General features: G+C 39.5%; 1 long non-coding RNA gene across 1 annotated transcript; it reads left to right on the forward strand.

Moving 5' to 3' along the window:
- Nucleotides 1–27761: 27761 nt before the first annotated feature.
- LOC140598445 (uncharacterized) lies at nucleotides 27762–92152 on the forward strand. Its single transcript, XR_012000876.1, has 4 exons — nucleotides 27762–27848; nucleotides 73168–73271; nucleotides 85119–85335; nucleotides 92018–92152. It is a non-coding gene; the product is annotated as an uncharacterized lncRNA (long non-coding RNA).
- The last annotated feature ends 52027 nt before the right edge of the window (nucleotides 92153–144179 follow it).

The following is a 144179-nucleotide window of genomic DNA, read 5'->3' on the forward strand; positions in this document are numbered from 1 at the left end:
GATAATTCAATGTATAGAGCATCGAGTTAAAAGAACAAAGAAGGTAGAGTAAGGAGTCATGTAACTTTTTTTTTAACTTAAGCTCAAAACAGGTAGAGGACAGATGCATTTGTTGGAGAGTTTGTGAAAAGTAGAAAGTAGAGGACTCCATGCCCTGAGTTGATGATGCAGCGGGTAGGGTACGGGGCTATGCATACAAACACTGCCCACGTGAATTTGATGAGACCTTTGAAGCATATTTAATCAACTTCTTGCTCTATAAATTTGATTCACAATTTAGTAACACACAAGGTCATTGAAAGGAAATAAATATAATTTGCCTTCCTACACATGTATGTAGGCTACCGTGATACGCACCAAATGAAGCATTGTTAATCTTTTTTTTTTTTAAAAGATTTATTTATTTATTCATGAGAGACACTCAGAGAGAGAGGCAGAGACACAGGCAGAGGGAGAAGCAGGCTCCACACCGGGAGCCTGACGTGGGACTCGATCCCGGGACTCCAGGATCACGCCCTGAGATGAAGGCAGATACTGAACTGCTGAGCCACCCAGGCGTCCCAAGCATTGTTAATCTTGATTTTATCTTTTACATTGAAAATGCAAACCTTTATACAATATTTATTACTCAACGGAAGAAATAGCACTGACATAAAAGAGAACAATGTAAGATTTCTGATTCCTACATTTTATGGAATATTCCTATATTTATTTTCCTAGATTGTGGGATAAAACAAATTAAATATCATTCTTGTATAAGAAATCAGAATTGGATAGGAAGGAAAAATACATTTCTCATGTATAAACCCTAGATAGTTCTGGTGTACTAAGCTTGACGTGGACTAAATTAACATGCGCCGTTCAATTCTAAGCTGAATGCTATTTTTTTTGTTTTTTGTAGGTTTTCTAGTGCCGAGGTTGCTACCCTGGATGGTCTAACTAATATACGGTGCAAACTGACATGGCTGGTTTCATCTGAATACCTCATAAGTAATTCATTCAAAATGATACAAAAATACGAAATCCTTTCTTGTGAGTTGATCAGATGATCGTTGAAATCACATAAGGGGTCAGAATTTACATTTTGAATGGTTGAAAGGGTTTTTAGAAGATATTGCAATCATCTCCTTATCTTTGCACATGTCCTCACTGAGCTTCAGTTGGGAGAACCCCGGTTTCCCACTGCAGAGGCGCCTGGAGGCCCAGCACTGGCCCAGGGCAGTGCTGTGGGAGCCCGTGCCTCTGCTGTGAAGCAGGCAGAGCCCCGACCACTGTCCCTGCCACTACCATGGCCACCTTTTAAAGACAGGAAAAAATTAATAAGCCCCCCCCCCAGCAAGCCGGGATCCAAGTCATCCATGGGAAGTTACAGCCGCGTGTTGCTTGAAGGGAAAGAGAAGTTAGGGCTGTGTGTGCTCAAACCCTGGTCCTTTTCAGTTTGGAGAATGAGCAGAGGCAGGGAGCACTGAGAAGCTCTGCTCACTGGGGAGCTCAGGCTTCAGAGGGGCCTGCTCAGCTCCTCCCCTGTGGCCAGAGGTCACGGCCAGGGGTCATGGCCATGGCCCACAGGCTGGGCCTGCTGGTAGGAAGGCCTGTGCCACAGAGGGGGGCTGGCGGGGTCAGCCGGGGCCCCACAGAGGCGAGGGGCGGCTCAGCCCGGCCCGGGACCCCACCATCGTTGCAGGTGCAGCCCCCGCCTCAGAACCAGTGCGCACCTGCCTCCGGTGGAGCGGCCAGCCCAGCCCTGCGGTGTCCCCAGCACACCCACCAGGACACACCAGCGCTGCCAGCAGACCTGCCGTGACCTCTCTGCATCCATTTAGCTGCAGCTTTGTTATCACTAGGCCGCTGACTGACCCACTGCCACGGGAGGCCCCGGGGCACAGCACGTTCAGGGAGAGGCAGGCAGAGCCCTGGCTGCCCCCAACCACGTCGCCTGGGGGCCTGCATATCACACCCTGTGGAGGAGAACTTTTCAATAGGAGATATTCCTTGTACATATAGCACTTCAGCACCTGCAGATTATCTAAACAGCTGATAGGAATTCCTACTAGAAATGTCAATACTTACCCATTATAAACCCAAATTAATCCATGGCCAGGGCCCCTGGTTGGCTCAGCGGTTGACTGTCTGCCTTAGGCCCAGGTCATGACCCCAGGCGTCCCGGGATTGAGTTCTGTGTCAGGCTTCCTGCAGGGAGCCTGCTTCTCCCTCTGCCTGTGTCTCTGCCTCTCTCTCTCTCTGTGTGTCTCATGAATAAATAAAATCTTTTTTAAAAAGTCCATGACTTAAAACAAGGCAGGGTTAATGAAATGAAAAGGAAAACAGTGATTTTTTCGAATTTCTTTTTTATTTTTTTACAAAGATACTCATTTATTTGAGAGAGAGAGTATAATAAGCAGGGGGGTGGCAGGCAGAGGGAGACAGCGGCTCCCAGCTGAGTGGGGAGTCTGACCTAAGGCTCCATCCCAGGACCTGGGATCATGATCTGAGCCTAGGTCAGACCCTAATGCACTGAGCCACCCAGGTGCCCAAAAAGTGATTTTTTTCAAAGTTACAGCCTATCTAAAGCTTATTAAATTGTTTAAAATCTTGATCATGCCACCACTGTATAGTTTCATCCATGCAGTTACCCTCTAAATTTGTCATAGTAAACATTAAATTTTCATGTCATATTCAAGAAGATGCATGTCCTCATTAAAACTCTCTTTCAGTCAATTTCTGTTGTGTCAACTCATGATTAGCCACACTAATGAACAGAAGCAATGGCACAGAAGATCCTACGTGGGGAAATACAAAGAAGTCTATTTTTGGCTTCAGTATGCTTTCCTTTATTATAAAGCAGATTTTGTCACACCGAAACAGTTGTACTTGAATTTATTTGAAACTATTATATTTTCCTAAAACTCTTACCATTTTACTGGAAAAACAAAAAAACCAAAACAATGCTGATATATTGTGATTTATGAAAAGTAACTCAGAAGAGGAAAAACTCTTCACAGGTAAACCACACGGTAGATAAGCTATATATGAACAATCAGTTGGGTCCTAGTCAGATAGAAGAAAGTTTATAGAGGCAAAGACGTGTGTGTCTACACATGTGTAAATGATGTATATGCTTACGTATGTACACTTGTCCATATTTTTTTTTTCACTTGTCCATATTTATGCATATATGCAGAAATGGTTTGGTGATGAGAAATTGCACCATTTGTCATGAAACATTATTTTTTCCATTAGTAATATTTTAATTTCTGCATATTTCGTGGGCCATTCTGTAGAAAAGGAAGATATAATTCACATTGTGGATGGTTAAAATGGTGTAAATATCGGCATTAAAAAAATGTTATGCTAAAAAAACGTTATGCTAAGGCAATATTTTTTTCATTTCTTTCAAAAATATGCAAATAGTCCCCAAGAGACTGGAGAAAATCAACTGATATTGATATGAGATATGGATGTCCACATACCATGAGAGTATATTAAAAATTATAAATACTTCTAAAAAGTCATAAATTATTTTATGTCCAAAAGTTCAGATTTTGAAAATGGAACTTAGCAAGATTCTTTCATCATAAAAACACAAGAAACATTACAAATCAGCAAATCTCAAGCCTCTTCTATCCAAATGATGCCCACCATCTATCTTAGTCAGAGACAGATGAGAAGAGGACAATTTGTCTCACCCCTCAGGGAGTAACCCAGGGTCCACCAGTGGGTTAATATGACTCAAAACCAAAACAAATATATGTATATCAATCAATCTAGTTTTTTGCATTTTTCTTTTTCTTTTTTTTTTCTTTTGATACAAAAAAAATAAACCCACTTCCCCATATATGTTTATCAACTATGCATGTTCAATCAATCAGAACCCTGGGCCTGAAAATCCAAAAAATATTCTTTTAAAATATAGAAACACAGCTACTAGATCTATTTCTAATGTTCACTCAAGCAAATACTCATTTTCAAAGCATAAACGTCAAAGTACCAGCAGGATGTCATTATTTCATTTTAATGCTATCGTGGGAGTGGCAGTGACACACAGGAAGTAGGGCTATTTCCTAGTTAGGAAATTGGGTTCAGGGGTCAGGTTGCCTGGACCCAAATCCTGACTCTGCCACTTTGTGGGACTATGAACTTGAGCAGGAGCTTAAGCCTCTTAAGTGCCTCACTTTCCTCCTCTACTTGACAGGGTTACTGCAGAGATTCAATGGACTCATATACTGAGTACTCAGAATAACGCCTGTAACCATTAGCTATTATTATGTTGGGAGCTTTTCTCTGCCCAATAAATAGGATATTTTTGACGACTTAGTAGATTAAAATCATCTTTGAAAAATTAAAGTAGGGATCCCTGGGTGGCGCAGCAGTTTGGCGCCTGCCTTTGGCCCAGGGCGCGATCCTGGAGACCCGGGATCGAATCCCACGTCAGGCTCCCGGTGCATGGAGCCTGCTTCTCCCTCTGCCTATGTCTCTGCCTCTCTCTCTCTGTGTGACTATCATAAATAAATAAAAAAAATTAAAAAAAAAATTAAAGTAAATCAATCTCACCAGGGTTTGGAAGCCTCCTTATAACAATCTTTTCTTTCCTCTTTTTTTTTTTTCTTTTTTAAACAGGAGATAAAGAGTAATTCAACAAATTATCACACATACACGCACGCACACACACACACCACAAACAATCTTTATTGTAATTGGATGCATCCAGTATGCCAATTTAAGTGTTAAGATCCATTTCATAGATAATTCTGGTTTTTCCAAGGTTTATGATTCTATTTTTAATTGGTCCCACTTCAGGAAGTCCTATCTTCTGTAAGGTTTACCATAGTTAACGTAAAGTAGAAAATTCTTTTGTACTAGACTCTAGAAGGAGTCCCTGGTCCTAATGCTGCAGAATTTCACAAACAAGTGTGCTTAATTGTCCTTATCATTATGATTGCATTGTGCTGGATATTTCTATTCTCATGTGCATCTTCCTTTCCCAAGCATCTTTTCTGCTTTCCCTTCTCAAGGGCAAACCATGTGTGGAGGTGAGAGAACTTCAGTTTCATCCACGACTTCTTCTTTGGGGTCTTACTAAGACCCCGACTGAGTCTAATTACCAGTCTGCGCTGTTTTAAATGAAAGCTTTGATTAACTGAAACACAGACTGCAAAGGCATTTGTTTTGAAATTTTGCACAAATAAGTCTATTTCTTAGTGAATGCGCTTGAGTGTATTTGAGAACTGGATGAAGTGATTCGTATCAGCTAATAAAAATGGGCAGGATGAAGCTCAGAAGCCCGGATCAGGCAACATAAGATATGTATCTAAATATGAAAGACGTCCTAACATAATCAAGGCATCTAATTCGTTTATTCCTGACTACATATTCTAGTAATGAAATAATTGTTGTATGAACCTTTCCATGATCTAAGCTCTCCTATTTAGTATCGGAAGAATCTAACAAACAATAAATATCAACTTAAAGTATGGTGATTATAAACATGTAAGGATTTTTATTTAAAATAGATTCTTACCCTGATCGAAGGCCTTTCCTGGACTCCAAGTGTGGAAATAATCATCCTAAGGAGGAAAATAATGTGAATTGAGTGGATGTGAGTAATTCAATTCTAAAGATTCATATAGGGATCCCTGGGTGGCGCAGCGGTTTGGCGCCTGCCTTTGGCCCAGGGCGCGATCCTGGAGACCCGGGATCGAATCCCACGTCGGGCTCCTTGTGCATGGAGCCTGCTTTTCCCTCTGCCTACGTCTCTGCCTCTCTCTCTCTCTCTCTCTCTCTCTGTGACTATCATAAATAAATAAAAAGATAAAATAAGAAAATAAAGATTCATATAAAATCTAGAATGAAATATGAAATACAGAAGCCAAATACAAACTTCTACTTCCTTCGATGGCAAGCAGCAAATAAATAAATAAATAAATAAATAAATAATAAAAAAGGAACAAGAGAAAAACAGTAGTTATCAAAAGGGAACACGTTGTTTACATGTCATAGAAATGTTTTTCAAAAATGTGTTCATTTTCATTGCAAGTCAAAGTTTACTATGATAATTCAATTATATTTGGTTGCCACGTCACATAAATATCATAATGCAACACCTTCAACTGCAAATCAATGTGCAATAGAATATGCAGATAATTACCCTAAGCTAATAAGCTACGAAAGTATGTCACCAGTGTCTAGTTACACAACTTCATTTTCCACTAGTATGACACAGCAGCGAAATACCAAGGGGTCTGCACTAGCTGGTACAGAATATATAGACTTTGCAAATCAGTTACATGATAATTGAATATGTAAGTTCATCAAAATGCAATTGGAAGCTTGAAAAGAAAATACACACCTAATTAAATCTTGCCTGAAGCTTAACTCCTTAATATGGAAAAAATCATTACAATATACTTACTATGTATACACTTAATAAATATGAGTATAGGACACTACGGAGGGGCCATGTAAACTGAAAAGATTTTTTAGAAAGCAAAAAAAGAAAAAAAAAGTTTACTGACTATTGTATTTGCTATTTTACCTGCCAGGCTCCACAGGGAGGCTGCTCTGTTTCCCCCTTTCCCTCTCCCCCCTCCCCACTCCCAGGCTCCAGCCCTCTCCCCTCTGTCTCTCTCAGTCCCACCTCTCTCAAATAAATAAGTAGAGTCTTAAAGAAAAATACAATTATGTAGGCCTCAGATCCTGGACTGAAGTTGGGAAAAGAATACCTGTGCCTGTGAGCAAGGTGCCTGCGGTTAGTTGCAGAGTGTAGATGTGGTCTGGCCCACGTGTGCACGAAGGGGCGGCCAAGGCCTCCCTGCTCCACAGAGGCACTGGCCAGGGAACCGCCGGTCAGCAAGTGCCCCCCAAAATACCCAACAGCAGGCACGTGAGCTCCCCGAAAGCTGACCACTCATCACTGGGGTCACTGTGAGGAGGCCAGGCCTCCGCTTCCAGCCGAGCCTCTCATGCAGCACGGCCGCACCGTTGCCCCGGCATCGGGCTCCCCGCACTCAGGTGTCAGCGGGAGGACAAGGAGCAGCGCTGAGCTCCTGGCACCTTCAGCACTTACGCTCAGCCATGGCGAAGCAACATGCTTGGGGGTTGTTTAGGATTTTATTATTCACTCAGGGGAGACCCAGAGAGAGAGGCAGAGACCCAGGCAGAAGGAGAAGCAGGCTCCCTGTGGAGAGCCAGATGCAGGACTCGATCCAGGACCTGGGGGCATGCCCTGGGCCCAAGGCAGGTGCTCAACTGAGCCCCCTGGGCGCCCCTGAAAGCAACATGTCTCATGCAACACACAGTGGTTGAAACACCAGCCTCCCACGTGGAGGGGGCTATGCGTCCCGGGAGCTGCTCGGAGGGGCTCGGACAGAGGCTCCACGGAGGGGGCTGGGCCGCCAGGAGCACGACTCCAACAGCGCAGGCCCGGGAGCACAGGGCGCCGGGACAGAGCCCAGGATCCGACCTCCCCCGGGACAGGCAGAGGCCGGGAGGCCCCAGGACAGCGAGGAGGCTCCTGCCCCGAGCTGAGCAGATCAGCGGCCCTGCCCCGGAGCCTCCAGGCCCTGCAGACGGAGAGCCCCGGAGTTACTGCGGGAGCTGACTCCAGGGCTCCAGAGCTGGCCTGCGCCACTGGGGTTGTTCCTCCTGGGGCTTCACAGGGTAAAGAACCCCCACTGAGCCTCACAGTGGCCTCACAGGGTAAACAGCTTAAACATCTTTCAGTGAGCCCTGCACCAGGCAGGAGGCTGAGCGGCTCCCCCAAGTGCTAACACCTGAGAACCAGCACAGCAGGCCCCTCCCCCAGAAGACCAGCTACATGGACAGGGGAGAAACAAATTATTGACCAAGCAGCACTGGAAAGTTCCAGGGGAAGTGGAGGGATTTACAGTATACAGAATCAGATGATAGTCCCCCTTGTTTTTTGTTTTTTGTTTTCTGTTTGCTTCCCCCCTTTTTCTTCCCCTTTTTTTCCCTTTTTATTTCTTTTTCTTTTCTTCTTTTTATTTTCACTTTTTCTCCTTTTCCCAATACAACTTGTTTTTGGCCACTCTGCACTGAGTGGAGAAGGAGAACCCCACCTCAAAAGAAAGAATCAGTCCTCTCTGCCACAGAGTTACAAAATTTGGATTACAATTCAATGTCAGAAAGCCAATTCAGAAGCACTATTATAAAGCTACTGGCTGCTCTAGGAAAAGGCATAAAGGACTCAAGAGACTTCATGACTGCAGAATTTAGATCTAATCAGGCAGAAATTAAAAATCAATATATGTTATCCAAATACCCATATATTTGGGATCCCTGGGTGGCACAGCGGTTTGGCGCCTGCCTTCAGCCCAGGGCGGGATCCTGGAGACCCCGGATCGAATCCCACGTCGGGCTCCCTGGATGGAGTCTGCTTCTCCTTCTGCCTGTGTTTCTGCCTCTCTCTTTCTCTCTCATGAATAAATAAATAAAATATTTTAAAAAAAAACAAATACCCATATATTTTCCCATAGAGTTAAGAAAAAATTCCACATAAGACATTTTGAACATAGTGGTTTCTAAGTTTCACACTGATGCAGATAAGGTACCTCTATAAGATCTGATACTAGCCATGTGTTTAGGATGGATGCATCTGGAGCTTGACTCTCCATTGCCAGGGATACCTAAAACTACTTTGAAATGTAAAGTGCATGATGCTAAGAAATTGGAAGAACCTCTAAGCTCTCTTTCTCTCCACTTTGGTAAATTATCCAAAGGAACGTTTTTCAGCATGTGTTACTTAAAATGTTAGGGTCATTGGGTGTTTGTAAAACAACTGGTTAATTTTAACAGGTTTCTTTATTGCAAGCTTTCCTAGAACATTTGCTAAACTAATGTGCAGGCTCCCTGCGGGAGATATATGAAATATGTCAGCTCTCTAGGCTTATTTTCCCATAGAAGAAAGGTATTGTTCTTTTTCCTGAGCCCATTGTCCCTCAGAACACTGACTTCAACCTACTGCCACCCCTCATTTAGGGCAAGAAAGGGTCAATATGTGCGCAGCATAAAAAAGAGGATGGGGGTGGGGAAATTAGTGAAGGTAATAAAGGCAGGAAGAGGAAAAAGAAAATTTCCACAGGGCTAAAATTAAAGCCCCAGAAAATCAGGGCCATGTCTTTATTCAAATTGTTCAATTTACAGTGTGAGATAAATAACTTTTCTGAGCTGAGACCAGACTTGTTACTATTAGCTAGACTCATTCTGTTATAGTGTATAGCAGTATTTTTTTTTAGCAGTATGGTTTTTTGATGCACTAACTGATCAGGCTGTCCTGCCTGCCACAGCCCTCCTCAGTCTATGTGGGCCTCCCCCACGCTGACCCACCTGGAGGATCCCCACAAATCCCCACCGTCTCAGCAGATGGTCTTTACATAGGAAGTGGGAAAGGTGCCAGTGATTCAAAGACTTGATTTTCCAATTTCAGAAAAAAAAATTCCAGTTTCAAAAAACTATTCTGACCTAAGATAGTATCCCTTCTCAGGGACTAGACAGTTGGAGAGGGAGGGGTGAATCAGAATGGACATAAGAGATTTAAATTCTGTTGAGTCCTTTAAGAGGGCCTGGTGCTCTACTCCCCTCTAGTTTCCAAGGTCACAAAAACATTTTATAGGTTTGGCATACAAAAGTAGGAAGGTTCTAGGTGGCTTCTCTCTCCTGAAAGGGACATAGGAAACATTTCCAGTGTTTTCAGCATGGAAGGATGTGAGGCAGTGGTGTGAAGGGGCCACAGGTGTTTGTGGGATGGAGCCTTGAGGTGGTCTTGCCCAGCTTCCTGGAACCCAGAGGCAAGAGGCTGCAGTTCACTGAGTCAGAAAAACCCCAAAGGGAGGCTGAGAAGGAAGCAACTGCTTGCACCAGAGCTGAAGCAGGGGGATGAAAACAGCTGTGGCAAGGGGCTGGATGACCACCCTGAGTCTTTTCCCTTTCTTCATCCTTGTCGTTCAGGATTATTTCATCTACTTGCAGAAGAGAGAATCAAGGAATACAGAGAGTAGGTGTCCTAGGAAGGTTCACATAGGTTAATAAATGGCCCAACTGGAGCTCTATGAATCCAGATTTGATGCTCCTTGAACTACTTCATGGCAAATGGAAACACAGTTGGCTTAGGGAGAAAACAATGAATTGCATTTTTAAAAATTGTTTTTGTTTGAAATCCCAGTTAGAAATTTATTAGTTGGAAATTAAAGGCTCAATATCAGAAAGGAAGGCTTAGGGAAAGAAGCCAAGGTCTTGGTCATGGAGTAAGAGAATATGGTGAAGGGGAATGTTAGTGGTGGAGATGAAATGGAGGGCAGGCCTGGGGGGGAGGCCTGCAGGTTGGCAGCCAAGGAGGGGAAGAGCCCAGTTAGAAATAGAGGGTGAGAATGTGAAGATGATCCCACAGTCAAAGAATGTGTTTCCTACTCTCAGTTAAAAAGTTAATGGAGAGCCAATCACAACTGTTCTGGAGGCCTCCTATCAGAAGGACAATAATTAAATTTTGAGCAATGAATCCACAGGAAAACAAGTCATTTTCTCAGTCACTTACTATACACCCAATTCCTATAAATGTAGTTATAGAATTTCCTAATACTACACAGACAATTTGGAGGAGTAAATCAGGAGGAGTCGGAAACATTCTAGAATGAAAAGAAAGCATAGAATAGAATACGCAACATATAAAATCACGTCTATGCTAAAGAATGCAGAAAATTATTCAAAGAAGATCTAATACCCCCTAAAAAACAGCAATGGCAATAAGGGTATGGTAAGCAGCTTTACAGACTTCCATACTTCTGAATCCATTACCTAGAACACAAAGTTAAAAAAAATCAAAGATATTTTGATTGATGTTCCGGAATCTGCATAAAAAATTTGCAATTAATGAGCTCTGGCAAAGAAATCACAAACGTACACAGTTTCTTTTAGAATAAATACTCCTCAGAGGTATCAGCTAAAGGAACATGTTAAATTAAAAGGAAGATTTATTTATGTGGAACAGTTTAATCCTAAGGTAATTCTTCATTTCCCCAGGGCTTTGGTCAGTCAGGATTCTTCTTTAGGCGATAGCAACATGACATAAATGTGTTTGACAAAGTATCCATGCACTTTAGTGTCTCCAGAGCTTGCCCTCTGGAGTTAGGCAGTTGGAGTTAGAACCCTGGATCTGATGTTCAAACTGTATGACTTTGTGCAGGGTTTCTGTGTCTCTCTGCCTCGGTTTCTTCATCACAAAATGGGAATAATAAATACATTATTTTGTGGGAATTCATATAAAATAGTGCCTGGGACACTGCAAGTTAACATACTCTATAACTTTGCCATTATTGTTTCATGCCGTGTGATTTCATTAATTACAGCTTTTGCGAGGTTTTTGGAAAATGCAGAGAGCAGAATAACCTTGGATAAATTTGATGAAACTATCCAGTAATAATTTCCCTTTACTGTGACTTATTCTGTAGAATATCTTCTCATATGTTTCAGTGTAACTACTTTTACTTGGCCTTAAGAAAAATAATCCAGAATATTATCATGATTGAAGAAAAAGAAAAGACCGCAGTATTCTAAATACCATATATGATGATCTTAGAGAAATGTCTCTTAAACTCCCCTGTCAAATCTGGATGTCTGCCCTAGGGAAACCAAATGAATATTAGACTTTTCCGGTTTTTTGTAGATTTACCAAGTTACTGTGTGAATGTCTGGACACAGGTATACAAAGGCTTATAAATTTGAGCTGTCCTGTACATAGATCAAATAATCCTATTGTGGATGGAGGTGGAGACAGATGGAGAGCACAGCTACTGCCCATAGGTATTAGTGATTACCTTCCCTTTTTTTTTTTTTAGATTTTATTTACCTATTCATGGGAGACACAGAGAGAGAGAGACAGAGAGAGAGAGAGAGAGAGAGAGGGGCAGAGACACAGGCAGAGAAAGAAGTAGGCTCCATGCAGGGAGCCTGACATGGGACTCGATCCCAGGTCTCCAGAATCACGCCCTGGGCCAAAGGCAGGTGCTAAACCACTGGGCCACCGGGGCTGCCCAGTGACTACACTCCTATCGGGGTAGGGGGACTGCCAAGCTTTCAGAAAATAGACCCAATAGGAATTTTTTAACAATGTACATCTTTCCTTCTGGAAATAATACACCAGTCTGCAAATAATCTTGTTTGTCTTTCAGTTGTTGGAATTTAGACTACTTTGAGTTTTTGTCTCTGACAAGGATTACTTCCCAATGGACATGCTTATTGGGAGTTTATTCCTTTCTTTCTTGATGGCTCTTCTTCTTGGAAATTCACACCTGCTTTATATATAGACAGACATAGTTATGGACATAAAAATAGATATAGATTAACAAATCATTTCTTTTTGATTTTTGCTAACATTCTTTCAATTTTATTCTCACTCAAATAAAATTCTTGAAAAGACTCTTTTCATCATTTCAAGATGAAAACGGGGCTGCAAATAACCAGGTGAAAAAGTACCAATTGGAAGGAGGGGCAAGATGGCGGGAGAGTAGGGTCTCCAAGTCACCTGTCCCCTCAAATTACCTAGATAACCTGCAAATCATCCTGAAAATCTACGAATTCGGCCTGAGATTTAAAGAGAGAACAGCTGAAACGCTACAGTGAGAAGAGTTCGCGCTTCTATCAAGGTAGGAAGACGGGGAAAAAGAAATAAAGAAACAAAAGGCCTCCAAGGGGGAGGGGCCCCGCGAGGACCTGGGCTGAGGCCGGGGCGAGTGTCCCCAGGACAGGAGAGCCCCGGCCCGGAGAAGCAGGAGCTGCACCAACCTTCCCGGGCGGAAAGGGGCCCGCAGGGAGTTAGAGCAGGACCCAGGAGGGCGGGGATGCCCTCGGGCTCCCCAGGACACTAACAGGCACCTGCGGCGAGCAGTGCGCCGAGCTCCCTAAGGGCTGCAGCGCGCACGGCGGGACCCGGAGCAGCTCGGAGGGGCTCGGGCGGCGGCTCCGCTGAGGGGGCTGCGGGGGCGGGAGCACGAATCCAACAGCGAAGACCCGGAGCACAGGGCGCCGGGACACATCCCAAGATCCGGCCTCCACAGGGGACAGGCAGAGGCCGGGAGGGCACAGGACAGCAAGGACGCTCCTGCCCCGAGCTGAGCAGATCAGAGCCCCCGCCCCAGAGCCTCCAGACCCTGCAGACAGAGAGCCCCGGAGTTACTGCGGAGGCTGACTCCAGGGCTCCAGAGCTGCCGCAGCCACTATACTTGTTCCTCCAGGGGCCTCACGGGGTAGACAACCCCCACTGAGCCCTGCACCAGGCAGGGGGCTGAGCAGCTCCCCCACGTGCTAACACCTGAAAAGCAGCACAACAGGCCCCTCCCCACATAGACTAGCTAGACAGACAAGTTCCAGGGGAAGTCAAGGGAAGTAAAGTATACAGAATCAGAGAATACTCTCCTGTGTTTTTGTTTTTGTTTTGTCGTGTTTTGTTTTGCTTTTTGATTTCTGTTTGCTTCCCCCATCCTTTTTTTCTTTCTCTTTTTCTTCTTCCTTTCTTCTTTTTCTCTTTTCTTTCCTTCTTTCTCTCCTCTCTTTTCCTCCTTTTCCCAATACAACTTGTTTTTGGCCACTCTGCACTGAGCAAAATGACAAGAAGGAACACCTCACCTCAAAAGAAAGAATCAGAAACAGTCCTCTCTCCCACAGAGTAACAAAATCTGGATTACAATTCAATGTCAGAAAGCTAACTCAGAAGCACTATTATACAGTTACTGGTGGCTCTAGAAAAAAGCATAAAGGACTCAAGAGACTTCATGACTGCAGGATTTAGATCCAATCAGGCAGAAATTAAAAATCAATCGAATGAGATGCAAACCAAACTAGAAGTCCTAACAATGAGGGTTAACGAGGTGGAAGAACGAGTGAGTGACATAGAAGACAAGTTGATGGCAAAGAGGGAACCTGAGGAAAAAAGAGACAAATAATTAAAAGACCATGAGGATAGATTAAGGAAAATAAATAACAGCCGGAGGAAGAAAAACCTACGTTTAATTTGGGTTCCCCAGGGTGCCAAAAGGGACAGAGGTCCAGAATATGTATTTGAACAAATCCTAGCTGAAAACTTTCCGAATCTGGGAAGGGAAACAGGCATTCAGATCCAGGAAAGAGAGAGCTCTCCCACTCAAAATCAATAAAAAGCCCTCCACACCACGACATTTAATAGTGAAGCTTGCAAATTCCAAAGATAAAGAGAAGATCCTTAAAGCAGCAAAAGACAAGAGATACCTAACTTATATGGGGAGAAATTTCAGATTAACAGCAGATCTCTCCACAGAGACTGGCAGGCCAGAAAGAGCTGGCAGGATATATTTAGGGTCCTAAATGAGAAAAACATGCAGCCAAGAATACTTTATCCAGGAAAGCTCTCATTCAGAATGGAAGGAGAGATAAAGATCTTCCAAGACAGGCAGGAACTGAAAGAATATGTGACCTCCAAACCAGCTCTGCAAGAAATTTTAAGGGGCACTCTCAAAATTCCCTTTAAGAAGAAGTCCAGTGGAACAATCCACAAAAACAAGCACTGAATAAATATCGTGATGACACTAAACTCATATCTGTCAATAGTAACTCTGAACGTGAAGGGCTTAATGACCCCATCAAAAGATGCAGGGTGTCAGACTGGATAAAAAACCAGGACCCATCTATTTGCTGTCTACAAGAGACTCATTTTAGACAGAAGGACACCTACAGCATGAAAATGAAAGGTTGGAGAACCATTTACCATTCAAATGCTCCTCAAAAGAAAGCAGGGGTAGCCATCCTTATATCAGATAAACTAAAATCTACTCCGAAGACTGTAGTGAGAGATGAAGAGGGACACTATATCATACTTAAAGGATCTATCCAACAAGAGGACTTAACAATCCTCAATATATATGCCCTGAATGTGGGAGCTGCCAAATATATCAATCAATTAATAACCAAAGTTAAGACATACTAAGATAATTATACACTTATACTTCAATCTAGCGCTTTCTACACTCGATAGGTCTTCTAAACACAACATCTCCAAAGAAATGAGAGCTTTAAATGATACAGTGGACCAGATGGATTTCACAGATATCTACAGAACTTTACATCCAAACTCAACTGAATACACATTCTTCTCAAGTTCACGTGGAACTTTCTCCAGAAGAGACCACATACTGGATCAGAAATCGGGTCAGAACCGATACCAAAAGATTGGGATGGTCCCCTGTGTATTCTCAGACCATAGTGCCTTGAAATTAGAACTAAATCACAACAAGAAGTTTGGAAGGACTTCAAACACGTGGAGTTAAAGGACCATCCTGCTAAAAGATGAAAGGGTCAACCAGTAAATTAAGGAAAATTAAAAAGATTCATGGAAACTAATGAGAATGAAGATACAACCATTCAAAATCTTCGTGATGCAGCAAAAGCATTCCTGAGGGGGAAATACATTGCAATACAAGAATCCATTCAAAAACTGGAAAGGACTCAAATACAAAAGCTAACCTTACACATAAAGGAGCTAGAGAAAAAAACAGCAAATAGATCCTACACCCAGCAGAAGAAGAGAGTTAATAAGGATTCGAGCAGAACTCAACGAATTTGAGATAAGAAGAACTGTGGAACAGATCAACAAAACCAGGAGTTGGTTCTTTGAAAGAATTAATAATACAGATAAACCATTAGCCAGCCTTTTTAAAAAGAAGAGAGAGAAGACTCAAATTAATAAAATCATGAATGAGAAAGGAGAGGTAGATCACTACCAACACCAAGGAAATGCCAACGATTTTAAAAACATATTATGAACAGCTATATGCCAATAAATTAGGTAATCTAGAGAACTGGACATATTTCTGGAAAGCCACAAACTACCAAAACTGGAACAGGAAGAAATAGCAAACCTGAACAGGCCAATAACCAGGGAGGAAATTGAAGCGTCATCAAAAACCTCCCAAGACACAAAAGTCCAGGGCCAGATGGCTTCCCAGGGGGATTCTATCAAACGTTTAAAGAAGAAACCATACATATTATACTAAAGCTGTTTGGAAAGATAGAAAGAGATGGAGTACTTCCAAATTCGTTCTATGAGGCCAGCATCACCTTAATACCAAAGCCAGACAAAGACCCCACGAAAAAGGAGAATTGCAGACCAATATCCCTGATGAACATGGATGCAAAAATTCTCAACAAGATAGTAGCCAATAGGATCCAAGAGTATATTAAGAAGATTATTCACCATGACCATGTAGGATTTATTCCTAGGACACAAGGCTGGTTCAACACTCATAAAACAATCAATGTGACTCATCATATCAGCAAGAGAAAACCATGAACCATATGATCCTCTCAATAGATGCAGAGAAAGCATTTGACAAAATACAGCATCCATTCCTGATCAAAACTCTTCAGAGTGTAGGGATAGAGGGAACATTCCTCAGCATCTTAAAAGCCATCTATGAAAAGCCCACGGCAAATATCATTCTCAATGGGGAAGCACTGGGAGCCTTTCCCCTAAGATCAGGAACAAGACAGGGATGTCCACTCTCACCACTGCTACTCAACATAGTACTAGAAGTTCTAGCCTCAGCAATCAGACAACAAAAATACATAAAAGGCATTCAAATTGGCAAAAAAGTAGTGAAACTCTCCCTCTTCACCGATGACATGATACTCTACATAGAAAACCCAAAAGACACCACCCCAAGATTGCTAGAAATCATACAGCAATTTGGCAGTGTGGCAGGATACAAAATCAATGCCCAGAAGTTAGTGGCATTTCTATCCACCAACAATGAGACTGAAGAAAGAGAAATTAAGTTGTCAATCCCATTTACAATTGCACCCAAAAGCATAAGATACCTAGGAATTAACCTAACTAAAGAGGTAAAGGATCTATACCCTAAAAACTATAGAACACTTCTGAAAGACGTTGAGGAAGACACAAAGAGATAGAAAAATATTCCATGCTCATGGATTGGCAGAATTAATATTGTGAAAATGTCAATGTTACCCAGGGCAATTTACACGTTTAAAGCTATCCCTATCAAAATACCATGGACTTTCTTCAGAGAGTTAGAACAAATAATTTAAAATTTGTGTGGAATCAGAAAAGACCCCGAATAGCCCGGGGGAATATATTAAAAGAAAACCATAGCTGGGGGCAGCACAATGCCAGATTTCAGGTTGGACTACAAAGCTGTGGTCATCAAGACAGTGTGGGACTGGCACAAAAACAGACACATAGAACAATGGACCAGAATAGAGAACCCAGAAGGGGACCCTGAACTTTATGGTCAACTAATATTCGATAAGGAGGAAAGACTATCCACTGGAAGAAAGCCAGTCTCTTCAATAAATGGTGCTGGGAAAATTGGACATCCACATGCAGAAGAATGAAACTAGACCACTCTTTTTCACCACACACAAAGATAAACTCAAAATGGATGAAAGATCTAATTGTGAGACAAGATTCCATCAAAATCCTAGAGGAGAACACAGGCAACACCCTTTTTGAACTCGGCCACAGAAATTTTTTGCAAGATACATCCACGAAGGTAAAAGAAACAAAAGCAAAAATTAACTATTGGGACTTCATCAAGATAAGAAGCTTTTGTACAGCAAAGGATACAGTCAACAAAACAAAAGACAACCTAGAGAATGGAAGAAGATATTTGCAAATGACATTATCAGACAAAGGGCTAGTTTCCTAGATCTATAAAGAACTTATTACACTCAACACCAAAGAAACAAACAATCCAATCATGAAATGGGCAAAAGACATGAAGAGAAATCTCACAGAGGAAGACATAGACATGGCCAACATGCACATGAGAAAATGCTCTGCATCACTGGTAATCAGGGAAATACAAATCAAAACCACAATGAGATCCCACCTCACACCAGTGAGAATGGGGAAAATTAACAAGGCAGGATACAATGAATGTTGGAGAGGATGTGGAGAAATAGGAACCCTCTTGCCCTGTTGGTGGGAATGTGAACTGGTGAAGCCACTCTGGAAAACTGTGTGGAGGTTCCTCAAGGAGTTTTAAAAATGGACCTGCCCTATGACCCAGCAATTGCACTGCTGGGGATTTTTCCCAAAGATACAGATGCAATGAAACACCGGGACACCTGCACCCCGATGTTTCTAGCAGCAATGTCCACAATAGCCAAACAGTGGAAGGAGCCTCGTGTCCATCGAAAGATGAATGGATAAAGAAGATGTGGTCTATGTATACAATGAAATATTACTCAGCCATTAGAAATGACAAATACCCACCATTTGCTTCGACGTGAATGGAACTGGAGGGTATTATGCTGAGTGCAGTAAGTCAATCCGAGAAGGACAAACATTATATGGTCTCATTCATTTGGGGAATATAAATTATAGCGAAAGGGAATAGATGGGAAGGGAGAAGAAATGGGTGGGAAATATCAGAAAGGGAGACAGAACATGGAAGACTGCTAACTCTGGGAAATAAACTAAGGGTTGTGGAAGGGGAGGAGAGCGGGGGTGGGGGTGAATGGGTGACGTGCACTGAGGGGTGCACTTGACGGGATGAGCACTGGGTGTTATTCTGTATGTTGTCAAATTGAACACCAATTAAAAATAAATTTATTATTAAAAAGTAGAAGATGTGGTTTATGTATACAATGGAATATTACTCAGCCATTAGAAATGACAAATACCCACCATTTGCTTCGACGTGGATTGAACTGGAGGGTATTATGCTGAATGAAATAAGTCAATCGGAGAAGGACAAACATTTTATGATCTCATTCATTTGGGGAATATAAATTATAGTGAAAGGGAATAGAGGGGAAGGGAGAAGAAATGGGTGGGAAATATCAGAAAGCGAGACAGAACATGGAAGACTCCTAACTCTGGGAAATGAACTAGGGGTGGTGGAAGGGGAGGAGGGCGGGGGGTGGGGGTAACTTGGTGGCGGGCACTAGAGGGGGGCACTTGACAGGATGAGCACTGGGTGTTATTCTGTATATTGTCAAATTGGACACCAATTAAAAATAAATTTATTATTAATAAAATAAAAATAAACAAAACAAAACAAAACAAACTTTAAAATTGAAAAAAGAAAAAAAGAGTTAGCTGTGAAGGGTGACCTAATGTGCATTTATATGATTCAAGTGCAAAGGAAATGGATGTTGCACGCATACATAGAAATGTGTGAGTTTTACAGGCTCTCTCCTTTTACCCACGATTTTTTAATTGAGCCACTTTTCATTCTGATCCCTTTGGTTAAAAAAAAAGCCTCCTGGGCACATCAAATTACCAGCTCAGTAGAACATCAGAATTAATCACTGAAGATGGAGGACACTGCATATCATTATTGCAAAGGACAAAAGCGAGGAGTGGGAGTGACTGGGAAATGGGAGACTCCTCTCTCACACAAACTGGCAACCCTGAACTCTCTAACCTATCAAAAATAATTAAAAGTGCCATCTTCTTAGTAATTTTAACCTTACTAACAGGTGACCTGCACAGAGAAGTTGCATGTGTCAGCTCGCATCTTGGTTTAGGAAGCATTTTCCCCCCAAGGATATAGAACTAGCAAATTACATGCTCAAAACAAAAGAAAGAAGCAACCTTACTATTTATAAATCTAGGCAGAGTAAAAATACATAAAATAAGTAGCTGGAAAAGTTTTATTTATTTTTTTATTTTTTATTTTTTTTTGGAAAAGTTTTAAATAACAGCTCATTCTTCTTTTCTTGTATCTCTCACTAAAGAAGTTCCAAGGAGCTAGGTCAATTATTTGGGGAAAAAAGAACAACTTTATGTTAATGAATCTACTAAAATCACATTTATAGTGCTATGAGCAATGATTTGCATAAAAATACTGAAGTGGCATTTTGGGGTCTTTTGATGTTTGTAAGTCCCATAGATGTATTTGTTTGTTTATTTCTGGCCATGAGTAGAATTGCAGTGTTGCGATAAAACATTTCAGGATTTCAGGATAAAGAGACACATCTTAAATCTGTTCTTAAATTATCAAGCAATCCTTCCTTACCAAATGGAAATTACTAAAGTTGTTTTCCACCTCATATTTTAGGGGAAAAAATGATGTGATATCTGTCTTCATGGAAACTACAGTATCTGCAACACATGATAAATGAGGTCATATATTTGATTACAGTGGCCCTAGTCGAGACCCTGGTTATTGACACTAGCAGCATTTTCTGCTCTTTCCACCACCTTTCCCCACAAAGTGATGTAAGTTAGATCTCAATAAAACTGTTCAATCTATGTGGCTAGAAGTTTTACATCTATGAACGTTTGTCAGTGTCTGTGTGCATGCGTACTTGTGTGTCAATGAGGACTAGTAAAGCATGATATTGGATATTGAGCCCTTGTTTTTGAAATGATTACCGATTCTCAAAATGGTCTGTGCGTTTAACACATGGGAATGTTAACATTTAGTGTAAAATTGATTGTTCCTAGATGGTTTTGTGCTGTGAATTCTTTTTGTGCTACATTCTCGATCATATGTCATTAGAGGAATGTGATTTTGGCAGTTCTCATGTCAGCGACTGTTATTTGGTGCAAGTGTTTAAATGTTTAATGGACGGGGACCTCCTCCGAAGTCTCTTAATAATTTCTTAGATTAGCAGATCATGTGAAGTTCTTTTAAATGAGCTCATAAAAATGATCTCCCAGTATTCTTGTAAAGAGATTTTCCTGCCATCTTCTGATATAGAAGTATAAATACAAGACCAACATATAAAGACTAAATGTGATTATACAAGTTATGTCAGTAAATTCTGACAGTATGGTCCTTCAGGTAAAAGAGGGTTATTATGGGTGACAATGCATGATTCATAATAATCACATTTTCTTTCCCTTGACTTTGTCAAAGAACTAAAGAACAGTTTGGTGCATATAATGTTTCAAAGAAGTTTCCTGGAGTGTTGGGATTGATCTTCATGCCTCCAGATCTTGGTCCTTGCAAGTTTGTCCCAAGCCTGAGACACACATCTACTCATTAGGTGCAGCAAAAGCTGATTTCTGAACTCTCAAGAATGTAGGACGTAACCTGGGCTGCAGAGAATCCAATACCGTGATCCTGTTAAATCAATGATACTGCTTCAGAATGAGAGAGTAGGTACAGAACAAAGAGTGTTTTTATTCCTTTTCGAGTCTTCTTTTAGTCCACTGCAAACATTTAGTCAGGAAGCCATGCTTTGTTAAAGAACAAATGTTTTTCAATTTCAAAAGCTTCTCTTTACAATTGAAGGTGGTGGCCTTGATTCATTTAATTTCTATAGTATTGCATTTATAAGAAAACATAGTATAAAGAACAGAGACCATATTGCAAACAAAGTTTCCTTACAACAGGAAGGAAAGTTTCCTTTACTAAGAAGCATAGGATTTGGAAAGGAGAGAAAGAGGAGAAGAGTATAGGTATTAGTGACCTACCCACCTACTTGGGAACTAATGCTCCAGGGAGAGGGAAGAGGGAATGCTGTACACTCCTTTGCAAAGCCTTATATTATGCCTTTTGTTGGTGTTATATAATCCCTGGGCAGAGAAGCAATGTCTGAGGAAGTATCTGAAGCCTGCCTCTTTCAAAGAATTCTGCATACTGTGGCATGATGAGGAAAATCAGTGATAGCTTTTGGGTCTCCAGCAAGAATCACAGATTTGAGACAATCAGAAAAATGTGAAAGAGCCACTGTGGGGTCATGACAAGATCCAGAGGCATTAACACACATGACACCACAGAATAAGCCAGACCAGTCATACCTCAGTAGGCACTCCAGTGGGCCATCCAGTGATGAGAGAAGGAAAGGAAAATTCCAGAAGACAGAATGTGGACCTCTTTATACCCACCATGCTGGCATGCACCCAGAAGCCAGTTGTACAGGAAAGAAAGTTAGAGAAGACTCTGTAGAGGGGAGAAACAGTTGTGACTAGCGTTTAATAGATTTTTTCCCCCATAGTATTTTGTTGTTTTTTTTTTTAATTTTTATTTACTTATGATAGTCACAGAGAGAGAGAGAGAGGCAGAGACACAGGCAGAGGGAGAAGCAGGCTCCATGCACCGGGAGCCCGATGTGGGATTCGATCCCGGGTCTCCAGGATCGCGCCCTGGGCCAAAGGCAGGCGCCAAACCGTTGCGCCACCCAGGGATCCCTCCCCAAAGTATTTTGAATTCAAGTTGAATTAATCTTATTTGGCCAGTGTTACTGTATTTTTTCCTGCTAGTAAAAGGACTCAGATTCTGGAAGACTTGTGAGATTAAATAACAAAGGCAGCTAACTTTTCTTTTAACAGCTGAATTTACATTTAGTTCTATTATGTTCATGTCCGAGACAGGAAATTTCAGGATTTTCTAAAACCAACCTTCCTGCTAAATGTTGTGAGAATTTGGCCACACACAAGAGACAACAAGGATTTCAATTACCCTCCATCCATAAACAACTAGAAAACTGGACATAGTTTAGGAAGTAACTACTTTAAGAAACTTGATGGTAGGCAGTATAGGAGAATAATCTTGGAGGAAAGAGAAAGGAATGAGGTGAACTCTACCTTTGTCTAGACCTTCTGCCTAGAAGAATTTCTACTGAAGTTCAGGAAGGGGAATTCTAACAAAACTTGTGTATATGAATGAATTGAGGAGATAGAAATCATCATTTGGGGAAGCCAAGGCAATTAGAATTTGTGAGGCAGACTACCTAAGAGGAGGGAGCTATGCAGAAGTGCTCAGGATATTTTCATGGAAGTTGCATCAAGTCTTTGGCTGAAAATGAATTTGCAAACCCATCACTGGATATGAATAATTTCAGAGAACAGAACAGTTACCAGTGAGCTGAACAATTAATTCCTGGAGATTGTAAAGGTCTGAGAATCATTCAAGTTCCCATAAACCCAAGCAAAGAGACCTTCATGAATACATGGTACATTTAGTGGAGAGCCCAGAGAAGCCTCATCTTAAAAGTGGGGCTAAATGAGCATTAAAGGTATTCTAAATTCACCCAAAAAGATGTAACAAATGCAGTACTCAAGAACATAAAACCATGATGTCCCACATCACTAAAATCACTGCATATATGAAGAAGCAGAAAAATGTGACCCATAACTTGGAGAAAAGTCAATCAATGAAACAGACCCAAAATTAAACATATAATATATAAAAATATATAAAAATATAATCTTGATTAACAGACAAGAACTTTAAAACAGCACAAATCCAATATGTATATTGGATAGTGATAGAAATGCGAGAACGAAGCCCAGAAAACTAACAAAGGCTGAAGAAAAATTAGTCTTTAGTGACCTTCTGAGACAATAACAAATGATTTGACACTTGTGCAACTGGAATTTCAGTAGGTAAGGAAAGGAAGAGAAAAAAATACTTGATGACATAATAGTACAACTTTTTTTTCAAATTTAATAAGTTATAAACTTTCAGAACCAAAAGACAAAATGAAGCCTAAGTAAAATAAACATAAATCAAATCTCTCCAAGTTTTATTGTAATCAAACTGCCAAAAAAGTGTTAAAGAGGGAATCCTAAAAGCATCAAGAAAACAGACACATTGCACGCAGAGACACAAAGTTAAACAAAACAGCAGACTTTTTGTCAGAAATCATTCAAACCACAGAAAAGAGGCTTATCTCTCTAAAATGCTGACAGAAAAAAATAAAAAATAAAAATAAAATGTTGACAGAAAAAAATTCTAAATTCTATATTCAGCAAAATATCTTTCATAAATGAGAGTAAAGAGAAATTGACAAACTTAATATATAACTGATAGGGAAATTCAAGTGATCTAGAATTTGCAAATGATTTTTAAAACTAATAAAGTTGGAGGATTTATACCATTTGATTTCAAGATTACAAAGTTAAAGTACCAAGGCACTATAGTAATGGCAGAGAATAGACAGATAAATGGAACAGAAATGACAATGCAGAAATACATCAATTATATAACCAATTGATTTTTCAACAAAGATGTCAAAAATTTACGGCTGGGGGAAAGATTGTCTTTTTAGTAAACTATGCTAGAATAATGGATATATATATATGTATGTATATATATATATATATGTATGTATATATGTACGTATACACACACACACACACACACACACAAATGGATCTCAGCCTTCTCATTACACCATACCTGAAAAATAATTCAAAATAAACATAGGAGCTAAATCTTTTAAAAGAAAATATAAAGGAAGATCTTTATAACCTTGATTTAGGCAGAGATTTCTTAGGCAAGACATAATCATAAGCCCATAAATGAAGATTTTGTTAATTGGACTCCACCAAAACCAAAAATTTTACTTGTCAAAGGACACTATTGAAAATGAAAAGGCAGCCACAAAATGAGAGAAAATATTTGCAAAACATACATCTGTCTAAGGTAGATCCAGACACATAGCACAAAATATACAAAGAACTTGTATAACACAATAACAAGAGAAACTTTTCAATTAAGAAATGAGCAAAAGAAAGACACTTCATAAAAGAAGACACTCTGGCTAACAAGCTCCTGGAAAGATACTCAACATCATCAAGCATTAAGAAAATGCAAACCAAAATTATAAAATACCAGTATAGAACCATTAAAAAGCTTGAAATAAAAAGGCTGACAAATGCAATTATCGACAAGGACATAGAGAACACTGGAAGTCTCCTATATCTCTGGTAGGAATGCAAAACACTGCAATCACTTTGTATAATAGTCTGGCAATTTCTTTCTTTTTTTTAAATTTATGATAGTCACACAGAGAGAGAGAGAGAGAGAGGCAGAGACAGAAGCAGGCTCCATGCACTGGGAGCCCGATGTGGGATTCGACCCCGAGTCTCCAGGATCACGCCCTGGGCCAAAGGCAGGCGCCAAACCGCTGGGCCACCCAGGGATCCCTAGTCTGGCGATTTCTTTAAAAGTTAAACATAGGGCACCCCGGGCGGCTCAGTCCTTTAAACATCTGCCTTCCACTCAGGTCATGATACAGGGGCCCTGGGATTCAGCCCGCATCTGACTTGTGGGCAGGTGCTCTCGCTCCCTCCCTCTCAAATAAATAAATAAACTCTTAAAGGAAAAAAAAAAAACCATACAGTTAACCATGTGTCTACAAAAACAATAGTAAAAAATCTTTAAAAATAAATAATAGTAATGTTTGCCAGTGTTTTTTTAAACATATGTAGAAGTAAACCGTATGCAAATTTTGGCACAAAGAATGAGACAGGGAAATGGAAAATCCACCTATGTGGATTAGCATAATACTGTTTGAAGAGGATGATAATTTATTTTATTTTTTGAAGATTTTATTTATTCATTCAGGAGAGGCAAGAGAGAGAGAGAGAGAGAGAGAGAGAGAGAGAGAGAGAGGCAGAGGCACAGGCAGAGGGAGAAGCCGGCTCCAGGCAGGGAGCCCGTGCCGGGCTCGATCCCGGGTCTCCAGGGTCACACCCCGGGCTGCAGGCGGCGCTAAACCGCTGGGCCCCCGGGCTGCCCTGAAGGAGATGAGCATCTAAAACCACAGCCCCTATGGACCCGTCGTGTTTCCTTTCTGGCTCCAAGAATCGTTTCATTTGTCAGCTGAGAAAGCTTTTCCTAGGCTGCTGCTGCAGGCTCCTCCGGGCCTTGGGGCGCCTGCACAGCCGCCCCGCGCGCTGGGGTGACCACCGGCTTCCGCCCCCCGCCCGCCAGGCTGGACGGCGCCTTCTGGGGCAGGGCAGGTGGGGCAGCAAGTTCTCCTCCTTTCCTCCTGCTCTCCTGGGCCTCTGTCCGAGCTGCCTTCGAGGGTCCCGGGGAGCCGGACGGCCAGTTAAGGGGGTCCTGGCAGGGAGACCCCCGGACGGCGAGCTCTTCCCCGCGCGGCCGCCCCCGCGAGAGCGGCTGGGCTGTGGAACAGCACGTGAACCCCACGTCTAGGCCTCGGCCGCACCGACCCAGATCTGTGTACAGGCAGAGGCTTCTGGCCGCAGGCAGGAAAGCGCCGGCTTCGAGCTTGCTTTCTACCGCACGTCAACGGCGAGCGCGGCTGCAGGCTTCGCGGGACCAGCTCCAGGCCCGGGGACGCCCGCCTGAGCGGAAGCAGCTCCGCTCCCACAGTCTTCGGGTGCTCCGGCGCCCGCTGGCTCTGAGGAGCGACTGCGCACGCGCAGGTGAGAGGCGGGCGGGAGGCCGTTGGGCGCCTGCAGTTGCCAGCACATGCGCGGTGCGGCGGCAGGGACTCCCCGAGGGAGACCAGGGTTTCGGGGCGCATCCGAGAGTCCGGGCCGCCGAGCTGGAAGCCTGCCTGAAAACACCCCGCAAGGTGCGCTCTCCCGCCGCGGCCCTGCCCGGCCACTGTCCGGGCGCCCTTGGCCGCACCGCGGAGGACGGCTCTCTGTGGAGGGCACGCGGGCTCCCGGGCCGCCGCCCCCCTCACCGGCGGGGCCTCCGCGAGGTACGTGCGCCCCCCGGGCCTGCCTTTCTGAGGGCGGGACGGGGGAAAGGAATCGGATGCGTCTTTGCAACCCGGGGAGGAGAGGATTTTCATGCAATTTGATGACCGGATGTTCTGCGGGAGGTGGCGGAGGGTACAGCGATGGCGGTTTGTTTGTGGCGGAAGACTTTTTAAAAGTTCAGGCTATAAGAATGAATCGAGACAGGGCATTCGTATTTAGATGGAATAAATTCACCTGCCAAATCCATCACATTAAAGAAAAAATGTGGGCAGCCCGGGTGGCTCACGGTTTAGCGGGCCTGCAGCCCAGGGCCTGATCCTAGAGACTCGGGATCGAGTCCCGCTTCGGGCCCCCTGCCTGGAGCCTGCTTCTGCCCCTGCCCCTGTCTCTGCTTCTGTCTCTGTGTGTCTCATGAATAACTAAATAAAATCCTTAAAAGAAAAAACGTTAATGGTCTTTAGGGGAAGAGGAGGGAAAACTGAATTTCTGGCCAAACACCAGTTGGTCATTACTGCTGAGCTTTACCAGACAACTGTGTGTTCTGCTCTACCCTTGGTTTCAGTGCCCTCAAATACCATCACAAGTCAGGGGGTGGGCTGCAGCTCTGGGAGTGTCCCTAACAATTCCCCTTTCTTTTAGGAGTTTGATGTCTTTCAGGATTTTCCTTTTTGTCGTTTAAAGCCGCTCATGAGATGCAATGGGTGGTGGGTTAAGTGGGGAAGTCAGATTAGTGTGTCCAAATGTGGAGAAAATTCCTAAAGACAGGATGATCAACAACAAGAGAAGACACCTGGGTGACCAGTTGGTTAAGCGTTTGCCTTTGGCTCAGGTCATGATCCCAGGGTCCTGAAATGGAGCCCCGCGTCAGGCTCCTTGCTCAGTGGGGAGTCTGCTTCTCCCTCTCCTCCTGAGCTTGTGCTCTCTGTCACTGTCTCTGCGTCTCTCTCAAATAAATAAAAACCCTAAATAAAAACAGACAACAAACCACAATAGCAAGACCGGGTCCCAGAGATTATTCGAAAGAGCAGCACAAAAGTCCCATTTATCTGAAGGGTGTCTTCTTATCAAATAATTTGAATTTGCTGTGGTCAGGGTCTGTGGAAGTCTTCATGGGATTATGGATTACACAGAACTGGAAGGGCCTTTAAGAAATAAAGTTGGTATTGTACTGGAATTAAAAGAAAGGAGTTAAGAGTTAACAGGGTATGATAAGGGTCTGATTTTCATCTAGATTTCACCTTCCACTCCAAAAAGTCCAAAGCCAAAGTGGCAAAAGTAACTGAGTAAAGCACACATATGAGGAATGCCTTTGCTCAATTTTTCCCTTGTTTTTAGGAAGACCAAAAGGATCCTTTGTACTCCAAGGTACTAACACTTGATATAGATGAAAATCTACATAAACCAACATGATATCTGTCTGCAACCGGTAGGTACTATTTAAATGTCTTTTAGGGGGATCCCTGGGTGGCGCAGCGGTTTGGCGCCTGCCTTTGGCCCAGGGCGCGATCCTGGAGACCCGGGATCGGGTCCCACGTCGGGCTCCCGGTGCATGGAGCCTGCTTCTCCCTCTGCCTGTGTCTCTGCCTCTCTCTCTCTCTGTGACTATCAAAAATAAATAAAAATTTAAAAAAAAATAAATGTCTTTTAGGGAGAAAGGATAAGGTCTGAAGCTTGGCCGTGTCTTTAGCGTCTTTCCCAATATCTAGGCTTTGCCATCCAGGAAAAATCCAGAGCAGTGTACTAAATCAAAGTAATTGATTGCTTTACCGAGTGGTATCTTGAAAGTTTAGAGAGTTGGACTTCTATGGTTATTGTTTGTATAAATAATGCTTTATGAACCATAGTGATATGTGATAAAATCTCATAAACACCTATAGATGTACTCAAATCACCTTAGATTAGGTAGTGGACTTTTAATAAATGTTCTGCAGTTTGCTTGTACATATCCTGGTTGATTTCTTAGAGTCCTGGCAGCTTCTGAGCTAGTGTTTTTCTAAGACTCTGAGGCAGTAGTTATATTGTTTAAGAATCCAATCAGTAGTTTTATCCTTATTCTGGATACACTTCCATTATAAACAGTTGATGGAAATACACACACACATGCGTGTGTGTGTGTGTGTGTGTGTGTGTGTGCATCTGCACACCCAGGTCCATACATAAAAGCCATTATCCCTCAAACGTTTTTCATCTTATTCATAAGCCAAAACTAAGTACTATTGAGGAGCATATGGTTCTTTAAAAATCTATTAAGGAAAAATTTGGATTTAAGGGAAATAATTATCCATTAAATTCTCAAAACATTCTCGAAGCACCTGCGTGGCTCAGTTGATCAAGTGTCTGACTCTTGGTATCAGCTCAAATCATGAGTTCAGGTTCTGCATTGGGCTCCATATAAATAATAATAAGTAATATTAAAATAATAATAATAATAAAATAAAAGGAAATTCTTAGAACATTTTCGATCTAGACTTTACCCTTAAGTGGAAAGAATGGAGAAATTTAATATGTCCAATTTTTTATCATTTTCCCTCTGTTCTGTGCAAGAAAAACCAATAGAATTAATGTGGTTTTGGTGTTATTTTCTTATTCTAGTTAGCTTACTTTAATAATATCACTTAATATTTTCTTTGCTTTTATACTAAGTTTCTGAGTTTTTCATGTACAATGAATGTATCTGTGTTGTGATTTCCTAGTTTCTTCATGGAATGTACTATTTTATTTCTGGATATCTGATCATATTTAAATGCCTTAAACTTTCCTGGTCAAAGAGTAACTTCTTTTCCCTTTAATATTCTGCAGAGGGATTAAGCAGATTCTTACAGGTTGAAATGTTTAAATACGTCTTCAGAACACTCATGGAAGAAAGAGTAGCTCTGTCACATTTTTAGCAACAACACACTTAAAAGAATAGCTGTCCAACTAAACTAAACCTGCTTGTGAAGTCCACTAGAGTTGATCCCATCCTAAATTACTTGGCTACATTAGTACATTCGTATAATAAAGAGCGAAACATAACAGGAAGGTAAGATAGCTGTGTCTGAAACACATGAGGTACTGATATATATTAACAGACATCAGTTTCTTTTCTTTTTTTTATAATAAATTTATTTTTTATTGGTGCTCAATTTCTAACTTGTGCTTTCAAATTATGAAGGGGAATTTGAGATGCTTTCTATCTCGTTTTTGGAAAATTTAAGATAATTTTAGAATAGGTTAGATTTAGAATAGGGTTTTTTTCTTAGTTTGAAGAAATAGTTGAAAAAGTAAATAGGAATTGTGTGCCATGGCCCCTCCTCCATCAACTGGGTCTCAGAAACAGTGTTCTCTTCCTCTTGGCTTACAGAAACCAAGTTTCTGTACTTGTGCTGCTAGGTGGACAGTGTGGGTGAACAGGGAGGGACAGAAGGACCAGAATGCACAGACTTCTCTTTCCATTTCAGTTTTCTATCATCTATCGGCTATGAATGACCAAGCCTTGTTTCTGTCCACTTGCAGCCCCCTTAAATGAGGCTGTAAGAGAAGACCCCCCGCCCCGGCAGCATTCACAAATTGATAGCTTCTGGGTCACATTAGAATGTTTTAATTTTTTTAAATTCAACTTTGCTTTTTTTCTTTGCTTAAGGTACTTGTCATACTTGAATACAGAATGATACACAAATTAAAGTGTATTATATTAATTGGAACTGATCACATCATGGGGAAAGTTGGCTGGGGCCTGAGTGGCAGTTATAAATCCCAACTGCTTGAGTCCTTGATGAACATTGGTTTACTGAAAGGTGTTAGGACCAGGTTTTGCCAAATTCTAGAACTATTCTCAGATTGTGGTATGTGCCTTTATTCTGTAATTACATTGAGGCTGCTTCAGGTCTTTATTACTCCAGTAATATAAAATTGTGTAGTCACAGAATCTCCCAGTTACTATTTCCTGCAAATTAATTGGCTACCTTCAAAGGCTGATGAACAGGATACCTCTTATTGATTGTAGTATTGAGTATTGTGTGACTACTGAGTAATAGCTCCTGCATCCCTCCCCACTTCTTTCTAATGCTGATTTTCATTCAGGTAATATAATCTTTCACATGACCATATGCTTTCCTAATCCAATTACGGTAATTTTTTTTTAAATTGTATTTAAGTTCTACTTAACATAGATTTGCAATATTGGTTTCAGGAGTAGAATTCAGTAATTCATCACTTACATACAACACCCAGTGCTCATCCTGACAAGTGTCCTCACCACCCATCTAGCCCATCCCTGCTCATCTCCCTCCAGCAGCCCTCAGTTTGTTCTCTGTCCTTAAGTCTCTTATGGTTTTTTCCTTCTCTCTTTTTTCCCCCTTTTCCCATATGTTCATCTGTTTTGTTTCTTAAATTCCACATATGAATGTGAAATCATATAGTATTTGTCTTTTTCTTACTGACTTATTTCTCTTAGTGTAATGTGCTCTAGCTCCATCCACATTGTTGCAAATGGCAAGATTTCATTCTGAGTAATACTCCATTGTATATAAAAGAATGCATATTCTACTTTGGGATGAAATGTCCTGAATATACCTGTTAAGGCCATCTGGTCGAGTGTATCATTCAAACACTTGTTACTGTCTTTGTTTTAAAATCTAGTTTGATATAAGTTTGGCAACCCTGGCTTTGTTTTGCCATCCATTAGCATGATAAGTGGTGCTCCATCTCCTTAGTTTCAATATGGGGGTGTCTTTAGGTCTAAAATGAGTCTCTTGTAGGTAGCATATAGATGTGCCTTTTTAAAAAAATCTATTCTGATACCCAATGTATTTTGATTGGAAATTTAGTTCATATACATTCAGATTGCTTATTGAAAGATATGAATTTCATGGCACTGTGTTACCTATAAACTTGGTGTTTCTGGTGATGTTCCTTTCTAGTCTTTGTTGCTTTTTTTAGAAAAGATTTTTTATTTATTAATTCAGAGAGAGAGAGAGAGAGAGAGAGAAGGCAGGCAGAGAGGCAGAGACACAGGCAGAGGGAGAAGCAGACTCCATGCAGGGAGCCTGACATGGGACTTGATCCTGGATCTCCAGGATCACACCTTGGGCTGCAAGCAGTGCTAAACCACTGGGCCACCGGGGATGCCCGTCTTTGTTGCTTTTGATCTTTTTTCTCCCACTCAGTTCCTCTTAATATTTCTTGCAGGGCTGGCTTAGTGGTCTATGAACTCCTTTAGTTTTTGTTTGTGTGGGACACTCTTTATCTCTCTTCCTATTCTGAATGACAGGCTTGCCAGATAAAATATTCTTGGCTGCATATTTTCCCCATTCAGCACAATTATGGTAATCTCATTCTTCTTGGCTGCTCATATTTTAGAAACAGGTATGATGCATTTCTGGTCAATGAGCTATGAAGTGGAATATTGTGGGAGCTCAGGGAAAAACTTTGTCATAATTAAAGAGACACAAAAACAGCATTTTTACTGGATATCATTTTGTCACATATGGTGTAAGGTAGTTAACATAAGGATAAGCCTATATCCTGAATAATGCAATATTGAAAATTGGAAAGATCCTTGATGATGTTGTCGAGGCACTGAATTAAGCAACCGTGTAGCTGCCTAACTGCAGAATTTCTCTTATGAAATGATCAATTTCTTAAGACGTCAGCTAGTGAGGCCAGGATTTTCTGTTTCTTGTAGCTGAAATCTTCCTCATTAATACACTATGGGAACCATTTCATTATTGAATAATTTATAATTATAAGATTTATCAGGCTATGTAGAAAGGTTTTTATCTCAGCCTGTTTCGCAGAATAAATTATCCTTGAAAGGAGAGGGAAAATTGGATGATGGTAGAAAGATAAAACAGAGTAAGGTTAAACGACAAAAAAGATGTGATGGTAGCCGAGACCAGGGGTCAGAATGTATTCTAACACATTCATTTAGATTAAAATGTTATATATATATATATCATAAGTCTATAGGTATATGTAAATCTTTCTTCTAAGATTGTGCAGATAGTTCATATAGTTTGTGCTTCTGATGAATCTTGAGTACTTTCATGTTTCTTAAATTGCTAAACCTAAATTATGAATGTTGTGTTTACTCAACAAAGTCCTCTTATCTACCATTTATTGAGCTTAGCTTCAATAAACTTTGAACATAAATTAAAGGTTTCTATGAACTAAGCTTCTCTTCTGAAACTGATTTATGATCTCAGTATAAGCAGGAACAAAGAATACTGGCTTAAGTAAAAGGCAGGTAGGGATCCCCTCCTCTAGCCATCTCTCACCAATGTGTCCCAGAGCCCTGAGAGTGGGGCAAAGCTCTTTTTTTTTCTGGATGGAGAACCCTCTCTGGCAGTTCCTTCTCAGTTGCTTGTGATCTACTAGCCTCTGGAAGGGGAAGGGCAAGGGCAAGATGTGCAGACTTCCTATGTTACTTTCCAATAGCTTCAGACTACTTGAAGAGTCAAGGAGAAGGATATTGTGGATCAAATAGACACAAATCCTGAGTATATATTTAGAAATGCTCAGCATACTTGGTTTGAATTTAGAGACAAAGAGTTTTTCATTGTGATCAGGTTCCTATTCCTTTGGAGGCAGGTATCTTATCTGTCCACCTGTCTGTCTATTCACCTATAGCTTCCTAGTTCAGCCTCTCTGGTATGTTCTATTTAATCTGCCAAAGAAAAGGAAACAGTTACACCATCACATCATTTGATAGGAACTTTATATTACAAGTTAGAAGTCATAAAGGAGGAACAGAAATATTTTTTGGGATAAGTTAGATGAGTAGAAGATAACTTCTCTAAAGTCACATGTGCCAGAAAATACACATAGGTTTTTAGAGTCCTGGGGAGAGTATGGGAGGAGGGGTAACCTGCTGGCTAAACAGTGATGTGGCATTAGCCTAGATTAAGACTACTGACTCTGATCTACAGGCCAGATCCTACCTGCTGCCTGTTTTTTTTTTTTTTAATGATTTTATTTATTTATTTATTTATTTATTTATTTATTTATTTATTTATTTATTCTTGAGACACATAGAGAGGCAGAGACACAGGCAGAGAGAGAAGCAGGCCCCATGCAGGGAGCCTGATGTGGGACTCGATCCCGGGTCTCCAGGACCATGCCCCGGGCTGAAGGTGGCACTAAACCGCTGAGCCATCCGGGCTGCCCTGCTGCCTGTTTTTGTATGGTACACAAGCTAAGGGAAGGTTTCAACATTTTTAAATGGTTGAAAAAAATTAAAAGAATATTTTGTGATACATGAAAATTGTATAAAATTGAAACTTCAGGTTCCATACTTGGTTTTATTGGCATGGAACCGTGCCCATTTATTTACATATTTTTTTCTGGCTGCTTTTGAGATAGGAAGGCAGATTTGAACAGATATTATAGTCCTGCAACAAAGGCTTAAATATTTACTCTCTATCCCTTTACAGAAATTTTGTTAACCTCTGACCTAGACCATTGTTTCTCAACCCTTAATGTTTGTATATCATTTGAAGATTTTGTGAAAATATATAGTTTCTGATTCAGTAGGTCAAGGGAGCCTACGTGTCTGTATTTCTTTTTTTTAAAGATTTTGTTTATTTCTACATGAGAGACACACAGAGAGAGGCAGAGACACAGGCAGCGGGAGAAGCAGGCTCCATGCAGGGAGCCTGATGCAGGAATTGATCCCCGGCCTCCAGGATCACGCTCTAGGCGGAAGGCAGGTGCTAAACCACTGAGCCACCCAGGGATCCCAGTGTCTGTATTTCTAATGAGCTGAGGACCACATAGTAAGTGGCGATGGTCTAGTGCAGGATTAACACACTTATTGTTTAAAGAGCCAAGTAATAAATGGTTCACAGTCTGCAGCCTATTCAGTCCTTTTGTTACAACTATGTACATCTGCTGGGTAACGTAGACATAGACAACATATAAAAGATCAGGAGTGGCTGTGTTCCAATAAACATTTACAGAAGTAGGCTTTGGGCTGGAATTGGCACGAAGATTTACTTTAGCATTCACTGGTCTCAGCTGTTCAGTGTGGGTGTCCATTAAGTAATAGGCACAGTCCTACCCTCAACTTGCTTACTAGTTTTATAACATATTCCAGTAATGATGATAAAGAGAGCAGTTAACTTGTATTGGGTAATTATCATATGCCAGGCTCTATGTGAAGTCCTATGAGCCATCTCTTATTTAATTACCACAACAAATCCTAGGAAGCAGATACCATCATTATCCTTGCTTACAGATGAGAATACTGAGCTTCAGAAAAAAAAAATTAATCAAAGCTGCCAACAGCAAATCAGTGGTGAGCCTAGGGTAAGGCATAACTCATGATTATTGAATGACTGTTGGATTATAGATGACTGGATCAAATCTGTGCATTCTTGGGAGTTCCAGAAGCTGGAGAACCAGACTGTGACTATACTGACTTCCTTCATTGTGAGGCCTGGTTCTCAAGGACCTGAGCAGTGAAAGACAAGACATCTCTTTAGAGGCAACATTGAATGTAGGTGTCAGAAACTGGATGTTTGACTCATGCCAGAGCATTCTTTTTCTTGAAAGATTTATTTAGTACCTTCACTGCATGTTTTTGAAGTTAAGGCTCTTAGAGATCTCAGAAAGCACATTTTTCATAGTTTTGGGATTTTCCATGCTCCAAAAATGAAATTGCTTTACTTTATAATAACATGTTATTTTAGGCACCAAATAAGTATGGCATTTTGCCTTCCTTGTGTACTTTGGATTTTTTAATATAAATTTATTTTTTATTGGTGTTCAATTTGCAAACATATAGAATAAACCCAGTGCTCATCCCATCAAGTGCCCCCCTCAGTGCCTATCACCGAGTCACCCCCCCCCCGCCCACCTCACCTTCCACCCCCCGCCCAGTTTGTTCCCAGAGTTAGGAGTCTCTCATGTTCTGTCTCCCTTTCTGATGTTTCCCACTCATTTTTTCTCCTTTCCCCTTTATTCCCTTTCACTATTTTTTATATTCCCCAAATGAATGAGACCATTTAATGTTTGTCATTCTCCTATTGACTTATTTCAATCATACAATAAATGTCCCTTCTAACCACAGTGACTGAAATTACATTTCTCCTTCCAAATTCTATATTTTTTCCTTCCTTCTTAGCTGCAATTACTAACGTAAAGAGTAGATAGACCTTGATTCTGGCCTAAATATAAGACTACTTTTATCTGTCTTTACACTGTTATTTCCATGTAAATGAATGTTTTTAGGTAAGATGCCTATCAGTATAACTACATTATAATAAATTAATAGGTCCCTGAGAGCAAACATGTTGTTAATAAAAATGCTTTGGAAAAAACTTTCTGGAGTCTCAGACACAATCTCCTTGGACTATAGATACCATATAAAGATGAATAAGTATGCCATTTTTTATGAATCACCTGTTGAAAAACTTTTATGTCATTGCTCTGATGAATAAGACTAGGTTTCATTTTATAAGCAGTCAGTGTAGGTACAGGGCAAGGAGGAATATGTCAACATTTTCTAAGTCTTAAGTATCAATCTTGATATGCCTAGGTGGATCAGTGATTTGGCACCTGCCTTTGGCCCAGGGCAAGATCCTGGAGACCCAGGATTGAGTCCCGCATCGGGCTCCCTGCATGGAGCCTTCTTCTCCCTCTGACTGTGTCTCTGCCTCTTTCTCTCTCTTTCAGTGTCTCTCTGAGGCAGAGACACAGGCAGAGGGAGAAGCAGGGTCCATGCAGGGAGCCCGATGCGGGACTCGATCCTGGGTCTCCAGGATCATGTCTTGGGCCAAAGGCAGATACTCAACCACTGAGTCACCCGGGGATCCCATGAATAAAAAAATCTTAAAAGAAAAAGCATCAATAACCTTAATTTTTTAGGTGGGCAAGGAAGTTAAATATGATACTTAAATAGGAAATCAGGTACTTACAGATTCTTAAAGCCAGAATTTAGGATGGTCTAATCTAGCCATCTCTGTACACTCCTATTTTTCTATGTAAGTCCCAATTGATTAAGTAAAATTCTTAAAGTCATTTGCTTCTTTAACACAAATATGTTAGTTTTTCCCCCTGAATCTGGGAACATGTATTGGTTTCCTCGGGCTGTTATAATGAAGTACCATAAGTTGCTGGCTTAAAACAACGGAAATTTATTATCTCGCAATTCTGTAGTTTAGAAGTCTGAAATCAATGTTTTGGTCGGGCCACAGTCCTTCTGAAGGATCTGGGGCAGAATTCTTTGCCTCTTCATAGGTTCTGATGAAGGCCAGCAATTCTTAGCACTCTTTGGCTTGAGATATATATCACTCCAATCTCTGCCTCTGGCTTCATATGGTGCTTGTGACTCTGTGTCTTCACATTGCTGTCTTCTTAAAAGTATATCATTTGTTTTGGATTAGGACTCCACTCTACTCCAGTATGATCTTAACTAATGATATCTGCAACAACTCTGTTTTCAAATAGGTCACATTTTGAGGTACTGGGTATTAGGACTTTATTATATCTTTCTTGGGTGAGGGATGGTACAGTGTACCCATAACCGAGTATGGGGATGTCAAGATATTATTGTTTTCCATGCAGATCTTACACTATAGGAAGAACACATATATAGAGATTTATGAAGATGCAGGTTGTAATATACAATATTCACAAAATGCTGTAAGCGTATTGCAGTGGGGAAAGCTACCTTTTCCCAAGTGAAATGGTAAAGGAAGGCTTTCAAAGGCAGGTGCCATTTGAACTAATCTTTGAGGGACATATAGGAGTTCATTGAGAAAAGGATGCCAGATGGGAGGACACATCAGCCAGAAAGTTTGGGGTAAAGGCATGGATTAAGTGTTTGTTTGCTGTGATTATTACTAGCTACTCTTTCTTTCTTTCATTCTTTCTTTCTTTCTTTCCTTTTCTTTTCTTTTCTTTTTGTTCTTTTCTTTCATAATAAATTTATTTTTTATTGGTATTCAATTTGCCAACATACAGAGTAACACCCAGTGCTCATCCCGTCAAGTGCCCCCCTCAGTGCCCGTCACCCACTAACCACCCCCCCTCCTCCTCCCCCTCCACATCCCCTAGTTCATTTCCCCGAGTTAGGAGTCTTCATGTTCTGTGCTACTCTTTATTTAATATTAGTGTGTGTCATTTAATTAACAACAACCTTTTGATCCCAATTGTACAGATGGGAAAACTGAAATTTCAAAAAATAAAGTATTTGGTCTCCCGCTAACACATTTTGAAGGTGATACTATTGAGATTAGAACCCAGGGAGCCTGATTATATAGTCTATAATTTGCCATTGTGATGAAAACTACAGTTTAGGATATTTGGGAGCGCATATGGATAGTTAGACATAAGGCCAAAGAGATAGGTTAGAGACAAATTGTGAAGAGGTTGGTTTATCAATTGATTTGCTTAACAGAAAATTGTTGACTTACTAGAGTTTGAACTTTAAGGGCTATTGACATTTGAACAATTTCCAAAGCTCTGTTAGGACAGGTGTCAAATGGCCACATTCCTATGGAGTGTAGGGTAGTTTGGAGGCCCAGATGCTAGAGAGGAGGTTACTGTCATGGACCATTTTAGAATTAATGAAGGTTGGAACTAAACAAGACAATGGAACCGGAGGGGTGATAAAGTCAGAGATACTTGTGAGTCAAGGTCAGTGAGGTGTTGAAGTCATTGCCTCTGTTGTGTGGCCATTCCTGATCCTTTGGCTCAAGTGCTGAAAGTAGAGCTGTCTCCACTAATGTGGTTAAAAACAATAATTTAATTCATACCCCTAACTTAGGAAGAGTCTAGTATGTGGAAGTGTGATGGTTGTATTAGTACACATATAAATGATTATATTAGAGAAGATATAAAAATGTCTTTAAAATTCCAAAGACTGAGTTGACATATTTTAAAACAAACTACATAAAAGTGGTAAAAAATATTTTGCCATGTGCTCTGATGAAATCTCATCTATCTGTATTTTTTTTAAAGATTTTATCTATTTATTCATGAGAGATTAATAGAAAGAGGCAGAGACATAGGCAGAGGGAGAAACAGGCTCCCTAAGGGGAACCTGATGCAGAACTCCATCCTAGGACCCCAGGATCATTACCTGATCCAAAGTCAGACACTCAACTACTGAGCCACCCAGATATCCCTCATCTATTTGTATTAAGTTGTAATTCCTTTAGGTTAAATTCATCCAAGTGTTATTGGAGTTATAGCCACACTTCAGCTCAGCTTATTCAACTAAAGCCTGGTTATTGTAAAAAATATATTATTTCTTTAAAATAGCTTAATTGATTCCTGGGTTAATGTAATAACATTTTGCATTAATTTGAAAGCAAGGCATTATTTAAGAGTCCCAAGTTGTCTTTGTGTGGGACAGAGGGAACCAAAACTGTGTCTCCCTGTTAATTATGGCCCTCGTGAGAAAAGCTGCCCAAACAATCATAAATATCCAGCAGGATATTTATGGTATTTCCTAAAAAGATAACAATTACTGGAGGAAAGTTAATTAAAAGAAGCTGCATTTCTCTTAAGTGAATTTTCTCTTATTTTGAGAATTTATTTTATGCAGGTATCTGGTGCCACCACAGATGGTGCATTGTGACTTGCTCATCTTTAGTGACTTTTGGCTTGTCTCTGTGTACTTGGCTGCTTTCCCCAAGTGTTGGCCAAGGCCTTCTGATATAACTGCCATTAATCAGGCAAAAGCAAATATAAGCAATGTGAATCTTTTTCCATTTTTAGCCCATAAGTTAAAAGTGTGGAAATGTTATGTCTTCTTGTGGTTGATTTTCAACTTGATACTTTGCATCATTGCAAGATTTAAAAAATTCCTGGAATGTTGATTTAGAATGTTGAGGCACTAAATTAGAATTCAGTTTTAAGATTTGAAACACACAGTGCAATTAAGGGGTTTAAAATTCTTGTACTTCATCTCTTGTAAGAGACCATTCTTTTATAAATTAGGATGTTTTGTAAAATAGCAGCCAAAGGACAGGGAGGTGGAAAAGGAAAATAGAAAAACAGGAAGAATTATCCTTCTTTGTTCCATTCAAAAACACACCCAAGAGAAATATTAAGTATAGATAGTGAGGGAAAAGGCTGACAGTGCCAACTTACTAGCATTGATTAAGCAGTTCAAATGTGTTAATATAGTGATTTTCAGATTACTGATAAAATATGTAACACAACAGGAGGAAAAAACCCACAACCGTATTCTCAGTATCCAAACTATTGCTGCCAACGTGAAGAAAGACTGTGCGTCATATAATGTTCTGCTGGACTTAACTGTTGTTTAGGTCTGTGGGGATATATCAATACCTAGAACTATATGCCAGCATGTGAAGTGAGATCAACTGTGAAGGGCTTCTTCCTTTGCTTAATAAAACTCCTGGAATCTAACAGGGAACCAACCTGGATTCAGATGCCTATGTGAGATTTGCAATGCCTTTTTCATAGTAAAGAATCTAAACATATCCAGAGAGTGATTATATAAATATGCAGTTCATATAGGTATATGGTCTACCCAGAGTTTCCTAGCAGTTTAAAAATGGTTCCGTAGATAAGAGGGATAGACCTAGAGTCTAGAACTAGAGCTGAAGCTGGAGCTGGAGTGCTTTCCAAGACCACCACCAGTTCTTCCATCCCTGGGAAAAAGGACAGAAAGGGGTGGTTCTGCTTGGCCCATTCAGAGATTTACTTGATTAGGATTCAGTCTGGACTAGACCACCTCATACTTTGACACTCTTAAGTTCTAGTGTTATAATACATGGCCTCAAATTATTCAGAATCAGTGGGACATGGTCAGGGAACCCTTGCATTTCTGTCCCTCCTGTAGAGAGAATTCAGCATTTTCCCAGTGCCCTCCAAGACAATAAAAAGTAGTGGACACAGCCAGATCCACACCAACCAGCTTATATCCTATTCTTATGGATTCTTAAGTGATGACACATTGATCAAGTTCATGAATATCACTGTTGCATGGAAACAGCAATATCTCTGATACCTGGTATGTTCTAAGAAAAAACATTGTCATTTTACTTTTCAGAGTTAAAGTCACTGAAGTAGGATTTTAATAAAGAAAATTAATACTGATATAATGTCTACATTATACAGTTTTACAAAGATACTTGATTTCTTTAATACAAATTTAGAGAAAAACTATAAGTAATGGTGATGATGTGAATAAAAGAGATAAGAGTAACCGATCTGGAGGGCTTGCCCTGCCTGAACTAGAAGACTTTGTTCTTTTTCTTTTTTAAGATTCTATTTATTTATTCATGAGAGATAGAGAGGCAGAGACATAGGCAGAGGGAGAAGCAGGCTCCCTATGGGGAACCCAATGTGGGACTCAATCCCCGGACCCTGGATCATGACCTGAGCCATTGAGCCACCAAGGTGCCCCTGGAAGACTTTGTTCTTATGTGTTGTATGGATTGTAGACAAGTGATCTGGAGGGCTCGAGTCTGAATCTGCTGCCCTAAATTTGGTAGTGAGTTTAGAATATTTGTTTAAAGCAGTTATTTAAAATGAGACAACATTTACAATGAGATATTAGAACTGTGGCTAAAGTTTCTGGAAAAACCATGGAATAAGACAATTTAATGAACAGAATAAGTAGTGGGGATTTGGAATGATCTTTACGAATCGATAACAAGTGGCAGAGAAAAATGAGTTACCAATTTTCCAGCTATGTGGAATGAAACTGCACTTTCTGGGATTCACATTTCATATCAGAATTGTTTAACTAGCAAAATGCTGAAATGATTAAATATAAAACCATGAAGTTAAAGCTCGAGAAAACTTTGGTCAGAGATGTTTCTGGAATGAGCCTTCAGCTTTCGTAGTTGTTTCTGTTCTGTTGGTCAGTGATGAAATGTGCTCTAATCAACCTACTAAATTATCCACAATGGAAGGTTTACTTTGGTGTATATTTGTATACAGATACAGCCATCTGTATCTCCTTTCAGAGCTGTGATTCACAGAGCAGCGCATCCCTTAACAGCTCATTTCCTCAGGGATACTAAGCAAGATCCACACCCAGGAAAAGAGAAAAGTTTAAGATCTCTTCCCTTACTGTGAACCCTTTCCATGTTTAAACACAGATGGCTCTCTTATTTGCAGTCTGGCTTAAACTGAATACTGCCACAAAGGCGCTAAATACTTCCTATGCAGAGACCCAGGGTCCATTTTTCACCAGGAAAATAAGAGCTGTCTTTACCAGCAGTGTGCTTTGCCCAGATGTGAAACTGAAGCCGAAATGAATGAAACAACTTTATTTTTCCTATGACAATTTAGATGGAGAACACTGTAATAAGTTGATACACAGTTTATTTTTTTTATTTTTTATTTTTTAAATTTTATTTATGATAGTCCCAGAGAGATAGAGAGAGAGGCAGAGGAAGAAGCAAGCTCCATGCACCAGGAGCCCGACGTGGGATTCGATCCCGGGTCTCCAGGATCGCGCCCTGGGCCAAAGGCAGGCGCCAAACCACTGCGCCACCCAGGGATCCCTACAAACAGTTTAATATGTGTTGGTTGCCTGTTAGAAACTGCCAAGAGTTCAGGTCTTATTTAGTAAAGCATGGTGCTGATTTAGGTCTCAATCTGGTCCTTCCTCTGTCTTGGAAGTCCTCCCTGGCCATCACAGTAAACCAATAATGTTGGGCCTGGGAAGCTGTCTCCTCCTAAGGTTTTTTTACATTTTAATTGGTGTTTATTCTAATTTCTATTGATTTGACCATTGCCTTCTGACTTTTTTGTCTTACTTCAGCAGAGTAATGTCAAATGACTATGTAAACATACATATTTCATTTATATAGTTACTTATAAAATAATGTGTTCTTTGGATGTCCAATTGCTGTATCAGCAGAGTTAACTCCTCAAAACAGGTGGGACAGCAGGAAGAGACTACAGTGAATGGAGAAATTCACTAACTTACTGTGTCTGAGTAAAATGAATATATATCTTTGAAGGACATCATTTCCAACTTTAAAATCAAAACAGAGAAGCCTAATCTAATGTGATTTGACTGGCCCATATTTTTTAAGCTTAGTAGTACCAATTCTTGAAATTTTGAAATTATTAATACAAAAAATAAACATAAAATATTTTAGAAGGCATTTTGGTCAAAGTTGTATTATATAGTAGGCTTTATTTTCCTTGGCATATTATGAAAAAGTCAAAGAATAGCTCTGACCAACGGTGTACTTATACTTACTGGTAAATATTTATTAACTAGCTCTGGATATGGGGTTAGAGAAGTCCTGATTCGTAGCATTTGACAATTAACATGATGTAAATACTCCTACATGGGGCCAGTTTCAGACTACCCCTGGGATGTCAATTGGCTTGAAAACCTCTTGAAAGTTTAATAATTAATTCTTACAATGCATAATAAGTCCACTCCAGCATATTGGCCAAGGATGAATTTATACAAACCTTAAAATGATCTTCACAAGTTAAGAGTTTGTCAAATCAGTTATCTAATGGGGACATGGAACCTCAAATATCTGTCTTATGATCCTCCAAATAAAAACATAATAGGGATAAGAATGGGAAAATTCTACTATATTTGCTATATTTAGAATCTTACATCAAATATATTGGAAAAGTGTATTAAATGGAATGAATAGTTCCTTAAGCCTTTGAGATAAATAAATGTTTCTCTAAAAATAAAGATTTTAGTATTACTTTAGCATGCTGTTGGAAGTATAGTATCAATAAATGGCCATGAATAAATGATTTACTGTCAGTCATGAAACCTTTTCCTCATATTACTTTTTAATTTATTTTCTTGCATTGTGTCTTCTTTGGTATCCCTTTTCCCTCAAATCAGTTTCTATGCATCAGTGCCGATTTATTTCACCAAAAAAAATATCCCTACAAAAGCTCTTTATTGTTTTTTTTATAATTTATTTTTTTTTTTGGTGTTCAATTTGCTAACATATAGCATACCACCCAGTGCTCATCCCATCAAGTGCGCCCCTTAGTGCCCATCACCCAGTCACCCCTACCCTCTGCCCACCTCACCTTCCACCACCCCTAGTTGGTTTCCCAGAAAAAAAAAAACCTTTATTGAATTCTGTCTTTATTTTACATGATACTGGAAGCAATTTTGGGGTAGTTTTAAATTGTGAGGACAAAAAAATTGTACTTAAAATAATTATTTATTTTTCCTTAAAGTTCGAATGAATTTTTCAAACATATATTTCTGTATAGAGTCTCAGTTATGAAAATTTGTTCCAGGTCTTAGATAATATTATACATTTGTATGTAATTTTGCTATATAAACATTTTATGTTAATTATACATAATTAAATAATAAGACAAACTAAAAAAAACAAAAGCTCTTTATCAGCTAGACTGTTTACAATGCTTAATGATTTTATTCCCCCCTCCTTCCCACCATTATTTAAATTAAAAGAATTAGAAGGATGTTGCTAATCCTGTGCTAGAGTATGGGAATTATATGAAAAATAACCTCTGAATAATCCCACCTTACCTGGAAATATTAATAATTTAGGAAAAAGAGACTTAGTTGTTTAATCTGCCAGAATGAAAAATTACAAGTAAAAGCTTCTTAACTTTATTCATTCCTTTCAGCATCTCAGGCCTGGGACTCAGAAGGTCTATGTTGATTAAATTCATTGCTGCTTGAGAATTTTTTTAATTGGCAGCTGATAAGGAGTGTTTTCAAATAAATGTATTCTAATGTGGTCCTTGGGTGTGATCTTTTCTTTTTAGGAATAGCCAAGAAATAGATTTACCAAAGAACATAATCCAATAATCTTTACTGAGTTGTCATCTTTTTTTTAAAGGGCTTATATCAGCACTGGGGGTTATATGCAACTGTGAATTATTAAAAACGACATCTGAAACTAATGTTGTACTATATGTTGGCAAATTGAAGTTAAGTAAAAATACATAGATAGATAGACAGACAGACAGACAGACTGATATTTTTAACTTGCCTAGTCCTCTCTCATCTGTTCTTGTTTGCTCAAATACAGGAGAAGCATAATGGCAATGCTCTAGAACAATGAAGAAGAAATTGTTCCAAAGTGTTTGATTTCATCAGGACCAGAATAAGATTAGGTGTTTGTAATACAGTTTGACTCACAGATTAGATCATCTTCTGACAGAAAGTGGTAAGAAAGTCATAGCTTTGAGATATGCCTGCAAACTAACACATCTGCTCATAAATAATAGTTTCTGGGAGAAGGAAGACCAAAACAAATGTAAAACAAAAGACATAACAATGTCAACAGCAACAGAAAATAAAAATTTGATATAAACCAGGAGTCAGATTTTGTAGCATACCAGTAAAATTCCCCTGAGTTACCAAGGGAAATGCTATTTCATCAGTTTTGAAATGACTTTCCACTAGACCATTGACAAGTACTTCCAATGCCGGCTTCCAGTCTAGCTTAGTGGAACATATTACTCTTCTGTGAAGGTTTGAGGGACTGTGTACAGCATTGCTGTTAATATTCCCATTTCATGTGTGAAACTGGGGTATGAAGGGTTAGTCTGTTTCTCTGGGCTTGCACAGCTCTCTGAAGCAAGAATATCCAGAGGAATTATAGAAGTATGATTATATTGAAGCTTATTTTAAAATTGTATACTATTTTGAAACATAAGTTAATTGGAAAATTGGGCTGTTATCAATTATAATTTAACTTGAATGTCTGAAAATAGTTCATAAGTAGGCTTTACTTTCTATAATTGAGGTTTCCATGTAAAACATGTTTTATTTATAACATGCTGTACCTTATTTTTTTACATGGTTACTAACCATGTACCTTTTGAAATAGTTATGATTTTAAAAATGATAATTCTGAAAGGTCTATTTCTATGCCTAAGAAAATATTTGAATACTCTTGCTGTGTCATTTAATTTTGTATTGACTCCAGCTGCTGGTTGCAATCTATTTTCTTCCAGCCAGTGGCCATGAAGATGACTTTCTAAGGTGCCTCAAATCCATATTTTATTTAAGATGTATGCTTTCAAAGGTGATCATCCACTTTAAAAGTAAGAAACACCAAAAATAAATAAAGATACTAAGTCCTTTATTCCATTGAATATTCAAGCTAGAGGGAGTGTGTGAGGTCCTGCAGTCAGGGCTCCTCATCTTCTCTTTTTTAAAGATAAGGATACTAAGCCTAGTGAGATGGTGCAGCTTGCCAAGGCCACGCAGCTAGTTAAGGAGGAGCCAGCACTGGAGCCCACATCTCTTGGCTTGCAGTTGAGACCTATTTCAAGGAGACCATATTTAGCAAAGATTAAAATGCTGAAATTTTGTCTCCACATCTGTATTTTTCAGTAAATCAATCTTGGACATGAATCATACTCACCATTTCCAGTATTTATCTGAAAAGTCCTAGAGCTCTGAACATTTTGGGGTTTGCCTTTCATTAGCTACAGTGAAAATAGTGAAAGAGCCAGTCCCACCTCCTGTCCTGAATATACTGTTCCTCTCTGATATATTGGGTTTGCAGCTACTTTTTGAGCCTCTCTCTTGAACACCATCCTCTTTACCTTATTGAAAAGTTATTGGGAATTTGGGAATCAAGTGAAATATTTCATAGTTTACAACAATGTAATTTAATGTTCACCATTAAAAATCACAAACATAATGATACTCATTTATAGTCTGCCTTCCCTCTGGCTATTATTAATAATTTAAATAATGTTAAGATATTGTTTCAAAGGAATATTTCCATTTTCACCATATGTGACATTTAACATCTTAATGCATAGAAATAAATGCTTAGGGGTATCCCTGGGTGGCTCAGCGGTTGAGCGTCTGCCTTCAGCCCAGGATGTGATCCTGGAGACCTGGGATCGAGTCCTGCGTCGGGCTTCCTGCGTGGAGTCTGCTTCTGCATCTGCCTGTGTCTCTGCCTCTGTCTTCCTTTCTGTCTCTCATGAATACATAAATAGAAAGAGAGAAAGAAAGAAAGAAAGAAAGAAAGAAAGAAAGAAAGAAAGAAAGAAAGAAAGAGAAAGAAAGAGAAAGAAAAAGAAAGCTCGATTTGAGGAATTTTTTTTTTAACTATAGGAAGTGCATTAACTGAAGTATTTGTATCTGCTTTACTTCCCTTGAGGACCAGAATAATAGTAATCACATTTTTCCTGAGTGCTTACAAGCTGCCAGTTCTGGGAATAAACACTTTATTTGCATCATCTTATTGAATTCTTATGGCTACCCTGTGAGATGGTTATTATGGACCCCATTTTAGAGATGAAGTAACTGAGGCTAAGGGATTAAGATCACAAAGTTGATAAATGGCAGAACTGTGGAAAAAATCCAAGCAGTCTCAATTCAGTTCCCAGCTCTGTGCTAGAATATAAAACCCTCTGGAGAGGGGACAGCTTCCTAGGCCCAGCATTGTTTGGTTGCTTCTGTGAGCATGGAGGGCCTCTGGGAGTGGGAAATGATTGGGTTCAGACTGAAGAAACATCATGGAATAGTGGTTGAAAACCTGGGCTCTAGACAAACAGTGTGCTGAGGGTGGCATCCCTGCTTTGCTACCTACCAGGCTTTAATTACCCTGTCTGTATAATGAGGAAAATATTACTACACATGTCTGTAGGTCTGCTGTGAGCACGGGACAAGATAATCCATGGAAAATACTTTACACAATGCTGGGCATGTAATATACACTCAGAAAAGTTTAGCTATACTTACACTTGACTGATAACAAAAAAAAAAAAAGAATTCCTAGACCATTGTCCATATCTCCAAACCATAAAAATACCCCATGAAAAAGGAAGATCTGAAGAGTGGTCTGGGGGCTCTGGGTGAGAACTTTCATTCTCCTTTGAATAGCTCAGATGTCATTAAGCCTTGCTCACAAGAAAGTAAAGCAGCCAGGCAGCAGTTATGATATGATAACAAGTGAAAACAAGACAAAACATCAACCAGACATGGCCCTAACCTTGGAAAAGTTGAAGAAGAGACTACGTAGCCAGGGATACTGTGAACAGAGGTGCACACGGGTATTACAAAGTGCACTGCTGTTGGGAGTGAGGCATGGGGTCTTTGTAGCGACTAAGGAAGTACTATATGATAGCATCCTAGAGATGATAAAGCCCTTGTTATGTGAAACACATGAGGCAGACCTGTTGTTGAGTCAAAGAGTTGTTCTCTGCACCTAGGATATTTAATTTGGCAAAATTTCTGGGATAGGAGTTGCAAAATAAACGCACAGATCTTTCCTAGCACCAATGAAGGTTTTTGGCTAAAGCATAGAATGGGATGGGAGTGGTTGGGCAGGGTAAAAACCTAGTGTGAAGAGTCCTAAAGAATGTGGTTTGAGTATGGTTTAGAGTCAAGGTAATTTGCAAACTACTAGAGGTTTAAAGAAGAAGAGTTTATGGACTGTGTTCCTCTTTCTCCCTCTTTCCCTCTGTCTCCCCCTCTACTCCACCACACTTCCTGGATTATGTATCTGGAATACCTCTCTATCCTTCCTCTCCCCATTCCCCTCCTGTTTGCTTAAACTAACTCCTGCAGTCTTCATGTCTCAGTTTAGGACTTTCTTAAAAAGCCATCCCTGACCATAGAGTGGTTAGGTCTATTCCTGCGTGTACTACTAATATCCTCCTCTTACCCGTCAAGTTTGTTTTCTTTATGTATTGCTTTGTAACATATCACCACAAATGTAGCAGCTTGAAACAAAATTTATTTTCTCACAGTTTTTGTGCCTTAGGTATCCTGGACACTCTGCTCAGGAACTAAGGCTAAGATCAGGATGTTGGCCAGCTGTGTCTTCATCTGGAGACTTGACCAGGGAAAATTAAGCTTCCAGGCTTCTGTAGCTTGTTGGAGGAATTTGTTTCCTTGCAGCTGTAGAACTGAGGTTCCTATTTCTTTAATAGCTGTAGGCGGGGACCTACTCTCAACTCAGGTCCTTACCATGTGACCCTCTCTACAACATGGTAGTCTGGCACTTCAGGGCCAGCAGGGAATCTGCTAAAATAGGAGCTTATGTAACATACATAATCATGGGAGTAACTTTCCCATCATATTCACAAATTCTGCCCATACTTAAGCGGGAGGGGATCATCCTGTTTGTGTATACCAAGGGTAGGAGATCTAGGGAGTCATCTCAACATTCTGCCATTTTTGCTTTATGACTGAGACATCAGTCATCTCAAAATATCCTTTATCACATTGCATTATAATTGCCAAATTGCTGAGATCCTAGAAGGATTATCTCTTGGTGGACCTGGCTTGTGCTTTGCATAGTGCTTGGCAGATATTGGACTCTCAATAAATACTTGCTCAGTCACTTAATAAATGTTGACAGTTGTGTTTGGGTGGTAGAAAGCATGGAGGCCAAAAGAGAAAAAAATCTTAATAATCAATACATTCAGTAGAGTCCTAGGTGAAAAAATGTTTCTGAATTGAATTGTTTCTGAATTGAATGAAGGACAGAGAAATTTTGAACTAAATCTGGAAACTACAGAATCTATTAATGAGGTGTTAGGGAGCAAGAATTTTCTGTTCCCTAGTAGGTCATTCTAGGTGGGCTAAAATCAAATTGACGTGAGACAGATTAATAGAAGAAAACAAAATTTAATTTCCTACATATGGAGAATCCACACACTCAGAAATACACCAAAGATAGTCAAACCAAGGGAGGTATATATATGTCATTCTGAACTAATAAAAAAGAGATAGGGATCTGGTACTTCAAAGGTAAGGAATGCAATTGTCAGGAAGACATAAAAGAATTAATGTTTGGTAAAATGTTGTTTACCACTCAGAAACAATGGGAGAGAAAGGACTTTGATCAAACAGGCCCTGCTATGTTCTTTCCTCTCTACCGTATCTAGTTTGTAGTGTACTATAGTTAGCTCTGATGATAGCTCTCTTCCTGGAGCAGGGTGTCTATCTAAACTATTTTTAGTCAGTTGTGGGGGAGATGAACTTTTCCTGAATCTTCTAGGTTTTGATTACTTTTTAACTCAAAGTAGCTATCCATCCTGGGGTGGTCTGCCTTTTGTCCCCTGAGAGGATGGTACCAGCATTGTGGTGATGGGGAAACTTGACACTGTATTTTTGGAGGTGGTGATTAAGTGATACTCAGTCAACACTGTTTGGTTGATTATGTTGCATGGGGTGTTGAATAAGTAAGAATGAACAGTTCCCACTAATTTGCTGACGTGTGGGAGGCTGTCCATGATAATCATTGCTTAAAAAAATATTTTAGCTTTTCCTCTGATTGAGGCACAAGGATAAATACTATAGGAGAGTTATCAGGGCTGAACCAAGAAAATATAGGAAATTTAAAGCAGGGAATTCGTTTACTCAGTGATGGGAATGCTGAGAAGACAAAGGAGGGACCGTGAGACTAACCAGAGATCAGTAGACCCAGGAAGCCTCTACCATCTAGGGTTCTAGGTCATTCTAGGGAGGAGGTGATCACATAGGAGCTTGGAGGTCAGGGTTAGGGAATTCATATGATAAAAGAAAACAAAACACAAAAAAGAGTCAATACTTATAATGTGCCTACCAAATAAGAAAAAGACAACTAACCAAATAGAAAAGTATGCAAATGTATTAGCAATTCATGCAGCAAAGTAAGATAATATAGTTCAGTTTTTATAAAGCAAGACATTAAACAACAGTCCTCCATGGATGATTTCTGAAATGGAGAGAAATGTGAAAGGTTGCATAAATGGCTGGCTTCTTACATTGGTTACTGGAAAGGAGGAGTGTGGAGTGTGGGATGGAGGACTAGGGAATGGGAAAATAAAAGAAAAAATGAGTACACAAGAAAAGTTTAAAGAACACATTCAGCATATACCTAGTCCCATTCATGTAAAATTATTGAAGTATATGTCTATGTATAGGTCTGTGTATATACTACTTCCACTCTTCCCACCCAAGTCCAAACATCAGCTCTTCACCCGGATTCCCTTTAGAATCTTCTTTCTCATTTCCCTCTTCCATGCTTGCCTTCTTGCAGCACTCTGCACACAGCCAGAGTGATTATTTGAAAAGCTAAATCAGATCCTTCTCTGATGAGTACTGTCATGATAGTACTCTCTGAGTACATGATAGTCCATGGTAGTACATGATAGTACTTTCCATCTCACTCAGAGTAGAATGTGGCCCCTGTAGCTTCTCTAACCTCAGGTCATTCTCTCCCTTCCCTCAGGACACTCCAGCTACACTTGTCTTCACTATTCCTCGGATGTGCTGAATGCCATGTCACCTTACAAATTTAGTACTTTTGCAATCCCCTTTGCCATCTCCATCTTCCTGCCCTCTCCTCCATACTTCTGCTTAAATGTCACTTCTTTAAAAAGGATTTTCCTGACAACCCTACCCAAAATAACATCTCTGGCACTAATACCCTTCTTTACTTTTCTTTAGAGCATATTACCACCTGACATATGACTAGAATATAAACATCTTGAGGACATAAGCTTTGTGTCCCATGGCACACAGTAGGCACTCAAAAATTATTTGCTGAATGAATGAATAAATGGAGATATTTGGACAAGGATAGTCACCAAAATATTAACACTTATAGGTTTCATGTGCTTTTTGTTTCTTCTTTATAATCTTCTCTATTGCTTGAGTAACAAAATTCTTTTTTTTATTTTTATTTATTTATGAGAGAGAGAGAGAGAGAGAGAGAGAGAGAGAGAGAGAGCAGAGACATAGGCAGAGGGAGAAGCAGGCTCCATGCACCGGGAGCCTGACATGGGATTCGATCCCGGTTCTCCAGGATCGCGCCCTGGGCCAAAGGCAGGCGCTAAACTGCTGCGCCACCCAGGGATCCCGAGTAGCAAAATTCTTAAACATTATTTTTCCTCAGTGACAAATCAGAGGTTTGGCTTGTTTATAGGAGTCTCTGATAGTTTTAGATGAAGAAATCTTAAGGAAAAATGAACTTATTACTTATTATTATCAATAATAATCTCTGTAGCTTTCATTTTCCCACAGAACCTCAAGATGTTACTTAGCTATTGCCTTATTTTCTAGACATGAGTAGGAAGTCATATATTCAGGGTCCTAGTTCCTATACTAGTATATGTGCCTTGCATCTTCCTGCTTATTGTAGTGGAGATAAATGTATCTTGTCTGTGTCAAAAGCTACATCACTAGTGTTTGCTGTAGTACTTAAGAAAAAGGAGATTGGTGTTTCCATTTACTTTGAAGTTCATAAAGAAAGACCAAGATAGGGGATCCCTGGGTGGCTCAGTGGTTTAGCGCCTGCCTTCAGCCCAGGGTGTGATCCTGGAGTCCCAGGATCGAGTCCCACATCAAGCTCCCTGCATGGGGCCTGCTTCTCCCTCTGCCTGTGTCTCTGCCTCTCTCTCTCTCTCTCTCTCTCTCTCTCTCTCTCTGTGCGTCTGTCATGACTAAATAAATAAAATCTTAAAAAAAAAGAAAGACCAAGATGTATTAATGGATGGAGAGTTGGATAGATATAGAATGAAACAAGATAGTGAGATATTAATGTTAGAATCTAAGGGGTGAGGGATGCCTGGGTGGCTCAGTGGTTTGGTGCCTTCCTTCCGGCCAGGGCATGATCCTCGAGTGCCAGGATCGAGTCCCACATTGGGCTCTCTGCCTGGAGCCTTCTTTTCCCTCTGCCTATGTCCCTGCCTCTGTCTCTCTGTGTCTCTCATGAATAAATAAATAAAATCTAAAAAAAAAAGATTCTAAAGGGTGAGTATGTAGGTCTTCACAGTTTCACTGTGAAATTCTTTCAACTTATAAATATTTGAAAAATTTTATAATAGAATTTCTTTTTTCAATAATAAATTCATTTTTTATTGGTGTTCAATTTGCCAACATACAGAATAACACCCTGTGCTCATCCCGTCAAGTGCCCCCCTCAGTCCCCGTCACCCATTCACCCCCACCCCCCGCCCTTCTCCCCTTCCACCACCCGTAGTTTGTTTCCCAGCGTTAGGAGTCTTTATGTTCTGTCTCCCTTTCTGATAATAGAATTTCTGAAAAGTTAAATGACTAGATATAATGGAATGTAGTATAATATTATTTATTTCTTTTTGATGAGAGAACAAAATGAAATTTAGATACTCTGATGAAAGCATTTAACAATATTCTTAGAAATAATAAATATTATAGTCCATGTATTGTGTTACTGAGATTTATGGTCGTGTTAACTACATTTATTTCATTGGGAAAAGTCCATTTTGATCATTTGGTAATGTAGTTTCATCAAGCATCTTTGGTACTTTAAGCATGTATAGAAGAAGCAGTGAGAGTCTGGTCTTTTCCATTAATTAGGGCTTTCAGAAGCTTACTGAAAAACACCCTCTAAACATGACAAGCATTGAGAGCTGTTGCACTGAACTACAATTAGCACAGTTAATAATAGCTTTTCCAGGAAAAGAATTTAAGGACTGTGCAGAACCAAAAAATCTAAATTAAGCATCATTATGTATATCACTTCAGGGTGTTCTTTGCTTTTCATGTGATAAATAGGCAGAAAAGTTTGTCTCGATGCTAAATACTATTACCTTCTAAACCTCTAAAAACACATTCATTCATTTCAATGTGTCACGCTGTTCATTACACAGAAGCCATAGAGAGGCAGGGACAGAATTTCAACTCATGGTCTCCCCCTCCCTTTCCCCTGATCCTCTCTCTCTGTCTCCTTCTTGTTCTTTACCCTCTTCTCTCTTTTTTTTCCTCCCTCCCTCTTCCTTATCTCCTAGTCCTTCTTTTCCCCCTCCTGTCTCTTTCTTTTTCTGTTCCCTTTCTCCTTCTCCCTTAGGCTGCCAGAGAGAGGCAGTAGGCCATTTCTGCACACTCATTTCTCCTCTAATAAGACTATGCTGAGTTAGAGTGTGGAGAGATACTAGATTCTCTATTTAAGATATATAAGCTATGTATTTATAATTGTGGGTTATACTTTTCAAATTCTCTGTTTTTTTTTTCTGACTAGGGCTCTGATTTGAAAAGAGATGTATTTCAATTTCAAGCTGTAAATACATTTTTAGTCAGATTCCCCTTCTATTATAATAGTTTTTGCTTTATATGGTTAGCACCTGTGTTGACTGGTACATTCATACAGTGCATTCTTTTGTGCCTTTTATGAGGATATGACTTCCCTTTTTATCTAGTTTAGTGCTTTTCCCTGTCTATTGAATTTAATATAATACTTAAGTTATATATTGTCTGCTATTAACCTTGCTATTTGTCTTTTTTACTTTGCTTGGATTTACCTGGTATTTTTTTCCTATTTCTTTATTTTCAGTTTTCAAATTACTTTATATTTAATAATATTCTCTAATTTCTTCTTTTATTAATCCAACATGACTGACTTAATGGAAGCATATAGTCCATTAACACTGAGCATATTGACTGATCTGCTTTCCTTAATTTTTTTCTTATTTTACATTATTGTTTGCAATTTATTCTTATTTCTCTGGTTTATTCAAGTTACTATTCATTCTATTCCCCTTTACCTTTATGTACCCCTCTTCTGCTCTAAGTCAGACACACATTTCTCTCCTACTGTTTAAAAGCAAGATATATATATTTTTAAACCCATACTTAAAGGAACTATACTGATTCACAGAAGATGAAGTCCAAGAGGTATAGCAGGATGAAGAAATTCAAAACTTCACTAGACTTATTTTCTCTATCTTGTTCCTGCTCTCTTCCATTTTTTCAGTTTTATTGAGGTATAACTGACAATAAAATTGTGATATATTTAAAATGCACAATGTGATGATTTGATGTACATACTCATTGTGAAAAGAGAGAACAGTTGCCTCCCCACCACCCCCCCAACACCCTGGAGGCTTCCCTCCTAATTATCATAACACTCAAACCAATAAGATGAGTCCTTTAGCAAACTTTCACTTGCTGCTTTTCTGTGTTTCATCCCATCAGATGAGAGGTTTGGAATGTGGGGTTTTAAAAATCATTTTTTTATATATTCATTCATTCATTCATTCATTCATTCATTCATTCATGAGAGACACAGAGAGAGAGGCAGAGACTCAGGCGGGGGAGAAGCGAGAAGTAGGTTACCTGTGGGGAGCCCCATATGGGACTAAATCCCAGAACTCTAGGATCATGTCCTGAGCCAAAGGCAGATCCTCAACCACTGAGCCACCCAGGTGCCCCAAGGAATGTTTTTATCACCTAATCACTCCACTCTAATCCAACCCTGCCACCATCTTCAACTTCTGGGTTTTGCTGAGATAATTAAATACTTTTATTCTAAACCAATTCCACTTTCATTTCAAGAATTCTTATTTAGTACTTTTAAAAACACATTCCCAGACAGTCTACCAATATCTACTTAGACTTAAATATATATTTAGATTGTGTGTGTGTGTACTCTACTAAAATGCTCTTCAAGTTTTTTGTACAACTTGTCATAAATCTGTCCAGCAGCACTATTTCACTGGATACCTATATCCTTTGATCTTGCTCTTTCTCTTTCAGATTCTTATTCTAAAAGGTTGTTATTTTTTTGATGTAGACCTGGGTACAAATATTGAAGGTTCCCTAAGTGATGGGAAGCAAAGCATCACCTGCCTAACTCCCTGGGGAATTGCATAGAAGGTAGACAGTTAGACTATCTAGACAGCAGAGAGTCTTCCTGTCCCTTTTCCTACTCATACCTTCCTGCCCTCAGAAAAAGGGATGTTTAGCCTTCTAGATATGCTTTTTCAGCTTTGTAGGGGTCAGACTAAGAGCCCTTCACAAGAGACCAAGTCATCCTTAGATGCTTGGAGTATACAGAACTTTGAAGCTATCCCTAGTATTCATCAAATGCAAACTTAATCTTGAGTCTCTGAATTTGGCTTTCAAACTCATGCCTCACCCATGTTGGAAAAGGCCCCACATTTTCTCCTCTGCCAAGATCTTTTCATAACTCAACATCTTACTTATACTCAGTGGCTCACCACCACCAACTGCTGCTTGGCTCAAGGTAGACAAATATATTTAAGCCAGAAATGGATAGGAAATAAGACATTCAAATTTGATCACTGTTGTCCCAGAATTCTCTTAAAACAGATTCTAGCTTTTAACAATTAATTATTTTATACATCATTAGAATGCCTTCAGAATGGGGACGTAGAAATGAAAATGATCAGGATTTGGTCATGTATAGATTGTGATAGGAGTTTTTATTGACTGTGCAAAATTCCTCCAGGAACCACTACCCTTTCCCTCAGCCAGTTCATGCAGTTTCAGCCTTGGTAAATTGAACTATTAGTTAAGGATATTTGTTTTGCAAATAACAGAAAAATATAATAAGGCTTATGTAAAAATGGTATTTTTTTGCTAGTATAACTATCTTGAGATAAACAGACTTTGAGGAAATTAAATAGAGATATATTGAACTTTGGGTAGCTGGATAATTACTTCTGTCATCATCAACTGGTTTCTGCTTAGCTTCTATTCCTTCTGTGCCAAAACTGTTCTTTTTCAAGACTGAAGATGTCTGCTAACAATTCCCAGGGATAGCGATCTTGGTCACATCCAGTGGCAGAACGTATGTCTTTCCATTAGCTATCTGAGAAGCCCCCAGAAAATATCACGTTCCTTATTTGGATCATATGCAGTAATGGACAAAAATCTGCCTCAGTGGCTTGGACATAAATCATCAAAGTTACATACATGTGCTAACATAGAGACACAAACAGTGTCCACCAGCCTTCTCCTGTCAAGGTCACCAAAGATTTCTGTTTTTTTTTTTCCTGCTAAATCCAGTGATCAATACTCAGTCTTCATTTTACTTGACTTATTAGTATCATTTGACTCAATCGATCATTCCTGAAACACTTTCCATTGCTCCCATGACTTTGTTCTCCTACTTTTGCTCCTACCTCACTGCTCCAATTTAGTCTCCTCTGTTGGTTCTTTCTCAAAATCCTAATATCTTATATGCCAGAAGACTCTTTAGACCTCTTCTCTTTTCTGTCTCTACTCCCTGCTTTCATGGTCTCATCCAGTTCCATAGTTCTTCATATGAGCTATACAACTGTGTATAATCAATATCCTCATCTTCATTAGCAAAATATACCAAATTAGCATTATCATTCTTATCACTAAGTGTCAGAGAAATGTTATCTCATTTACTCCTGACAGAACTTCATGATGTAGATGAGTTATTATCTCCATTTCACAGGTGAGAAAACCGAGACTGAAGACCACCTCACTCTGGCACAGTCACAAAGTGGTATAGAGCCAGGCCTTGAATATGGATAGGTGATTCCAGAACTTTTTTTAAAGATTTATTTCTTTATTTTAGAGAGAGAGGAACAGAGGGCAAGAGGATGTGATTGGGGGCAGGGAGAGAGAGAGAGAGAGAAAGAGAAAGAGAATCTTAAGCAGACTTCCTGCTAAACACAGAGCCCAGCTTGGGGCTACATCTCACGATCCATGAGATCATGACTTGAACTGAAACCATGAGCTGGATGTTTAACTGACTGAGCCACCAAGGCACCCGCAGAACCATTCTTCCAAGATCAGACGAGATCGGGCGTGTTCAGGGTGGTATGGCCGTAGACCGCAGAACCATTCTTAACCACCATGCATTACCGCCTCTACAGTGCCAATAGCTTTTTGATGTGTAGGATCTCTGAAAGACATTCCTTTGCTCTTTATGCCAGTATCTGACATTATGGTGCCCTGCTTTTAGAAGGTTGTTTCTCTGTTGCCAAGGATTTCCAAAATGTTAAAATTTCTGTTGTTTCAAATGACTTCAAAATTTTTAGTAGTGAATTTTCTGGCTACCAGGAAAATTTTAGAGGCCAAACTGCTAGTGATCCTATTTTCTTAAAAGGAAGACAATGAACTGACATTAAAAAGAAGTCTAACAGGGACGCCTGGGTGGCTCAGAGGCTGAGCATTTGCCTTTGGCTCAGGGTGTGATCCTGGGAGTCCAGGATTGAGTCCCACATTGGGCTTCCTGCATGGAGCCTGTTTATCCCGCTGCCTATGTCTCTGACCCCCGCCCACGGTGTCTCTCATGAATAAATAAATAAATCTTAAAAAAAAAAAGAAGTCTAACATACTCTTTGAAACTTTTTTTCCCCTGGCTAATGCCTTTTTTTATGTTTGTCTTCTCCACCATCTTTCTGGAATAATAGCTTTATAAAATAAAACATAAAAAATTGAATAAAATAAATAAAATAATAAATACATCACAAAATAAAAGAAAATACCTTTGTTTTATTGCCCTCCATTTGAAATCTGAATTCTAACTTCCCAATTCCACTGAAATTACCACTGTGTTATTTTTACCTCAATTGCCAAATCCAATGAACATTTTTCAGTCACTATTTCACTTGGGTTTTCTGTGGTACTTAACAGTGTTGATTATTTCTTTCAACTATTTTCTCACTTGAGTTCCATGACAACATAGTCTGGATTTCTTTGTATTTCTGTGACCTCTTCTTTAGAGCACCCCTTACTTGAATGTATGATTAACTTTGTTTTTCTCCAGGGTTATTATTCCTCTTCTCATTATATTCTCTCCCTGGATAACATCATTTGTCTCTGGGTATAATTTAAAAACGGATAACCCTAAATATGTACCTTCAGCTGGAGGTCTTATAAGTCCCTTAGTCAACATCCCCAGAGTTTAGTAATGTGGTTCCTCTTTCTTTACTCTGAAACGATTCCACTTTTCTTGTCACTGTCTGCATTAGTGATATGGCACCACTGCTATCTGAAGTCCATAACATTCTAAGCTATCCAGTGCTTCCTTTCTTCTCTCACCTTCAATACCCATGTGCTCACTCAAGTGATCTGTCAGGCCTGTCTTCTCTGCAGCATCACCAGTAGCCTTGTGTTAGTTCAAGCACGTCACCTCCAGCCTGAATTATAATAATAGGCTGCTTTTTGGTCTTCCTGGTTTCCTTCTTGCCCATGCAGTTTTTTCTTTTTGTATGTTGTTACTGGAGTGACCTTTCCAAATTTCAAATCTGACTATATTGTTCTCCAGATGAATTCCTTCAGTGACTTCCTGATGCCTAAAAGAGGAGGTTCCAGCTCAACAAAATCCTTTCTAATCTGTTCCCAGCCTACTTCTCCAGCCTCCTTTCCTTCTACTTCTTTTTTTATTTTTTTAAAGATTTTATTTATTTATTCATGAGAGACACAGAGAGAGAGGCAGAGACACAGGCAGAGGGAGAAGCAGGCTCCGTGCAGGGAGCCTTATGTGGGACTCAATCCCAGGACTCCAGGATCAAGCCCTGGGCTGAAGGCGGGCGCTAAACCGCTGAGCCACCCAGGGATCCCCTACTTTTTACTTCTTGCCTTCTTCCTTCTCTTTCTCTTTTTCCTTTTTTGATCATCTTCCCCTCCCCTTCTTTTTCTTCTTTTTCTCTCCATACCCTCCTTTTCTTCCTTTTAGCATTAAATTGTTTGTAGTTCTCTGAAGATGACAAGGTTGTTTTATAGGTCTGGGCCATTTGAAACACTTTCACCACCCATTGAACTGCTACTTATCCTACGAAGGCCAGTTTCCATATTATTCCTTCTAGTTTCTCCAAACTGAATTCATTATTGCCTTCTTTGTACTACTTTTGTAATTTGCCTTTACTTCAGTATACATAAAGCTCCCTAGTTATATCTGTTTAAATTCTGTGGCTCTGTCAGATTGAAAGTTTCTTAAAGGTAGTAATTCTGCTTTTATTATCTTTTTATCTCCTGTTAGAATGTTCAGCATATAACAGAGTGGCAGCATTTGTTGAGCTGGCTTAACTGAAACCATAGCTAGACAATTTCTCTTGGGATATTAATAATTCTATTAGAAATGATATTATATATTTTATTTTATTTTATTTTATTTTTTTTTTTTAAATTTATGATAGTCACAGAGAGAGAGAGGCAGAGACACAGGCAGAGGAGGAAGCAGGCTCCATGCACCGGGAGCCCGATGTGGGATTCGATCCCGGGTCTCCAGGATCGCGCCCTGGGCCAAAGACAGGCGCTAAACCGCTGCGCCACCCAGGGATCCCGATATTATATATTTTAATAACACCTTACTGTGTACTATGAATTTCTGTGCAACCTTCTATTAAGCCTAAGCAATTTTCACCATAAATTAAGCATATAAGGAATCACATCTGTTATTCCATGTCAGTAAGATAACCATTTATTATTTTTAACAAAATACATATGTTATTTTATGCTAAAAATCTGTAAAATTTTCCAAATGGAAAAATCATTTCTGTTTTCTCATAGAAATGACAGCAAAGGCAGTACCATCTGGGATAACATTAATAGCTGAATCCAAATTGATTACATCATTCTCAAAGAGTTTAAGTCTCATATTCTTAAGTCACTATTTTTGCAGTTTCAAATTTATGACACATATTGAGATAGATTATTTATTTTATTAAATTTATTTTTTATTTGTGTTCAATTTGCCAACATACAGAATAACACCCAGTGCTCATCCCTTCAAGTGCCCCCCTCAGTGCCCGTCAAACATTCACCCCCACCCCCCGCCCTCCTCCCTTTCCACTATCCCTAGTTCATTTCGCACAGTTAGGAGTCTTTATGTTCTGTCTCCCTTTCTGATATTTCCCACACATTTCTTCTCCCTTGCCTTATATTCCCTTTCACTATTATTTATATTCCCCAAATGAAAGAGAAGATATAATGTTTGTCTTTCTCCGATTGACTTACTTCACTCAGCATAATACCCTCGAGTTCCATCCACGTCAAAGCATATGGTGGGTATTTGTCATTTCTAATGGCTGAGTAAATTCCATTGTATAAATAAACCATATCTTCTGTATCCATTCATCTTTTGATGGACACCGAGGCTCCTTTCCAGATTGGCTATTGTGGACATTGCTGCTAGAAACATCGGGGTGCCAGGGTCCTGGCGTTTCAATGCATCTGCATATTTGGGGTAAATCCCCAGCAGTGCAATTGCGGGGTCGTAGGGCAGGTCTATTTTTAACTCTTTCAGGAACCTCCACAGAGTTTTCCAGAGTGGCTGCACCAGTTCACGTTGCCACCAGCAGTGTAAGAGGGTTCCCTTTTCTCCTCATCCTCTCCAACATTTGTGGTTTCCTGCCTTGTTAATTTTCCCCATTCTCACTGGTGTGAGGTGGGATCTCATTGTGGTTTTGATTTGTATTTCCCTGATGGCAAGTGATGCAGAGCATTTTCTCATGTGCGTGTTGGCCATGTCCATATCTTCCTCTGTGAGATGTCTGTTCATGTCTTTTGCCCATTTCATGATTGGATTGTTTCTTTGGTGTTGAGTTTAATAAATTCTTTATAGATTTTGGAAACTAGCCCTTTATCTGATATGTCATTTGCAAATATTTTCTCCCATTCTGTAGGTTGTCTTTGAGTTTTGTTGACTGTATCCTTTGCTGTGCTAAAGCTTCTTATCTTGATGAAGTCCCAATAGTTCATTTATGCTTTTGTTTCTTTTGCCTTCATGGATGTATCTTGCAAGAAGTTACTGTGGTCAAGTTCAAAAAGGGTGTTACCTGTGTTCCCCTCTAGGATTTTGATGGAATCTTGTCTCACATTTAGATCTCTCATCCATTTTTAGTTAACCTTTGTGTATGGTGAAAGAGAGTGGTCTATTTTCATTCTTCTGCATGTGGATGTCCAATTTTCCCAACACCATTCATTGAAGAGACTGTCTTTCTTCCAATGGATAGTCTTTCCTCCTTTATCGAATATTAGATGACCATAAAGTTCAGGGTCTACTTCTGGATTGTCTATTCTGTTCCATTGATCTATGTGTCTGTTTTTGTGCCAGTACCACACTGTCTTGATGACCACAGCTTTAGAGTACACCTGAAATCTGGCATTGTGCTGCCCCCAGCTATGGTTTTCTTTTTTAAAATTCCCCTGGCTATTCGGGGTCTTTTCTGATTCCACACAAATCTTAAAATAATTTGTTCTAACTCTGAAGAAAGTCCATGGTATTTTGATAGGGATTGCATTAAACGTGTACATTGCCCTGGGTAACATTGACATTTTCACAATATTAATTCTGCCAATCCATGAGCATGGAATATTTTTCCATCTCTTTGTGTCTTCCTCAATTGCTTTCAGAAATGTTCTATACTTTTTAGGGTATAGATTCTTTACCTCTTTGGTTAGGTTTATTCCTAGGTATCTTATGCTTTGGGGTGCAAATTGTAAATGGGATGGACTCCTTAAATTCTCTTTCTTCAGTCTCATTGTTAGTGTATAGAAATGCCACTGACTTCTGGGCATTGATTTTGTCTCCTGTCACACTGCTGAATTTCTGTATGAGTTCTAGCAATCTTGGGGTGGAGGCTTTTGGGTTTTCTATGTAGAGTATCATGTCATCGGCGAAGAGGGAGAGTTTGACTTCTTCTTTGACAATTTGAATGCCTTTAATGTCTTTTTGTTGTCTGATTGCTGAGGCGAGGACTTCCAGTACTATGTTGAATAGCAGTGGTGAGAGTGGACATCCCTGTCTTGTTCCTGATCTTAGGGGAAAGGCTCCCAGTGCTTCCCCATGGAGAATGGTATCATGGTATCTGCTGTGGGCTTTTCGTAGATTGCTTTTAAGATGTTGAGGAATGTTCCCTCTATCTCTACACTCTGAAGAGTTTTGATCAGGAATGGATGCTGTATTTTGTCAAATCCTTTCTCTGCATCTAATGAGAGGATCATATGGTTCTTGGTTTTTCTCTTGCTGATATGATGAATCACATTAATTGTTTTACGAGTGTTGAACCACCCTTGTGTCCCAGGGATAAATCCTACTTGGTCATGGTGAAAAATTTTCTTAATGTCCTGTTGGATCCTATTGCCTAGTATCTTGTTGAGAACTTTTGCATCCATGTTCATCAGGGATATTGGTCTGTAATTCTCCTTTTTGGTGGGGTCTTTGTTTGGTTTCGGAATTAAGGTGATGCTGGCCTCATAGAACGAATTTGGAAGTACTCCATCTCTTTCTATCTTTCCAAACAGCTTTAGTGGAATAGGTATGGTTTCTTCTTTAATCATTTGATAGAATTCCCCTGGGAAGCCATCTGTCACTGAACTTTTGTGTCTTGGGAGGTTTTTGATGACTCCTTCAATTTCCTCCCTGGTTATTGGCTGTTCAGATTTTCAATTTCTTCCTGTTCCAGTTTTGGTAGTTCGTGGCTTTCGAGGAATGCGTCCATTTCTCCCAGATTGCCTAATTTATTGGTGTATAGCTGTTCATAATATGTTTTTAAAATCGTTTGTATTTCCTTGGTGTTGGTAGTGATCTCTCCTTTCTCATTCATGATTTTATTAATTTGAGTCTTCTCTCTCTTCTTTTTAATAAGGCTGGCTAATGGTTTATCTGTATTACTAATTCTTTCAAAGAACCAACTCCTGGTTTTGTTGATCTATTCCACAGTTCTTCTGGTCTCGATTTCATTGAGTTCTGCTCGAATCTTTATTAACTCTCTTCCTCTGCTGGGTGTAGGATCTATTTGCTGTTTTTTCTCTAGCTCCTTTATGTGTAAGGTTAGCCTTTGTATTTGAGTTCTTTCCAGTTTTTGAGTGGATGCTTGTATTGCGATGTATTTCCCCCTTAGAACTGTGTTTGTTGTATCCCAAAGATTTTGAACGGTTGTATCTTCATTCTCATTAGTTTCCATGAATCTTTTTAACTCTTCCTTAATTTCCTGGTTGACCCTTTCATCTTTTAGCAAGATGGTCCTTAACCTCCACGTGTTTGAGGACCTTCCAAACTTCTTGTTGTGATTTAGTTCTAATTTCTAGGCATTAGGGTCTGAGAATACAGGGGACGATCCCTTTCTTTTCGTATCGGTTCAGACCCGATTTGTGTCCCAGTATGTGGTCTATTCTGGAGAAAGTTCCATGTGCACTTGAGAAGAATGTGTACTCAGTTGAGTTTGGATGTAAAGTTTTATAGATATCTGTGAAATCCATCTGGTCCAGTGTATCATTTAAAGCTCTCATTTATTTGGAGATGTTGTGTTTAGAGGACCTATCGAGGGTAGAAAGAGCTAGATTGAAGTCACCAATGTAAGTGTATTATTATCTAAGTATGTCTTATCTTTGGTTATTAATTGATTTAAATATTTGGCAGCTCCCACATTGGGGGCATATATATTGAGGATTGTTTAGTCCTCTTGTTGGATAGATCCTTTAAGTATGATATAGTGTCCCTCTTCATCTCTCAGTACAGTCAACGGGGTAAATTTTAGTTTATATGATATAAGGATGGTACCCCTGCTTTCTTTTGAGGACCATTTGAATGGTAAATTGTTCTCCAACCTTTTATTTTCAGGCTGTAGGTGTCCTCCTGTCTAAAATGAGTCTCCTGTAGACAGCAAATAGATGGGTCCTGCTCTTTTATCCAGTCTGACACCCTGCCCCTTTTGATGGGGTCTTTAAGCCCGTTCACGTTCAGAGTTATATTGAAAGATAATGAGTTTAGTGTCATCATGATATCTATTCAGTCCTTGTTTTTTGTGGATTGTTCCACTTAACTTCTTCTTAAAGGGGAATTTTAAGAGTCCCCCTTAAAATTGCTTTCGTAGCTGGTTTGGAGGCCACATATTCTTTCAGTTCCTGCCTGTCTTGGAAGCTCTTTATGTCTCCTTCCATTCTGAATGAGAGCCTTGCTGGATAAAGTATTCTTGGTTGCATGTTCTTCTCATTTAGGACCCTGAATATATCCTGCCAGCCCTTTCTGGCCTTCCAGGTGTCTGTGGAGAGGTCTGCTGTTACCCTAATACTTCTTCCCATAAAAGTCAGGGATTTCTTGTCTCTTGCTGCTTTAAGGATCTTCTCTTTATCTTTGGAATTTGCAAGCTTAACTATTAAATGTCGAGGTGTTGAACGGTTTTTATTGATTTTAGGGGGGGGGAATCTCTCTATTTCCTGGATCTGAATGCCTGTTTCCCTTCCCAGATTAGGAAAGTTTTCAGCTAGGATTTGTTCAAATACATATTCTGATCCTCTGGCCCTTTCGGCGCCCTCGGGAACCCCAATTAAACGTAGGTTTTTCTTCCTCAGGCTGTTGTTTATTTCCCTTAATGTATCTTCATGGTCTTTTAATTGTTTGTCTCTTTTTTCCTCAGTTTCCCTCTTTGCCATCAACTTGTCTTCTATGTCACTCACTCATTCTTCCACCTCGATAACCCTCTTCTTTAGGACTTCTAGTTTGGATTGCATCTCATTGAATTGATTTTTAATTTCTGCCTGATTGGATCTAAATTCTGCAGTCATGAAGTCTCTTGAGTCCTTTATGCTTTTTTCTAGAGCCACAAGTAGCTGTATAATGGTGCTTCTGAATTGGCTTTCTGACATTGAGCTGTAATCCAGATTTTGTAACTCTGTGGGAGAGAGAACTGTTTCTGATTCTTTCTTTTGAGGTGAGGTTTTCCTTCTAGTCATTTTGCTCAGTGCAGAGTGGCGAAAAACAAGTTGTATTGGGAAAGGGAGAAAAAGAGAGGAGAGAAAGAAGGAAAGAAAAGAGAAAAAGAAAAGAAAGGAAGAAAAAAAAGAAAAAGAGAAAAAGAAAGAAAGTAAAAAAAGGGTGGGGAAAGCAAACAGACATTAAAAAGCAAAAAAAAAAAAAAAACAAAAAACAAAACAGAAAACACGGGGCAGTATCTTCTCTTTCTGTATACTTTAAGTCCCTTGACTTCCCCTGGAAGTTGTCAGTCTAGCTGGTCTTCTGGGGGAGGGGCCTGTTGTGCTGATTTTCAGGTGTTAGCACTTGGGTTTGCTGCTCTGCCCCCTGCCTGGTGCTGGGCTCAGTGGGGGTTGTTTACCCCGTGAGGCCCCTGGAGGAACAACCCTGGTGGTGGCGGCCAGCTCCAGAGCCCTGGATTCAACTCCCGCAGTAACTACGGAGCTCTCAGTCCGCAGGGTCTGATGCCCCGGGGCGGGGCCGGTGATCTGCTCAGCTTGGGTCAGAAGCGTCCTTGCTGTCCTGTGCCCTCCTGGCCTCTGCCTGTCCTGGGGGGAAGCCGGATCCTGGGCTGTGTCCCACACGCAGTGCTCCCGGGCCTGCGCTGTTGGATTCGTGCTCCTGGCCGCACAGCCCCCTCCGCGGAGCCGCCGCCTGAGCTTCTCCTACCTGCTCCCGGAGCCGTGCAGCCCACTCTGCACGGAGACTCTTCCTCGCCCGAGCCCCTTCGAGGTGCTCCAGGTCCCGCCGTGCGCGCTGCAGCCCTTAGGGAGCTCGGCGCACTCTCCCGGGGCGCAGGTGTCTGTTAGTGTCCCAGGGAGCCCGAGGGCATCCCCGCCCTCCTGGGTCCTGCTCTAACTCCCTGCGGGCCCCTTTCTGCCCAGGAAGGTTGGTGCAGCTCTTGCTTCTCCGGGCCGGGGCTCTCCTGTCCTGGGGACACTCGCCCCAGCCTCAGCCCAGGTCCTCGCCGGGCCCCTCCCCCTTGGAGGCCTTTTGTTTCTTTATTTCTTTTTCCCCGTCTTCCTATCTTGAGAGAATCGAGAACTCTTCTCACTGTAGCGTTTCAGCTGTTCTCTCTTTAATCTCAGGCCGAATTCGTAGGTTTTCAGGATGATTTGAAGGTTATCTAGGTAATTTGTTGGGCTCAGGTGATTTGGGGACTCTACTCCTCCGCCATCTTGCCCCTCCCTCCCGGTATATAAACTTATTGTTAGTATCCCCATAACTTAGATGAAAACAGAGGCCAGTCATGTGGCTAATAATTGGAAGTCCCCCAACTTAACCACCACTCTAAATTACTGACACTAAAAGAAAATTCTCCAGAAAAACATGTGAGATTTTTCCCAAAGTAGGAAAAAGAAGGGTAAACAAAAGAACATAGTCAAAGAAAAGGAGTTAAAATCACTGTAGCTGTTTTACAAAATTATCAGTATTATTGTGAGATTTTTATCTTATTTTACTTATATGGAGAAAAGAATAAAATAAAGATGAACTAAAATAAAGATGATTAATGTAAATTTATCACATTAAAATCAAGAAGAAACATAGTACTTAGTGTGCAAGTTCTCAATGTTTTGGTATTATCATTGAAACAATTTTTTAATTTTATGAGTCTCTAGAACAGGGCCATATACTAATGTGTATTTCATTAAATATAGCTTAATTAAATACATTTTTGCGTGTAAGATTGTATAAACCAAATATAACATTGCTTTCACCTTAGGACCAACAGTGACACATCCAAAATATTTACAAATTCAACTCCAAGAGCCTGGAAGAAAGATGCAGCCCTTCACAGACATTCTCAAGAGGCAGTTAAGAGACTTTACCCCCATATAACACAGTATTCCCTCAGTCCCATTTCACATGGCAGCTGCTGTTTCTATAATATTTCTTTTTGTCTCTTCTGCCTATTTTGGAAGAGACACCCTATGACCTTACTTATATAGGACTATTTACTTCCTCTTCTAGGCTTCCTCTGAATCGTGGCACATTTCTCCACCTGTATATTAAAGGCCCTTCCTATCTTCCCACGAAAGAAAGGACCTTCGTTCAAACAAAAGAATAGGGAGAAAGGCTGATAAAGGTCAAATGATAGCAATGCCATATTCTAGGCAAGTACTTACTTAATATAGCTTCATGAAAATGAAGTTTCCCATACATAGAAAACCCAAAAGACTCCACCCCAGGATTGCTAGAACTCATACAGCAATTCGGTAGTATGGCAGAATACAAAATGAATGCTCAGAAGTCAGAAGCATTTCTATACAATGAGACTAAAGAAAGAGAAATTAAGGAGTCAATCTCATTTACAATTGCACCCAAAAGCATAAAATACCCAGGAATAAACCTAACCAAAGAGGTAAAGGATCAATACCCTAAAAACTACAGAACATTTCTTGAAACAAATTGAGATAGACACAAAGAGATGGAAAAATATACCATGCGCATGGATTGGAAGAATTAATATTGTGAAAATGTCAATGTTACCCCGGGCAATTTATACGTTTAATGCAATCCCTATCAAAATACCATGGACTTTCTTCACAGAGTTGGAACAAATTATTTTAACATTTGTGTGGAATCAGAAAAGACCCCAAATAGCCAGGGGAATATTAAAAAAGAAAACCATATCTGGGGGCATCACAATGCCAGATTTCAGGTTGTACTACAAAGCTGTTGTAATCCAGACAGTGTGGTACTGGCACAGAAACAGACACATAGATCAGTGGAACAGAATAGAGAATCCAGAAGTGGACCCTGAACTTTATGGTCAACTAATATTCGACAAAGCAGGAAAGACTATCCACTGGAAAAAAGACAGTCTCTTCAATAAATGGTGCTGGGAAAATTGGACATCCACATGCAGAAGAATGAAACCGGACCATTCTCTTACACCGTACACAAAGATAAACTCAAAATGGATGAAAGATCTAAATGCAAGACAAGGTTCCATCAAAATCCTAGAGGAGAACACAGGCAACACCCTTTTTGAACTCAGCCACAGCAACTTCTTGCAAGATACATCCAAGAAGGCAAAAGAAACAAAGGCAAAAATGAATTATTGGGGCTTCATCAAGACAAGAAGCTTCTACACAGCAAAAAAACCAGTCAACAAAACAAAGGCAACCTACGGAATGGGAGATGATATTTGCAAATGACTTATCAGATAAAGGGCTAGCATCCAAGATCTATAAAGAACTTATTAAACTCAAAAGAAAAGAAACAATCCAACCATGAAATGGGCAAAAGACATGAACAGGAATCTCACAGAGGAAGACATAGATATGGCCAACAAGCACATGAGAAAATGCTCTGCATCACTTGCCATCAGGGAAATACAAAACCACAATGAGATACCACCTCACACCAGTGAGAATGGTGAAAATTAAAAAGGCAGGAAACAATGAATGTTAGAGAGGATGTGGAGAAAGGGGAACCCTCTTGCCCTGTTGGTGGGAATGTGAACTGGTGCAGCCACTCTGGAAAACTGTGTGGAGGTTCCTCAAAGGGTTAAAAATAGATCTGCCCTAACAACCCAGGAATTGCACTGCTGGGGATTTACCCCAAAGATACAGATGCAGTGAAATGCTGAAACACCTGAACCCCGATGTTTCTAGCAGCAATGTCCACAATAGCCAAACTGTGGAAGTAGCCTCGGTGTCCAGCAAAGGATGAATGGATAAAAGAGCTGTGGTATATGTATACAATGGAATATTACTCACCCATTAGAAACGGCAAATACCCACCATTTGCTTCGTCGTGAATGGAACTGGAGGGTGTTATGCTGAGTGAAATAAATCAATTGGAAAAGGACAAACATTATATGGTCTCCTTCATTTGGGAAATATAAAAAACAATGAAAGGGAATAAAGGGGAAAGGAGAGAAAATGAGTGAAAATATCAGTGACAGTGACAAAACATGAGAGAGACTTAACACTGGGAGATGAACAAGGGGTAGTGGAAGAGGAGGTGGGCGGAGGGTTGGGGTGACTGGGCGATGGGCACTGAGGGGGGCACTTGGTGGGATGAGCACTGGAGGTTATGCTATATGTTGGCAAATTGAACTCCAATAAAAAGTAAATTAATTAAAAAATGAAACTTCCCACCTTTGATAAATAATAAAAGAATTGGAGCAAAATCCTATTGATAATTTATTTTCCTATGGCAACATATGGCAAAAATAACAGTCACTGATTTCACAGATCTTTACTGTGAAACAGAGGCAGGAAAGTGAAAGATAAAGATAATGACTAAAAAGACATAAAGCAACAGCAATAGTTACATTTTTGTTAGCAGACCATGTGGAACTGGAAAGGCACTGCTGGAAATAGGAATTTAAAAGTAGAAGAAGAAACACAGTATTAAACTATTTAAACTTAGTAGTTTTTCCTTCAATTATTTATTTTACTGACAGCGTTGTGATGTTAGAGGAGGATAGAAGAGGAGGGAATTTGACAGTCACACTAATTTTGAAATGCTTATTGGACATACAAGTAGAGATGTGAAGTAAACTGTTGGATAAATGTAACTCAAACTCAGAGGAAAAGTCTAGACTTTAGATATAAATTTGGAGATCATCATGAAACAATGGTGTTAAGTCATGAAATTGGCTGGTATTACCTCAGAAGATGATAGAGAAAGAGAAGGAAAATTTATATTAGGGTAAGAGGAGAATAAAAAAAAAGAGGTAGAAAAATAAGTCAGTGAAATAAGAATAAATGGATGAGTGTGTGGTGCTGGGAAAACAAGGAAAAAGTCAGAGTGGTCAGATATGCTTAAGGTTAGATCATTTGGAAGAAAAATTTCACTGATTTGGCAATGTCAAAGTCAACGGTGAACTTAGCATGAGCAATTTCAGTGGAATGTGGAAAAAGAATCAGGATTGAAGTGGATGTAAATATTAAGGGGAAGTGATTGTGAGTAGAAAGCGCCTTCAAAAGAAAAGAAAAAAGAAAGAGCCTTCATAGGATAATTCCACTAAACTTCTTGTTATTCTCATCAGGCAAAACCCAACTTTAATTACTGCCCTCCTTACCTCTATGGTAGCATCGTCCAGTGATGCCCTCATTTTCTGTATGTTTGTTTATCTCTTATTTATCCCTCTACTTCATCTTACCTTTCAAAATTTCTTCACTGTGTCTCAGGGAATTCATTTTCTAAGGTAAAAAGACTCCCCTAATATCCTCAACCATATTTAAAATGTTATCTTGGGGACATCCGGGTGGTTCAGTGGTTAAGCTGAGCCTTTGGCTCAGGGCTTGATCCTGGAGTCCCGGGATCGAGTCCCACATTGGGCTCCCTGCATGGACCCTTCTTCTTCCCCTGCTTGTGTCTCTGCCTCCCTCTCTGTCTGTCTCATGAATAAATAAATAAAATCTTTTTAAAAAGTTATCTCAGCTTCCTTATTTTATTTTTGCCTTGACTGGAACATTGTTTGTCTCCCCTCACATGCTATAGTGGCCAGGAGTGGGAGCATTATTGTTGCTCACTTTTGCTATTTCCATGCAATACTCCTCCTCTCTTGAGAGTTTCCCCAAAAGGTTGAGTAGGCTTGTTAGTTATCTTTAAAGTAGGAAAGTTCTAAGACAGTATTACAAATAGCCTTTCTGTTGCTGATGACATCCAGGGCTCTTACTAGCGTTTGTTTATTCTCCATAATTATTATTTGGTGTCAGAATATAACTCAAAGAAATACTGTTTCAGTTATGTCAGAGGGCAAGGATTTTGATCATGAAGTTTTTAGCTGCTTTAACTCCCTCTGGATGTTATCTCTGAATAATAAGCTAACATATTTTTCGAAGTATAAAATACCAAAAATAGTCATGTGTGGAAGAATATTGTGAAATAATGTGAGTTGAGAAAACCCAGGAGCTAATACAGTGCACGAGAGAGTAGATAGAAACTTTGTTGTAACTGTATGATAATGAAAATATTCCATATGCTAATTTCCATTCTAATTTCAAAATTAGGTTATAAAATGCTTTGGCAAAGCAAGATTTTTCTCTGAGTGTATGATCCATTTTGTTTTCATGAAACGTTCATCAGCCTTTAACCCTAAGAAACATTTGAACCTAGGAAGATGATCTCTTTGGTGCAAGAATTTTCCTATTAAATGGCTCATTATTCAGTTTTTATTAACTGAATTTGATCAAAAAGATCAAGTGCCCAAGAAGTTGTATAATCTGTAATTTTAGATAATCTTTTAATAATCAAATACATTTCTTTCATATGCTCATAATTAAACCCATGGTTCATTAAATGACATTAATTTTTAAATTTTCTATAACATTCACTCATCATCTCAAATCCCTTAAGTATTTCCTTAGTAAGGATAAATGATATATTGGATCATGACTAGTTTCATTGTTTAGCATAACAACTTGGAAATGAATCTACCTTCAGGATTATTTTCCACCTATGAATAGGCCTCAGTGGAGATAATAAACCCTTGGATACCAGAGAGATTAATTAGTGTGATGGTCTCCAGAGGTCCTCACTGTCAGTTCTCTGCTTTATCTTGGGATAAAGCCTTCTTAGTGAAAACTTTCCTCTGCTTTGTGAGTGTAATGTGGTTTTTCTTTTAGAAAGTGGTCACGTATCCTAAGAGTCTAATTTAATGTATTTGCTGGTCAGTTTGACTTTTCCTTCTCATAGTGTTCTCATAGAACATAGTTCAAGGTAGAGACTGAATTCTCTAGCTGAACTTTTCAAACTAGTGTTGCAATCATTAAAATAACAACAAATAGGAAATCTGTGGTTACATAGACTGTCAGTTCCTTGATTGCAGATAAAACATAACTGTGAATGTAGATTGCTTTCCAAATTTCTTAAGACAATTTTTTTTTTGTAAAAACTCTTCCAATTGCCTATTCCCAGAAAATACCATTGACTCTGTCAAAACCATAGGTTAGTATTAAATACACACACCTGTAGATTTTTTTCACATAAAAAATATGTATATGTCATTTTGTTTTTGCTTCCTGTTTGTAGCAATCACACTGTTTTTCTTACACTGAATATGAAATGTTTTCCTTTTATGAATTAAACAATTACCAGTAGAGTACATTTGGAGATGTACAAAGTGATCTGATATGTTTATCTTTGAGTATAAGAGAGAATTTGCAAGTGAGAGCTAAGTATTATGCCTTACTTTACAAGTTCTTGGGGCTTAATTTACCTCATCTATGAAGTTAAAAACTTGTACTAAATTATAAATCCTTGAAGAGCTGAAGGGTTAGGAATTGTTAATAGATGGCCATGAGCCCGTCTAAGATTAAAAATTAAAAGTTGAACAATGGATATTTAATAATCATAAAAGAATTATTAAGCACTAAATTTATGCATGACATTTAATTTCTTCAAGAAAATGTAAAGAATAAAGTCTCTTGCCTTAAATTGGCTTATTTTATAAAGAAAGAATCACACAGGCAACCAGATACATTAAAGAAGACGTTCTATATATCTTGATTTTTTTTCTTCATCCAATCTATTTACTTAAGTCTCTTAGCTACACCTTGTGCAATGAACAGTGGATTGAAAGATGAATAAAACATAGCCTCTTACCTCAAGGAATTTGTAGTAAATATGTTTAAAAATCACAGCAAAGGGGCTGGGTGACTCAGTTCATTAAGGGTCTGACTTTGGCTGAGATCATGATCTCAGGGACCTGGGCTTGAGCCTCCCGTCAGGTTCCCCACTCAACGGAGAGTCTGTATCTCCCTCTACCTCTCTCTCTCTGCCCCTCCTTCTATTCATGCTCTTTGTTTCTCTCAAATAAATAAATAAAATATTTTTAAAAATCACAGCAAAAATATGACCATGGAAAAGGAAATATTAAATTTATAAATTTATAACTTAGGCTGTAGAACTTACCATTCCGAACTGATATGATTTCTTTATTAAATCAGTGGCTTTCAATGTAAGTGCTAAAGTCTTGAATTTTCCTAGTATGGCGTTTCTTAATGCCATATTTTTCCTAGAATAGTAAGCTTGATGAAATTAGGGATGTGTGTGTGTCTCTCTCTTTTTTTGTTTTTGTTCTTGTTTCTATACATAAGTTTATTTTAAAAAATGTATGGCCTTTTTACAAAATTTTTCCTTAAATTCCAGTTAGTTAACAGACAGTACAATACTGGTTTCAGGTGTAGAATTTAGTGATTCAACAGTTACAAACAACACCCGGTGCTTATCACAAGCGCACTTCTCGATCCCCATCACCTATTTAACCCATCCTGCTGGGCACCTCCCCTCTGGTAACCATCATTTTGTTCTCTATGGATAAGAGTCTGTTTCTTGGTTTTCCTCTCCCTCTCCCATGTTGTTTGCTTTTTTTCTTAAATTCCACACATGAATAAAATCATATGGTATTTGTCTTTTATTTAGAGTTGCGAGGCTAACACAGCATCATGGCTGGCATGAGAAGATGCTCAATGTGTTTACTGGAGTGAATTTAAGGGTGTAAGCATGAGTTGACGTTTCTTATCGTGGTAAGTTTTTACTGTCTACTTTGAAGTACAACACACAGAGAAGTGCACAAAATACTAATGTGCAGCTTGATGAGTTAGGGCAAAGTAACACGTGTATAATGACCACTAAGAAAAAAAGAAAGATCATCATCCTTTCTTAATCCTTACTCCCTCCTTCCTTCCAATAAGCCACTATTCTGAATTCTTACACTGTCTACTGTGGCCCCAAGGCTGTCAAAAGCACTGCTCATCTTCTAATCACCTTTAAGAGAATCAGGAGACACTACAATGGGAAATGCTAGACTCCCCTCCTGTGTTTCTTTTTTCTCCTGAATCTTGGTCCTTAACATTTGGTCTACCATAGCTGGAAATTCATGACAATACTTTAAATAAAGATTAGAGGTCATATTGAAAATTATGGCTGTTTTTTACAACAGAAATACAAATACACATGTTAATTTGTTGGTTTTCAAGTTATCTTTATTCCTATTTACCAATATTTGTTCTTCAGGTGTGATTCTTAGACTTAAATACGTAAATATTGTCACATACAAAGAATGTATTCAGTCAGATGCACATGAAGTAGGTAGAGTTGAATAGGTTTGAATGTGAAAGTAATACTTTTGAGGTGTATTTTCTATAGAATTAGCTTTTCTTCAAGCCAAGAGGACAATATAGAAGATACATATTTAATTGTATATTTACTTAGGTTCTAATTATAGGACAGTTTTCTCCTTTCATATTTATTCCAGGTAGTCCTAGAAAATTTTTATAATAATCTAATCACAGCTCAATATACATTATATATATTGAGGATATATATTATATTATCTTCTTCCAACAAATTAATTTATCATAGTTATTTAAGTGTTAGTTTCTTCATAGAATATTTAAATATGATTGAATTTGGGAAGAAGGTATTCACATATGCATTTTCAGGATCACAGACTTAGGAAAAACATACTCATATTTTATAATTGGACAGTAATTTCAATTATTATGTCCCTCACATTCCTGGAAATTTAATGGATACATATAGGAAGAGAACCTGGAATACACAGTATAACACTAAGACATGGATTAAATTCCTCTCAGGAATCCTTTTTGCCCTTATGAAGTCTGTCCTACTCTCTTTTCTGTCACTTCACTTTCTTGTTTGATTATCTGTATTTAAATTTGCAGTTAGTCAGTTGCCTTTTTGTTACAATTTACATGTGGCAAACCTCTTGCTCTCATCATAAAGAAGGGTCACTGAAAGTTAGGGAAAATCAGCACGTATCCACAATAATAGGCTGAAGTTCCTATTGTCTGATAGGCTTGTACTAGACACATTTTCCCATCCATTTCACAACACCTGATTTCTTGTCTCTGCCTGTCTATAGATGGAATGTTCTTTCAGCCAACCCTTGAATAGACCAATTCCTACTGAGAGTAGGGTAAGACTAGATTCAGATCTAATTTCTCCTACCTTCAAGCAGGCTGAGGTCTCTATGTATTTAATCCCATTCACTTTCCTCTATGTATTCAATCCCATTCACTTTCCTCATACCTATTTACTACACTGAGCTAAATAAATAGCTCTGTCAGTTTTCTGTGGACAAGGATGATTTCTTATTCGTTACATCCACTAACAATTATCCCAGGAGTAGTACATGGCAGATGCTCAATAATGTACGCATACTGAGTGCCTGATTTAAAATAGAGCTACTGAAAACTGACAAAATCTAGGTGATCTTGGAATGTCTAAAATTGGGGGAGGGTTTAGTGGTCTGCCTATCTATTTACCTACCTACCTATCAGTTTCCCTGCCCACTTATTTATGTATCACTGAAAACCTTCAATAGTATGATAACTAAAATTAATAAACAATTGCTCTAAGTCAATGGAATTGAAATGGGGGATGAAATCACCAAGTCACTGCAACCTTAAATAAATGTTTTACTTCACCTGTCATCAATTTCTTCATTTGTAAATTGAATGGCTTTAATAGATCCCCTCTGAGGACTTCTTTTACTCATTTTGTGATTTAAAAAATTTTCAGTTCTGTCTACATTTTGATCCAGTTGTTAATTAACAGGGATATAACTAGTTAATAGAAAAAAATCAGAAGGAAAATTTGGGAATTATCATAATCGACAAACAGGGAGATAAGTCCTTTAATAGTCAGTGATCTATGTAGTTTCTTATTAAGTCATTTTCATTCTGTTGATATTTCTATTTTCATGATTTCTTTGTTTTTATATTTCTGAGCAGATTTCAGTCATATAAAACTTTAGGGATTTTTCCAAAGAAGTATTGCAAATTCTTTTAATAAGTTGTTTGTGAAAAACAGCATTTAAAACTGGAATTATTAGAATTAATGTTAATCCTCTCTAGGTATATTTCTCAGCAGATGGGAGAATACTTAGGCTATTAAACCTAATTCATGAATCACTATCTAGGGTAATGAGACTTTAATATTCATTTCAATTTTTTCATTAATTCAAAGTGTCCAGGGCTTTCAGATAAGCCCGAATGAATAGATAAATAAAAATATTAAAAAACAAACAGTTTAATGTACCTTTATTTTATTATTTTTAAAGATTTTATTTATTTATTCATGAGAGAGAGAGAGAGAGAGAGAGAGAGAGAGAGGCAGGCACAGACACAGGCAGAGGGAGAAGCAGGCTCCATGCAGGGACCCCGATGTGGGACTTGATCCTGGGACTCTGGGATCATGCCCTGAGCCGAAGGCAGACACTCAACCCCTGAACCATTCAGGCATCCCTGAATGTACCTTTAAAAGGTGAACAAGTAGAATTATATCTCTGTTTCTTACCTGGCAATTATACAGTATGAATGGTTTCCAAAAATACAGCCAGAAGATTGAACGTAATTTTTTTCTGAGGATAAATTGACAATTGGTGGATTTGGTAAACTGAAATAGCCTCCCAATAAAAATTCCATAAAAAATTTGGAAACCATTTATCTGATAAAGGGTTAACAACCCTAATATATGAGAAACTCCCACAACTCAATAGCAAAACAAAAACAAGCAAAACAATCTGATTTAAAGATAGACAAGACAACTGAATATTTTTCCAAAGAAGACATACAGATAGCCAACAAGCCACATGAAAAGATGCTCAACATCACTAGTCATTAGATAAATGCAAATCAAAACCACAATGAGATATCATCTCATGTCTGTTATAATGGCTATTATCAAAAAGACAAGATATAATAAGTGCTGGCACAGATGTGGAGAAAAGGCAATGTTTGTGGCTATTGGTGGAAATGTAAATTGGTATAGCCACTATGGAAAACCCCCACTGTCGATGTTTCTTGAAAAATTAAAAATAAAACTACCATATCATCCAAGAAATCAACTTCTGGACATTTATCTGAAGAAAATGAAAGCAGCATATCTGCACTCTCATGTTTATCACAGCATTATTTATCGTAGCCAAGACATAGAAACATCCTAAATGTCTAACAATGGACAAATGAAAAAAGAAAATGTAGTGCATGTATATTGTGTATATATACACATTATATTCCATATATAATAATGCATTATTAATCAGCCATGAGAAAAACCAAAGAAAATCCTTCCCATTGTGACAGCGTTGATGAAATTGAAGGTATTATGCTAAGTGAAATAAATCAGAGAAAGACAAATACTATATATTACTTACATGTGGAATAAAAAAAAAGAATTCATAGGAGCAGAGAATATATGTATTTATTCATGAGAGACACAGAATGAAAGAGATAGAGGCAGAGACACAGGCAGAGGGAGAAGCAGGCTCCATGCAGGACTCCATCCCCGGTCTCCAGGATCATGCTCTGGGCTAAAGGCAGCGTTAAACCGCTGAGCCACCCGGGCTGCCCTAGGGTCTGTTTTCATCTATTTCACCGAACACCTATATTTTCACCCTAAATATCAAATAGAAGTGATACTGTAAGGTGATCTTTATGCCCATAATACCATACCATTGATCAATTGTCTGTTTTTGTCAATACCATACTGTTTTGATTATTACAGCTTTGTAATATATCTTGAAATCTGGGACTGTGATACCTCCAGTTTTTTTCTTTTTCAGATTGCTTTGGCTATTTGGGGTCTTTTGTGGTTCCATACATGCTTATGAATTACTTGTTTTAGTTCTGTGAAAAATACTACTGGTATTTAATAGGGATTCCATCAAATCTGTAGATTTTTTTTGAGCATGGGATATTTTATTAATACTTGTTCTCTCATCTATAAACATGGAATATTTTTTCATTTGGTCTTCAATTTTTTTCATCAGTGTTTTATAGTTTTTCAGTATCTTTCACTTCCTTGTTTATGTTTATTCCTAGGTATCTTATTCTTTTTGGCGCAATTGTTAATGGAACTGTTTCTTAATTTCTCTTTTTGCTTCTTCATTATTAGTGTATAGAAATGCAGTGGATTTCTGTATATTGGTTTGTATCCTGTGACTTTCCTGAACTCATTTATCAGGTCTAGTCAATTTTTGGTAGAATCCTGAGGGTTTTCTACATATAGTATCATGGCACCTGCAAATAGTGAAAGTTTTACCTCTTCCTTACCCATTTGGATGCCATTTATTTCTTTTTCTTTTCTTATTGCTGGGGATAGGACTTCCAGTACTATGCTGAATAAAAGTAGTCAGGTGGAAATCCTTGTCTTGCTCTTGATCTTGGGGAAAAGCTCTCACTTTTTTCACCATTGAGTATGATATTAGCTGTTATTTTTTCATATATTGTCTTCATTCTGTTGAGTTATGTTCCCTCCAAACTTATTTTGTTGAGAGTTTTTATCATGAATGGATGTTGTACTTTTAAATGCTTTTCTGCATCCATTGAAGCAATCATGGTGTTTTACACTTCTCTTGTTGATGGGATGTATGATGTTAATTGATTTGTGAATATTGAATCACATTTGAATACTAAGAATAAATCCCACTTGATCATGGTAAATGATTTTTTTAGTGTATTTTTGGATTTGGTTGGCTAATATTTTGTTGAGGATTTTTGCATCTATGTTCATCAGAGACATGGGCCTGTAGTTCTCTCTCTCTCTCTTTCTCCCTCCCTCCCTCCCTCCCTCTCTGTAGTGTCTTTATCTGGTTTTGGTATCAGGGTGATGCTGGCCTCATAGAATACATAGGAGCTTTCCTTCTGTTTTTCAAGTAGTTTAAGATGAGTAGGTATTAACTCTTCTTTAAATGCTTGTTAAAAAGAAATATTTAAGAACTTATTTATTTATCCATGACAGAGAGAGACAGAGGCAGAGACACAGGCAGAAGGAGAAGCAGGCTGCATGCAAGGAGCCCAATGTAGGACTCGATCCCGGGACTCCAGGATCACACCCTGAGCTGAAAGCAGATGTTCAACCACTGAGCCACCCAGACATCCCCCCTCTTTCTCCTTTTTATGAGTCTGGCTAAATGTTTATCAATTTAGTTTATTTTTAAATTGGATTTCAATTTTCCAACATATAGCATACCACCCAGTCCTCATCCCACCAAGTTCCCCTCAATGCCCATCACACAGTCACCCCAACATCCCGCCCACTTCCCCTTCCACTGCCCCTTGTCCATTTCACAGAGTTAAATGTCTCTCATGTTTTGTCACCCTTACTGATGTTTTCACTCATTTTCTCTCCTTTCCCTTTATTAGCTTTCACTAATCTTTATATTCCTCGGATGAATGAGACCATATAATATTTCTCCCATTCCGATTGACTTACTTCACTCAGCACAATACCCTCCAGGTCCCTCCACATTGAAGCAAATGGGGCTATTTGTCTTTGCTAATGGCTGAGTAATATTCCATTGTATACATATAACACATCTTTTTTTTAAATTTTTTTAATTTATTTATAATAGTCACAGAGAGAGAGAAAGAGAGAGAGAGAGAGAGAGAGAGAGAGAGAGGCAGAGACACAGGCAGAGGGAGAAGCAGGCTCCATGCACCGGGAGCCTGATGTGGGATTCGATCCCGGGTCTCCAGGATCGTGCCCTGGGCCAAAGGCAGGCGCTAAGCCGCTGCGCCACCCAGGGATCCCCCATATACCACATCTTTATCCATTCATCTTTCGATGGACACCGAGTCTCCTTCCACAGTTTGGCTATTGTGGATATTGCTGCTATAAACATTGGGGTTCAATTGCTGGGTCATAGGGCAGATCTATTTTTAACTGTTTGAGGAACCTCTACAGTTTTCCAGAGGGGCTGTACCAGTTCACATTCCCACAAACAGTGCAAGAGGGTTCCCCTTTCTCCACATTCTCTCCAACATTTGTTGTTTCCTGCCTTGTTAATTCTCCCCATTCTCACTGATGTTAGGTGGTATCTCATTGTGGTTTTGATTTGTATTTCCCTGGTGGCAAGTGATGCGGAGCATATTCTCAAGTGCTTGTTGGCTACACCTATGTCTTCCTCTGGGAAATTTCTGTTCATGTCTTTTGCCCATTTCATGATTGGATAGTTTATATCTTTGCTGTTGAGTTCAAATAAGTTCTTTATAGATTTTGGATACTAGCCCTTTATCTGATAAGTCATTTGCAAATATCTTCTCCCATTCTGTAGGTTGTCTTTTAGTTTTGTTGACTGTTTCTTTTGCTGTGCAGAAGCTTCTTATTTTGATGAAGTCCCAATAATTCTTTTTTGCCTTTGTTTCTCTTGCCTTCATGGATGTATCTTGCAAGAAGTTTCTGTGGCCAAGTTCAAAAAGGGTGTTGCTTGTGTTCTCCTCTAGGATTTTGATGGAATCTTGTCTCACATTTAGATCTTTCATCAATTTTGAGGTTGTGTGTGTGTGTGTGTGTGTGTGTGTGTGTGTGTGTATGGTGTAAGAGAATGGTCTAGTTTCATTCTTCTGCATGTGGATGTCCAATTTTCCCAGCACCATTTATTGAAGAGACTGTCTTTTTTCCAGGGGATAGTCTTTCCTCCTTTATCGAATATTAGTTGACCATAAAGTTGAGGGTCCACTTCTGGATTCTCTATTCTGTTCCACTGATCTATGTGTCTGTTTTTGTGCCAGTACCACATTGTCTTGATGACCACAGCTTTGTAGTACAACCTGAAATCTGGCATTGTGATGCCCCCAGCTATGATTTTCTTCTTTAGTATTCCCCTGGCTATTGGGGTCTTTTCGGATTCCACACAAATCTTAAAATAATTCATTCCAACTCTCTCAAGAAAATTCATGGTATTTTGATAGGGATTGCATTAAACGTGTAAATTGCCCTGGGTAACATTGACATTTTCACAATATTAATTCTTCCAATCCATGAGCATGGAATATTTTTCCATCTCTTTGTGTCTTCCTCAATTTCTTTCAGAAGTGTTCTGTAGTTTTTAGGGTGTAGATCCTTTACCTTTTGGTTAGGTTTATTCCTAGGTTTCTTTTTTTTAATTATTTTTCTTTTTTCATTCATTTTTTATTGAAGCTTGATTTGCCAACGTATAATATAATGCCCAGTTCTCATCCCATGAAATGCGCTCCTCAGTGCCTGTCACCCAGTCACCCCAACCCTCTGCCCACCTCCCCTTCCACCACCCCTAGTTCGTTTCCCAGAGTTAGGAGTCTTAGTTTTCTTATGATTTTGGGTGCAATTGTAAATGGGACTGACTCCTTAATTTCTCTTTCTTCAGTCTCATTGTTAGTGTATAGAAATGCCACTGACTGCCACACTGCTGAATTGCTGTATGTCTGGCACTCTTGGGGTAGAGTCTTTTGGGTTTTCTATGTACAGTATCCTGCCATCTGCGAAGAGGGAGAGTTTGAATTCTTTGCCAATTTGAATGCCTTTTATTTCTTTTTTGTTGCCTGATTGCTGAGGCTAGGCCTTCTAGTACTATGTTGAATAGCAGTGGTGAGAGTGGACATCCCTGTCTTCTTCCTGATCTTAGGGGAAAGGCTCCCAGTGCTTCCCCACTGAGAATGATATTTGTTGTGGGCTTTTCGTAGATGGCTTTTAAGATGCTGAGGAGTATTCCCTCTATCCCTACACTCTGAAGAGTTTTGATCAGGAATGGATGCTGTATTTTGTCAAATGCTTTCTCTGCATCTATTGAGAGGATCATATGGTTCTTGTTTTTTCTCTTGCTGATATGATAAATCACGTTGATTGCTTTACGAGTGTTGAACCAGCCTTGTATCCCGGGGATAAATCCTACTTGGTCATGGGGAATAATCTTCTTAATGTAATGTTGCATCCTATTGGCTAGTATCTTGTTGAGATTTTTTGCATCTGTGTTCATCAGGGATCCTAGTCTATAATTCTCCTTTTTGGTGGGGTCTCTGTCTGGCTTAGGAATTCAGGTGATGCTGGCCTCATAGAAGGAGTTTGGAAGTACTCCATGTCTTTCTATCTTTCCAAACAGCTTTAGTAGAAGAGGTATGGTTTCTTCTTTAAACGTTAGATAGAATTCCCCAGGGAAGCCATCTGGCCCTGGACTTTTGTGTCTTGGGAGGTTTTTGATGACTGCTTCAATTTCCTCCCTGGTTATTGGTCTGTTCAGGTTTTCATTTTCTTCCTGTTCTAGTTTTGGTTGTTTGTGGCTTTCCAGAAAAGCATCCGTTTCTTCTAGATTGCCTATTTTATTGGCATAAAGCTGCTCGTTATACGTTTTTAAGATTGTTTGTATTTCCTTGGTATTGGTCATGATCTCTCCTATATTATTCATGATTTTTTAAATTTGAATCTTTTCTCTCTTCTTTTTAATAAGGCTGGCTAATGGTTTATCTATCTTAATTCTTTCAAAGAACCAACTCCTGGTTTTGTTAATCTGTTCCACAGTTCTTCTTGTCTCGATTTCATTGAGTTCTGCTCGAATATTTATTAACTCCCTTCTTCTGCTGTGTATAGGATCTATTTGCTGTTTTATTTCTCCAGCTCCTTCAGGTGCTAGGTTGGCTTTCATTTTTGAATTCCTTCCAGTTTTTGGATGGATGCTTGTATTGCGATGTATTTCCCCCTCCGGACTGCTTTTGCTGCATCCCAAAGATTTTGAATGGTTGTATCTTCATTCTCATTAGTTTCCATGAATCTTTTTAATTCTGCCCTAATTTCCTGGTTGACCCTTTCATCTTTTTGCAGTTTGGTCCTTTAACTCCTGGTGTTTGAAATCCTTCCAAATTTCTTATGATTTAGTTCTGATTTTAAAGCATTATGGTCTGAAAATATGCAGGGGACGATCCCAATCTTTTGGTACCAGATAAGACCTGATTTGTGACCCAATACGTCATCTATTCTGGAGAAAGTTCCATGTGCACTTGAGAAGAATGTGTATTCAGTTGCATTTGGATGTAAAGTTCTGTAAATATCTATGAAATCCATCTGGTCCAGTGTATCATTTAAAGCTCTTGTTTCTTTGGAGATGTTGTGCTTAGAATACCTGTCGATTGTAGAAAGCACTACATTGAAGTCACCAAGTATAAGTGTATTATTATCTAAGTATGACTTCACTTTGTTTATTAATTGACTGATATACTTAGCAGCTCCCACATTTGGGGCAAAAATATTCATGATCGTTAGGTCCTCTTGTTGGATAGATCCTTTTTATTTTTTTATTTTTTATTTTTTTGGATAGATCTTTTAAGTACGATATAGTGTCCCTCTTCATCTCTTACTACAGTCTATGGGATAAGCTTTATCTAATATAAGGATGGCTACCCCTGCTTTCTTTTGAGGACCATTTGAATTGTACATGGTTCTCCAACCTTTTATTTTCAGGCTGTAGGTGTCTTGGAGAGCTGGTTTGGTGGTTACATATTCTTTTTGTTCCTGCTTACCTTGGAAGCTCTTTATTTCTCCTTCTATTCTGAATGAGAGCCTTGCTGGATAAAGTATTCTTGGCTGCATGTTCTTCTCATTTAGGACCCTGAATATACCCTGCCAGCCCTTTCTGGCCTGCCAGGTCTCTGTGGAGAGGTCTGCTGTTATCCTAATGCTTCTCCCCATAAAAGTTAAGGATTTCTTGTTTCTTGCTTCCTTAAGGATCTCTTTTTCTTTGGAATTTGCAAGTTTCACTATTAAAGGTCGAGGTTTTGAGCGGTTTTTTATTGACTTTAGAGGGGGGAGGGGATCTCTCTATCTCCTGGATCTGAATGCCTGTTCCCTTCCCAAGTTAGGGAAGTTCTCAGCTATGATTTGTTCAAATACACATTCTGGACCTCTGTCCTTTTCAGCGCCCTTGGGAACCCCAATTAAACGTATATTTTTCCTTCTGAGCCTGTCATTTGTTTTCCTTTCCCTTAACCTATCCTATGAGCTTTTAATTGTTTTTCTCTTTTTTTCCTCAGTTTCATTCCTTGCCATCAGCTTTTCTCCAGTGTCAGTCACTCACTCTTCTACCTCATTAAACCTCATTGTTATGACCTCCAGTTTGGATTGCACCTCATTTAATTGATTTTTAATTTCGGCCTGATTAGATCTAAATTCTGCAGTCATGAAGTCTCTTGAATCCTTTATGCTTTTTTCTAGAGCCACCAGTAGCTTTATAATTGTGCTTGTGAACTGGCTTTCTGATATTGAATTGTAATCCAAATTTTATAACTCTGTGGGTGAGAGGACTGTCTCTGATTCTTTCTTTAGAGGTGAGTTTTTCCTTCTAGTCATTTTGCTCAGTGCATCGTGGCCAAAAACAAGTTGTACTGGAAAAAGGAGAAAAAGAGAGAAAAAAAAGAAAAGAATAAAAGCGGGGGGGGGGAACAAACGGAAAACAAAAATCAAGGGGGAGTGTCCTCTGATTCTATACACTGTAAATCCCTCGACTGCTCTTGAACTTTCTAGTGCTGCTTGGTCAATAACTTTATTTCCCCCTGTCCTTCTAGCTGTTCTTCACCTGGGGGAGGGGCCTGCTGGGCCTGCTGTGCTGATTCTCAGGTGTGTGCACCTGGTGGAGATGCCCAGCCCCCTGCCAGGTGCATTGCTCCATGGGAGCTGTTTATCCTGTGAGGCGCCTGCTCAGTCCGGGGTAAAAGGTGACACCAGTAGGAACAACAGTGGCAGCGGCCAGCTCTCCAGCCCTAGAGTCAAGTCCCACAGTAATACCGGGAGCTCCCAGTCCACAGGGACCTGGATGCTCCCTGGGCAGGGGCACCAATCTGTACAGCTGGGGGCGGCAGCAGGAGCGTCCTTGCTCTCCTGTGTCCTCCCAGCCTCTGCCTGTCCTGGGGGGTGCCGGATCTTGGGCTGTGTCCCCCGTGCCCTGGGCTCTGGGGTCCTAACCGTTGGAATCCAGCTCCTGGGCTCGCAGCCACCTCCGTGCATCGCCGCCACCTGAACTGCTCCAGGGCCATAGTGGACGCATGCTCCAGGCCTTTAGGGAGCTCTACCTGGGGTGTGTGGCTCGCTCTCCCCCAGGGTGCACTTCCTCCATTACTGCACCTGGGAGCCTGAAGGCATCACCACCCCTCTTGGGATCCTGCCCGAGCTCCCTCCCAGCGCCTTTCCATCTGGAAAGTTTGGTAAAGCTCCCGCTTCTCCGGGCCTGTGCTTTCCTGTCTTGGGGGCACTTGCTGCGTGGCCTAAGCCTGGCTCCTCACGGGGCCCCTCCCGCTTGGCTGCTGTTTTCTTTATTTTTTGTTTCCATCTTCCTACCTTGATAGAAGTGCCAACTCTTCTCACTGTAGCATTCCAGCTGTTCTCTTTTTAAATCTCAGACTGAATTCGTAGGTTTTCAGGATGATTTGAAAGTTATCTAGGTAAGTTGGTGGGGACAGGTGCCTTGGGGACCCTACTCTTCCGCCATCTTGCCCCGCCTGGCCACGCTCAAAATTTTTAATGATTCTTAGAACCTGGATATCCTGACTGATGCAGCAAGAGGGCAACAATCCGTGTATATTCAACTGTTGTCTTTCTTCCAGGGCAAAAGCCAAGTCAGAAGAGTTAGAGGCCATGCAGTCCCATTGTTTGAAGAACGGAGTCACCGACCTCTCCATGCCCAGGATTGGATGTGGTCTTGATGTCCAGAGCGTGTGAAGGATATCTGAGGCTCTCAGAACGCCTCTTCATCCAGGATGGACCGGCAGGGCCCCTTCTCTCCAGAGCAGCCTCCGGGAATTGCCCCACAGAGGGGAAGCGGTGAGTTGGGGGGCACGTCCAGCAGGGGCTGAGCAGGCGCCCACCTGCGGTCTTCACCAAGTGCACGATGCCTTCCCAGAGCCTGATAGTCCTTCCTTGGCTGGACGGCCAAAAGGAGTAGCCAAAAAGGACTTTCAACGGGTTACAGCCTCTTTTCCCCCAACGGGCTGCTGAGGGGCAGCAGCACCGGGTGCCCACCCACCTGGGGGCATGGAGCCGCATGTGGCCCCTGCAGGCCCTTAGCCCCAAGGACAGCTCCCCGGGAGGGCCGGCAGTGGGGCAAGGCCAAGCTGGGGACCCTCTGCAGGGCTGCATCTGCCCAACAGTGGCTGACAGGGTCGGCCAGGGAGGGCGGCATGCAGGGCAGGAGGCAGAGGCTGCTGGGGCCCTGGTACAGGCTGGTTGATCTTCTTAAAGAACCAGCTCCTGGTTTCATTGATCTGTTCTATTGTTTTCTTAGTTTCTATTTCATTTATTTCTGCTCTATGCTTTATTATTTTCTTTCTTTTGCTAGTTTGGGGTTTTATTTGTTCTTCTTTTTCTAGCCTCTGTAGGTGTAAGTTTAGGTTGTTTATTTGATATTTTTCTTGCTTCTTGAGGTAGGGCTGGATTGCTCTAAACTTCCCTCTTAGAAAGGTTTCTGCTGGATTGCAAAGTTTTTGGACCACTGTGTTTTCATTTTCATTGGTCTGCAAGTGTCTTTAAATTGCTTCTTTGATTTCTTCTCTTACAATTTTAAATATTTGATTACATGTGTATATTGGAAAACATTATATAATGTCAAGAGCATGAGGTCTGGAATCCCATTACGTAGTTTTAATCCTTCCTCATAATTTACTACCTACATGACACTGGATAGACTAGTTACACTTCTGAAGCCTCACTGTTGTCATTTATAAAATCAGGATGGTGATAAAAGCACCTGCTTCCAGAGAAGGATACAGTCAACAAAACTAAAAGACAACCTACAGAATGGGAGAAGATATTTGCAAATGACATATCAGATAAAGGGCCAGTTTCCAAGATCTATAAAGAACTTATTAAACTCCACAGCAAAGAAACAAACAATCCAATCATGAAACGGGCAAAAGACATGAACAGAAATCTCACAGAGGAAGACATAGACATGGCCAACATGCACATGAGAAAATGCTCTGCATCACTTGCCATCAGGGAAATACAAATCAAAACCACAATGAGATACCACCTCACACCAGTGAGAATGGGGAAAATTAACAAGGCAGGAAACCACAAATTTTGGAGAGGATATGGAGAAAAGGGAACCCTCTTACACTGTTGGTGGGAATGTGAACTGGTGCAGCCACTCTGGAAAACTGTGTGGAGGTTCCTGAAAGAGTTAAAAATAGACCTGCCCTACGACCCAGCAATTGCACTGCTGGGGATTTACCCCAAAGATACAGATGCAATGAAACGCTGGGACACCTGCACCCCGATGTTTCTAGCAGCAATGTCCACAATAGCCAAACTGTGGAAGGAGCCTCGGTGTCCATTGAAAGATGAAGGGATAAAGAAGATGTGGTTTATGTATACAATGGAATATTACTCAGGCATTAGAAATGACAAATACCCACCATTTGCTTCAACATGGATGGAACTGGAGGGTATTATGCTGAGTGAAGTAAATCAATCAGAGAAGGACAAACATTATATGGTCTCATTCATTTGGGGAATATAAATAATAGTGAAAGGGAATAGAGGGGACGGGAGAAGAAATGGGTAGGAAATATCAGAAAGGGAGACAGAACATGGAAGACTCCTAACTCTAGGAAATGAACTAGGGGTGGTGGAAGGGGAGGGGGGTGGGGTGGGGGCGACTGGGTAGTGGGCACTGAGGGGGGCACTTGATAGGATGAGCACTGGGTGTTATTCTGTATGTTGGCAAATTGAACACCAATAAAAAATAAATTTATTATTAAAAAAAAAGCACCTGCTTCATCGGGTTGCTATGAGAATTAAATGAGATCATACTGCAGAAATCTTAGTAGGATACCTAATAGAGTAATCCAGAGGATGACTGCTGAGATTCCAAATACAGAATGAAAGAGCAGCTCAGATCCACTCTTACCTAGCCACACTCCATCAGTCTTGAAATATGTATCAGGTACAGTTTTAAAGACTTCATGAAAATTTACTGCTAGCAATAATGACACAAATGATACACCATCCATGATGTGAATTCAGTGGCAAATGTGTATTAACATTTTGAGATCAGCCTGCCACATATACATTTGCTGCTTTCACTCATTGTCTCTTCCACCAAACCTACTATGCAGGAAAACCTCTGATACACAAAGCTGTTGGGAATTTGGTCTTTGTGGCTAGAGAGAGCTCTTTGAACTCCTGATTAGTTCAGAGATTTTAGGTCTGTAGCAGATTGGAGACCCTTACAAGGCTCAAATCATACTGCATTTTATTTAGTCGAGTAAGGTAAAACTAAGTAGAGCAGAGTGAGGGAAAGAAGAAAACAGAGCCTAATAGGTAATGACACACAGTGATGGTTAATTTTATATGTTATTGTGGTTATGCTATGGTGGTTATGCTATGGTGCCCAATAATTTGTTCAAGAACTAGTGTAGACATTACTGTGAATATATTTTTTAGATGTGAATAACATTTAAATTAGTAGGCTTTGAGTTAGGCAGATTACATTCCGTAGTGTGGGTAGGCATCATCCAAACACTTGAAGGCCATTAGAGCAAAGACCAGTTTCCTTAGAAGGAATTCAGCCTCAAGACTGTGCCATAGAAACCTTGCCTGAATTTCTCATTTGCCTGTGCAATTTGGGATCAAGACTATAACATCAATTCTTACCTGAATTTCTAGCCTGCAAGCTTGCCCTATAGATTTGAGACTTGCCAGACTCCACAATTGTGTGAGCCCATTTCCTCTTTTGAAATAATGATTTGATTGATTGATTGATTGAGAGCATGCAAGAAAAGGGGCAGAGGGAGAAGTAACACGTTTCTAGATAAAAGTTGTGGTTGTTTTTCCCTCCAAATTCTAATCTTCTCTTAAGGATAATACTTTCCTCTTAAATTATAGCCATTTACAGATTTTCTTAAAATCCATTCATGTGCTTTGGAAAGAAATCTAAAATTTGTGGTCTGTAAAGAAATACTAATGCTATAAAATTCGTGTTCATTCTGGGAGGCCTGAGACACTTTTTTTTTTTTTTAAAGAAAATGTTAGAAGGGAACTAACATTTAGGAGATTGGCACAGAGTTGTTTGAAAAAATTAAGAGGTTGATCACTATGGATGTAGTCTGCATGTTTGCACACAATCCAATCAAGAATAAGCTGACCCAATTATCTAGACATAACTGTGCCAGTCTCTTTGGGTGCAGAAGCCTGTGTTCTCCTAAGAGAGACAAAGCTAAAACATACTACACATTTATAACAATATTTTTGGGTTCACAAAACTTTTTGCTCAGATCCATAAATAAAATAATAGAGCAAAAAGTATCAAAAAAAAAGAGTTGAGCTGCTTGTTCAAGGCTGTAGGAGTGACCAGGGCAAGGCTCCACTGGTTTGCTTAAATTTCACACTGCTCTAGCCCTGCTCTTGTAGGTGCCATGGAGAACCATCTGAGAACCATTCAGAACTCACATTTTCTATTTCCTCATATTCTAGAACCCGTGGATTACATGTGTGTTATCCATAAAAAGCATTTGAGGCTAGCCCTAGAATTGCTGAAAAGATATACATATATACATAGACAAAAGAGTAACATTGAAATTTCAATTTCAGAAAATGTTAAATTAAAAAAAGAAATGGGCATTAAAGACTACATGTCACAAAAATCACAGGAAAATGATTATAAGGCTACAGAAATTCACAAGAGAAAATGCCAACATGACTGAACAAATCAAGACAGACTGTTGGGAAGCTGACTCTATAGGTCAGACTTGGATGGGAAGAGGACAAGAAGGGAACTGTCTAGGGGCAGCAAGAGCATGAGTACAAGTGCTAGAGCAGAGATGACAAACTGAGAAATTCGGAAACTTGAGAATTTTCCACATCTTTGAGTCCTGACTTCTTTTTGCTTTATACCTTCTTCAACTCATTTCTCTCTTCTTGCATTTTAGTATAAGCAGTCAGGAGGACACAAGCTCCTTTAAAACTTTCCTGAGCAATCTACTCAGATAAATATCTGATTTTATTGTTTCCAAGTTCAAACTTCCACAAAATACTAGAACACTCGTTAAGCCAAGTTTCAGCCATTTTATGACAAGGTTCTCCTTTTTTATGGTTTCCAATAACATGTTCCTTATTTCCATTCTGAGATCTCACAGAAAGATCTTCAACATCCATGTTTCGAACAATCTGTTTCTGATTAGTTATGTATTCTCTAAGAAGATAGAGTCTCTCTCTGAAGTTCTTGCTTTTATTTCTGAACTCTTACCAGAATTACCTTCAGCATCTATTACTTCTACCAATAGTACCTTCACAGCAATGTGGGCTTTTCCCAGCATGGCCCTCCAAACTCCTACAGCCTTATTACCCCTTATCCAGTTCTAAAGCTGCTTTGACAGTTTTAGGTATTTGTCATAGTAGGACCCTACTTCTTGCTACCAAAATCAAAGGGGAAAATGAATGAAATGATCTTTTTAAAGATTTTTATTTAATTAAGAGGGAGCGAGAGAGAGCAGGGAAGGAGAGAGATAGACAAGGTATCCCAAGCAGACTCCCCACCCAGTGAGGAACCCCATGTGGGGCTCCATCTCATGACCTGAGCCGAAATCCAGAATTGTATACTCACCCGACTGAGCTACCCAGGTGCCCCTGAAATGATCTTTATTGAAAAAATATAAATTGTATGAAGAGGAAAAAGATCTGATTAGTAATCTCAGAAAATATATAGGTGTCAAAAAAAGAAAAAAAATATGAAAGTAAAAGAATAATCTCTAGAATGACCAAGGTTAAGGAATTAATAAACTGGAAAAAAGAACTGAGAATTTTACCCTGGATGCAGTATGAAGAGAAAAAGTGAAAAAGTTGTTCATATCGAGTGCTCTTTGAGAATCATTGTTTCTTAAAATTTTAGTGGATTCTCGTAAAAGATACTAGAGGAATATTGGAACAAAGTGGTCAAAGACCTAATAGCTGAGAAATTTTAATATAAATAAAAATTGACACAGAGGATACTAAAATAAGATTTATGAGTCTAACAAATCTTACTTAAGGAAGATAAAAGGAACCAGAAGAAATCTTTGATGAAACAAAAATGCAAAATATGGTGTGTCAGTATAACTCGAAATACACTATAATGACAGTAAATGTAATAGATTAAATCGCTTTAATAAATATCAGAAATTGTCAGTGTGGATATAAAAAAAAAATCAATTATATGCTGCTTACAGGGGACACTGCTACACAAACAACCTAAAACAGAAAATATAAAAAGGAAGAAAAAAAAAAGAAATAGACTAAGCATATATGAAGCAAAAAAAAAAAATTGCTAGTGCAACAATATCTGTCAAAGTAGAATATGAAGGGGAATCCCTGGGTGGCTCAGCAGTTTAGCGCCTGCCTTTGGCCCAGGGCGCGATTCTGGAGTCCTAGGATCGAGTCCCGTGTCAGGCTCCCAGCTTGGAGCCTGCTTCTCCCTCCTCCTGTGTCTCTGCCTCTCTCTCTCTCTCTCTCTCTCTCTCTCTCTCTCTCTCTGTCATAAATAAATAAATAAATTTTTTTAAAAAGTAGAATATGAAGTCAAAGCAGTAATGTGAATAAAGCATATAAGCTATAATTCATGAAAAGGCTCTAGAAATTATAAATTTGTATGTGCCTAATAATATAGACTTAAACTATAAAATACCAAAAGCCAACAGCTACCAAAACTCAGAATTACAAAATAAAAGGGAAAAGCTCATAGAAGCATAATGGCAAAATTTAACACCTCTCTCAGAAGCTACACATTTGGAGAATATATAGAGAATTTGAGTAACATGTTTGACATAATTGTGAGTTTACATATCCTTGCACTCAAAAGAGAATACAACAGAAAATACACATTCTCCTAAAGCATGCATGCAACATTTTAAATATTTATAAAATTAACTGTATACTCTCAATCACAAAGAGTCATAGTTATTCAAACCGTATTATCTGATTACAATGCAGTTTAATTAGAAATTAACTATTACAACTAATAATTAAAATCCTACAGGTTAGAAAAATCTGAAAAAAAACACAAAAGCTTAAATAATGACTAGGTTAAAAAAGACTTCACAAGGAAAATCATAAACTGTAATGGTATTACCAACAAACTAAAATATGAAAAATAAATTTGTGAGGTATAGCTAAAGCCATACTTAGAAGTTATGAATAGTCTTCAATATATTTACTACAATGAGCTAGCATTTAATCCAAGCAGATAGATGAAGAAATCAAAAGAGTAAGAAAGTTGAAGCAACAGAATTATAAATACAAAACACAAAGAGCCTAGGAAAAACATTTATGGAGATGATTTTAAAAATCAATTTCTTTGAAAGCTAATAAACTAGGTAAGCCTCTAGAAAGTTTGACTAGATGTGCCCACACATAAATGTATCATCATATAATGGAATACTACTGTTCAGCCACTTGGACTGAGTGAACCAGATCATCAATACAGAGGAATCACAGACAAAATTGCTGAATGATCAGAAATTCTGTTTTTTAGGGACCTCTGGGTGACTCAGCGATTGAACATCTGCCTGCCTTTGGCTCAGGATGTGATCCTGGTCTGGGGATCGAGTCCCGCATCTGGCTGCCTGTGAGGAGCCTGCTTCTCCCCCTGTCTGTGTCTCTGCCTCTCTATCGGTCTCTTATGAATAAATAGAAAATCTTAAAATTTCTGTCGTTTATTTACTTATTCATTAAACAGTGTTTTGTATGTTTACATATACAATTCAATGTGTGCGTTTGTGTGTGCATGGGTATGTGGTAGATATTTATATGATCAAGTTACCTACAACATGTTCTTCATTAGTATGAAGCACATGGTGAAGTGTAAGCATTTTGAAATCTTCCAAGAATTTAAATTGATGTATGTGTGCTTGGAGTTTCTTTCTTTCCCCTTTCTCCTAATCCTACTCTTTCCTTGCCCAGAGATAATTATTATCCTGAGGATGGTGTTGTTTTGTTTTGTTTTGTTTCCCAGCTAGTTTTATACTTTTACATTTTGGAAAACCTTCCATTCTAATAAAGCAGTTTCTCTTTATCCACTTTAAGAAATTACAATTTTCCTTTGGCAATTTGGTTTTTCTACTTGTTTCTTTTATTTGACAAAGGAATGACTTCATTCTTTAAAAGAGCAAGCCAACTAAATTAATACTGACATTGAGGCCCAAGACTATGAAGAAACTAATTTGTTCATAGCACCAGTTATGCAATGGGTGAGTAAAACAAAACAAAACTGGAAAATAGTCACCATCCACTATAAATCTTCAGAGTATGTATTGGCCCATTTGACTAGCATAGAAAGAATTACAGAAAAATATAAAAGGCATTGTTCAGTGCTCTCTGGAAAAAAAAGTTGGTTTCTTGTACTAAGATATATTTCATTCACCAAATTCTTACATGTTGCTCATATAAATAAAAATTGAGTGATATATATATATATATATATATATATATATATATATATATATATATAATTTTATTCATCATGGTAATTGATCCAGACCAGCTATGAGAATTAGTTTCCTTATATTGGTAGCCTCAGAGTAACTTTCTTTCTGGAATAAAGTAAGATAGTCATTCTAAGTACCTTTATTTTACTTTTAGAAATGTTTAACCTTAACTGTATCACTAAGTGCGTATTAACTAATGATTACACACATCTTACTCCCAGGTATGGTAAAGGCCAATATGGGAACACCTAATTGCCTGTCATTCATTCTAGATTACGCAATTAGATCCTTTTGCAGTTTATCAGAGTTCTCAGGATCTTTTCCTCAAAAATAGGAAATGAATTGCTGTTCTCAGAGATATTATGCTTGAGTATCCTGAGGGAAAAACTAACACTTATTAACTATTTCCCTATGTGAGAAATCTCTTCTCTGAGTCACAGTTGACAAATTAGTTCAGTTTCAGCTTTTCTATGCCTCCTTGTATTTCTATATCCTCTTCAATTTCTTTCTTTCTTTCTTTCTTTCTTTCTTTCTTTCTTTCTTTCTTTCTTTCTTCTCTCTTCTTTCTTTCTTTCTTCAATATCTTCTTTGGTTTAAAAACTCATAGCTGCATTGCCCAGCTATGTTTTTTGCCCCTTTTATTCTGGATTGTTGATATTTAAAAGAAATTTCATACAAACTTGCAATCATTCCCAAATATATCACACCAATATCACTTTTTTTGGTATAATGAATGAAAATAGTATATCCAAGCACATGTGAATCAGCCTGTGAAGTCATATCTAAAACAATTACTCAAACCTATGTCTTATTGTCACCCCCTAAAATTTCATGTGCTGTGTTCTACCTCTTGTTTTAAAACTTGCAGTTTTTACCAGTATCTATAAAATCTCTATACTCGTAGGAAAGTGAACATATTCATCTGTACATTTTTTTGAGTAGACATTTAGCCAGGCTTTAAAAGTAGTATAAAACTAACACAAGATACAGTTGTTTACCACAGGAGTTTGGATTTTCTGGATAATGTATGAGCACATCAGCATAATTCCTGATGGTCAAAGCAGCATATCAGCCAATGTCTAGTAGGGTCAAGTGCTCATGTTTTATAAAGAACAATTAAATTGATATCCGAAAGGCTTTGTGAAATTTCTCGGAGTGGAGAGCCCAAATGGCTAGCCTACTTTGTGTGTGGCAATGCAGAGTCCAAGAAGAGGTGCGAATTATAGTAGAAAAGTGAGTGTGATTTGTTCAAGAGCCAAGGAAATGTCTGAACCAGTTAAGTAAAGGATCTGCACTGGGAAAGAGTGAAGACAATACTAATTACTAGAGCAGGCTGCATTGTGGAGGATCTTAAAGACGACATTTTTTTTTTTTTCACGAAAAGAGGAAAAAAAACCAAAGATTTATTGAAATCCATTGATGGCTTCTTAGCAGGGAGTGGAATGTTAAACTATGACTTAAAATAAATTTAGAGAAATGTTTATTAATGTTTCAAGGCTCCTTAATTAACGGGGTCACTTCAAAAGGGTCAAATAATGACAAATAAATATGGGGAAAAACTGCGGCATTTGACTTCCAAAAGGAAAATATGAATTTCCCAAAACTATTTGACAAGGGAATCCTTTCAGGGAAAGGGAAAACAATGCATGGATCATATATTCTATATGCTCTGATACCAATCTCAGTCTATACACTGGGATATGTCAGAAATGTACAGTTCTGTAGTTCTAAGTAGCTCACTTGATGTCTAGTTTGATTGTCTGGTACTAGGAAATTGGTCGGTACTCCTGTTGCTGAGGCATCTCTCCATCTCAGTGGCTTTCTATTTCTTCCATACTATTCTGGGAATGATGGAAATACTTTTACTATCTGATCTGTCCATATTGAGGTATAAGAAACTGCGTGGACATAGAGGGCCCCATCTCTCTTAGACATGTCAGCTCGCTATTCTGTGAGGAATTTCTGCTTCCTGTTGGTTTCCATGCAGGAAAAGGTGCAGATATCCCATGTACCTACCTAGTGGTTTTGGGCTTTTCCCATGAGATTGCCACCTAAATCTTCGACTCTATGCCATGAATCATTTTTGTTTCCTAGAAAGCTAAATCTGTAAACCTCATAAGCAACAAAGAACTCCCTTTTCCTCCTATTCCCCTCTTGCTTCTATTCCATGAGGAGGAGATTTAGTTGCCTCTTAAGGCAGCTTAAGACAGGAAGAAGGATGAGGAAGGAATACCTGAGGTAAAAATGAGTTATTATTTCAAATATTTTTCCTACCGTACTTGGAATACCCTTTAGGAAATGCTAGAGTTCAGAACTGAGGATTAAAAGCCAGTGAAGAAGAGGATATGTGTAGTAGTGGTGCTGCCATGAGTTTTAGGATGTGTGGTCTCAAGAAATAATGCCTCCTTGTCTTGTGAACCACCATCTTTGCACATCCTCTCCCACATTAACTCTTGAGAAGTCTCTCTTGCTTCTGGGAACTCTTCCTCCACCCTATGAAAGGAGGAGAAGCTACCTTATGGAAGACATGGGGACCAATTGAGAGCCAGCACCAATAGACAGACACCTAGGTTAACTCCAGATGAGCTGCAGGCTAACTGCAAGTGCACAAGTGACCTCAGCTGAGACCAGACCTGCTCAGATGAGCCTCCACTGAAGTGTTATATGAATCATAACCAAATGAAATGGTTGTCTAACTTACTGAGTTATGGAATGATTTTTATTATCCACATAAAAATATACAACACAACACAATACAAAAGTATGTAATATGATAGATATGGTAGGCATTGAAGATAGAGGAGATATTTTGTGGGGAAATATCCTCAATATGAATATATGGGACCCAGGAAAAAAACTTTAAATGGAAATAGCTGGGTCTTGGAAGGGGTTCATTTTTCATTCATTGGAAAAATAAAGAAAAAGGAAGTGTCAAGTGTCATTATGGAGATTCCAGTCTTCAGTGACTTAATAAACTGTAGACATGTAGGTGGATGGTCCCATGCCAGATGGGGACTTGGTATCATTCTGCAGGTGTGCCTTTTTGGAAATCACTATCACTCCCACTGGCTTGGATTCAACAGGTGATTTTTCTGTTACTGATGAAAAAAACAAACAAACCTGTGTCTTATATCAGAATACTATCAGACCTGACACTAGATTCATCTTAATTCATTAAGACATGAATTACACTATAGAAAAAAAATGAAGACATGTCAAAACCTTGGAGGGTTGATGATATATGTCTCTAGGTTCTGAATCTAAACTCTGTTTTACAAAATTGGGTGTTGCCAGTTAGCTGCGATTAGCTAGACTCCAATAATACACTAGTCTCAGGGGAACTTCTCCTAGTTCTATTAACTGCTTTATTAGAAATGTATTTTACATCCATTATCTTATTTAATCTCTAGAACATTTCTAAGATTTAGACATTATTTTCATCCAAATTTTAGGGATGAATAAACTGATAGCAAGCTTGAGGTATAGGCCAAAGGTCATATAGCTGATAAATGGGGGGCACTGGAGTTTGTATTCTGGAGAGGTGGTTTGACATCAAGTCAAGTCCTTTTCTCTCAATGATGCTGATTCTTTTCAACTCATTTTTTTCTTTCCTTTTTAATAATACATTTATTTTTTATTGGTGTTCAATTTGCCAACATAAAGAATAACACCCAGTGCTCATCCCGTCAAGTGCCCCCCTCAGTGCCTGCCACCCAGTCACCCGCACCCCCTGCCCTCCTCCCTTTCCACCACCCCTAGTGCATTTCCCAGAGTTAGGAGTCTTCAACTCATTTTATTTTTTTTATAGGAAATTTATTTTTTATTGGTGTTCAATTTACCAACATACAGAATAACACCCAGTGCTCATCCTGTCAAGTGCCCCCCACAGTGCCCGTCACCCATTCACCCCCACCCCCCACCCTCCTCCCCTTCCACCACCCCTAGTGCGTTTCCCAGGGTTAGGAGTCTTTATGTTCTGTCTCACTTCAACTCATTTTAAAGAGCACTGGAATCCTGTGGTGCCTCAAGAGCCACTGAGCAAAAAGAGGAGGGAGGAGGAATAAAAGCCTCATGCTCGGGTTTCAACCAGAGCACATTTATATATTACAAATAGAAATTCATAATTATGTATTATATGCTTAACTACATATATAATATAATATATATGTGGGATCCATTTAAAATTGTGTTTGAAAATATTCCCCAAAATGGTATCATTCCATGCTATCTCCTAATACTGCTAGAAACCTCTTGAAGTCTATGCTTTTATTGGTCTCCAACAGTGTGAAACCTCCCTTGACCTGTGAGCCAGCCTTCGGAAGAAGGAGCAGCTGAGAATCATTGCCCTGGGGATGCCATGGGCTCCAGAACAGGGGTAAGTATCTGCCAGACCAATGGCAACCTTGCTGTCTGCTTCTGGCTAAAGCCAATTAAATTATTCACAGTACCTGCAGCCTTCTCATTGTTATCACAACTCATTGAATTCTCTCCCAAGAGAGAAGTGATGTCTACTCCAAATATCTTGAGGCAATTTTCAATCAAAAAGTGTACAAGACAAGCCTGTAATGCAAAAAGACCACAAAGGGGTGCTCTTTTTCATATGGCATAGCTATAAGTCACATTTTGTTTATAAATCTTGGATCTAACCATTAATATGAAAGACTTCTAAGAAGAATTCAGAGTTGATAAAATATAGAGAGACCAGAGTTCTCTAACAAAAATAACATAGAGTGATACTTTCTGGTGTACTTTGGGTACAGATTTGAAGTAATTATCATCAGTGGGCTATAGTTCTAACTTTTGGCCTATTTTTACAGCTAATATTGTGATACTAATAGTTACATCTTTAAAACTACAATAGTTTTCAAAGTAACCCAATTCATTAAAATTTACCTCTCTTTTAAAATTTTGTTTCCAGTAGATATTGGGTTGTAACCTCTGTATAATATCCTATTAAACTGTATAAAACATAGGCAAAACTTTATGAAATCCATTTTTTTTAATAAATTAATTTTTATTGGTGTTCAATTTACCATCATACACAATAACACCCAGTTCTCATCCCATCAAGTGCCCCCCTCAGTGCCCGTCACCCATTTCCCTCCACCCCCCGCCCTCCTCCCCTTCCACCACCCCTAGTTCGTTTCCCAGAGTTAGGAGTCTTTATGTTCTGTCTCCCTTCCTGATATTTCCCGGACATTTCTTCTCCCTTCCTTTATATTCCCTTTCACTATTATTCATATTCCCCAAATGAATGAGAACATACACTGTTTGTCCTTCTCCGATTAACCTACTGCACTCAGCATAATACACTCCAATTCCATCCACGTTGAAGCAAATGGTGGGTATTTGTCGTTTCTAATGACTGAGGAATATTCCATTGTATATATACATAAACCACATCTTCTTTATCCATTCATCTTTTGAGGGACACTGAGGCTCCTTCCACAGTTTGGCTATTGTGGACATTGCTGCTAGAAACATCGGGGTGCAGGTGTCCCAGCGTTTCATTGCATCTGTATCTTTGGGGTAAATCCCAGCAGTGCAATTGCTGGGTCGTAGGGCAGATCTATTTTTAACTCTTTGAGGAACCTCCACACAGTTTTCCAGAGTGGCTGCACCATTTCACATTCCCACCAACAGTGCAGGAGGGTCCCCCTTTCTCCACATCCTCTCCAACATTTGTGGTTTCCTGCTTTGTTAATTTTCCCCATTCTCACTGGTGTGAGGTGGTATCTCATTGTGGTTTTGATTTATCTTTCCCTGATGGCAAATGATACAGAGCACGTTCTCATCTGCATGTTTGCCATGTCTATGTCTTCCTAGGTGAGATTTCTGTTCATGTCTTTTACCCGTTTCATGATTGGATTGTTTGTTTCTTTGCTGTGGAGTTTAATAAGTTTTTTATAGATCTTGGAAACTAGCCCTTTATCTGATACATCATTTGCAAATATTTTCTCCCATTCTGTAGGTTGTCTTTTAGTTTTGTTGACTGTATCCTTTGCTGTGCAAAAGCTTCTTATCTTGATGAAGTCCCAATAGTTCATTTTTGCTTTTGTGTCCTTTGCCTTCATGGATACATCTTGCAAGAAGTTACTGTGGCCGACTTCAAAAAGGGTGTTGCCTGTGTTCTCTAGGATTTTGATGGACTCTTGTCTCACATTTAGATCTCTCATCCATTTTGAGTTTACCTTTGTGTACGGTGAAAGAGAGTGGTCTAGTTTCATTCTTCTGCATGTGGATGTCCAATTTTCCCAGCCCCATTTATTGAAGAGACTGTCTTTCTTCCAATGGATAGTCTTCCCTCCTTTATCGAATATTAGTTGACCATAAAGTTCAGGGTCCACTTCTGGATTGTCTATTCTGTTCCATTGATCTATGTGTCTGTTTCTGTGCCACTACCACACTGTCTTGATGACCACAGCTTTGTAGTCCAGCCTGAAATCTGGAATTGTGATGCCCCCAGCTATGGTATTCTTTTTTACAATTCTCCTGGCTATTTGGGGTCTTTTCTGATTCCACACAAATCTTAAAATAATTTGTTCTAACTCTCTGAAGAAAGTCCATGGTATTTTGATAGGGATTGCATTAAACGTGTAAATTGCCCTGGGTAACATTGACATTTTGACAATATTAATTCTGCCAATCCATGAGCATGGACTATTTTTCATCTCTTTGTGCCTTACTCAATTTCTTTCAGATGTGTTCTATAGTTTTGAGAGTATAGATCCTTTACCTCTTTGGTTAGGTTAATTCCTAGGTATCTCATGCTTTTGGGTGCAATTGTAAATGGGTTTGACTCCTTAATTTCTCTTTCTTCAGTCTCATTGTTAGTGGATAGAAATGCCATTGATTTCTGGGCATTGATTTTGTATCCTGCCACACTACCAAATTCCTGTTTGAGTTCTAGCAATCTTGGGGTGGAGGCTTTTGGGTTTTCTATGTAGAGTATCATGTCATCGGCGAAGAGGGATAGTTTGACTTCTTCTTTGCCAATTTGTATGCCTTTAATGTCTTTTTGTTGTCTGATTGCTGAGGCGAGGACTTCCAGTACTATGTTCAATAGCAGTGGTGAGAGTGGACATCCCTGTCTTGTTGCTGATCTTAGGGGAAAGGTTCCCAGTGCTTCCCCATTGAGAATGATATTTGCTGTGGGCTTTTCGTAGATGGCTTTTAAGATGTCGAGGAAAGTTCCCTCTATCCCAACCCTCTGAAGTGTTTTGATCAGGAATGGACGCTGTATTTTGTCAAATGCTTTCTCTGCATCTAATGAGAGGATCATATGGTTCTTGGTTTTTCTCTTGCTGATATGATGAATCACATTGTTTGTTTTACAACTGTTGAACCAGCCTTGTGTCACGGGGATAAATCCTACTTGGTCATGGTGAATAATTTTCTTAATGAACTATTGGCTAGTATCTTGTTGAGAATTTTTGCATCCACGTTCATCAGGGATATTGGTCTGTAATTCTCCTTTTTGGTGGGGTCTTTGTCTGGTTTCGGAATTAAGGTGATGCTGGCCTCATAGAACGAATTTGGAAGTACTCCATCTCCTTCTATCTTTCCAAAAAGCTTTAGTAGAATAGGTATGATTTCTTCTTTCAACGTTTGATAGAATTCCCCTGGGAAGCCATCTGGCCCTGGACTCTTGTGTCTTGGGAGGTTTTTGTTGACTGCTTCAATTTCCTCCCTGGTTATTGGCCTGTTCAGATTTTCTATTTCTTCCTGCTCCAGTTTTGGTAGTTTGTGGCTTTCCAGGAATGTGTCCATTTCTCCTAGATTGCTCAATTTACTGGCGTAGAGCTGTTCATAATATGTTTTTAAAATCGTTTGTATTTCCTTGGTGTTGGTAGTGACCTCTCCTTTCTCATTCATGATTTTATTAATTTGAGTCTTCTTTCTCTTCTTTTTAATAAGGCTGGCTAATGGTTTATCTATCTTATTAATTCCTTCAAAGAACCAACTCCTGGTTCTGTTGATCTGTTCCTCAGTTCTTTTGGTCTCGATTTCATTTAGTTCTGCTCTAATTTTAATTAACGCTTCTTCTGCAGGGCGTGGGGTCCATTTGCTGCTTTTTCTCTAGCTCCTTTATGTGTAAGGTGAGCTTTTGTATTTGAGTTATTTTCAGTTTTTGAATGGATGCTTGTGTTGTGATGTATTTCCCCCTCAGGGCTGCTTTTGCTGCATCCCAAAGATTTTGAATGGTTGTATCTTTATTCTCATTAGTTTCCATGAATCTTTTTAATTCTTCCTTAATTTCCTGGTTGACCTTTTCATCTTTTAGCAGGATGTTCCTTAACCTCCACGTGATTGTGGTCCTTCCAAACTTCTTGTTGTGATTAAGTTCTAATTTCAAGGCATTATGATCTGAGAATATACAGGGAACTATCCCGATCTTTTCGTATCGGTTCAGACCCGATTTGTGACCCAGTATGTGTCTATTCTGGAGAAAGTTCCATGTGCACTTGAGAAGAATGTGTATTCAGTTGAGTTTGGATGTAAAGTTCTATAGATATCTGTGAAATCCATCTGGTCCCATGTATCATTTAAAGCTCTCATTTCTTTGGAGATGTTGTGCTTAGAAGACCTATTGAGGGTAGAAAGAGCTAGATTGAAGTCACGAAGTTTAAGTGCATTATTATCTAAGTATTTCTTCACTTTGGTTATTAATTGATTTAAATATTTGGCAGCTCCCACATTCGGGGCATATATATTGAGGATTGTTAAGTCCTCTTGTTGGATAGATCCTTTGAGTATGATATAGGGTCCCTCTTCATCTCTCACTATAGTGTTCGGGGTAAATTTTAATTTATCTGATATGAGGATGGCTACCCGTGCTTTCTTTTGAGGAGCATTTGAATCGTAAATGGTTCTCCAACCTTTTATTTTCAGGTTGTAGGTGTCCTTCTGTCTAAAATGAGTCTCTTGTAGACAGCAAATAGACGGGTCCTGCTTCTTTATCCAGTCTGAAACCCTGCGCCTTTTAATGGGGTCATTAAGCCCGTTTACGTTCAGAGTTACTATTGACAGATATGAGTTTAGTGTCATCATGATATCTATTGAGTCCTTGTTTTTGTGGATTGTTCCACTGAACTTCTTCTTAAAGGGGAATATTAAGAGTCCCCCTTAAAATTTCCTGCAGAGCTGGTTTGGAGGTCACGTATTCTTTCAGTTCCTGCCTGTCTTGGAAGCTCTTTATCTCTCCTTCCATTTTGAATGAGAGCCTTGCTAGATGAAGTATTCTTGGTTGCATGTTCTTCTCATTTAGGACCCTGAATATATCCTGCCAGCCCTTTCTGGCCTTCCAGGTGTCTGTGGAGAGGTCTGCTGTCACCCTAATATTTCTTCCCATAAAAGTCAGGGATTTCTTGTCCCTTGCTGCTTTAAGGATCTTCTCTTTATCTTTGGAATTTGCAAGCTTAACTATTAAATGTCGAGGTGTTGAATGGTTTTTATTGATTTTAGCGGGGGGGGGGGTCTCTCTATTTCCTGGATCTGAATGCCTGTTTCCCTTCCCAGATTAGGAAAGTTTTCAGCTAGGATTTGTTCAAATACATATTCTGGACCTCTGTTCCTTATGGCGCCCTCGGGAATCCCAATTAAACGTAGGTTTTTCTTCCTCAGGCTGTTGTTTATTTCCCTTAATCTGTCTTCATGGTCTGTTAATTGTCTGTCTCTTTTTTCCTCAGTTTCCGTCTTTGCCATCATCTTGTCTTCTATGTCACTCACTCGTTCTTCCACTTCGTTAACCCTCGTCGTTAGGACTTCTAGCGTGGATTGCATCTCATTGAATTGATTTTTAATTTCTGCCTGATTGGATCTAAATTCTGCAGTCATGAAGTCTCTTGAGTCCTTTATGCTTTTTTCTAGAGCCACTAGTAGCTGTATAATAGTGCTTCTGAATTGGCTTTCTGACATTGAATTGTAATCCCGAGTTTGTAACTCTGTTGGAGAGAGGAGTGTTTCTGATTCTTTCTTTTGAGGTGAGGTTTTCCTTCTAGTCATTTTGCTCAGTGCAGACTGGCCAAAAACAAGTTGTATTGGGAAAAAGAGAAAAAGAGAGAGAGAGAGAAGGAAAAAAAAAGAGAAAAAGGAAAAAGAGAAAGGAGAAAAAAGGGGAAAAAAGAAAAAGAGAAAGAAAAAGAAAGAAAGGTGAAAAAAAGGGGTGGGGGAAGCAATCAGAAATCAAAAAGAGAGAAAAAAACACAAAACAAAACAAAAAATACAAAAAACACGGGGGAGTATCTTCTGATTCTGTATCCTTTAAGTCCCTTGACTTCCCCTGGAACTGGTCCTTCTAGCTGGTCTTCTGGGGGAGGGGCCTGTTGTGCTGATTTTCAGGTGTTAGCACTTGGGGGAGCTGCTCTGCCCCCTGCCTGGTGGAGGGCTCAGTGGGGGTTGTTTACCCGTGAGGCCCCAGGAGGAACAGCCACAGTGGGGTGGCAGCTCAGGATACCTGGATTCGGCCCCGCAGTAACTCCGGGGCTCTCTGTCTGCAGGGCCTGGAGGCCCCGGGGCAGGGCCGCTGATCTGCTCAGCTCCTGGCAGGAGCGTCCTTGCTCTCCTGGGCCCTCCCAGCCTCTTCCTGTCCCTGGGGGAGGCCGGATTCTGGGCTGTGTCCTGGCGCCCTGTGCTTTGGCGCCTGCGCCCTTGGATTCGTGCTCCAGGCCATGCAGCCCTCTCCACGGAGCCGCCCCCCGAGACCCTCTGAGCTGCTCCGGTCCCGCCGTGTTTGCTACAGCCCTTAGGGATCTCAGCGCACTCTCCTTGGTGCGCCGCAGGTGCCTGTTTGTGTCCCAGGGAGCCCGAGGGCATCCCCGCCTTCCTGGGTCCTGCTCTAACTCCCTAAGGGTGCCTTTCCACGGGGAAGGTTGGTGCAGCTCCTGCTTCTCCGGGACGGGGCTCTCCTGTCCTGGGGACAGTCGCCCTGGCCTCAGCCCGGCTGCTCGCAGGGCCCCTCCCTCTTGGAGGCCTTTTGTTTCTTTATTTCTTTTTCCCCATCTTCCTACCTTGAGAGAAGCGTGAACTCTTCTCACTGTAGCATTCCAGCTGGTCTCTCTTTAAATCTCAGGCAGAATTCGTACATTTTCAGATTGATTTGAAGGTTATCTAGGTAATTTGGTGGGGACAGGATATTGGGGACCCTACTCTTCCGCCATCTTGCCCCTCCTCCATGAAATCCATTTCTTAAATGAGGAAGTATCTGAGTTGGAACGTGGAGAATCTTGTGGGTTTTTTTTCTATTTTGTTTTTTTTTGTTTGTTTGTTTTTGTTTTTGAGGAAAAACTCACATGGCTGGAGAGAACTGGAGAGAAAACATGTCTGTCTGTATAACTGCAGTCCCTCCTTATGTCTTGCTTTGCCTAATGCTGGCTGTCGTCGTGAGCTTGGGGTAAAGCTGTCATCTTATTAGACAGTGTTATGACCAGAGGAGCTCATTGTGTTATGAGGAAGCCATGACTTTGCCTATGTTTACAAGCTCCACCCCCCATCACAGATCAGGTTGAGAGTTGAACCTTGGCTTGTCAAACTCCAGAGCCCTGGTTCTTTTCTATCTTATCACACCACTCTTCTCTCTCTTTTGTGTAGTCAGTCTAGTATGTAATCTCCTGGACGGGAAGAAAGCGACTCAACTGCTCTCTGTTTCACACTTTAACAACACCCCTTCCCATATTCCACCAGCGTAGGATAATGAACTCTGCCATTCCAAGGAAGCCTATGAGGATGCGCACTTTTCAGAACTGAACCAGTTTACTACTACACATTTCAGATTCAAAGCATGGATTCTAAACCCCAAGGGACACAAATGAGAACTCTCTTACCTTTTTTATAAAGTTGTTTATCAATTCAAAGCTGGAGGAATTAGGTGGACAAAGAATGCATGGGGCTCTACTCTCTGATAAATTAAAATCTGTCATCTGATTGGATGAGGATTGTTGCTCAATGTTGTATAACACTCCAAAAAGGCATCACAAGAGAACAGCATTCGCTTTTGGCAGCTGGGCTAGAAGCCTAAAGTCAGACAGATGCACTTTTGAATAAGGCAAGTCATTGCACTTAGGAAGCTGGAAGTATAGAGACGGAGAACAGAGAATATCATTCTAGATCTAGTACACAATGCGTTGTAGCAGAGTTCCAGGCATTAATGTATACAAAAAAAAGTTACACTGAATTCAATTTCTGAGCCAACCCACTCCGGTTAAAGGTTTGATAAGCTTATGGTTATACTTCTGGCTACTGATGCTCTAGCATCTCTCTTAGGCCACTGAGTTTTGTCTACCAGTTTCATATATTCAGATTGTGTACAATGGTAAAGGATTCTACATTAATAAGGTCAGGTGAAGAGCAAAAATAGCCATAACACATGCCTGTATTCTGAAACATGCCTCCATGGGTATGTAGAATTGAAACTCTTTGGCATTGATCATTATTTTAGTGGACAGAGTGGCAAAAATTAAGCCAATATTTTCCTAATAGTATATTGGCTATACTTCAGATACATGACCAGAGTCGAGTAATTATAGCATCATTACCTTTGGGCTACATTTATTTTCTCCTCCTCAGTCGATTCATCAATAACACCAAGCCATTTATCATAGAGGTCGAATGAAAACATACCTCCTTGGATATTTTGAAAAAAATCCTTATGGTTATAAAAAATATAAACACACAATAGAAAATATATGTTGGAAGTATTACAGAGAAAACAGTTGAAAACTTCAGTTAAGTCCCTACTTCCTTCATAGATACCCAAACTGTGTCCCACACGGAGCTCAGCTCTGACTCTCCATTGATGTGCACATTCGAAAGCAGGTGTAGATTTTCTCCAACAAAAACGAAAGCTTCAAAGCAGAGCCTAGGCTTTAGTGGAAATAAAGACAAAGCTCCGTTCTATCATATGGCACTTACTCTTTTGTGTGCTTTTTTGCAAACTACTACAAAAGCTGCTCTCATAATTGCCTCACTCTTCCTTTCCTTTACTGTATAAAATAGACAGTCTAATGGCAAACTCATGATGGTCCTGAGGATATATTAATTTCTAGTGGAGACCAATTATCCAGATAGTTTGACATGATACTATTCAGGCCAAGGTTGCAGAGACTGATTCTCCACAAAGATTAGACAGCTTTAAGAAGGGAAAACTTTAGAAAGGTCTAAGAACCTACGCACACGTGGACACCATATAATCTGTGCTTGTAACATGGAAATAGAAAGGACCCTACTAAGTCTTGGTAGAAAAGTCAATTCCATGTGTGCACATTAAAGAGGACAACACTTATCCTGCGATTCGGGTACGTAATGTATCATCATTCTTTCCCCTGTCTCTTGATGGCTATATATATTTTTTTACTGGTGTGTTTTACTGTTGCCCAGTGTAGTAGTGGTCAGGGACTATTGCTATTTATCATAGAGTTGAACAGTAATGGGGGACAAGGAAATTCCAAAGGTGAAAAAGAAGGAAGAAATATGACCTTGATTCTAAGAGTGTCATCATTACTGCATTAACATCCCTTTGTTTAGAGCTGTTAGGTGCCAAGGTAGATGGATTAAATTGTCTGTTCTAATTCTCACTTCTTTCTCCATTTCCCTTTCAGAAATAGAGCTGGATATCTGTGATTTAGCTGTATAATTTCGAAACTAATCTATTTCTTGGTTGATCTATAGAATTTTCAGAATTCCAAACTACTTTTCTCTGTTGCACCTACTCCAAAAGTTAGATTTATCAAAAGAGGCATGTAGCAAGAGCTGGTTACCATGTTGTTATAACCTTGCGTGGTGGGCTAGACATCACAAATATTAACCAAAGGATGCTTAGGATGTGGTGAAAGGAGGCACAATTGGCAAAATCCTTCCTCCATGACTTACAAAGTATAAGGCATTAAGAGACAGGAGAGAATGATGGTTAAGAATGATTTGGTCACCTCACTGAGCCTTTTTGGATTCCTCATAAAGTAAACACTTGCTTACTATTGTAAACTTCTATACCAATTTTCAAATGTTTCATATTATTTTCCTTTTGGAAACTGCCTTCATTAGGAGGGTGGTGAGGAAGTCATCAAAAGCAGGATGTTTGCTTTGGTAAACATTATGTATGTGCCAGTGGATATTTTGAAATTTATTATTATTACTAGTAGTCATATTAGTATTAGTATTTTTAAGGGGTCTTCAGGTGGGCGGTGTGTGGTGAAAACAAAGTATTTCTAATCTATGTGGCTTTTAACCCCTACATTATCTTCCTTAAATTTTCATTTCATGAAGTGTTTTCCAGTGTGTCAAGTTCTTAATCAGTTATGCCTATGATGGTTCTTGGGAAATCTTAATGAAAGACACCAATCAAACCTTGAGTTACTCATGTGTGGATAAGGCTAGAACTTTCCCGACCTTTAAAACAGATGCTACCACAATAACATTCACTGTCAAAGTTCACTCTGTCCCCAGAATTTAGTTTCCTTTATGACTCTGTATGAATTTATATGGGCTGATTTTCTGAAGATGCCTTCTGTGAGTGGTCCTTTCTGATTGATAAGAAAGCATATCCTGTAGGAAAAAAGAAGGGTATATGGCATGTCATATGCCAATCCCAGAGCAAAAGCTTGCTTCCTTTGGGAAAGAGGTAGGGAATGTGATGGTATACGGTTTTAGAGCTGGAAAGACTAAATTCAATTTAGATTCTTTAGTCAATGTCTCTCTATAGTTTCTACCCAAAAGTCCACCTTACACTCATACACTGAAACATTGTAATCACTTACTTTAATCAGATTTTTTCATTGAATTTACCCTTTTAAACAAACTTCCATGTTTCAAGGCCTTTGTGGAATCCTCGCCTGTCTCCTACTTTGCCAGTCTTTTCTCCTTATTCCCTTCCATAGATGCTCTTCCCCCAAGTATGGAATACTTTTTGCCATACTCATTTCCCATTTGTTGATTCCCCTTAAGTGATTACATCCTCCATTCCTACTACCTCTATTTCCTTTCCTTTTCAAACCAAGCTCAAATGCTCTCTTATTCTCTTATTACATTCCCTTCATGAGTCTTTCACTGTCCTTTGATCTATCTTCATGTCCTCTCCCTGTGGTGTAGAACGATAATAAGGGCTGGAGTCAGAAAGACCAAGGGATTGGAAACCTATTATGCTTCTTATTGTGTGACCTGGGGCACATGCAAACTGTTCTGAATACCTTTCTAACTTTCTAACTCATTTGTAAAGTGTGGAGGACAGTAGTTCTAGCTACCCCCTAAAACTGCTGTGATGCAAGGACTGGGGTAGTAGGTAGCATGTAACTAACATGGTAAATTTCTCCACATCTAGCATAACATTCCCAAATCTAGTGTAGCCCTTGCAGAGGTACTGGGTATTCAGTAAATTTCCACACTAACAATTCAGTACACCAATTTGAGATAACACAGGCCAAACTCTGTGGCTTTCATTAAGCATATTCTGTTAGAATTAATGGACTCATATTTGCCACAGGATGCATCTTTATGCTTAGGTAAGATGTTTTCTAGTGTTAGATTAAGTAGACTCAGTTGAAGGAGACCTGAGACTACTGTGAATTCAGGAAGACAATGGCAGAATGTGAAGATGATTCATGCACACAGAGTCCATTTTGACTGATCTTAACAGGCCTACATGGGTCTCTGTGCAAACAAGTGGAATGGACAAAAAGTTGTCCTGCTGTATTGGCCTCATGACTCTGCAGTGGCTAAATCAAATGACACTATCAATGCTCCTCAGCCACAGCCAGGGGCTGTCTAATAATTTCCACATTTGAGGGTAGGTTTGTATGAAAACACTTGGCCTTTCCAAGTTCCTTCTCCTCAGGAAGGCAATAAAAGACCAAACTGAGACCTACCAGAATTGGAAAGGGCAAGTTGTCATTATCACAGATATCTGTGAGGGAAAATCCAAAGAGCTGTCCTGGTTTTGCAGATGGTGCAGTTGTGCACTGGTTGTTCTTGCAAGTGCCAGCACACCGCCAAAATGCCGAGTTTCTGAAAGCACTGCTTTTCATGGTCTTGTGGCCTGTATCTAAGGAAGAAGGTTGATTAGTGTATTTTAATTCACTTAGCCTTATTTTCACCATGGCCATTATACAGCATGTCATCTAGTGTAAATGTCCCCAGGATGATTAATTAATGGGGTCACTTCAAAAGGGTCAAGTAATGTCAAATAAATATGGGAAAAAATTGGGGCATTTGACTTTCAAAGGGAAAGTATGAATTTTCCAAACCTATTTGACAGGGGAACTCTTTCTGGGAATGGGAAAACAATCCTTGGATCGTATATTCTATATGCACTGATAGCAATCTCTGTCTATACACTGGCATATGTAAGAAATGTACAATTCTGTAGTTCTAAATAGCTCACTTGATGTCTAGTTTGATAATCTGTTCCAAGATTGCTGGAGATTTAGGATTTCTTAATTGCCCTCATGAGTGTGTCTATGTTCTAGAGTCTTTTGGTGCTGTGGAGGCTGTAAAATAGTGAAGTGGCACTTATCTGGTTGCTCTGTGTCATTGATGTATACTAATAGCCGCTGAGGTGTCCAAACTGCTATCTGACCATGGGAAATTGGTCTGTGTGACTGTTGCTGAGGCATGTCTTTCAATCGCAGTGGCTCTCTATTTCTTCCATACTATTCTGGGACTGATCGAAATACATTTACTAACTGATCTGTTCCATGTTGAGGTATAAGGAATTCTGCATGGACATAGAGGGCCATCTTTCTTAGACATGTCAGCTCGCTATTCTGTGAGGAATTTCTGCTTCCTTTTGGTTTCCATCCAGGAAATGGTGCAGATATCCCATGTACCTAACCTAGTGGGTTTGGGCTTTTCCTGTGAGATTGCCACAGAAACCTTTTACTCTATGCCATGATCATTTTTGTTTCCTAGAAAGTTAATCTGTAAAACTGATAAGCAACATGGACCTCCCTTTTCCTAATATTCTCCTGTTGCTTTATTCCCTGAGAATGTGATTAGTTGCCTAAGGCAGCTTAAGACAGGAAGATGGATGAGGGAAAGACCTGCGGTAAGAAATGAGTTTTTATTTCTAAGACATTTCCAACCATACTTGGAATATCCCTTAGGAAATTCTGGGGTACAGAACTGAGGATTAAAAGGCAGTAAAGGAAAGGATATGTGTAGTAGTGGTGCTGCCGTGAGTTTTATGATGTGTGCTCTTAAGTAATAATGCCTCCTTGTCTTGTGAACCACCATCTTTGGCATGGTCCTTTGCACATCCTCTCCCACATTAACTCTTGAGAAGTCTCTCTTGCTTCTGGGAGCTCTTCCTCCACCTTATGAAAAGAGGAAAAGCTACCTTATGGAAGACATAGGGACCAATTGAGTTCCAGCACCAATAGACAGACACCTACGTTAGCTCCAGATGAGCTCCAGGCTAACTGCAAGTGCACAAGTGACCTCAACTGAGACCAGAACTGCTCAGATGAGCCTCCACTGAAGTGTTATATGAATCAGAACCAAATTAAATGGTTGTCTTACCTACTGAGTTACGGAATCATTTTTATTATCCATGTAAAAATATACAGCACAACACAACACAGTACAATACAGTACAATACAATACAATACAAAAAGTATGTAATAGGATATGGTAGGCATTGAAGATAGAGAAGATATTTTGTGGGAAGTTTTCCTCAATATCAACATATGGGACCAAGGAAAAAAATTTAAATGGAAATAGCAGGGTCTTGGAAGGGGCTCGTTTATCATCACTGGAAAAATAAAGAAAGAGGAAGTGTCAAGTGCCGTTATGGAGTATCCAGTCTTCAGTGACTTAGTAAACTGTAGACATATAGGTGGATGGACCCATGCCAGATCGGGATTTGGTATCATTGGGCAGTTGTGCCTTTTTGAAATTTACTGTTCTTCTTACTGGCTGGATTCAACAGTTTGTGTTTCTGTCACAGATGAAATGAAAAACAAACACTTGATTTATACCAGCGAATTCTCAGACATGACACTAGACTCATCTTAATTCCTGATGACATGGATTACCCTAAAGATTACCTCAACACAATGTGGTATATGTCGTAAAAAGAAGACATATCAAAACTATGGAGGAATCGATGATATGGGTCTCCAGGTTCTGAATCTAAACTCTGTTTTATAAATGTGGTGTTGCCAGTGAGCTGTGTTTAACTAGGCTCCAATAATACTAACACTAGTCTCAGGGGAACTTCTCCTAGTTCTATTAGTTGGCTTTTTAGAAATGTGTTTTACATCCTTTATCTTATTGAATCTTGACAAAATTTCTAAGATTTGGACATTATGTTTTTCCACATTTTGGGCATAAATAAAGTGATACTGAGCTGGACTAATTGGCCAAAGGTCATATAGCTGACAAATGGGGGCACTGGAGTTTGTACTCTGTAGAGGTGGTTTGACATCAAGTCAAGTCCTTTTCTATCAGTGTTGCTGGTTCTTTTCAACTCATTTTAAAGAGCACTGAATTTCTGAATGCCTCATGAGCCACTGAGGAAAAAGAGGAGGGAGGAGGAATAAAAGCCCCATGCTCTGGTTTCAACCAGAGCACATTTATATATTATAAATTGAAATACACAGTTATGTATTATATGCTTAACAACATATATAATATAATATATATGTGGGATCCATTTAAAATTGTGCTCAAAAAAATTCCCTAAAACTGTATCATTCCATGCTATCTCCTAATACTGCTAGAAACTTCTTGAAGTTTCTATGCTTTTATTTTTCTCCAACAGTGTGAAACCTCCCTTGACCTGTGAGCCAGCCTTCGGAAGAAGGAGCAGCTGAGAATCATTGCCCTGGGGATGCCCTGGGCTCCAGAACAGGGGTAAGTATCTGCCAGACCAATGGCAACCTTGCTGTCTGCTTCTGGCTAAAGCCAATTAAATTATTCACAGTACCTGCGGCCTTCTCATTGTTATCACAACCCATTGAATTCTCTCCCAAGAGAGAAGTGATGTCTACTCCAAATATCTTGAGGCAATTTTCAATCAAAAAGTGTACAAGAGAAACCTGTAATGAAAAGGACCACAAAGGGGTGTTCTTTTTCATATGGCATAGCTATAAGTCATAATAGTCATAGCTATTAAACTAGGCCACAAATTATAACTTTAGCCCACTGACTAGTACTATTTTAAAATCTATACCCAAAGTACAACGGAAAGTATCACTCTATGTTATTTTTCTTTGGGAACTCTGCTTTCTGTATATTTTTATTAACACATCACAATTAACATTGTGATACCTATGGTTACATCATTAAAACTAAGATAGTTTTTGAAGTAACCTAATTTGTTAAACTTTACTTATTTTTTTAAATTTTGTTTCCAATACATATTGGGTTATAACTTCTGTATAATATCTAATTAAAATGTATAAAGCATAGAGAAAAACTTATGAAATCAATTTCTTAAATGAGGAAGTATCTTAGTGGAATTTGGAGATTCCTGAGGGTTTCTTTGTATTTGTTTTTTGTTTTTTGTTTTTTGTTTTTTTTTTTTTGAGGAAAAACTCACATGGCTGGAGAGAAAACATGTCTGTCTGTATAACTGCAGTCCCTCCTCATGTCTTCCTTTGTCTAATGCTGTCTCTCGGCATGTGCTTGGGGAAAAGCAGTCATCTTATTAGACATCTGTGGCTCCATTAGGATGTTCTGGAATATTCTAGTAGTTTCTGTCTGATGTAACAGAGGCAAAACAGTAGCCATGTATTTTTCTAAATGAGCCACAACTTACAGAGGAAGGTCAATGTGTTTGGAGCCATGGGTACTCATAGTGCCCGATCCACCTAGGATGTGCCAGTACTGACTAGAGGACCTAGGTGTTGTTACCATTGTGTTATCAGGAATCCATGGCTTTGCCCAAAATCCATGGCTTTTGCCTTTACAAGCTCCCCCACCCCTCAAAGATCAGGCTGAGAGTTTAACCTTGGCATGTCAAACTCCAAAGCCCAGGTTCTTTTCAATCATATCACACCACTCTTCTCTCTTGTTTATTTAGGTAGTGTAGTATTGAACCTCCTGGATGGGAAGAAAGCGACTCAACTGCTCTGCATTTCACACTTTAACAACATCCCTTCCCATATTCCACCAGAGTAGGATAACGAACTCTGCCATTCCAAGGAAGCCTATGAAGTTGTGCACATTTAAGAACTGATCCATCCAGTTCACTACTACACATTTCAGATTCAAAGCATGGATTCTAAACCTCAAGGGACAGAAATGAGAGCTCAAATGAAATGAGAGCTAAAAAAGGTAAGATACCTTTTTTATAAAGTTGTTTATCAATTCAAAGCTGGAGGAATTAGGTGGACAAAGAATGCATGGCGCTATACTCTCTGATAAATTATAAACTGTCATCTGATTGGATGAGGATTGTTGCTCAATATTGTATAACACTCCAAAAAGGCATCACAAGAGAACAGCATTCGCTTTTGGCAGCTGGGCTAGAAGCCTAAAGTCAGAAAGATGCACTTTTGAATAAGGCAAGTCTTTGCACTTAGGAAGCTGGAAGTATAGAGATGGAGAACAGAGGACATCTTTCTAGATCTAGTTCACAACCTGCTGTAGCAGAGTTCCAGGCATGAATGTATACAAAAATGTTTCACCGAATTCGATTTCTGAGCTAACCCACTCTCGTTAAATGTTTGACAAATGTAAGATTATACCACGGGCTGTTGATGCTCTAGGATCTCTCTTAGGCCACTGAATTTTGTCTACCAGTTTCATATATTCAGAAGGTGTACAATGGCTAAGGAGTCCACATTAATAATGCTCTTCAGGCGAAGAGCATTAATAGCCATAAGGCATGCCTGTATTCTGAAACATGCGTCCATGGGTCTGAAGAATTGAAACTCTTTGGCTTTGATCATTACTGTAGTGAACAAAGTGGCAAATGTAAGCCAATATTTTCCTAAAAGTATATTGCCTGTATTTCTGAGACATGACCAGAGTAGAGTAATTATTGCATCATTACCTCTGGGCTGCATTTATTTTCTCCTCCTCAGTCACTTCATCAAAAACACCAAGCCATTTATCCTAGAGGTCAGATAAAAGTAAACTTCCTTGGATATTTAGAAGAAAATACTATGTAGATAACAAAAATACACACACACACACACACACACACATATTGGAAATATTACAGAGAAAACACTTAGTTGAAAACTTCAGTTAAGTCCCTACTTCTTTCATAGATACCCAAACTGTGACCCACACGGAGCTCAGCTCTGACTCTCCATCGATGTGCACATGCGAAAGAAGGTGTGTGGATTTTCTCCAACAAAAACGAAAGCTTCAAAGCAGAGCCTAAGCTTTAGTGGAAATGAAGACAAAGCTCCGTTCTATCATATGGCACTTACTCTTTTGTGTGCTTTTTTGCAAACTACTAAAAAAATACTCTCATAATTGCATCATTCTTCCTTTCAATCACTGTATCAAATAGTCTAATGGCAAACTCATGATGGTCCTGAGGATATATTAATTTCTAGTGTAGGCCAATTCTCCAGATAGTTTGACATGATACTATTCAGGCCAAGGTTGCAGAGTCTGATTCTCCACAAAGATTAGTCAACTTTAGGAAGGGAAAACTTTAGAAATGTCTAAGAACTCTACACACACTTGGTCACCATCTTCCTAGTCTGTGCTTATAACACAGAAATAGAAAAGACCTGACTAAGTCTTGCTAGAAAAGTCAATTCCATGTGTGCAGCTTAAAGAGGGCAACACTTACCATGCTATGCAAGTACTTAATGTATCATCATTCTTTCCCCTTTCTCTTGGTGTCTATACATATATTTACTGGTGTGTTTTATTATAGCCCAGTGTAGTAGTGGTCAGAGACTATTGCTATCTATCATAGAGTTAAACAGTAATGGGGGACAAGGAAGGACCAAATATGACCTTGGTTCTAAGAGTGTCATCATTATTGCCTTAACATAGTTTTGTTCAGAGTTGTTAGCAAGTGCCAAGGTAGATGGATTAAATTGTTTGTTCTAGTTCTCACTTCTTTCTCCATTTCCCTTTTAGGAATATAACTGGATATCTGTGAATTAGCTGTATAATTTCAAAAACCTATTGTTTTAGTCAATCTTTTGAATTTTAAGAATCGAAACTATTTTTGTATGTTGTGCCTACTCCAAAAGTTAGCTTTATCAAAAGAGGCATGTAGCCAGAGCTTGTTACCATGTCGTTATAACCTTGGATGGTGGGATAGACATCTCAAATATTAATAAAAGGATGCTTAGGATGTGGTGAAAGGAGACACAAATGGCAAAATCCTTCCTCCATGACTTATAAAGTAAAAGGCATTAAGAGACAGGAGAAAATGATGCTTAAGAATGATTGCCTCACTGAGCCTTTTTGGATTCCTCATAAAGTAAACACTTGCGTACTATTGTAAACTTCTATACCTATTTTCAAATGTTTCATATGATTTTTCTTTTGGAAACTGCCTGCATTAGGAGGGTGGTGAGGATGTAATCAAAAGCGGGATGTTTGCTTTGGTAAACATTATGTATGTGCCAGTGGATATTTTGAAATTTATTTTTACTAGTAGTCATATTAGCATTAGTATTTTGCATGGGGTCTTCAGGCGGGCGGTGAATGGTGAAAACAGAACGTATTTCTAATGTATGGGGCTTTTAACTCCTACAGTATCTTCCTTAAATTTTGATTTCATGAAGTGTTTTCCAGTGTGTCAAGTTCTTAATCAGTTATGCCTATGATGGTTCCTGGGCAATCATAATGAAAGACAACAATCAAACCTTGAGTTGTTCATGTGTGGATAAAGCTAGAACTTTGCCCAGCTTTAAAACAGATGCTACCACAAGAACAGATTCACTGTCAAAGTTCACTCTGTCCCCAGAATTTAGTTTCTCCTTTATGATTCCGTATGAATTTATATGGGCTGATTTTCTGAAGATGCCTTCTGTGAGTGGTCCTTTCTGATTGATAAAGGAATGCATATCCTGTAGGGAAAAAAAAGAAAGAGTATATAGCATTTCATATCCCAAGCCCAGAGCAAAAGCTTTCTTCCTTTTGGAAAGAGGTAGGGATGTGATGGTATACATTTTAGAGCTGGAAGTACTAAAGTCAATTTAGATCTTTAGTCAATGACTCTCTAGAGTTTCTAACCAAAAAATCCACCTTACAGTCATACACTGAAATATTGTAATCACTTATTTTAATAAGATTTTTTCATTGAATTTATCCTTTTAAACAAACTTCCATGTTTCAAGGCCTTTGTGGAATCCTCGCCTGTCTCCTACTTTACCAGTCTTTTCTCCTTATTCCCTTACATAGATGCTCTTCCCCCAAGTATGGAATACTTTTTGCCATACTCATTTCCCATTCATTGATTCCTCTTTAAGTGATTGCATCCTCCATTCCTACTATCTCTATTTCATTTCCTCTTTTCAAATCAAGCTCAAATGCTCTCTTCTTATTCTCTTATTACATTCCCTTCATGAGTCTTTCACTGTCCTTTGCTCTATCTTCATGTCCTCTCCCTGCAGTGTAGAAAGATAATAAGGGCTGGAGTGAGATAGACCAAGGGACCAGAAACTTATTATGCTTCTGATCTATTGTGGGACCTTGGGCACATGCAAACTGTACTGAGAACTTTCTAATTCATTTGTAAATTGTGGAGGATGATAGTTTTAGCTACCCCCTAAAATTGCCATGATGTAAGGACTGGGGTAGTAGCTAGCAAGTAAGTAATGTGGTAAATTTCTTCACACATAGCATAACATTCCCAAATCTAGTGCAGTGCTTGCAGAGGTCCTGGGTACTCAGTGAATTTCCACACTGAAAATTCAGTACACCAATTTCAGATAACACATAACCAAACTCTTTGGCTGTCATTTAACATATTCTGGTAGGATTAATGGATTCATATTTGCCACAAGATGAGTCTTTATGCTTAGGTAAGATGTTTTCTAGTGTTAGATTAAGTAGACTCAGTTGAAGGAGACCTGAAACTACTGTGAGTTCCGGAAGACAATGGCAGACTGTGAAGATGATTCATGCACACAGAGTCCATTTTGACTGATCTGAACAGCACTACGTAGGTCTCTGTGGAAACAAGTGGAATGGACAAAAAGTTGTCCTATTGTATTAGCCTCATGACTCTGCAGTACCTAAATCAAATGACACTACGAAAGCTTCTCAGCCACAGCAGGGGCTGTCCAATGATTTCTCCATTTGGGTGTAGGTTTACATGAAAACACTTGGCCTCTCCAAGGTCCCCCTCCTCAGGAAGGCAATAAAAGACCAAACTGAGACCTACCAGAATTGGGAAGGGCAAGTTGTCATTATCACAGATATCAATGAGGGAAAATGGAAAGAGCTGTCTGGGTTTTGCAGAAGGTGCAGGTGTGCACTGGTTATTTTTGCAAGTGCCAGCGCACCGCCAAAAGGCCAAGTTTCTGAAAACACTAATTTTAATGGTCTTCTGGCCTGAATCTAAGGAAGAAGGGAGATTAGTGTATTTTAATTCACTTAGCCTTATTTTCACCATTGCTATTATACAGCGTGTTCATTGTACTGGCTAGACGAGGGAAACTGAGTCATTTGTTGTATAGAATTCTGCACGTTCTGATGTTGGCTAATACCATCCTCTTGGTGTTGAAGACTTCTTGCCCATATCCTTCAGACTGATGGTTAAGACTAGAGACTCGATCACACTCAAGGTCAGTATTTCCTGTGCCATCAGTTACTGTCGATTACACTGCATCAGGAGACACTGAACCTGTAGACGTTTGTTTTCTACTGGTGTGATCAGTGGGTTCAGGTGTCGGATCTCATTTTAAAAGCTAGAAGGATTTATATTCAAATCACGTGGAGTTTGCTAATCATAGGCTTTCCCAGCCCTTCTCCCCTCAGCCTCAGATATCCTCTTTGGTTTTCTCAGTGCTCAAGTTTCTCCCATGCAGAGGATCTGCCTCTTGTGACACAATTTGCCTGAGCCCTACTTCTCTGGTTCCTCTGCTCTGGGTCATCTTCAAGGACGACTTTCTGCAGTCAGGGTCCTTGGGAAGTTGTCATCACATGCTGGCTATGTGGTGGCTGTGTTTTCTTGTCATACCCCACCAACCCACCCAGAGATGATGTTTTTGTTTAAATATGTTTAACATTTACTGAAAAGAGCCTAAACCACAATGAACTGTGGAAACACACTTCCTCATACACACACTCAAACATACATGTATATATACATCTACACACAAGTACAAGGCTTGAGAAAACATAGAAAAAGCAAAACAATGAGAGGTTATAAATGCATTTATTTACCACCAGTTTCCAGAGATGATTTTTAATTACTCAACATTCCCTATCAAAGGAAGAGCTTTCCAAAGAAAAGGTGATCAGCAGTGAAAAGCTGAATTCAGTGTTTCGAGTGGTCAGCTATGAATGTTTTCCTTTGAAGATACCTTAACATTGCTTAAATAAGTGAATTCCTTAAAAGTCAACAGATGAGCCAAGCTGTTGAAGGATAAAGAGATGAGCAACATTTCACCAAATGACCTTAAACACCTGGCCTCTTGGCTTTTCTGGAATGTAGTGAGTACATCACCACCTCCACTGATGTGGGTGCCAGCACTCCACCAGAAGCATCCTGGTTCTGCCACTTAGGAAGCTCAGCATTTTAAAGCTTCGGTTTGCTCAACTTTAACATAAATGATGCTGCCTACAACTCTTAAACTAAATATATAATATTCTACTCAGCACAAGGCAATAAATGTCCCCAGGATGATTAATTTTCGGGGTCACTTCAAAAAGGTCAAATAATGACAAATAAATGTGGCAAAATTTGGGGCATTTGACTTTCAAAATAAAAATATGAATTTTCCAAAGCAATTTGACAATGGAACATTTCTGGGAATGGGAAAACAATGCACGGATCATATATTCTATATGCACAGATACCAATCTCTGTCTATACACTGGCATATGTAAGAAACCTACAGTTCTGTAGTTCTAAATAGCTCACTTGATGTCTAGTTTGGTTCTCTGTTCCAAGACTGCTAGAGTTTTAGGATTCCTTAATTGCCCCCATGAGTGTGTCTATTATCTGGAGTCTTCTAGTGCCAGGGAGGCTGTAAAATGGTGAAGTGGCACTTATCTGGTTGCTCTGTGTCATTGATGTTCACTAATGGCCATTGAGGTGTCGGCACTGCTCTCTTGACCTGGGAAATTGGTCTGTGTGCCTGTTGATGAGGCATGTCTTTCAAACCCAGTGGATTTCTATTTCTTCCATACTATTCTGTGACTGATGGAGATACTTTTACTAACCGATCTGTTCCATGTTGAGGTATAAGAAACTCTGCGTGACCATAGAGGGCCATATTTCTTAGACATGTCAGCTCGCTATTCTGTGAGGAATATCTGCTTCCTTTTGGTTTCCATGCAGGAAATGGTGCAGATATCCCATGGACCTGCCTAGTGGTTTTGAGCTTTTCCCATGAGATTGCCACCAAAATCTTCTACTCTATGCCATGAATCATTTTTGTTTCCTAGAAAGCTAAATCTTTAAGACTCATAAGCAACAAAGAGCTCCCTTTTCCTCATATTCTCCTCTTGCTTCTATTCCCTGAGGAGGTGATTTAGTTGCCTCTTAAGGCAGCTTAAGATGGGAAGAAGGATGAGGGACAAAATACCTGAGGTAAAAAAATGAGTTAGTACTTCAAAGATACTTCCTACCATACTTGGAATACCCCTTAGGAAATGCTGTTGTAGAGAACTGAGGATTAAAAGCCAGTGAAGAAGAGGATATGTGTAGTAGTGGTGCTGCCATGAGTTTTATGATGTGTGGTCTCAAGAAATAATGCCTCCTCATCTTGTAAACCACCATCTTGGGCGTGGTCCTTTGCACAGTCCTCTCCCACATTAACTCTTGAAAAGTCTCTTTTGGTTCTGGGAACTCTTCCTCCACCCTATGAAAGGAGGAGAAGCTACCTTATGGAAGACATGAGGACCAATTGAGAGCCAGCTCCAACAGACAGACACCTAGGTTAGCTCCAGATGAGCTGCAGGCTAACTGCAAGTGCACAAGTGACCTCAGATGAGCCTCCACTGAAGTGTTATGTGAATCATAACCAAGTTAAAAAGTTGTCCAACCTACTGAGTTATGGAATGATTTTTATTATCCATATAAAAACATACAACACAACACAATACAGTACAGTACAATACAATACATTAAAATACAATACAAAAAGTATGTAATAGGATATGGTAGGCATTGAAGAAAAAGGAGATATATTGTGGGAAGATTTCCTCAATATGAATATATGGGACCAAGGGAAAAAAATTAAATGGAAATAGCTGGGTCTTGGAAGGGGTTCATTTCTCATTCACTGGAAAAATAAAGAAAGAGGAAAAGTCAAGCGTCATTATGGAGATTCCAGTCTTCAGGACTTAGTAAACTGTAGACATGTAGATGGATGGACCCGTGCCAGATGGGTACTTTGTAGCATTCTACAGTTTTGCCTTTTTGGAAATCACTATCACTCTCAGTGGCTTATTTTCAGGAGTTTGTTTTTATGTCACTGATGAAAAACAAACAATTGTCTTATACCAGCATATTCTCAGACATGACACTAGACTAATCTTAATTCCTAATGACGTGGGTTACCCTAAAGATTTCCTCAACACAATGAGGTATATGTCGTAAAAATGCAGACATGTCAAAACTATGGAGAGATTTATGATATGTGTCTCTAGGTTCTGAATCTAAACTCTGTTTTACAAAATGGGGTGTTGCCAGAGAGCTGTGGTCAGCTAGGCTCCAATAATACTCGCTCTAGTCTCAGGGGGAACTTCTAGTTCCATTAGTTGCTTTATTAGAAATGTATTTTACATACATTATTTTATTTAATCTTTACAGCATATCTGAGATTTAGACATTATTTTTATCCACATATTAGGGATCAATAAACTGATACTGAGCTTGAGTAATAGGTCAAATGTCATATAGCTGATTAATGGGAGCACTGGAGTTTGTACTCTGGAGAGGTGGTTTGAAGTCAAGTCAAGTCCTTTTTTACTCAATGATGTTGGTTCTTTTCAACTCATTTCAAAGAGCACTGGAATCCTATGGTACCTCAAGACCACTGAGCAAAACGAGGAGGGAGGAGGAATAAAGCCTTGCACTCTGGTTTCAAACAGAACACATTTATATATTACAAATAGAAATACAAAATTATGCATTATATGCTTAACTACATATATAATATAATATATATGTGGGATCCATTTAAAACTGTGTTTAAAAAAAAATTCCCAAACACTCTATCATACCATGCTATCTCCTAATACTGCTAGAAACTTCTTGAAGTTTCTATGCTTTCTTTGTTCTCCAACAGTATGAAACCTCCCTTGAACTGTGAGCTAGCCTTCGGAAAAAGGAGCAGCTGGGAATCATTGCCCTGGGGATGCTCTGGGCTCCAAAACGGGGCGAAGTATCTACCATGACCCCCGGCAACCTTGCTGTCTGCATCTGGCCAAAGCCAATTAAATTATTCACAGTACCTGCGGCCTTCTCATTGTTATCACAACTCATTGAATTCTCTCCCAAGAGAGAAGTGATGTCTTCTCCAAATATCTTGAGGCAATTTTCAATCAAAAAGTGTACAAGACAAGCCTGTAATGCAAAAAGACCACAAAGGGGTGCTCTTTTTTATATGGCATAGCTATAAGTCACATTTTGTTTATAAATCTTGGATCTAACCAATAATGTGAAAGACTTCTAAGAAGAATTCAGAGTTGATAAAAATATAGAGAAACCTGAGTTCTCTAAGAAAAATAACATAGAGTGATACTTTACAGTGTACTTTGGGTACAGATTTTAAAATACTACTAGTCAGTGGGCTAAAGTTCTAATTTGTCGCCTAGTTTAATAGCTAACATTGTGATATCAATGGTTACATTTTTTAAACTAGCATGGTTTTCAAAGTAACCTACTTTATTAAACTTTACTTATTTTTCAAAATCTCATTTCCAGTTTATATTGGATTGTAACTTATGTATAATATCTTATTTAAATGCGTAAACCATAGACAAAAACTTATGAAATCCATTTCTTAAAAGAGGAAGTATCTTAGTTGGAACGTGGAGATTCTCGTGGGTTTTTTTGTTTGTTCATTTGTCTGTTTTTTGAGGAAAATCTCACATGGCTGGAGAGAAAACATGTCTGTCTGTCGAACTGCAGTCCCTTCTCATGTCTTGCTTTGCCTAATGCTGGCTCTAGACATGGGCTGGGAAAAATCTGTCATCTTATTAGGTAGGTGTGACTACATTAGGAATTCCTAAATACTCTAGAGGTTTCTGTCTGATGTAGCAGAGGCAAAACAGTAGCCAAGTATTTTTCTAAATGAGCCACAACTTGCAGAGCAAGGCCAATGTATTTGGAGCCATGGGTGCTCATAGTGCCCGAGCCAACTAGAATGTGCCTTAATGACCAGAGGAGCTGGGTGTTGTTACCACTGTGTCATGAGGAGCCATGGCTTTGCCCAAGGTTCCAAGCTCCCCCCTCAAGGATCAGGTTGAGAGTTGAAGCTTGGCATGTCAAACTCCGGAGCCCAGGTTCTTTTCTACCATATCACCCCACTCTATCTCTTTTGTTTAGTCAGTCTAGTATTGAATCTCCTGGATAGGAAAGGAGCTACTCAACTGCTCTGCATTTCCCACTTTAACAACACCCCTTCCCATATTCCACCCGAGTAGGATAACAAACTCTGCCATTCCAAGGAAGCCTATGAAGATGTGCTCTTTTCAGTACTGATGCATCCGATTTACTACTATGGATTCTAAACCCCAGAGGACACAAATGAGAGCTCTCTCTACCTTTTTTAGGAAGTTGTCTTACAATTCCAAGCTGCAGGAATTAGACGGACAAAGAATGCTTGGGGCTATACGCAGTGATAAAATAAAAGCTGTCATCTGATTGGATGAGGTTCATTGCTCAATGTTGTATAACACTCCAAAACGGCATCACAAGAGAACAACATTCGCTTTTGGCAGCTGGGCTAGAAGCCTAAAGTCAGAAAGATGCACTTTTGAATAAGGCAAGTCATTGCACTTAGGAAGCTGGAAGCATAGAGACGGAGAACAGAGGACATCTTTTTAGATCTAGTACACAACCCGCTGTAGCAGAGTTCCAGGCATGAACGTATACAAAAATGTTTCACCGAATTCGATTTCTGAGGTAACCCACTCTGGTTAAATGTTTGACAAACGTAAGGTTATACCATGGGCTGTTGATGCTCTAGGATATCTCTTAGGCCACTGAATTTTGTCTACCAGTTTCATATATTCAGGAGGTGTACAATGGCTAAGGAATCTACATTAATAAGGTCAAGTGAAGAGCAATAATAGCCATAACACATGCCTGTATTCTGAAACATGCCTCCACGGGTATGTAGAATTGAAACTCTTTGGCATTGATCGGTATTTTAGTGGACAAAGTGGCAAAAAGTAAGACAATATTTTCCTAATAGTATATTGGCTGTATTTCTGAGAAATGACCAGACAAGAGCAATTATTGTATCATTACATTTGGGCTGCATTTATTTTCTCCTCCTCACTCGATTCATCAATAACACCAAGGCATTTATCATAAAGGTAGAATGAAAATATACATCCTTGGATATTTCGAAGAAAATCCTTATGTAGATTAAAAAATATAAATATATGCACATATATATGTATATATAATATAAAATATTTATTGGAAATATTACAGAGAAAACACTTAGTTGAAGCTTCTCTCAGTCCCTACTTCCTTCATAGATACCCAAACTGTGACCCACGTGGAGCTCAGCTCTGACTATCCATTGACTTGCACATGCAAAAGCAGGTGTGGATTTTCTCCAACAAAAATGAAAGCATCAAAGCAGAGCCTAGGGTTCAGTGGAAAGGAAGACAAAGCTCCCTTCCATCATATCGCACTTACTCTTTTGTGTACTTTTTTGCAAACTATTACAAAAGCTACTCTCATAATTGCTTCATTCTTCCTTTCCTTAACTGTATAAAAGTAGATGGTCTAATGACAACCTCATGTTGGCCCTGAGGATATATTCATTTCTAGTGTAGGCCAATTCTCCAGGTAGTTTGACATGATACTATTCAGGCCAAGGTTGCAGAGTCTGATTCTCCACAAAGATTAGTCAACTTTAGGAAGGGAAAACTTTAGAAATGTCTAAGAACTCTATGCACACGTGGTCACCATCTTCCTAGTCTGTGCTTATAACATGGAAATAGAAAAGACCCTACTAAGTCTTCTAGAAACATGAATTCCATGTGTGCACCTTAAAGAGGGCAACACTTATCATGTTATCTGAGTACCTAATGTATCATCATTCTTTCCCCTGTCTCTTGATGCCTATATATATATATATATATATATATATATATATATATATATTTAGTGCTGTGTTTTACTGTAGCCCAGTGTAGTAGTGGTCAGGGACTATTGCGATTTATCATAGAGTTGAACAGTAATGGACCAAATATGACCTTGATTCTAAGAGTGTCATCATTATTGCCTTAACATAGTTTTGTTCAGAGCTTTTAGCAAGTGCCAAGGTAGATGGATTAAATTCTTTGTTTTCGTTTTCACTTCTTTCTCAATTTCCCTTTTAGAAATAGAACTGGATATCTGTGATTTAGCTGTATAACTTCAAAATTAATCTATTTCTTGAGTCGATCTATTGAATTTTCAGAATTCCAACTACTTGAAGACATGGGGACCAATAAGAGCCAGCACCAATAGACAGACACCTAGGTTAGCTCCAGATGAGCTGCAGGCTAACTGCAATTGCATAAGTGACCTCAGCTGCGGCCAGAACTGCTCAGGTGAGCCTCCACTGAAGTGTTCTGTGAATCATAAACAAATGAAATGGTTGTCTAACCTACTGAGTTATGGAATGATTTTTAGTATCCATATAAAAACATACAACACAATACAATACCATACAGTACAATACAGTACGATTCCAAAAATATGTCATAGGATATGGTAGGCATTGAAGATAGAGGAGATAATTTGTGGGAAGATTTCCTCAATATGAATGTAAGGGACCAAGGAAAAAGCTTTAAATGGAAATAGCTTGGTCTTGGAAGGGGTTCATTTCTCATTCATTGGAAAAATAAAGAAAGAGGAAGTGTCAAGGGTCATTATGGAGATTCCAGTCTTTTGTGACTTAGTAAACTGTAGACATGTAGGTGGATGGACCCATGCCAGATAGGGACTTGGTAGCATTCTGCAGTTGTGCTCTTTTGGAAATCATTATCACTCTCAGTGGCTTGGATTCAGTAGTTTGTTTTTCTGTCACTGATGAAATGAAAAACAGACACTTGTCTTATCCAGCATATTCTCAGACATGACACTAGACTCATCTTAATTCCTGATGACACGGATTACCCTAAAGATTCCCTCAACACAATGAGGTATATGTCATAAAGCGAAGACATGTCAAAAGTAGGGAGGGATTTATGATATGTGTCTCCAGGTTCTGAATCTAAACTCTGTTTTACAAAATGGGGTGTTGCCAGTGAGCTGTGGTCAGCTAGGCTCCAATAACACTCGCACTAGTCTCAGGGGGAACTTCTCCTAGTTCTATTAATTGCTTTATTAGAAATGTATTTTACATCATTATCTTATTTAATTTTTACATCATTTCTAAGATTGATACATTATTTTTATCCAAATTTTAGAGATGAATAAACTGTTACTGAGCTAGAGTAATTGGCCAAAGGTCATATAGCTGATAAATGGGGGCACTGGAGTTTGTACTCTGGAGAGGTAGTTTGACATCAAGTCAAGTCCTTTGTACTCAATGATGCTGGTTCCCTTCAACTCATTTTAAAGAAAACTGGAATCCTGTGGTGCCTCAAGAGCACTGAGCAAAACAAGGAGGAAGAATGAATAAAAGCCTCATGCTCTGGTTTCAACCAGAACACATTTATATATTATAAATAGATTTACATAATTGCGTATTATATGCCTAACTGCATATATAATATAATATAATATAATATAATATAATATAATATAATATAGATATGGGATCAATTTAAAATTTTGTTAGAAAAAATTGCCAAACGCTCTATCATACCATGCTATCTCCTAATACTGCTAGAAACTTCTTGAAGTTTCTATGCTTTCTTTGGTCTCCAGCAGTGTGAAACTTCCCTTGACCTCTGAGCCAGCCTTTGGAAGAAGGAGCAGCTGGCAATCGATCATTGCCCTGGGGATGCTCTGGGCTCCAGAACAGGGCTAAGTATCTACCATGAACTCTGGCAACCTTGCTGTCTATATCTGGCCAAAGCCAATTAAGTTATTCACAGTACCTGCAGCCTTCTCATTGTTATCACAACTCTTTTTTAATTCTCTCCCAAGAGAGAAGTGATGTCTTCTCCAAATATCTTGAGGCCATTATCAATCAAAAAGTGTACAAGACAAGCCTGTAATGCAAAAAGACCACAAAGCGGTGCTCTTTATCATATAGTATAGCTATAAGTCACATTTTGTTTAAAATCTTGGATCTAACCAATAATGTGAAAGACTTCTAAGAAGAATTCAGAGTTGATAAAAATAGAGAGAGACCAGAGTTCTCTAAGAAAAATAACATAGAGTGATACTTTACAGTGAACTTTGGGTACAGATTTTAAAATACTACTAGTCAGTGGGCTAAAGTTCTAATTTGTGGCCTAGTTTAATAGCTAACATTGTGATATCAATGGTTACATTTTTAAAACTAGGATGGTTTTCAAAGTAACCTAATTTATTAAACTACTTATTTTTCAAAATTTCGTTTCCACTTTATATTGGGTTGTAACTTATGTATAACATCTTATTTAAATGCATAAAGCATAGACAAAAACTGATGAAATCCATTTCTTAAATGAGGAAGTATCTTAGTGGAATTTGGAGATTCCTGTGGGCTTTTTTTTGTTTGTTTGTTTTTGTTTTGTTTTTTGAGGAAAAACTCACATGGCTGGAGAGAAAACGTGTGTCTAACTGCAGGGCAGTCCCCTTCTCATGTCTTGCTTTGCCTAATGCGGGCTCTAGACATGAGCTTGCGGAAAAGCTATCATCGTATTAGGCATTGTGGCTCCATTAGGATGTCCTGGAATACTCTAGTAGTTTCTGTCTGATGTAGCAGAGGCAAAACAGTAGCCAAGTATTTTTCTAAATGAGCCACAACTTCTAGAGCAAGGCCAATGTGTTTGGAGCCATGGGTGCTCATAGTGCCCAAGCCACCTAGGATGTGCCAGTAACGACCAGAGGAGCTAGGTATTGTTACCACTGTGTCATGAGGAGCCATGGCTTTGCCCAAGGTTCCAAGCTCCCCCCTCAAGGATCAGGTTGAGAGTTGAAGCTTGGCATGTCAAACTCTGGAGCCCAGGTTCTTTTCTACCATATCACCCCACTCTTCTCTCTCTTTTGTTTAGTCAGTCTAGTATTGAATCTCCTGGATAGGAAAGGAGCTACTCAACTGCTCTGCATTTCCCACTTTAACAACACCCCTTCCCACATTCCACCCGAGTAGGATAACAAACTCTGCCATTCCAAGGAAGCCTATAAGATTGCTCTTTTCAGTACTGATCCATCCGATTTACTACTACACATTTCACATTCAAAGCATGGATTCTAAACCCCAGAGGACACAAATGAGAGCTCTCTCTACCTTTTTTAGGAAGTTGTCTTACAATTCCAAGCTGCAGGAATTAGACAGACAAAGAATGCTTGGGGCTATATGCAGTGATAAAATAAAAGCTGTCATCTGATTGGATGAGGTTCGTTGCTCAATGTTGTATAACACTCCAAAACGGCATCACAAGAGAACAAGATTCGCTTTTGGCAGCTGGGCTAGAAGCCTAAAGTCAGAAAGATGCACTTTTGAATAAGGCAAGTCATTGCACTTAGGAAGCTGGAAGCATAGAGACGGAGAACAGAGGACATCTTTTTAGATCTAGTACACAACCCGCTGTAGCAGAGTTCCAGGCATGAATGTATACAAAAATGTTTCACTGAATTCGATTTCTGAGGTAACCCACTCTGGTAATGTTTGACAAACTTAAGGTTATACCACTGGCTGTTGATGCTCTAGTATCTCTCGTAGGCCACTGAATTTTGTCTACCAGCTTCACATATTCAGAAGGTGTACAATGGCTAAGGAGTCCACATTAATAATGCTCTTCAGGCGAAGAGCATTAATAGCCATAAGGCATGCCTGTATTCTGAAACTGGCCTCCATGGGTGTGAAGAATTAAAACTCTTTGGCATTGATTGTTATTTTGGAGGACAAAGTGGCAAAATATAAGCCAATATTTTCCTAATAGTATATTTGCTGTATTTCAGAGACATGACCAGAATAGAGTAATTATTGTATCATTACCTTTGGGCTACATTTATTTTCTCCTCCTCAGTCAATTCATCAATAACACCAAGCCATTTATCATAGAGGTCGAATGAAAATATACTTCCCTGGATATCTTGAAAAAAATCCTTATGTAGATTAAAAAAGATATATACAAACAAACATAGATATAAAATAGAAAATATATCTTGGAAGTTTTACAGAGAAAACACTGAGTTGAAACTTCACTTTGGTCCCTACTTCCTTCATAGATACCCAAACTGTGACCCACACGGAGCTCAGCTCTGACTATCCATTTACTTGCACGTGCAAAAGCAGGAGAGTGGATTTTCTCCAACAAAAAAATGAAAGCATCAAAGCAGAGCCTAGGCTTCAGTGGAAAGGAAGACAAAGCTCCCTTCCATCATATCGCACTTACTCTTTTGTGTACTTTTTTGCAAACTATTACAAAAGCTACTCTCATAATTGCTTCATTCTTCCTTTCCTTAACTGTATAAAAGTAGACGGTCTAATGGCAAACTCATGTTGGTCCTGAGGATATATTCATTTCTAGTGTAGGCCAGTTCTCCAGATAGTTTGATATGATACTATTCAGGCCAAGGTTGCAGAGTCTGATTCTCCACAAAGATTAGTCAACTTTAGGAAGGGAAAACTTTAGAAATGTCTAAGAACTCTATGCACACGTGGTCACCATCTTCCTAGTCTGTGCTTATAACACAGAAATAGAAAAGACCTGACTAAGTCTTGCTAGAAAAGTCAATTCCATGTGTGCACCTTAAAGAGGGCTACACTTATCATGTTATCTGAGTACCTAATGTATCATCATTCTTTCCCCTGTCGCTTGATATATACATTGTGGTGTGTTTTACTGTAGCCCAGTGTAGTAGTGGTTAGGGAGTATTGCTATTATTGTATAGTTGAACAGTAATGGGGTAGAAGGAAAGACCAAATGTGACAAGGAAGGACCAAATATGACCTTGATTCTAAGAGTGTCATCATTACTGCATTACCATAGTTTTGTTTAGAGGTGTTAGCATGTACCAAGGTAGATGGATTAAATTCTTTGTTCTAGTTCTCACTTCTTTCTCTATTACCATTTTAGCAATACAATGCGATATCTGTGATTTAGGGTGTATAATTTCAAAATTAATCTATTTCTTAGTCGATCTATTGAATTTTCAGAATTCCAAACTACTTTTGTCCATTGCACCTACTTCAAAAGTTAGATTTATCAAAAGAGGCATGTAGCAAGAGCTGGTTGCCATGTTGTTATCACTTTGGATGGTGGGCTAGACATCACAAATATTAACAAAAGGATGCTTAGGATGTGGTAAAAAGAGACACAAATGGCAAAATATTTCCTCCATGACTTATAAAGTAAAAGGCACTAAGAAACAGGAGACAATGATGCTTAAGAATGATTTGGTCACCTCACTGAGCCTTTTTGGATTCCTCATAAAGTAAACATTTGCTTACTATTGTGAACTTCTATGTCTATTCTCAAATGTATCATATGATTTTTCTTTTGGAAACTGCCTTCATTAGGGTGGTGAGGACGTCATCAAAAGCAGGTGTTTGCTTTGGTAAACATCATGTATGTGCCAGTGGATATTTTGAAATTTATTATTATTACTAGTAGTCATATTAGCATTAGTATTCTGCATGGAGTCTTCAGGTGGGCGGTGTGTGGTAAAAACAAAGTATTTCTAATGTTTGGGGCTTTTAACTCCTACAGTATCTTCCTTAAATTTTGATTTGATGAAGTTTTTTCCAGTGTGTCAAGTTCTTAATCAGTTATGCCTATGATGGTTCTTGGAAAATCATGATTGAAAGACACCAATCACCACTTGAGCTACTCATGTGTGGATAAAGCTAGAACTTTCCCCACCTTTAAAACCGATGCTACCACAAGGACAGATTCGCTGTCCAAGTTCACTCTGTCCCCAATATTTAGTTTCTCCTTTAGGATTCTGCATGATTTTCTACTTCCTGATTTTCTGAAGATGTCTTTCATGAGTGGTCCTTTCTGATTGATAAATGAAAGCATATTCTGTAGGAAAAGAAGAATAGTATATGGCATTTCATATCCCAATCCCAGAGCAAAAGCTTGCTTCCTTTATGAAAGACCTAGGGAATGTGACAATATGTGGTTTTACAGCTGGGGAGACTAAAGTCAATTTAGATTCTTTAGTCAATGTCTCTCTATAGTTTCTACCCAAAAATCCACCTTACAGTCATACACTGAAACATTGTAATCACTTATTTTAATTTGATTTTTTTCATTGCATTTACCCTTTTAAATCAAACTCCATGTTTCAAGGCCTTTGTGGAATCCTTGCCTGTCTCCTACTTTACCAGTCTTTTCTCCTTATTCCCTTCCATAGATGCTCTTGCCCCAAGTATGGAAATTTTTTTGCCGTACTCATTTCCCATTTGTTGATTCCTCTTTAAGTGATTGCATGCTGCATTCGTACTACCTCTATTTCATTTCCTCTATTAAAATCAAGCTCAAATGCTCTCTTCTTATTCTCCAATTACATTCCCTTCATGAGTCTTTCACTGTCCTTTGATCTATCTTCATGTCCTCTTCCTGCAGTGTAGAAAGATAATAAGGGCTGAAGTCAGAAAGACCAAGGGATCGGAAATCTATTATCCTTCTATTCTATTGTGTGACCTGGGGCACATGTTAACTGTACTGAAACATTTCTAATTCATTTGTAAATTGTGGAGGATGATAGTTCTACCTACCCCCAAAAATTGCCGTGATACAAGTACCGGGGTAGTAGCTAGCATGTAACTAACGTGGTATATGTCTTCACACCTAGCATACATTCCCAAATCTAGTGTAGTGCTTGCAGAGGTACTGGGTACTTAGTAAATTTGCACAGCAACAATTCAGTAGACCGATTTGAGATAACACAGGCCAAACTAGTGGCTGTCATTTAACATATTCTGTTAGGATTAATGGATTCATATTTGCTGCAGGGTGAGTCTTTATGCTTAGGTAAGATGTTTTCTGTTTTTAGATTAAGTAGACTCAGTTTAAGGAGACTGGAGTCTACTGTAAGTTCAGAAAACACTGGGAAAATGTGAAGATGATTCATGCACACAGAGTCCATTTTGACTGATCTGAACAGGCCTACATGGGTCTCTATGGAAACAAGTGGAATGGACAAAAAGTTGTGCTGCTGTATTGGCCTCATGACTCTGCAGTGGCTAAATCAAATGACACTACCAAGGCTTCTCAGCCACAGCCAGGGGCTGTCTAATAATTTCCACATTTGGGGGTAGGTTTGTATGAAAACACTTGGCCTCTCCAAGTTCCTTCTCCTCAGGAAGGCAATAAAAGACCAAACTGAGACCTACCAGAATTGGGAAGGGCAAGTTGTCATTATCACAGATATCTGTGAGGGAAACTCCAAAGAGCTGTCCTGGTTTTGCAGATGGTGCAGTTGTGCACTGGTTGTTCTGACAAGTGCCAGCGCACCACCAAAATGCCAAGTTCTGAAAGCACTGCTTTTCATGGTCTTGTGGCCTGTATCTAAGGAAGAAGGTTGATTAGTGTATTTTAATTCACTTAGCCTTATTTTCACCATGGCCAATATACAGCATGTTCATGTAGTGTAAATGTCCCCAGGATGATTAATTAATGGGGTCACTTCAAAAGGGTCAAGTAATGTCAAATAAATATGGAAAAAAATTGGGGCATTTGACTTTCAAAGGGAAAGTATGAATTTTCCAAACCTATTTGACAGGGGAACCTTCTCTGGAAATGGGAAAACAATGCATGGATCATATATTCTATATGCACTGATAGCAATCTCTGTCTATACACTGGCATATGTAAGAAATGTACAATTCTGTAGTTCTATTTTTTTTAATTTTTTTTAAATTTATGATAGTCACAGAGAGAGAGAGAGAGGCAGAGACACAGGCAGAGGGAGAAGCAGGCTCCATGCACCGGGAGCCCGATGTGGGATTCGATCCCGGGTCTCCAGGATCGCGCCCTGGGCCAAAGACAGGCGCCAAACCGCTGCGCCACCCAGGGATCCCAATTCTGTAGTTCTAAATAGCTCACTTGATGTCTAGTTTGATTCTCTGTTCCAAGACTGCCAGAGATTTAGGATTTCTTAATTGCCCTCATGAGTGTGTCTATGTTCTAGAGTCTTTTGGTGCTGTAGAGGCTGTAAAATGGTGAAGTGGCACTTATCTGGTTGCTCTGTGTCATTGATGTATACTAATAGCCACTGAGGTGTCCAAACTGCTATCTGACCATGGGAAATTGGTCTGTACGCCTGTTGCTGAGGCACGTCTTTCAATCGCAGTGGCTCTCTATTTCTTCCATACTATTCTGGTACTGATCGAAAGACATTTACTAACTGATCTGTTCCATGTTGAGGTATAAGCAACTCTGCATGGACATAGAAGGCCCCTTCTTTCTTAGACTTGTCAGCTCATTATTCTGTGAGGAATTTCTGCTTCCTTTTGGTTTCCATCCAGGAAATGGTGCAGATATCTCATGTACCTACCCAGTGGTTTGGGGCTTTTCCCATGGGATTGCCACCGAAATCTTTGACTCTATGCCATGAATCTTTTTTGTTTCCTAGAAAGCTAAATCTTGAAGGCTCATAAGCAACAAGATTTATTCATTCATTCATTCATTCATGAAAAACACAGAGAGGGGCAGAGACATAGGCAGAGGGAGAAGCAGGCTCCAGGCAAAGAGCCTGATGTGGGACTCGATCCAGGAACTCGGGGATCATGCCCTGAGCCAAGGCAGACGTTCAACAGCTGAGCCACCCAGGTGTCCCTTAAAAATATTTTAAAACTTTTCCAAATTCACATGGTAAATAATCTAGAATAGGACTGAAATTCAGGGCTGTGCGATTAAAAAAATCAATGTTCATAACTAAGATTCTATGTTCTTATTTTAGTCCCAGTGCCTTCTTTTTGACAACTCTGGTCCATAAATTATGTTAACAGTTAATGCACTTAATTCTTATTACACCTATAGGTTATTTTTCTCTGAAACACATGGATACCATACATTTCTTCTGCTTGAAAAAACTAGAATTTTCCCATTTGCCTTCCAGATAAAACCTTGTATTTGTTAGTGTGGTATTCAGAAAGTAAAAGTAAATTAGGGAGATCAGAGTGAAGAAACAGGGGACTCAAGATGAGTTAAAGTTCAGAGTGATTAATGTACTTAATTGTATTTACTTATTTATGTTTTTTTAATTATCTATCGAAGAAAATATCCATTGGATTTCTGATATTTTTCCTAAGATACATTTAAAACTACCATCATGGGGTGCCTGGGTGATTCAGTCAGTTAAGTGGCAAACTCTCAATTGCGACTTGGAACCAAAGTACCACTACCCCCAGCCCATTTTTTGAGGTGGCACGTTGAAACTGACCTCTAAACTTTCCTATTTGCAATATGTAAAGAGTAGTTCATTCTGTCATGTCATGGCAAAATCCTTTTTTTTTTTTTTTAAAGAATGACGAAGTTTTTTTTTTTAATTTTTTTTTATTTATTTATGATAGTCACACACACACAGAGAGAGAGGCAGAGACATAGGCAGAGGAAGAAGCAGGCTCCATGCACCGGGAGCCCGACGTGGGATTCGATCCGGGGTCTCCAGGATCGTGCCCTGGGCCAAAGGCAGGTGCCAAACTGCTGCGCCACCCAGGGATCCTGGCAAAATCCTTTTAAAAAAAAAGATTTTATATATTTATTCATAAGACACACATAGAGAGAGAGGCAGAGACAGAGGCCAAGGGAGAAGCAGGCTCCTCACAGGGAGCCTGATGCAGGACTTGATCCCAGGGCCCTGGGATCATGCCCTGAGCCAAAGGCAGATGCTCAAACACCGAGCCACCCAGGCACCCATCAGCATGGCAACATCTTAGCCATTTTTCAATATGTTATACATTTGTGCACACCACTGTGGATCTTTGCCACAAAATCTTTTTACCTCAAGGTAGTGTCCCCTAAAGGTAAGAGGTGATCACAGCTGCAGAAAAATTTAGAGGACTCTAAAGAATAGAGAAGTCAAAAAAGGACTGTCCCTGTTCCCACTGGGACTCCTAGGAGGTAGTTGAGTGTGTCTAAGCAGAGAGGGTTGGGATGATCCCAGAGTCATCTGTACCATGGAAGCAGTGTGGAAGAGGTCCAGGAGTAGGGATGAAGAGGACAATAAATGAAGGACTGCTGAGGGAGACCATGGGGGAATTTCTGACGTCTTAGTAGATGCTAATGAGTTATGATGCCATTGCCCAAAAACTATGAAACCAAGCCTGTACCAATTTTTTTTAATGTATGCCTGATATTTGGATTGAAAACATTGTGACTGCTACCTAAGTCATGGGATCAAATATTTTTTCCCTCAGCCTTCTCTATTAAGAAATTATCTCTGTCCTCTATATGTCTACTCCATGTTTAAATCATTCCCGTGACACCTTTGTGGGGGAGATTATAGTAGAGTAACTAATGCTACATGTCCTGTTTTCTTTATGAGATTTTAATTTGGGCAGCCCAGGTGGCTTAGCGGTTTAGCGCCGCCTTCGGCCCAGGGCCTGATCCTGGAGACCCAGGATCGAGTCCCATGTCGGGCTCCCTGCGTGGAGCCTGCTTCTCCCTCTGCCTGTGTCTCTGCCTCTCTCTCTGTGTGTGTCTCACATGAATAAATAAATAAAATCTTAAAAAAAAGAGATTGTAATTTTGCTGGATTAAGTCGTATTTATCTTGTTATATCCCATCCCTTGTAGGGTCAAACACAGGGTCTTATACTTCTCACATAGTAGGTACTTCGTATATAATATGTATATAATATGTAATATGTTATGAAATGAACTGAATTGTAAAGAAAATACCATTGAGTTTGTATTCCAGAAAAGACCCTTTCATATACTGCATTGTAGGACAAAGTAGCATCACACAGTTCTTTATCACATACATTAATGAGTTCTTACATAAATAAGCGAAGGGACAAAAATATTAGCAAAATGCTGTCAGTTACATAATAAGAGTTTTGCAGAGAATTTACTCTGAGTTCTCTAAAGCAGATAATTCAGTCCTGTGGCTCCAAATAGGCATTTATTATGTCTCCAGAATGCCCCTTTCTTTATTCCATCATTATAGAAGCTCTAATCATAGGGCACAATTTTAGAGAATATGTAAGTTAACATGAAAATTCAGATTTCCACTTATGGAAAATTGCATGTGGAAAAACCCCAGCTGTGATTCCTAAATAAACATCAAGAAAATGAACAGAAAAAACCTTAGTGTGAAACATTTCCCTTGAAGAATTTTCTTCTTACTCTGATACTGGCTTGATTACAGGAGGCTGTTGGAGTAATAGTTATATTTCCTTTGTGATTTTTTATTTTATGCCATTCTTGTAAAAACTGAATTTGTCTGATTTATTAATTTCTGTTTTGAGACATGAAAAATCACTGATCTCTAAATTTTCTTTGTATTGATTACCAACATCTCCATGAATCTGTATGAGACTGCCCCGGAAGACGACTTACCTCATTGTGAGAAGATGAGATATTGACTATTTCATGCATATAGCAAAATGTTAGAATAGTGTCTTGTAATTAAAAGTAACTGTATCTATAAGGATATGATTATGAAATAAACATTGGAAAATCTGGTTGAGAAAAAAGAAACTACTCACCCTATTAAAAATAATTTTTAAGGGTGCCTGGCTGGTTCAGTCAGTGGAGCATGTGACTTTTGACCTTGGGGTTGTTTATAAGTTTGAGTCCCACGTTGGGTCTAGAGATTACCTAAAAAAAGTTTTTATATGTCTCAAATTCTGAAACACTCATGATGAACATGACACCCAAAGTGCATTTTTACAATAAATGTGTTACTTTGAGAAGAAATATCTTTGTGTCTAACTAAAGAATATGACAGACCTGAACTTTTATATTCTAGAACTAAAAGTCTTACTGTTTGACATTTTTATGTTCATTTATACATTTTATATAAATATAGACATTTCTAGAAATATAAATATTTTCACATTTCCCCCTATACATATGCTTACATATTTATATTTCATTTCTAAGGTATTTATATTTTTTGACCTACCTCATACTTTAGAGATAGTGATGGTTAACTCATTAAACACCCAAACCAAGTAAATGGGACAACAGCACAATTGTTAGACTCTATAGTGGTGCAGGCCATTTATGTGACCTTAACATGGATCTCTTAACATGGATCCCACAGCATCATGGTAAACAAGACAAATACTTTGGATAGAACAAATGCCTTTGTGATGTTCTTACAAATTTATATTCCCATTAATGGTGATATACCAAGAATAGAGTATATTTTTAATTTCTTTTAGGACCACAGCTATGTTTTCCTTCTCACAGCAAATGGTAAGATATCATCACTATTGGGAATTGAAGTCCACAAAAGAGAAAAAATAGTTCTTCAATGACCAAATGTGATTTTCAGAAGTCATGTTTAGTGAGTAACCTGATTAATCTTGCATTTAAAAAGGAGTCAGAAATGATAAAAGGAAGAACATCTTCCTTCTTTTGAACTACATTTCACTCCACAAATACTAATACACAAAGAGTAGAGAGTCATGTGAAAAACCTATAAAGGATAATTCAATACAGGAACTTGCATAGAATTATTTTCCATGAACTAATCAGAACCTGCATTAATGTAAATGAAATCTATTTTAGCTTCCAGGAATGCCATTGATTCTTTAAGGGACCTAAAAGAATAAAGAATGAATGTATAAGAATAGTAATATGATGGTAATGTGTAATAATTATACATCTACCTAATTGCAGAATATAGTGCAAAGTGTAATCATTACTGTTGTTGTGCCCAAGATAGCGAATCCGAGAAACCACCGAGGAGCTGACAACGATGCAAGCACACGAGGGTTTATTAGCAAGCTCGAGCTTGGGTCCAAGTATACCCGACACAGCGGAACAAGGACTTGGACCCCGAAGTGGGTTACAGCTGGGTTTTTATGGGCTGGTCTAGGGGATTTTCAGAAGGGATGGAGGAATTTCTCAAGTTCTGTTTACATTCTGATATGGGGCTTTCAAGGGCATTGAGCTCTGTTCTTATTCTAATAGGGGCTTCCTGCCCTTGGCTTGGGGTCTGTTCTTGTTCTAATATGGGACTTTCTACCATGGGCGTGGGCTCTGTTGTCTTTCTGATATGGGATTACCTGCCGAGGACACTGAGGACATTCTGCAGTTTTCCCATAAAGTTCAGCTCTTATTCACAGGGGCCTAAAATGGCTGTACTTGTGCTAACGCTAAACTTGAGGTGGAAAGGCTTTGATTTTTCTTGGCCTCCACACTGTGAAGAGCAATTTAGTAATCATTAATAATTCTCAGGTGTTTCCCTCATAGTCCAGTGATACAAAGCAATTGTTGTACATTTTCTGCCGATATCAGCCATCACTTTAAAATTGGTTTTGTTTATCTTTACTGAGTACAAAAATTGGCTGTTTTTTAATTTCGAATACATTTTAAATATGAAAATATTTTGATACTATATTACATATGTTGTACTTAAATTACATGCTGTAGCCTTCCACAACTCACCCTGATACTTTTGGTTTTCTTACATGCAAACTGAAACGTCCTTTGAAAAAAATCCTCATTAGCTGATAGGTCTCCTTTTGTTGACATATCCTAGAGATATGATAATTCCAGAAAGAGGATAAGGAGACAAGAATTTTAATCACTAAATCACAAAATCTTTTGTAAAATTGAATAACCTCCAGATGCTATCCTTTTTAGCCTTGTAAACTAATGGAAACATATTTCAAACTGTAGATTTTTCTTCCCTTTAATGAGGTCACTTGTACCTTTTAGTGGTCTACAAATAGCAAGCTAAATAAAAGAATGTCTTCTTTTTTTATACTCTGATAGCACTAAAAATGAACAAAAGCATCTCTGATAAGCTTGTCTACTGTTATCTCCAGCCTCGTAGGCATATTTCATTTAAATTATTCCTTGTCTTTCATGAACATACACATTTGGTCTTGGCATGTAGCTGGGCCAGTGGCCATTTTTAACGTTGCAGCATAATAGACCCATGGGAGGAGAAAATAGTGTTCTATTTGTTAGTACTTCTCAAAGTACTTTGGATTGCATACAAAATTACCTGGGGATCTTGGTAAAATATAGCTTCTGACTCAGGAGGGCTGGGGTAAAGCCTGATGATTCACATTTCTAATAAATCTCAGGTGACCCAGTGCCGCTGGTCCACTAACCCTCACTTTGTTTGCTAGGTATGATCAAAGTGATGTATTTTCATCTTTTCTCTTGAATTGAGTGCAAGCTTGGGGGAAGGGACCTAACCTATCTTTATCTATTCTTCAGCAGGGCCAAGCACAGCACTCGGCATCTGGTGTGCGCTCAATAAACATATGTTGCATACCAGACGATAACCAAGAGTAAAGACTCCCTGTTCTCTGGTGCCCTAAATTTTGTTTTCTCTCAGAATGTATAACAACAAGAGACCCTTTTCTCACCTAGTCACGTGATCTGGTTACAAGTCAGAGTAGTAAATTGAAATTATAAGGTTGCACTCACTAGAAGTCACAGAACCAGGATGACAATTTTACAACTTCTTTTATCACCTCTTCCCAGCTTTCCTTTGTCTAGCTAGAACATATTCTAGGAGTGGTGCCCTCTTCAACTCCTCGTGGTCCAAAGTGCTGAAGTATTAAGCCTCTTAGAGGGAAAGTAAGGGAGGAGCACAGGAGGCTGAGGGTAACACCTTGAAAGTTCTTTTTAATTTGAGAATATCAACAGAGGGTCACCCGGACTTACACATGCATTGCTTTGACCTTCTTTTAAGATGTAAAATTGTTTGTTCTTGAGGTTATTTATCCACAGTTGTTGTTGTTGTTTTTTTTTTTGTTTTGTTTTGTTTTGTTTGTTTTTTTTAGTTAGAATTGCTCCTAAGCATTTTTGGAAACTGAAGAGGTCACTGGTGTGTGGCTGTTGCATTTTGCCCTAGATCATTAGGCATCCACCTTCAATAGTGTACAGTGAAGCCATCCTGTGGGGTGCTTGGGCAGCTTGCCTTCTTCGTGTGATGGACGTGTAGACAGTCTTATACCCACTCTGTGCTTAGAAAATCAGTGTTAACAAAAAGACATTAAAGGCATTCAAATTGGCAAAGAAGAAGTCAAACCCTCCCTCTTCGCCGATGACAAGATACTCTACATAGAAAACCCAAAAGCTTACACCCCAAGATTGCTAGAACTCATAGAGCAATTTGGTAGCGTGGCAGGATACAAAATCAATGCCCAGAAATCAATGGCATTTCTATACACTAACAATGTGACTGAAGAAAGAGAAATTAAGGAGTCCATCCCATTTACAATTGCACCCAAAAGCATAAGATGTCTAGGAATAAACCTAACCAAAGAGGTAAAGGATCTATACCCTAAAAACTATAGAACACTTCTGAAAGAAATTGAGGAAGACACAAAGAGATGGAAAAATATTCCATGCTCATGGATTGGCAGAATTAATATTGTGAAAATGTCAATGTTACCCAGGGCAATTTACACGTTTAATGTATTCCCTATCAAAATACCATGGACTTTCTTCAGAGAGTTAGAACAAATTATTTTAAGATTTGTGTGGAATCAGAAAAGATCCCGAAGAGCCAGGGGAAGTTTAAAAAAGGAAACCATAGCTGGGGCCATCACAATGCCAGATTTCAGGTTGTACTACAAAGCTGTGGTCATCAAGACAGTGTGGTACTGGCACAAAAACAGACACATAGATCAATGGAACAGAATAGAGAACCCAGAAGTAGACCCTCAACTTTATGGTCAACTTATATTCGATAAAGGAGGAAAGACTATCCACTGGAAGAAAGACAGTCTCTTCAATAAATGGTGCTAGGAAAATTGGACATCCACATGCAGAAGAATGAAACTAGACCACTCTCTTTCACCACACACAAAGATAAACTCAAAATTGATGAAAGATCTAAATGTGAGACAAGACTCCATCAAAATCCTAGAGGGGAACACAGGCAACACCCTTTTTGAACTCGGCCACAGTAACTTCTTGCAAGATACATCCACAAAGACAAAAGAAACAAAAGCAAAAATGAACTATTGGGACTTCATCAAGATAAGAAGCTTTTGCACAGCAAAGGATACAGTTAACAAAACTCGAAGACAACCTACAGAATGGGAGAAAATATTTGCAAATGACGTATCAGATAAAGGGCTAGTTTCCAAGATCTATAAAGAACTTATTACACTCAACACCAAAGAAACAAACAATCCAATCATGAAATGGGCAAAAGACATGAAGAGGAATCTCACAGAGGAAGACATAGACATGGCCAACATGCACATGAGAAAGTGCTCTGCATCACTTGCCATTAGGGAAATACAAATCAAAACCACAATGAGATACCACCTCACACCAGTGAGAGAGGGGAAAATTAATAAGGCAGGAAACCACAAATATTGGAGAGGATGCGGAGAAAAGGGAACCCTCTTACACTGTTGGTGGGAATGTGAACTGGCGCAGCCACTCTGGAAAACTGTGTGGAGGTTCCTCAAAGAATTAAAAATAGATCTGCCCTACGACCCAGCAATTGCACTGTGGGGATTTACCCCAAAGATTCAGATGCAATGAAACGCCGGGACACCTGCACCCCAATGTTTATAGCAGCAATGTCCACAATACCAAACTATGGAAGGAGCCTTGGTGTCCATCGAAAGATGAATGGATAAAGGAGATGTGGTTTATGTATAAAATGGAATATTACTCAGCCATTAGAAACGACAAATACCCACCATTTGCTTCGATGTGGATGGAACTGGAGGGTATTATGCTGAGTGAAGTGAGTCAATCGTAGAAGGACAAACAGTGTATGTTCTCATTCATTTTGGAAAAATAAATAATAGTGAAAGGGAATAAAGGGGAAAGGAGAAGAAATGTGTGGGAAATATCAGAAAGGGAGACAGAACATAAAGACTCCTAACTCTGGGAAACGAACTAGGTGTGGTGGAAGGGGAGGAGGGCGGGGGGTGGGGGTGACTGGGTGATGGGCACTGAGGGGGGCACTTGACGGGATGAGCACTGGGTATTATTCTGTATGTTGGTAAATTGAACACCAATAAAAAATAAATTTATTAAATAAAAAAATTAAAAAAGTAAATTCTAGAATCTCCAAAATTATACCAACAATTATTTACATATTCAGAAAAATGAAACCGAAGAAAATATTTCGTTACATGCTCAGTATCAATATAAAATTCCTCAGAAAGAGAAACAATTTTTATTTGTAGTAAGCTGAGCATGTGGCTCTACCAGTATAATGCCCGAGTTCTGCCTCTAAATTCCTGGTGGAAGTAGTGAAAAGATGGTGATTTAAACACACCTGTGTGTATACACAGGTACAAAAGATTGAAGGGTGTACGGAAAATATTTTAGGGCTACTTGGCCTATTAGGTATGTTTCAAACTGATCAAAATCTGATAACACTGTCATAGGCAGCATTCTAAGATAGCAGAAAAATCCTCTAAGGAGCACATTTTATGTATTTTTTATTTTTTTAAAGGAATCTTTTCAATTTATTATTACTTTTTTATGATAGTCATACAGAGAGAGAGAGAGGGACAAGGCAGAGATACAGGCAGAGGGAGAAGCAGGCTCCATGCACCGGGAGCCCGATGTGGGATTCGATCCCGGGTCTCCAGGATCACGCCCTGGGCCAAAGGCAGGCGCCAAACCGCTGCGCCACCCAGGGATCCCCCAAGGAGCACATTTTAGATACTCTCCTCATTTTGAGTGTGGCCAGAGCCTGTGAATATGATAGGATTCACTTCCCGGATTAAATTCATCAAAGGTAAAAAAAAAAAAATTTAGCTAAGGGTAAATTAACTGACTAGGTCTAACCCAGTTAGATGAATCCTTAAAAGGGATCTCCATGAAGTCAGACTCGCAGTATGAGAAAGTCTATGGAAGAGCCATCTGGCAAAGGCACAAGACTCCCCTCTGGCCAAGGAGCAAAACAACAGTAACCCCAGTCCAAGGTTATTAATTCTGCCAACAGCCAAGGGGCTTGGAAGAGAACCCTGGGTCTTCTGGGTTGATGGATGCAAATGGATGAGATTGCACTTGCAGAGACACCTGTATTTCAACTGCGTGAGACTCTTGAGTAGAGCATCCAGCTGTGTCACAGCAACCCCTGATGTACCAGATGGCGATAATAAATGTGTGTTATCTTCAGCCATCAATTTGCGGTAATTTGTCATGCAATCATAGACAGTAAGACACTAAGGCATTTCTCATATAATCAAGTAGGATAGCATGTCTGGTGCGTAGTTTTTGAGACTTGATTTTTACAAATAATGTTTCTAGCTGCTTCAAGGACTACAGTGTTTTTGCAATTGACACGGATTGTGCACTCTCTTTCAAACTTCTCATCCTAACATAACATAGTGAATTCGTGGGTCAGAATTCCCTGACAACTTCTTCCGCGTGTCTGGGCCTGATTGGGGGGGAACTTATTCCCGAGGAACTTATTCCCGCGCGCAGAGGCAGCCCCTGCGGCTCCCCGCTGACAGCACAGGACAGGAGCTGCGGCTCACCCCTTTAACCCCAACCCAATTCCCTTGTTTTTGAAGAATTTATTTATTCATGATAGACACACAGAGAAAGAGAGCGAGGCAGAGACCCAGGCGGATGCAGAAGCAGGCTCCATGCAGGGAGCCCCACGCGGGACTCCACCCCAGGGCTCCAGGGTCAGGCCCAGGCTGAAGGCGCCTCAACCGCTGGGCCACCCCGGCCGCACCCAATTTCTTAAAAGCTGCGCCCGGATCCAGTCACCAGGCCCTCTCAAGCTGCGGCTGGGCAGCCACGCAGGCGGGTTCTTCACTGACTCCGGAAGCATCTAAGCAGAAGTTTGGGGAGGTGGCGGGGGTCCCTGGGGCACGTTAAGAGGCAACCCGCGCGGTTCACATCACTTTGAAAATGGCTTTGAAAAAAAAGAAAAAGAAACAATCGCTTTGGCACTGACGAGCTGGGATCCTGGGCCGCTCAGTCCGCAGGCCTCGGGAGCGGGCGTCAAAGCAGGTTTTGCAGTCCTCTCGCCTCAGCTGCTGCCCGCGACCACAATTACAGGGGCCCGCCAGGACCCTTCGGAGCCCGACAACCCGGAAGTGCCTGACCACGCCTACCCACTGCGCCTGCGCGAGGCGCCCCCCCTCCGGCGAGCAGGGAGACTGGCGCTGGGCAGGCTGAGAGGCTCGTCGCGCCTGCGCGGAAGGTCCCGGGGAGCAGCGTCGTTACTTTCCAAACGAGTGGCGGGAACCGTTGGAGCCCGTGTGGTCGCCGCCTGCCGGGTAGCAGCGCGCTCCCTCGTCCCTAGGCCTGGTCATGGCGCTGCAGCTGTCCCGCGAGCAAGGCATCGCCCTGCGCGGGAGCGCGGACATCGTGGCCGAGTTCTTCTGCAAGTCCCGCTCCCGCAGGCCAGAGGGCGGGGAGAGCTGAGGCCCGGCGGCCCTGGAGGCCCGGGGCCACGGAGGCGGGGGTGGGGGCGGCTCTGCTCCAGCGCCCGCCTGGCTGGAGAATCTAATCTAGGCGCCTTGCTCCTGGGGCAGGGGGAAGCCCAGGTGCTGCCCAGGCCTGCCTCGCGCCGGCCCCTCCCCAGCAGCCTTGCTTTAAACTGCGGATCCCACGGGCTTCCCAGCCCGGCCGGCCGGCACCGCCCCGAGCGGGTGGAGCCCCAGTACATTTTGCACAGCCCATCCACCAAGCTTTGATTCCGGC

Source organism: Vulpes vulpes, chromosome 4 (assembly GCF_048418805.1).
Source record: "Vulpes vulpes isolate BD-2025 chromosome 4, VulVul3, whole genome shotgun sequence".
Lineage (NCBI taxonomy): Eukaryota > Metazoa > Chordata > Mammalia > Carnivora > Canidae > Vulpes > Vulpes vulpes.